The sequence below is a fragment of the Henckelia pumila genome, chromosome 4, assembly GCF_033568475.1.
Source record: "Henckelia pumila isolate YLH828 chromosome 4, ASM3356847v2, whole genome shotgun sequence".
Lineage (NCBI taxonomy): Eukaryota > Viridiplantae > Streptophyta > Magnoliopsida > Lamiales > Gesneriaceae > Henckelia > Henckelia pumila.
The window spans coordinates 36,453,760-36,597,938 of NC_133123.1; the positions used below are offsets into that span (position 1 = coordinate 36,453,760).

Genomic DNA, 144,179 nt, shown 5'->3' on the forward strand with positions numbered 1-144,179 from the left:
TCCACGGAGCTGCTGCAAATATTTATTACCGGAGAAATATTACAAGTGTATATAAAACACTATATCTCTCACCAACCCCAAACCCCGAGTATTACCGAGAAAATATTTCTCTAACTCACACAAAAGAACCCTCAAGAAAATACCTAGAAACCTTTTTCTTTTGTTTCTTATTTCCTATGCTCTCTGATTTTGGGATGTCTAAACAGAAGAACGAATGACCCTATTTATAGGCATCATCCTCCAATGTGAAAGCCTTCAGAAAAGAAATCAATTTTGATTTATTTTGCCACGTTTAGACAATGCATGTGAACACATTAAAATGGTTGGTGGGCTGTCGTCAACAATTTCCAACTTTCAACAGATTAGTCCAAGATTGCAATCTGCTGCTCAGAATCAGGAAGAGATATATTAAGGTAGTATTTGCAATCTCTAAAAATAATTGATTATGGACATTCTCTTAACAGGTAGTCTCAGATTAGCATTCTGCCATTGGTGGAGTAAGTGATGCATTTTGATAATTTCCACTCCAAACCACATCATTCTTAGCATTTCAGAGATTTCATAATAACAAAGCTGCACATTCAACATCAGAAGGAGAATAATTGTTGATTAAAAAATTCCACCAAGTGGAGAAAGATGGTACTGCTGCAGTCATAATGCTTCCAATGGGAGATAGATTACAAACACGTCGGGCAAAGAACAAGAATATGAAGATCTGTTTTAGTAGCATGATAACAGAGTGGAGACCAATCTTGAATATCAATTCTCCTACCTCTTAAAGCCATTCTAGTTGGAAGACAATGAGATAAAACTCTCCATGGAAAATTACGAACTTTGGGAGGAATATTAAGCTTCCAATTGATCGAATTGTGCCTGGTTATTATGTTAAAAATTCTAGTTGTATTGTTACGCGTTACTTAAAGGTTTTAGTACAACGACAAAGAAAAATTACAATTTTGTTCTATAATTTGTCGATTTTAGTTTTAAAATATTTTTCAAGTTTTAGTTTTGATAAAATATTTTTTTTAAAATGGTATTTATTTTAGATTTTAGTATTTCTTTCCCACCAAAATACTAATATGATATTATAAATTGATGAGTGACATCTGAAATTACTGATATGCTCGATGATACACATCAACAATCAAGTAAAAAAGACTAATGGAAGATGATGTTCAACTTAATTAACAATTTCACCATATTGAGAATAATTGAACGTCGTTTGAACTTTGAACAAGTGTATACTTTAAATTTAAACTTTAATCATACAACTAGCCGTAACTTTAATACATTAGTAAGTGATCGATGTTAATATGTGCACGTAAAAATGTCATGAGATATTATATTTTGTTAAAAACATAAAATTTGAATTCCTTTAAAGTACTAAACGTGAAATTATAAATTTGAAAATACATTTGTTTGACTAAAATCTATTTTGCAATCTAATAATTACCTAATTAAAGAGACTAAGGATTTTATTTATTTATTTATTTTTTTTTGGAAATTTGGACATACCGGACGTTTGGATATGAAAATTTTAGAATGAATCCATCATTTTTGCTAGAGGTATTTATCGGTCGGTTCGATTTTAATATGTACAAATCCAGTTCGGTTTTTCGGTTTATAAAAAATATAATCCGAAGTCAAACCGTTTTACTTTGATTCAGTTCGATTTTCTACTATAATAGACCGGTTTATACGGTTCGATTTGATCGGTTTGATAAATAATAATAACACAATAAAATTTAGAGGTGTTCATCTAGAAACGGAGCCACCCCAAAGGTTGGGATTAAAAAAATTATTAGTAGTATAGTGTATATTTTAATTATGGCAGGCTAAATTGTTTTTGTAGCCCAATCCGTCTAGCTCATTAGTAAACAAATGTTTATTATATGGGGGAATTTGTGATAAATCCCTAATAGAAAACTTGAATTTCTGCTCAGTCCCCGTTTCAGACATTATTTGTTCCCAATCTCTGACAAATGTCTGCTCTTTGTTTGAACTCCATATTGTGGCCAATTTACCAAAATGTCCCTAAATAAAATGATTTACAAAAAAAAAAAAAAAAAGAAAACATGATGGTTCTACTGTAATCGTTATTTTCCCTCTGTTCTTCTTCTTGATTCTCTTCTCCCGAACCTTTCTCTCTCAATCTTAAACGTTTACTCGGTTAATGTTGAAGATCTATGTTTACTCGGTTAATGTTGAAGATCTACATTGACGTGGGTTGAGGGATTTTCCCATCTTTGTGCTCAAACGAAAATTTTCACATATTTGCAGGTTAGTTTTTAGATTAGAAAACTTTTAAATTTTGAGCGAATAAATTATTGTCACAACTTGATGTATGTCTTACAAATTTAAAATGTTGAATTGATGGAATTGTTTGAGCTTTTTTTATGATTATAGAGGTGGTATTGAATTTTCGGGCATCGCGTTAGTTTTACAGATTAGCTTACTAATATCAATTTTCACGTCTGTTGCCGGGAATGCAGTTCATTTCATGAGCATTTGTGATAGATTAACTTATATTTCGTATTGTTCTCGATTATAATGTTTTAATTCTTAATTTTGGGGGTTTAGTTCTATAATCTTACATTTATACTGTGATTTAAATTATTAGAATTAAAATCTAGTATTCTGAATTGAATGCGTTATTTTGTATGTTTATGTGTAATATATGATGAAAGAATATATTATTGCTTTGATTTACTGTATTGAAGAGCATTCCACTTTTGTAGTTTGAGAATGGAGTTTTACAGATTAGCTTACCAATATCAATTTTTACGTCTGTTGCTGGGAATGCAGTTCATTTCATGAGCATTTGTGATATATTAGCTTATATTTCGTATTAATCTTGATTATAATGTTTTAATTCTTAATTTTGGGGGTTTAGTTTCTTATTATTACATTTATACTGTGATTTAAATTATTTGAATTAAAATCTAGTATTCTGAATTTGTTATTTTGTACTGTTTGTGTGTAATATATGATGAAAAAATATATTATTGCTTCGATTTATTGTTTTGAAGAGCATTCTCCTTTTATAGTTTGAGGATGGAATCTGAAAGTGGTCCTTGCAATCTTTCGTTTTTGGGTTGCTGTAAATTCAAGAAGCAGCTGTTTGTCATCTCAATCTTCAGTGGTTGTAGCTTGATAGATGTTTTTGCTAGTCTGAGCAAAAAATGTGCAGAAATATCTCCGAAATCCACTATGCTTCAATACGTAGCTCCACTGCATAAGATGCTTGTGTCTTTGAATGATGATGATGATGTCCTTAATATGATTCATCTTCATATGTGTGTAAAGCTTACGATGATTGAATTGAGGGTAGAGAAAAGAAATGAACACTTCAACAATTTGAATGATGAGAGGTAAAATACATTTACTTATTATTAGACGTATTTTCATTCTTCTATTTTGATATGTTTAGTAACATGTTTAATAAAAAATTTTAAGGTTAAATATTGTAGATTGCTTTGTATAAATTATCAATTAGCTGTTTGAAACCAAGATTAATTTTTTAAAATTTAAAATTTGTTTTTGTGGTTATTGTTCTTTTTTATCTTATTAATTGTATATTAAACTGGTAAGGGTTGATGAGGAAGACACGCATTCGAAGAGTGACAACGAGGTTGAACAGCCCCCTTGAGCCAATACTATAGATGTCTGGATTAATTATATTCATGGTGTAGGACAAACATTCAAGGGTGCTGGTGAATTTAGGAATTATTTGAAAAAAATTTCTGTTGCCACAAGACGTTCATTTATGTATGTAAAAAATGACAGCGAGAAGGTTATTGTGATTTGTAGTGAAAAGAGCTGCAGTTGGAGAATTTATGCTTCGAAACATAAAAGAGACAATCTTTTTGCCATCAGAAAATGTAAACTGCAACATAATTGTGGTGAGAATAATCTACGTAGCAGAGGGCATCCTAGAGCCGATGCTTATTGGATAGCGAATGTTGTGAAAGAAAAAATGAGATGAGAGCCCTCTTATCGTCCGTGTACAATGCAGATGGACTTGCAAAAAGATTTTGGGGTAGAGTTAGAATACCGCAAAGTGTGGAAGGGTAAAGAGTTGGCGATGCATGATATTCATGGCACAGATGAAGGATGCTATGATAGATTAAGATGGTATTGTGATGCTGTTAAAAAGACTAATCCTGGTAGTGTTGTAGAGTATGAGATTGAACCTTTGACTAAAAAATTCAGACGGTTGTTCATTTGTTTTCATGCATGTGTCGTCGGTTTTGTTAGTGGTTGTAGGTCATTGATATTTTTGTATGGTACTCATATAAAGAATAAGTATAAAGGATGCATCTTAGTTGCTGTGTCGAAAGATGCGAACGATGATCTTTTCACAATTGCTTATGTCGTAGTAGATGCGGAGAATGATGCGAACTGGGATTGGTTTTGTTATCATTTGAGTCGTGTGCTCCTTTACTATCAATGCATTTCATTCGACGAGTTCACATTTTTCTCGGACAGACATCCCAGTATCATCAAGGCAGTGAATCAAGTATTTGTTGGGAGTCACCATGCTTATTGTTTGAGACATTTAGTGGATAATTTCGTTAAGCAGGTAAATTCCAAATTATGAATCCCTGAGCAATTTTACTTTAATTTTTTCATATTATCTGATCATTTTAAGCTCGATCTAAATTTTTATTAATCTTTATAGGTGTTGAGAAGTTATCCGGACATAACAAAAAACATTGGTCTTCGGTATTCAAGAAAGCTGTGTATGCTCCGTCTTTTCAAGAGTACGAGCAACATATAAACAATATATTAGAGTCAATGCCACTTGCCAGAGGGTTTATTGTAAATTCTGATCCACAAATTTGGGCCAATGCATTGTTTGTTGGCAATAGATGGGGTGTTATAAATAACAATATAGCCGAGTGTTGGAATAGTTGGGTTAGGCCAGCTCGTCATCTGCCTATTGTTGCTATGGTTGATCACATACGCGTGCAGATAATGAAAATGATGCACCGACGACGTGAATCAACTCTACGCATGACCAAGGAATTAAGTCCAAGAAAAGAAAAGTATGTTGTAAGCGCATATATGGAATCCCTAACATTAAGAGTTCAGCGTTCGTGTGATTGGAAGTTTGAGGTTGTTGATGGTGAAAAGTCATTTTCTGTGGATTTAGTGGATATGAATTATTCATGTAGAGTTTGGCAGATCAATAAGATTCCATGAAAGCACGCCATTTCTGCCATTGAGGCGAAATCTATGTCTGTGTATGATTTTTGTGACAAGTATTTCAAGATCGAAGCGTATCGCGCTGCGTACAAAAGACATATTAATCCTATCCCAACCTTTGACATCAGTGAGTCATGTGTTGCTGAATCCGATATAATCCAAGCTCCTTCTGTGCGTAGTCAGCCCGATCGCAGAAGGACGAAGAGAATATCATCGCAAGTTAATACACGTGTCTCAACATGTGGTCGTTGTCATGTAAGAGGACACAATAGACGTAGTTGCAAGGAACCGATAGAGTAGCTGTAATTGTTTAAAAATATGATGTTTCAATTATTTGTTATTAGCATAACTTTTTAACAGAAATTATTCAAAAATTAATCTTGACTGTTAAAAAAATATGCATGGGCAAGCGATTACTGGAAGCTGGTTCGAGCATGAAATTGCCCTCAAAAAGGAACACACGTTCGAGTGGAAGCATTGCTGGATTGTGCTTGGTTTGAGGCTTTTGTGGAACCATCTGCTGTCACATTTTAACTTGATCTGGGGTCGTAGTGTAGTTAAGTGTATTGTGTTGTCTTAAGTTATTCTGAAACCAACTCTGTTTGTGGTAAACAAATATGTAAAGTTCAAATTTGATAAATGATCTTTGTCATTACTGTTTCAGTGAACGGTGTCTTCTCAGTTAACTAATCAAGTAAGTCATTGCTTTAAATTTTCAAATGGCAGGTACTAATTGCTATGTATATCCTACAACTTGTATTTAATTTGGAATAAAACTGAATAAATTTGGAACTTATTGTCTGATTATTACAATAAACAGAGCTAGAAGTAAAATTAGTACAAGTACAAAACATGTGCAACCAAAACAACAACATATTTCTACGATATGGTTGGGCCCTGGTGTTCTAGTAGACTGGTTGTCTAGCACATAAGAGGACGAATGCTCCTTCTTCTTGTAATTGAACTGTTCTGTTGAATCATGGATGGACGATGATGCAGATTGTTGATTCATTGAACATGTGCAGCTCTCTCTACCTTTCTTACTTGAGTCTGGTTTGAAATTTGATGATTTTTGGAGAGATTCACCGTGATAATCATCGTACCAAAAAAATCGATTTTTATGTTGCAGCTCACGAGGACAAATATAATACAACTCTCTCGGGCGGGTCGAACGTGGTCCGACTCTTCGTAAAATCATTTCTCCGAAACCACATAAACATTGTGGTGTAATCTTCATTTCCATTGTGCTCGATGTTGAAGAATGAAATTTTATTTTGAAAATCAAAACCCTAACCAAACGAAAAAGAAGAAGTGAATGGATAAAGTGTACCGACAGAGCTTAATAATGAGGGGTAGGTGGGAGTCAAAGTCTATTTTTATTATTTTTGTTTTATTGTGAGGGTCAAAAGAGTAATTATAATACATGTGACATGTCATCTTGTTCCGTAAATCAAACAGATAATTCCGCATAATTCAAGGATTGTTCCATATATGTGACATTTTGAGCCGATACACCTTAGCCATCTTGGTGCATTTGCAAATGATAAATCTCAAGTTCACAATGACATATCATCTTGTGCCTTAAATCGGACAGATTATTCTGAATATGTATTGGGTTGTTCCAAAAATATGAAAGTGTGATCCTCATGGCGCACAATGTTTGTCCTACAATTGAAATACATTGTTCTCGATTGAATAATATTTATCTCATCCATGCGTACTAGTTGTGCTCGATATCTCACTGACTTGTTCTTAAAGATGAGTGGAATTAGAGTAAATGATAGTCCTTAAAGACGAGAAAACATCATATTAAACAAGTTATGAGTTTGGATTTTCGGAAAATATACTCATATTATATACATTGGGTGGCAATGAACATCCACAAATGGTGCTCTCATTGGGTAATGATCAATGTCTCTCTCTTACACCTTAGAAAATATAGAGCACAATAAATTACTAGACAAACACTTGGGTGATGGTTCCACCAATCTCTAAGGATTGAACACTCCTCTTCACTTGTGTCATGCAGTGTATTATATGATTTTGGTGCATGTTAACATGGACATGCCTTATTGTTTCTCATATCGAAAAGATTATTCTTTATAATTCTAAGATTGTTCCTAATACATGACATTTTTGATCCAAATACACTTTCACTAGGAAAGTGTAATCCTCATGGCCCACAATGTTTGTCCTACAATTGGAACACATTGTTCTCGATTGAATTATATTTATCCCATCCATGCATACTAGTTATGCTCGATATTTCACTGACTTGTTCTTAAAGATGAGTGAAATTAGAGTAAATGATAGTCCTTAAAGACGAGAAAACATCATATTAAATAAGTTATGAGTTTGGATTTCGGACAATATACTCATATTATATACATTGGGTGACAATGAACATCCACAAATGGTGCTCTCATTGGGTCATGATCAATGTCTCTCTCCTACACCTTAGACAATGTAGAGCACAATACATTACTAGACAAACACTTGGGTGATGGTTTCACCAATCTCTAAGGATTGAACAGTCCTCTCCACTTGTGTCATGCAGTGTATTATATGATTTTGGTGCATGTTAACGTGGGCATGCCTTATTGTTCCTCATATCGAAAATATTATTCTTCATAATTCTAAGATTGTTCCAAATACATGACATTTTGATCCAAAGACACTTTCACTAGGAAAGTGTAATCCTCATGGCCCACAATGTTTGTCCTACAATTGGAACACATTGTTCTCGATTGAATTATATTTATCCCATCCATGCATACTAGTTATGCTCGATATTTCACTGACTTGTTCTTAAAGATGAGTGAAATTAGAGTAAATGATAGTCCTTAAAGACGAGAAAACATCATATTAAACAAGTTATGAGTTTGGATTTCGGACAATATACCCATATTATATACATTGGGTGACAATGAACATCCACAAATGGTGCTCTCATTGGGTCATGATCAATGTCTCTCACCTACACCTTAGACAATGTAGAGCACAATACATTACTAGACAAACACTTGGTGATGGTTCCACCAATCTCTAAGGATTGAACACTCCTCTCCACTTATGTTGTGACGCCCGAGACTGAGGAGGCAGGGAGTGATCGCTGGTGCCAAGAGGTTGCACGAACAATGAGCGGCTCCTGGTAGGCTTCTAGGCGGAGGGAGACATGAATGAACCGATCCCGTGCCGGAATGAGAGGGGATTCTGAGACTGTGTAGGTATGGGACTACATAGTTGAGGAGGGTTTAAAAGATTTCATATGTACTGCTCATATCAAGAAGGTGCATCTTCTTTTCGGGAGCTCATCACATAAAAACTCCAAAGTTAAGCGTGCTTGACTTGGGGCAATTATAGGATGGGTGACCCTCTGGGAAGTTTTCCAGGGTGCGTGTGAGTGAGGACATAAGCACGCTGAAAAGACTCGTCTTGATACAGTGGGTCGTTACAAATGGTATCAGAGCCGACTTCTCTTAGTACGGTATGGTTCGGGGACGAACCAAGCGAAAGCTGGTGGGCATGTGACGCCCGGGACTGAGGAGGCAGGGAGTGATCGCCGGTGCCTAGAGGTTGCACGGACAATGAGCGGCTCCTGGTAGGCTTCTAGGCAGAGGGAGACATGAATGAACCGATACCGTGCCGGAATGAGAGGGGATTCTGAGACTGTGTAGGTATGGGACTACATAGTTGAGGAGGGTTTAAAAGATTTCATATGTACTGCTCATATCAAGAAGGTGCACCTTCTTTTCGGGAGCTCATCACATAAGAACTCCAAAGTTAAGCGTGCTTGACTTGGGGCAATTATAGGATGGGTGACCCCCTGGGAAGTTTTCCAGGGTGCGTGTGAGTGAGGACATAAGCACGCTGAAAAGACTTGTCTTGATACAGTGGGTCGTTACATATGTCATGCGGTGTATTATATGATTTTGGTGCATGTTAACATGGGCATGCCTTATTGTTACTCATATCAAAAAGATTATTCTTCATAATTCTAAGATTGTTCCTAATACATGACATTTTGATCCAAAGACACATTCACTAGGAAAGTGTAATCCTCATGGCCCACAATGTTTGTCCTACAATTGGAATACATTGTTCTCGATTGAATAATATTTGTCTCATCCATGTGTACTAGTTGTGCTCGATATTTCACTGACTTGTTCTTAAAGATGAGTGGAATAAGAGTAAATGATAGTCCTTAAAGACGAGAAAACATCATATTAAACAAGTTATGAGTTTGGATTTCGGACAATATACCCATATTATATACATTGGGTGGCAATGGACATCCACAAATGGTGCTCTTATTGGGTCATGATCAATGTCTCTCTCCTACACCTTAGACAATGTAGAGCACAATACATTTACTAGACAAACACTTGGGTGATGGTTTCACCAATCTCTAAGGATTGAACAGTCCTCTCCACTTGTGTCATGCAGTGTATTATATGATTTTGGTGCATGTTAACGTGGGCATGCCTTATTGTTTCTCATATCGAAAATATTATTCTTCATAATTCTAAGATTGTTCCAAATACATGACATTTTGATCCAAAGACACTTTCACTAGGAAAGTGTAATCCTCATGGCCCACAATGTTTGTCCTACAATTGGAACACATTGTTCTCGATTGAATTATATTTATCCCATCCATGCATACTAGTTATGCTCGATATTTCACTGACTTGTTCTTAAAGATGAGTGAAATTAGAGTAAATGATAGTCCTTAAAGACGAGAAAACATCATATTAAACAAGTTATGAGTTTGGATTTCGGACAATATACCCATATTATATACATTGGGTGACAATGAACATCCACAAATGGTGCTCTCATTGGGTCATGATCAATGTCTCTCACCTACACCTTAGACAATGTAGAGCACAATACATTACTAGACAAACACTTGGTGATGGTTCCACCAATCTCTAAGGATTGAACACTCCTCTCCACTTATGTTGTGACGCCCGAGACTGAGGAGGCAGGGAGTGATCGCTGGTGCCAAGAGGTTGCACGAACAATGAGCGGCTCCTGGTAGGCTTTTAGGCGGAGGGAGACATGAATGAACCGATCCCGTGCCGGAATGAGAGGGGATTCTGAGACTGTGTACGTATGGGACTACATAGTTGAGGAGGGTTTAAAAGATTTCATATGTACTGCTCATATCAAGAAGGTGCATCTTCTTTTCGGGAGCTCATCACATAAAAACTCCAAAGTTAAGCGTGCTTGACTTGGGGCAATTATAGGATGGGTGACCCTCTGGGAAGTTTTCCAGGGTGCGTGTGAGTGAGGACATAAGCACGCTGAAAAGACTCGTCTTGATACAGTGGGTCGTTACAAATGGTATCAGAGCCGACTTCTCTTAGTACGGTATGGTTCGGGGACGAACCAAGCGAAAGCTGGTGGGCATGTGACGCCCGGGACTGAGGAGGCAGGGAGTGATCGCCGGTGCCTAGAGGTTGCATGGACAATGAGCGGCTCCTGGTAGGCTTCTAGGCAGAGGGAGACATGAATGAACCGATACCGTGCCGGAATGAGAGGGGATTCTGAGACTGTGTAGGTATGGGACTACATAGTTGAGGAGGGTTTAAAAGATTTCATATGTACTGCTCATATCAAGAAGGTGCACCTTCTTTTCGGGAGCTCATCACATAAGAACTCCAAAGTTAAGCGTGCTTGACTTGGGGCAATTATAGGATGGGTGACCCCCTGGGAAGTTTTCCAGGGTGCGTGTGAGTGAGGACATAAGCACGCTGAAAAGACTTGTCTTGATACAGTGGGTCGTTACATATGTCATGCGGTGTATTATATGATTTTGGTGCATGTTAACATGGGCATGCCTTATTGTTACTCATATCAAAAAGATTATTCTTCATAATTCTAAGATTGTTCCTAATACATGACATTTTGATCCAAAGACACATTCACTAGGAAAGTGTAATCCTCATGGCCCACAATGTTTGTCCTACAATTGGAATACATTGTTCTCGATTGAATAATATTTGTCTCATCCATGCGTACTAGTTGTGCTCGATATTTCACTGACTTGTTCTTAAAGATGAGTGGAATAAGAGTAAATGATAGTCCTTAAAGACGAGAAAACATCATATTAAACAAGTTATGAGTTTGGATTTCGGACAATATACCCATATTATATACATTGGGTGACAATGGACATCCACAAATGGTGCTCTCATTGGGTCATGATCAATGTCTCTCTCCTACACCTTAGACAATGTAGATCATAATATATTACTAGACAAATCCTTGGGTGATGGTTCCACCAATCTCTAGAGATTGAAATATCATCTTCATTTGTGTCATGCACCGTATTTTACCATCTTGGAGTGGAATTATAAGGACAGATCATCTTCTGCCGAATTTCGAGAAGATTATTCCAAATTCATATTGGATTGTTCTACATAACTGACATTTTGATCCAAAGACACTTCCACTAGGGGAGTGTGATATTCATAGTCCACAATGGTTGTCCCACAATCGGAACGCATTGTTCTCGATTAAGTGACATTTATCCCGTACCTGGTTACTAGTTGTGCTCGATCTCTCAGTCACCTGTTCCTAAATTTGATTGGAATTAGAGTAAATGATAGTCCTCAAATTGTTGTTGTAGATCAGAAAAAATAGTCATCATATTGTATTCTACCACTGCACACGTCTTACAAAGTCAGTTCAAGTTCATGAATCGCATCACGCAAGAGAGATTATTCCATTTATTAAGGAGATTATTCTTAATATGTGATAATATATTCCAGAATTAAATTGTACAAAATATGAGGCTACTCGAACTTGTTTCATTCCAAATGGAGTTTTACAAAATAATATAAACAGAGTTACGTACTATAGATATTTCCATCAATCACAAAACTTTACAAAGACAGTTATGTAGAATTGTTTTTGAGCAATCCTCTTTCATGAGATAAAATACTTGCAGCCAGTCGAGCACGATATGTGTCCATCTTCACTGTATTCTGATATTCCCACATCTCAGCCGAGTCACGGGCTAGACACTCTACCCATATGCATGCAAAAACACCACAATCAAGTGATTCACCTTGATGACGCGTACGTTCTCTCAACACATTAGAGTCGGGTATGACGAAATTTGAATTATGGCAAACCCAACCCACCAGAAAACGTGCCTTCAAAGATAAAGATTATTAAAAAAAACATTTGTACAAATCACATGACATGACACAATAAAGACTCACCAAAGTTCTACACGCCCCTAAGCTGCAAGAATCGGAAAGTGAATTCCACATTTTGAATATCCCCTCTTTTGCGTGAAATACTAGCAGAAACCAATGCACTCTGCTATTAATTGAGAAAATGAGGTATTTGCATCTCTTGAACGTATCTCCGTTAATTTTCTGCAAACAAAACTTAGAGGCAGCTGAGAGTTCCGCAAAAAAGGAGTCGTAGTCATTGTTCTGGACCTTTATTTTTTTCCCCACTCTTCCGAGGAGATTAAGCACTTATCTCTACGTTAGACAAAACAAAATAACATTAAAAACCATAAACGAACTCAAATGTATACTAACTCACCGATGCCGCTTTTATATTTCTACTAACCTGCACCAAAGTGTCCATGCAAAATATTTCATTTCCTTTATCCACACTGTATTTTTCCATCATGCGCATTTGAACATTGATAATTTCATTGCTAACAAGCTTACCAAACAAGAAACCACGGAACACGAACCCTGACGTATGGACAATTTCATCTTGCCAAACATCGACACTACAAAAATAAATGAATTCTATTGTATTAAAAATGATTCTAAAAAAAGTGATAAACAAATAGAGAGAGTTTTCAGTGAGAAAATTCATACGTGATATCATCCCTAGAAAGATAATCCGTCAACAACTTTTTCTCTTCGGCAGTGGCTTCTTCATGTCCACAAAAATCTGTTCTACCTTGATACTGACTAGTCCACTGGTTACTCAAATCATTATTTTGTTCAAGCTCAACATCAATTATTTTTCCTCCCTACGGCAGAATACACAAACATGGTCAACATCAGTAACACGAAGTAAAATATAGGACCTCAAAATCAATTAACCAAGGTTAAAGTTGGTTTCAAGCAAAGTCAAACCTTTTTCCTGCCCTTCCTCTTCGGTGTGATATTGGGTGGAGTCACAAAGAATGATGGCTTTCTTTTATTCACCCGATCACCCCTCGTTCGGACATTATCAACGATGGAAGATGAGAAATTAGTGTTTTTCGCAACCTTCTTCGAATTATCATCACTCTCGTCGACCCCACCACTTTTTTCAGAGGTATAGTCACCAGTTTCCCTTTCCAACACATTGGTTAACGCAGTTTTTGAAATATCAACCTCATAAACATTATTTTCCTTAACGACTTTTGATACAAGATTATCCAACATTTGATCAATCTCAATCAGATCCTCAGTACAAGAATTCTGTCCATCGGCTTTGGTACTTTTCGTTCCCAATGGACCACTTTCTGCATTTTTTTCACCCTCGGACTCAGCACCAACAACACTTTTTCCATTTCCAATACCCAATCCATCGTCACATGCATCTTCATCTATCTTCAATTCACCAATATCTAGAACATTGGTCTTTTCCAATTCACCAACAACACTTTTTCCCTTCACCGAGTAATCAACACAATTCTTGACAGGCACATCAACAAAATCATATAAATTACCCCTTAGGTCATGACTCACACTCAACTCCTCTTCCTCATCGGTTTCATTCATTCCATCAGCAGCGTCATCAACACTCAGATCATTATCAACTACAATGTCCTTGCCTTTGCGATTTCGAGCAAATTATTTCTCCAAAACCATATTTTCTTTCAAATCAACCAGCTTCCTCTTAGCGCCAACTCTTTCACGTTTCAACTGCGCACAAATTCTTTTCAACATTTTAATCTCAGCAATTTGTTTATTCACAGTTTTTTCTAGTTCACAGTTATTTCTCCTGCCTTCTTGTTCCTTTGAAACCGGCAGCAAAAACTACAACAACAAATAAAATAATGAAGAATATTTCTTTTTTCTAAAACATGAAATAAAGGATGCTACTCATATTACCTTGTTCTCCAACAACATTTCCTCCTCAGGAAAGGGATGAATTGACAAAACCTGATCCAAAAACAAATATATATAATGCAAAGCTCCAGCATTCGAAATATGATTAGTAAAATAGAAGATACCTTGGTTGACGATATGGCATCAAAAGCCACTTCAGCTTTCACAACATCCAACTGGATCTTGCTTTTTCCGAAACGAAACAGGCGGGGGCAGATATGAACACCACGCGGCACAGCTAATGACGGAACTCTTTCATAGAACCAAGCCTAAGCAAAAAATCATATAAGTAAACAAATTCAACAAATTAATAGCACAATAACTCAGATAATTATATACTCACCATCAATCCAGCCGTGCAACCATCCAAATACAGTTTACTCGCTTGATTGTCTAATTCTCGATATAAAAACCGATACGCAGCATCTCCCCATCCAAACTCAAAAAAAGTGCTCAGTTCATCAATATAGGGAAAGATAAAAGCAGGAGTAATGTAATTACCAGTCGAGAATATTACAGAATTAAATATGAACAAAATGAACATTCTAACAAAGTCATCAATGTCAGCTTCGACATTACTACTCGCAAGTGGAACAAGCTTTTTTTTTATAACGATCCTGTGAGTGTTGCTTATTTTCCCTCCGAAGTGCCGAGACAGGAAGCTTGATTCAAGCTTGAGGTCCAGATCAACTTGTTGACCTCTTTGATGCAAACCAAGTACAATTGAGAAGTCTCTTGATGTGAAAGGAATGGAAATATCACCACCAACAACGAACGAGCATGAAGGACTATCAAATCTTTTAAACAGATAGTCTACCCTGCTACTACTCATAGGTAGAACAGGCATGTCTATCCATTTACCGAATGAAGTTTCTTTTATTCTGCTCATTTGTTCATTCCCTATGACCACCTTCAACTCCTCCATTATTTTTTTTACAATAGGCGGGGGAACATCGAGTAAATATAACCTTGCCACTTTTGATCGATTCAAAATCATCACATATTTCCTCTTCATCAGTCATTTCTAATATTTAAAAATCATTAAAAAAAATTTCATTATAAAATAACAAAATGGAATATTGCATGGAAAAGAATAAAAACTTCAAATTTGGGAACAATTGGGTACTTCTATACATAAATTTATAATTTGTCTTCAACAATATAACATTATTGAATATATATTCAATAAATCAAAAACATCACAACAACATAACAATATAACATTCATTTACCAAGATATACTTCAAAAACAATTTCAAGAACAAAACCCTAGAAATTGGGGATAAATAATTTAAACTGAGGAACTGTCAAAATTAAATACGAAAATTATGAATAATGATGTGAATGTTTTGACAAATATATGCAAACAAGAACGGTAGCAAGACATTTGAGCCACAAAATCCTAAAAATAATGGAAACACAGAAATATTAAAGATTCATACAATGAGGACCAAAATTATTCTTCTAAACGAACAATTTTCTCAGTTACTCGAGACGAATCATATATAGCGGCTGATTTAAAAAATTTAAAACAGGGTTCACCTATTTTTGATTTTTTCGACTTCTTCACAGTGCTAGATTTCTTTTCCTTCCGGACTCTACAAGCTCCTTCAACTGACTTATCTTTTGAATGTCTGCTTCGTCTAGTCAACGGTGCCATTTTCTGAGCTCCAAACCTTGTCGCAAAAGATCACTGCTTTCCTGCGAGAAGAATCGGTTGGGTGAGGGAGGAAAACTACCGATCGTCCCTGTTCTGGTTTTTTTTATTTGAAAATTAAAGTGAGGGATAGTGTTGGGTGTTTAAATCATTTTAGGGGCATTTTTGTAAACTGGCCCAAATAGGGAGTTGTAACAAACAACAGACTTATGTCAGGGATTTAGAACAAAAAATTACTGACTTGGGGACTGAGGAGGAATTCATGTTTACTATTAGGGATTTATCACAAATTTCCCGTTATTATATTGACAACAAACCGCAACCTTCGGTCTTCTCAATTTTGTTTCTTTTTCTTTTTCAATCGATTTGGACTACTCCTCTATCACTGCTTCATTTTGTTATGTGAAATTATATTTTGGATTTTTGAATAGCTTGGATTTTATAGGAAACATTGAAGGGTTATTATTTAAATAAGAGATTATTAAGAAAGTAGTAATAATCTTGACTATTAGAAATTTGATTTAAAAATAAAAATAACGGACATTATAAAAGTTTAAAACTTGATAATTATTATTCATGGATGTGAGGTCAAAAAGTGATTGAGCAATCTTGTGTTTGATCTTATATACAGTTGTGTCGATGTTTGATCTTATATACGGTTGTGTCGATGTACCCTGTGTGCAGTGTGCCAAGTTTTCATTGGCCCAAATCATGTGGACTCCACATGATTTGATGTGGGGCTCACATGATTTGACATGTTTGGCCAATTTTTGGCCACACAGCCACTCTAGCATCGACTGAACCTTTATATACACCGTATATGTATAATTATGATCCATTCCAAGTATATATATATATATATATATATATATATATATATATATTTATTTATCGTCACTCCAATTATATATTAGTGTAAGTATTTAGTGAAATATTATAGCTAGGGGTTAAGTTGTAAGCCATTATTTTTTAAAATGTAGTTTTCTTGTATTTCCTTTACTTGTGTGTCTATAAAAATTTTTAAAATTTCTCTCTGGAATAAGATGCAAGAAGAGTTTTTGGCAGATTCTATAATTATCCTAATTAAAAGAGAGATTACTGCAAAGTTCGACACTAATTCAATAATTGATGAATTTTATTCTATGAAAAACCGTTGGGCACAACTTCAGTAGTTATATCTTGTTCATGTCACAATGTAATATTTACAGTTACCATTAAATATGTGTTAAGTGTTATTTGATTATACATTAGTCTTTTATCATATTTTAATATTTAATTTATATATTTTCATTTTTTTAATTTATCATATAGCCCAGGATAAAAAAAAAAAAAAAATCTGGCTATGGCCCTGTGTTCATCGGCCGGTTCGATTATGTTTTCGGTTTTTTATTTCATTTTTTTTTGTTTTAGTTTTAGAAATATATAATGCGATATCCGAACTATTTTTCTTCGATTCGCTTCGATTTTCTACCAAAACGGTTCGATTATTTCAATCGGTTATTTCGATTTTGATACGATTATTAAAATTAATAATATAAATATATTGTAAATTAATAATATAAATATATTGTAAAATATAATATATTATTTTTAAAATAATTTTTAGTAAAACTTTAAAAATAAAGTTTAAATAAATTACACAATCAAAAATCAACTAAAAATTACATTAAACAACTCTCAATTAATCAACTATGAATTACAAAAACAACAATAATTACATAAACAATCAACTAAGAATTATTCAAATAATTATTAATTCTAAATAAATAAATATCATCTCATAACATATATAATATAAATATAAATATAAATATAAATATTAATTTAATGAAATTTTGATTTTTTTCGGTCGGTTCGATTTTGACATATATAATACAAAACCGAACCAAATAAACTTCGGTTCTAAGATTTATATTTGAATTACAAAATACGGTTTTAGGTTCGGTTTGGTGTTTGATTTTTTCGGTTTGAATTTATGAATTTTTCAATTTTATCCGAAATTTTAACACCTCTAATTTTTGCAATGTAAATATATATATATATATATATTTATTTATTTAAATGATTAAGGGCTCAATTATTGATAAAATGTATATTTTACACATTGAATCAATAATTTAAGAGATGGTCATTTATGTTTTAGGCACCGTTTGGTTTGGTGTATTATTAATTTATGTATAACTTATCACATCCAATCTCGCGTTATTCTCGTCATATTATTTATTCATATATTAATTATTAATTTTTCATCAATCAAATCATTACTAATTTATCTTACATCAATCAAATCATTTAATATAAATTACTATATTACTCCTTATAAATAATATTATTCATATTTTATTTATTATTAAAAGGACAAAATGGTAATTTATCATTTTTATATAAAATTTAATTAATCAAATCAATTAAACTATAATCTATCAATCAAATCAAATAATATATTAACTATTATTTCTTATTTATTTTTTGTTACATTATATTACTTATCTATGTATTACTTATCTCATCACTCGAACTAAACGGTGCCTTAAAATATTAGTTTTGTCTCGTAATTTTGAATCTTTGCCAATTTTAGGTTTTTTTTATGAACATGTTGAAGTGATGATATATATTATATACATTAGCCTCGTGCTGATACCACCACGACATGTTATGTCGGTGCTAAATTGGTAAAATAAGTAAAATATAAATATAAAAATATATAAATGATGGACGAAAACTAAATTTTGATAAGATAGAATCATAGATATCAACAAAACGATTAGGGTTTTAAACTAATCGAGCCAATCAGTGAGTTTTTTAAGTTGACACGAAAATATATTTGATTAGTTTTTTAACTCGAGTAAAACTCTAATATATTTGAGTTTTTTTTCAAGTTAAATTCGAGCCAAAATTAGTTTATTTGATATTTCGCGAACCACTCTTGAGATTTAGAATTTTATTAATATAATATATTATATGATGAATATATATACATTTCGAGCTTTTCGAGCTTTCAAACTTTTATCATCGGATCTTATTGTTCAAAAAATGATTCGAATAGTTTATGAATAATTTCGAGCATTTCTAATTCAAACTTGAACTTTATTTTAGATCGAACTCGAGAACAAAATCTTAAAATCTAGAATTTCAAATTAAGTTCAAACTCAAATATACTTATTCAAACTCAATTTGAACCTAAAATTTTCACTAACATTCAATTCATTTAAAAGCCATAAATTTAATTTGATTAGGGGAAAGAAAATAAGCACGCATTGGAAGAACATCAATAATAGCAAATAGTGCGGCATTTCTGTTAATTCAGTTTTCATTCCGCCATTTCCAATTTCTTCATTTGACTCGTTCTCCATTCAATTCCATACTTCTCTATTCCTTCGAATTCCCTTCTACGTGCCTCCCTCTCTGTTAGGCAAGCGACTCCTCTGAAATCCTCGAATTTCATTCGTTTTAATGGTTTCTGCTTTTACTTGTTCCAAGATTTGTTTTATGGCAGGAGATCAAATCGATCTGAATTTTTACTGAACTGGGTTTTCAGCGTTAATACTGATAATGATGGAGAAGGCTGATCCTGCACAGAAGCTGTACAACAGAATGCGGCTCTGGGAATTCCCGGATCAATACGTGATCGAGCCTACTGATGGATCTTCCGCCTCCTTTTTGGCAATCAGTTGCGTTGATGGCTCCATGCATCTTATTGGTAATGTATTGGTTTTCTACGAATTTTTTTTTTCTTTTTTGTTGTTGCATACTGATTTAATTTTCCAATGGTTTGTTATTCAGATGAAATACCTCGGTGCAGCTCGCTTCGCGTTCCTCACATTCGGACCATCTTTGGCGTGATTGGGATGCTCAAGCTTGTGGCTGGCAAGTTTTCAGCTTTACTAATTTTCTACAATGAATGATTTTGTGGGTATTGGGGTTGTTTCCTATGTCCTCTTTTATCGTTTGGATGGATGTTCCAATGGTTTCTTTCTCTGTATGGTGCCATGAGACATGCTGCATAGGTTATTGTTGATGATGGTCTGTATTCCTTTTGGCTGTCATATTGTTTTTTGCATTAATTTTACTAAAAACTTGAGTTAGGTACACTTAAAAGGGTGAATTATTTTAGATCAGATGAGTGGGTGATTTTCTTTTTCCCCCATTGATTGGTGGGGTGAGTCTATCATGAGAGTTTTGCAAGGATGGTTTTGTTCTGGGAGGTTTTCAAGCCTTTTAAGTTATATTTAAGTGATTTTTTAAGTCCTCGTGTGGATCTGTTTCATCTATGGGCTTTCTATTGATGTGATAAATCCGAGTGAGCTGGAAAATCACCAATTGGAAATATAATCTAGCCTCTATTGTAGCCATTGCCACCAGTGCTGCTAAGACATGCTGATAATGACATAGATTTGAAGGGAAAAACGACGCTGCTTCAGAATTGAAGATGGAGGTGGAGGCTAATTATTAGATCGATAGTAGGACCTCAAGTTTTTAATTTAAGAGTCAGGAGGTCTAAAAAATGGCTTTGAGACTTAAGGGAAATTGTTGCTGGACTTATTCTCCTGCTGGTTTGGTTCTCATTGCCTCATACTTGTCTGCAATAAAATTCTTATTTACGTAATCCAGCTCCCATTTCAAAACTTTTCCCTCTTCGTACAAGAACCAGTGTGCAAAATTCATGAAACTCTCTTTTCAGGCTATGTAAGATATATTTTATGTGCAACTAGCATCACCTTCTGTTTGATGACATGAAACAAGACTGGATCTGTTCTGTGCATTATTTGAACTTAGGGAAACAATTGTCTATTTCAATAAATAACCAAATATGATGCCAGTTGGTTTGAGATACTTTTTCATATTAAATTATTTTAACTCCCTTTTGTTTCCCCTCCAGCATCTCAACTGTTTCTGTGAGTTTACAATATATTGATCACAATTTTATTAGAAAGAAACAAATCGTAGTTTAGAATAGTACGCTTGATAATTATATGGGGACTATATAGAATTTAAATAAATCCACAATAACAAGTTGTGTATAAATATATGTGATGTTTTTTTTCTCCTTTATTGTGTGACAACCACAGGGATAGGATTTTCTGTAAATAATAAATTAGCATCCAAAACTTTGTCATTTTGTTTCTTTAAGGTTTATATATTTGTTTCCATAATCTCAGTGGTAATATCTCTTACATTTTCAGGGTCATATTTGTTCGTTATTACTGAACGTGAATGTGTTGGATCTTATTTGGGTTACCCTATCTTTAAAATTAAATCAATGAAGGTTTTTCCTTGCGACCATTCTCTCAAGAATTCTCCGGAAGAACAGGTTTATACTACCCAAGCTTTTTTCATTCATGTTTGTAGCGTAAGTATTTTGTCTCCATTACTGAAACTCTTTTATTGTCCAGAAAAAGATGGAGAGCGAGTTTTCACACTTGCTAAATGTTGCAGAGAGAACTCTTGGTCTATATTTTTCCTATGATGTGAATATAACATTGAGGTATTACATCATGAACGCATTCCCAACAAGTTTCCTGCGAGTGATTTCCTCATCATTGGCACAAAGCAAAAAGCATAGTAGCATGCACAAAAAGTGACTTGGACTAGGATTGCCACTGATAACGCATGTCTATTTATGAATGTTTAGGTGAAAACTCTAGATTACATTGATTACCAAAACAAAAGGATATCATGCACGGGACCTTACACATGACTAAACAATATATAACAGGATTTACTCTTTATATGGATAAACAACTTGACATTTTCCACCATCTATCCAAAACATGAATGATATGTAAATTGTGTGAAATTTCATTCACCTATCAAATCTTGTTTGGAAATTCTAGGTGTTTATTTTCATAATTTTATTCATCTTCCTGACTGTTATGTCTGCTTCCTACTTGAATGGCTAAATCTGCAACCTGGTTAATGAACAAGTGTTTGTAAAATTCTAAGACTAAGAAGTATATGCAGTTAAATCTTTATTTGGTATTGGCAGTACCATTTTCAGTTTTTGGGATAGTTTGTAAAAGTGTTTCATAATTGATTATGCAATTTCTTTTTGTTTCCTTTGGGTCATCATTCCTCAAATGTCTATGTTGAGAAGAATATGGTAGCTGCAAATGATTATTCCTATTTACTTTATTAATACAATGTGTCTAATACAAGTGGCACGAAAATATACTCCTCCCTACATTTTCTTACGTAATGCCTTATTGAAATGGGTTAATGGGATTAAAGGTTTTCCTTACTTTCTTTTGATATAGAAGGTATCTCTTTCTTGTGCATTCAAATTTGCCACTTGGTTAATTATTGCCTATTTCCTCTCATGCATGATCTTTTTATTTATTTCTGCTGAGGTATGTATCTAGTATATTAAAAGTTTTTTGTGTGATAAGAGGGTGCTAAATTTTTTGCTGATAATATCGTAACATGTGTTGATACTTTTAGCAATTAGTTTAAGTTAAATTTTGGATCTTCTTGCAGTGCACAGCGGTTGCATGATTTGGGCGATGAATCAAAGCTGCTTCCTCTCTGGAGACAAGTAAATTTTACCTCAACATTATTATATGCTTGTGTTCCATTGTCTGTTTATAAAAATGTATATTACATTCATTAGCTTCTAGTCCTCTTATATCTTTGTTTTAATGATCTTATTTCACTGTTATTACGGTGTGACATTTAGTGTCTCAGACATTTCACTACTTAATTTTTTCTACAGGCAGATCCTAGATTTCTTTGGAACAGCTATATGTTGGAAGTGCTTATAGATAACAAGGTCTTCCCGACTGAATTCAATTATTTATTTATATTCTTTCACAGGAAACAGCCTTTTTTGATATCACAATAACTGAATGCTATTGCCTTATGCAGCTTGACCCATACTTACTTCCTATTATGCAAGGCAGTATCCTTTGAAGTGCACTTCATTTTTACCTTATTTCATTTCATTTGGCTCATTACAATATACAGTATGCATCATTATTGTTTGCTCAATATGAAGTTGACTCTTAACTGGCCATCAGGTTTTCAAAACTTTCAGGCTGCCATTGTGAAAGATATCCTCGATGTTACACTGATAGCACGAAGATGCACAAGGAGAACGGGTACTGAGACAACTGTTGTCCCTCCTATGTCCACTTCCCTTCTGACTTGATGTCTTTTGTTTTTTAATGCCCATTAGATCTTCACCAAGCTTCTGTGGATATTTTGTTGGTTGTATGAGAAATTCCGTTAAATGCTTGTTGGTGGCATATTGTGTGATTTGTCTTATATACACATTCTTCAGTCTTTAGTTTAGTTTACATGGTGTCTTATATTTCCTGTTGGTTCAAAATTTGCCTCCCCGAAGGCACCCGCATGTGGAGAAGAGGTGCTGATTCTGATGGTTTTGTTGCAAACTTTGTGGAAACTGAACAAATCATGCAACTTAATGGGTACACTGCATCATTTATTCAGGTGATCTCCTCATAGTTCTGCAATGAGTTTATGGTCTTGAATGGGTTCATTGTTATGTTGGTCTTTTACAGTGCTTCCTTTTTTTGGGGGATAAGAAACGAGATTTTACTGTGCTTCATTTCTACATTATATCACTTAATACTTCTGACTTTGATTTTTTTTTTTAATTTCTTTATTGCAATGTTAATCTCTGATTGAACAAACTTCTTTATGGGATAAATATTTTTGTTCCATAACCATTTATTCGCAAAGCATAAGCTTATGTTTCGACTATCACCAGGATAGGCCACATGTTGTAAATGAAAATATAGCAACGGATTAGTGCCTTTAAAGGAAGGTATCAGTATAGGGTAGTTGAGCGACACAACTGGGACCTATTTTGAAGAGTACTACGTGACAAAAGCATGCAGTTGAATGAGCCAATGATTTGACAACCTCTATCTAACCCTACTGGGCATCCATTTTCTACCTTAATTATATGAGGCTGTGCTTGGATGAAAGGATTTGATTTGGGGAGGGATTTGAAGAATGTATTTAAAATGACATCCATGTTCATGACAATTACCTTTGCATCTACATAACTTAACAAATTAGTGGATCTGATAATTAATGTAAATTCCTCAAACAATCAAATAGATTTGAAATACATGCCTTCAAATCCCTTGATCCAAACACGCCCTAAAAGATTTTGTGTGTATTAAGTGACCATATTCAAAATCTGATTTAAAGATCTATTGGCTAGTACATTGGTTCGTCCTGTTGGTAGAAGTTGAATCATGTGATCATATATGAGGTTATCATTTTGTGCCTATGAATGGTAATTTTGTCAATTTTCAAGTTCATCACTTTTTTTTTATTTTAGATTTTGTTGTCCTTTACTAATGCATTACATCATTTTTACTGGTATTTTGTTCTTGTAGGTCCGAGGGTCAATCCCATTACTTTGGGATCAAATTGTTGATTTGAGATACAAGCCTAAATTTGAAATTGTGAAGCCTGAGGAAGCAGTGAGTATTCTGCAAATTTTAATGTTCTGAAATCGTATCTATGTATATTAGTAGTATATTCTTTCTGTTTATTTAATTTCTTCTGGTACTCAATAAGTGTAGCCTAGAGTAGTTGAGCGACACTTTTTGGATCTAAGAAAGAAATATGGAAATGTTCTAGCTGTTGATCTTGTCAACAAGGTACCTAAATCTTCCATGTCCTTTATAACTTCCAATGCAAAATATTTTTGTGCTGTTATTCTCGTTATATTGTCCTTTTCTTCTGCCTTTTAACAGCATGGAGGTGAGGGACGCTTATGTGAAAAGTTTGGGGATGCTATGCAAAATGTTGCTAGTGATGATATGAGGTAACATGTAGTCATCTAATCTAGTCTATTCTACAATCCAATTATCACATTCAATCTGACTTTTTTTCAAAACTTTATAATGTTCTGCAGATATATTCACTTTGATTTTCATAAAGTATGTGGCCATGTTCGTTTTGAACGCCTTTCCATTCTTTATGATCAAATCGAGGATTTTCTCATCAAGAACAGGTATTTCTCCATTCCAGGGGAACCTATGATGTTGCTTCATATGGAGTTTGTATACTTTATGTCAAGTTGTGATTTAAGGATTTCGAGAAGGAACGTATGGTTTTCTGATTTTTTAATGAAATAAAACAGCACTATACATAGCACTCTCCCATAACCAAATAGGAAAGATAAATTAACCAATACATGAAAATAGGAAAAGCAAACATTGCCATTCCATAAAATCAAGGATTTCATTAAAACAAATATCATATTCTCGTTTCGAACACAAGTACACTTTTCTTTATTTTCAATTTATACTGTCCAGTTTTTGGATACTAATTTATAAATGAATTCCTTTAAAAACATAATCACCATATTAATTAGGTTAATAATGTTACGACAGTTCTTAACTAAATTCTTTGAAATCTGGGATTGCTTTGTACAGAGTATGGAACTCCTTTTAAAATATTGGATATACTAACTGAGTTTTGTATTGGTTATAAAAAATAAAAATAAAAACCGTGTCAACAGTCAACGTTTAGTCATTTTCTAATGTTAGATTATATGTTCTGTCGCTCAAACTCTTTGCGGCTTTGTTGGAAATTATAGGTACCTTTTGTTAAATGAAAAGGGGGATAAAGTCGAGGGGCAAGTTGGAATTGTGAGGACAAATTGCATTGACTGCTTGGACCGTACAAATGTCACCCAGGTATAATTTCCTTTTTCTTTTGACTTGCAATATTTTGTACGTGAGCTTATACAAATTGTTAAGTGTGTTTTAACGCAAATCCGACATGGTAGGAAATCACTTGTCTTTTCCTCTTTCTTTTACCACTTTTTTAAAGAGAGATGTGAAAAATATGTGCAGAAACCTGAAGTTCAATACCTTGACAGTTTTATATCTGCTTTTGAAATGAATAGAGATTTGGTGTAGGTTCTCTTCTATGGCTCAAAGGAAATCATTATTTGTGCCGGTTATACAATTAACAGCAACCACAGACAGATTGTAACTAGGCTGTAGTTTGCAGTCTACTACATGATTTATGCATTTGTCAATTGATTGAATATTTAGTCTGATTAATCTAGTGGAATGGCTTAGCTTGAACATCACTTTTAATTTGTTTCTGGAGAGGATGTCATTTGTTATCTGATACAGTTAAAACCTAGGAATTAAATTTATTTGTTCAATAGCTTTCAGCAAAATCTTTTTCATCATTTTTTATTGTTCGCAGAGCATGATAGCGCGTAAAATGCTTGAGTTTCAACTCCGCAGACTTGGTGTTTTTAGTGCCGAGGAAACTATTGCCACACATCCCAATTTCGATGAAAGCTTCAAAATTTGTCAGTACTGCTTTTACTTGGATAAATTTTTTAATGCCTGCTTGATTTTATTAGCTTCACTGGGAAAATATGAGGATTTGATATTGATGTTTTTCTCATAATATAAATGGCTTATTCTTCTCACACATTTCTCTTACTTCACATTTATTTTTCAGTGTGGGCTAACCACGGGGATGACATAAGCATCCAGTACTCTGGTACTCCAGCCTTAAAAGGAGATTTTGTCAGGTACCCTTCACTGAGTTATTATATATTTAAATTTTACTCTATAAACTCAACAATTTGACTTGATTTTTTACTGCATTTCAGAGAAGCATTGATGTGTAATTGTCATATATGACAACTAGATTGGCAGAGAAGCTTTGAACTATTGATATGCTCCATTTATTGTTGATCTATGGAACCACCATTAACAAAATGACTTAAATTAACAGTCAACCATTGGCCTTTATTAGCTTCCTGAAATTTGGTGCTTCTAACTAAAGATTCTGCATATTTTTTTAAAAAAATGATTTTGCTGACTCCCACCCTTTGATTGATGAATGCCAAGACATACATGAATATGAATCTTGCACACAGTATCAAAACTCTGGCTGTGGGGCTACCTCCCAACATGCTTAGTCGCTTTCTTTCACTTCCTAGCAACTATGGTAGATATGTATTTATGGATTAATTGACCAAGCTAAGCAGGTTCTAAAGCTATTTGTGGATGATACATCTCAATCTGTAATCAGCTGGAGTTTTGCACTTGTTTTGGGAATACAAGAAACAAATCAGTTCATTTCAGAACCCTTTCTCATGTGTTTCCATCCCCTTTATTTTATGTCCGTTTTAGATGAAAACTCGGTTTGCTATATTTTTTGATGATTCATCATAAACAATAACGTGGCAACAATGTGAAATTTATTTTTCTACGATGATGTTTCCTTCACCTTCAGATTTGGGCATAGGACAATGCAAGGTATTATGAATGATGGTTGGAATGCTCTCATGCGTTACTACTTAAACAACTTCTGTGATGGCACAAAGCAGGTTTACATACTTGCCTCTCTGTTATTTGTGGCTTGCAGATTGTTGAACTTGTACAAGTTCCAGTTATCGTTCCTTGGTTTTATCATCTAATAGCATATTAGTGATTTCTTATGTTGCTGAATAATGGTTCTTGATGGATGTCTCTAGTTAATGTTCTTACTTCGTTTCTGTACAAACTATGCTTCCTTGAAGTTAATGATTCGGTTTCAAAATTTTCTTGAAACATTAAATATGTATTAATTTTTGCTTCAACTTTTCAGGATAACTGTGTTGGCTCACAGAAAATTAGGCCCACATTTTTAACATTACCATATCTCGGCATTAAATTATTAGGCACTGAAATTTCAATTTCATCTTACTGAAATGCTGATAATTTTCTTTTCTTTATTTTTCTGAAGGATGCAATAGATTTATTACAAGGGCATTATATTGTTTCTGTTTCCCGAAGCATCCCTCCTACAACACAGAAAGGTGGCATTGAGGCTATAGCTGTAAGCAATCCATCCAGTTACCTCCTTAACCCCATTTTTTTTCCATAGGCATAGATAAAAAATAGTTTCCTTGCGTTTGTGATGGTACTCTACTCTAGTTTTCTTATGATACCATTATGCTACTCCATTTCTGCAGTCGTTTCCACTAGCTTTGTCGGTGATTTTGACTGGGTTCTTCTTTGCCACAATTTCACTAAGACGAGGTAAGAAGACAATCGTATCAACTATTTCTTTTCACCATTAAAATTTTGCACTTATTCTCTTGGTTTGAGAAGTGCGAATTGCAATAACCCTATTTTTGGAAATGTTCAATATGGAATGGAACACTGAGAAATTAGATTGAGTTCACTCATTCGAAGTGAGTGGAAAACATTCAAACCAGTCTCTAAAAACTCATCATTCATGAAGTATTTGATAAAGTATTTGAACAGTATGGAAGTTAAAGTGAATGCGATAATAAAGTAAAGTAATAATGTTGAAAACCACAAAAAGAACGTAATATTATACAGGTTGATGGTGATGCAATTTTTCTATGTTCACCAAGTCAAGACCGCACTTAGTTACAAAATTTAATGTGTCAATAAAAATGACACAAGAATCACCGTATCTCTATTAAGCTCCGCACCAAAGTGAGAGATCTAAACTTCTTACAGAATAATCAACGAGGAGTAAAATCTCTAAGTCTTACAACAATTAAGCTCAATACCGGATTTTGCAGTTTAGAGACATCATCTTTTGAATGCTTGAATAATTCTTGTTTGCTCTTGAATCATTCATTACTTTGTTTTTTCAATTGCTTTCAACACTGAAATTCTTTGGCTATTTATAGACGTGGATATGAGTAATCTTCGTCATTCAAATATCCCCTTGACATCATCTAACTGAATACACAAATTCTGTGATTGTGTATTATACCGGTAGTGATGACTATACTTTGCAGAATTAGTCAACAATTTTGTTGTCCTATAGCTCAACTCAGCATAAAATTTATGGCTTTAATTTCTTTCAAAAATACCATTTTATCGATTGGAATTTCTGGACTGACATCCTTGCTGAAATTCCTTTTGTCTGATAGAAAACTGTGAAGTTTAGAAAGGTGAAAAACATTCTCTTTGCTGAAAGATAGCTGCTCTATGTAGTTCAACTCCTCAGCTTTCATATGTTCAGTAAAAATGATAAGGCTACATATTTGAAAACCATTTGCAAATTGATTGAAGTTGTGATCCTATTCAATTTCCTCTTGGAACTTGATACTCATTCATTTCTTTGCATATCTGTCTGCAGTTCAATATAATATGTGGAACTTACTGTTTTCAATCATGTGGGCAAGCATGAGTTTGGGTATAGCAGCATTTGTGAGGGCCAATGGTCGCACTTTCTGCAATCGTCCTCGCTTGCACCAACCTAGACGTTGATTCCGAGTCCAATGGCGTATGAAATCGCAACACTAAGTGCTAACTGTGAGGTTCATGGTAATTCAATGCTAGTTTTTGTGTTTCGAATATCTTCACTTATCCTTTCCAATCCAATATATTGTAGCTTTTTATTGTATTCAATGCTTATTTTGAACATGTAGTATTTTATGTCAAACTGTCGTGTTGAAAATTAATCCTCTGGTGGTACTTCTCTATTTTTTTTTATTTATTGTTTTTTTTAAAATTGCAATCGTGTCTAAGAATCTTGTTTGGTTCGTAATTTGAAAGCCCAATTCTTGTCGATGGGCCCGTTATTAATTGATGCTATCACACGAGTTAATTTACCATGTAAATGACCGAATTAGATCAGATTCTTTCTGAACAAAAAGGAAACGAAGAAATAAAACGATAAAGCAAGAACATTTGAGCAAGTGCTCCTGAAATAAAGTCTGATATTTTGGAAATGACAATGATATTTTGGTCGTAAAATATTAAAGCAAATCATATGCATTAAAATTACACCAAATGATGCATGTTTTATCACAACATTAATATTCCATGTTATTCAAGAATTTTTTTAGAAATGATATTAATGCAAAGAAAATTGTTATTTCCTTGTTAGTTATATTATGAAAATAATATTGCATGATATATGTTGATTCATGAAAAAAAAAGACACTATTTTTTATTGAAAAAAATATTATTTTTTATTGCAAAAGTATCATATTTTTTGTTAGCCATGTACCAAGAATTATTGTTTACTTTGAGTATTTGTCATTGAGGGTTTGGATTTAGATTTTAACGGGTTGAGATGGGAATGAGTCTTTTAAAAATTAAATTAAACAGGTCGGATCTCAAAGCTTACCGGACCCGACCCACTGATAAATTCAAGTAAACTATGAAGTTTCAAAAAGTACAATCAATTCAGTTAACAAAGCCATTTGTGTCCCCCATTATTGAAAATTCAAAAAGTACAATCAAGTATTATTTTTCCTACTTTGACCACAATCATTTTCGAATAACTCTCCTTCACAAAAGAATTGAACACTTTTCAAAATAATAGCAATGATTTATTGTACAAATAACAAATTTAAAAAGAGAACTAATCTAATCACATGTAAAATTGTTAAATCAAGAACTACCAAACTGCTGGCTGATCATAAAAGGGCTGTCATCTTCTAGCTCCAACTCCAGTGCCGTGATATGGCGAATAATGAGCTCTTTCCAATCTCCGGTCTTGATGAGAAGCAGGAGCTGATCTATTCTTGGACTCTTTCGGTTTTTCCATAGCTGCAATATGTTCCAAACCGTGCACAACTTCTTTCATCGCTGGCCGTTTTCTGGGTTCTTGTTCCAAGCATTTAAGGGTGAGCTGAGCAGCTTGTAGTGCGGCCTTTGATGAATACTGCCCTTCCATTTTTGGATCCATAATGGACAACGCCGTTCGCCTACTGGAGAGAGACGGTTTCAACCATTCGACCAAATTTTTCTGCTCACTAGGCCGTCTCGTGTCAAGGGCTCTTAGGCCTGTCAACAACTCGAGCAGCACCACACCAAAGCCATACACATCACTCTTCACGTATAGATGTCCTGGTTTTTAAATTCCAGGAAATGTATTCAGGGCGTCCGAGTCCGGTAACAATAAAAATATGAGGATAAAGCAAATATGCAATGCAAATATTTTGGCAGCAAGAGTACCAAATTAACAAAAGTATTTTGGCCAATCAATTAGCTCAGTAGTAAAGCAGTAAGTTTCTCAAAACGTAGTTCTTGAGTTCGAGTCCCACAAGATGCATGCGTAAAAACATTAACAGCACTACTGACGCTCAAATCTGCACATTTCATGATGAAGCAGTGACTGAAACTCAAAAGGAACACGAATAATGTTAAGAGCGTGATAATTTCATTTTTTTGCGTGGAACCTAGATGTTCACAAGATTATAGCTGGATTTTAGCCTGAAATTTCGAGCACGTTCAATTTTAGTCACAAATCTGCGTGGTATAATCATCCATTAGCAAGTGGCCATAGCTTGAGACCCCAAACACATGTAACATGAGATCTAGTCAGGCACTTACCCGTCGCAATGTACTCAGGAGCAGCATATCCATGTGTTCCCATAACTCGGGTTGTTACATGAGTATCACCTCCAGAGGGCCCCAGTTTTGCTAAGCCAAAATCTGATATTTTGGCATTATAACCCTATAAAAGCAAGAAACACGCCATGGGAGAACTTAGAAACTTCCTCACAGAAATATCTTGTGATACCGTAGGCCGAGGGGGTTGGAAAAGCAAAAACTAATTGATCCTTAAAGTTGATAAATCGAAGTTAGTGCAAAAGTGACATGAATCAACCAATAGGCTTTTCATAACACGAGCCTTCCCCTGGTATATAAACCTAAATAAATTATTTTCATAGCATGGCCTGAAGAAGAGTTGTCAGCCTAAATTGAGTTATTTTTAGCAAAATCTTCAAGAGAAGCCCCACATCCACTTACTTTTTCATCAGAGTATCATGAAATGAAACATCCTTCCCACTCCATCCCCACTCGGCCCGCATGCGAATTCACAACACTAGTTTCATCTGGTAAAAGAGCATAAAGAAATAGAAGAAAACATTAGCTAGAATCTTACCCCATCCAGAAGAATATTTGAGGCCTTAAAGTCTCTGTAAATGACTTTCCGATCCGAGGTATGCAAAAAAGCCAGGCCCCTTGCTGCTCCTATGGCTATTTTGAGCCGTAAATCCCAGGATAATGGCTCTGTGGCACCATGTCCTGCATTTTCAAACAAGACAGTTCCGGCTTAAGCAATCCTTCTTATCTGATCTTTCTTTCTCTTAGTTAAAGAGACAAGTTCTTACTTCTAAAAAGATGGTTTTCCAGGCTTCCCCTTAGCATGAACTCATAGACAAGCAGCAGCTCTTTATCTTCCCAGCAGTATCCCAAGAGCTTTACCAGGTTAGGATGTGATAACCTTCCCAAAAAGTTCACTTCTGCCTGCACTTTTTCAAATTAAAAGACAGAATCAACTAAAACATCTGGATTCAATAATGTGGAGAAAGAATGTAAAAAAAAACTATTTATACATAAATGTCATATACGTTTCTAATAAACGAAAAAGACATGCAAGGAAAAAAAAAAGACAGACATGACTGTTGATAGCAGTCAGAACATACTCTCACAAAGTAACACACCAGTAACTATTGCCAATAATATTCACATACTTGGGTTTGCACGAAAAAAATATTAGAAATTTTCAATAGATAAAATAACGCAATCACATCCAGCTCAACATGTTTTCAATAGATACCAACAATGGCGTTTGAGAGCAATGATGCCGAAATGTTATGAAGAATTGGATAGAAATGCTAGTCTTTTTCACTCATTTTCTTATTTGCTTCCTCAACCCAATAAACTAATTAGTACAAAAATCAAATAAAAGATTTCCAATAGATTTTCTTATCAATTCATGGATGGGCACCTGCAAACTAATTTTAATAGACCTTTGAGAGCTGATTAAAAATGATCCTAATAAAGGAGACCTGGATGGGTCATAATGTGGCTGGTCAATGAATGAAAGTCGCTCCAAATGGACAATGTTAAGTATCACAGTTCATAAGTTTAAGTCTGTAATTGCAATATTTGACATTTAGCGAATTTGAGAAGCAATCAACAAAAGATCTCAAGGCAGAGAGTGGACCAGCCGTGAGGCCTCTCTCATAGTTAATACCCACATATAACGACTGTCCAAATGGACCAAAACAAATCAACATTTATCACCATTGCAATTTTATCAAAGTTCCATGGGGGATGAATTCACCATTGCTGCCTTTTTTAACCATCGAGGCTCGCAATGATCACAACTAGACACACAAGGTAACTATAATAAGAGATGTTTCAATCTGTTAGTGGCATTTGTATTACCTGCCATTCATCAAAACCTTGGACACTCCCTGAGTTCAATTTCTTGACAGCAACTACAGTTCCAGTTCCAAGTCTAGAAGGCTCGAGGGTCTTCTCGTCTACCCATCCCTTATACACAGTCCCAAAGCCTCCAACTCCCAACACCATATCAGGCTTGAAATTCTTTGTTACACTCCTCAAATCAGAATAGCTGTAAATTTTCATATGGGCAGCGGGCAATATCTCTCCGGCCATATGCAAATCATCACTCAAAGCAGCAGAAAACTGCTCAGCACTGCTACTCGTGGCAGAAAAACCTCCACCATTACTATAATTCCGAGATGTCCCTAAATAAAAAATAGCACTCGAAAATATCAATTCACCATAATATTTCAATCTGATCAGGATAAAGCACAAACATCAATATCATGAACCCAAGAGCGAGCGTGGGGTTGGGACTCAACTTTAAGATTTCCAATTTTACATTGCAGTTTTTCTAAACACATGAATTTCACCAAAAAATATTCAATTACAGACCTGATAACTCTCAACTCAATAGTCTGTATTCTTAAATAAAAACGGGACAACATCCTAAAAAAGGTAAGACATGTAAAGACAACCCAAAAATGGGATAAGCCCTTACAAGAAAATAACTCACTAAAAGCATCGATTCGAAATTTTAAAAAAAAAAAAAAAAAAAAACAAGAAAAAGCTTTCGCTTTTCAAAGCTAAAACACAACTAAAGTTCCAGCAACTTCCCAACAACACGAAAAAAGAAAGAACGCATTTACCGAGTCCTGAAATCACCTTGTGTGGAAGGTATAGTGGAGCTCGGGTTATGGCCAACAGCAGGCTGAGATCCAAAGCAGTTTCCCATCATAAACTCTCTCCAACCAAATCCCACAAATTTTCTTCAATTGGAATCAGCAATCAAGAATCATTTGCAGCTAAAACAAAGAAACAGATGATTGCTAAAAGAAACACAAGCACGCACACACTCTCTCTCTCTATACTTGTAACATACATATTATGGAATGATAAGAATCATTGAAGGTGCACCATGTTTAGAACTTCAAATCCATTATTGCAGATATTGGTTGCGTGCTGTTGAGCAATGCTTTAAATTAAAAAATTTTCGTTATTTTTTTAGTACAAGGTCGCCCCCCCACTTAAGATAATGGTGGACCGATTTTTTATGAACCTTAAAGTTTAACCATTCTTGATTTTTCTACTATCTTATTTTTCTACCCACGAAATCAAAACTCTCTTTGTCACTATCACAGTTCACAAAATTATAACGAGCGTAGAGTTTTCGTTTGATCCCACTGTGTGCCATATAGTGATATATTAAGGTAGTGTTTGCCAGAGCTTCTAAGAAGCAATTCTCACCTTTTCATTAACAAAATTTTGAATTTTTTTGAAATTTCGTTAACGAGAAGTTGAGAAGTGCTTTCTAGAAGTTCTCTCAAACACTACCTAAGTAGAATCTAAATAATTTATGGTTTTTTTTTTTTTTACTTTTTGTTTTTTTTTTTACTTTTTGTTACGTGAGAATTCGCAGCCGTTACAGACTAGTCCAAAAAAGTGTTGACAGAGAAATCGAACTACTGATCTTTGGCCAAGAATTTACCTGCTCAATCAACTTGGACATCCTCTTGATTGCAATTTTTTTATTTCTTTTTAATATTTTTTAATATTTTTATGTCTTTTATATATAGATTGAGCATAGTCCTTGAAACTTGAAAGTATGTTTTGACCAAGCATATTCTATTTGTAATTTTTAAGTGAAGTTGGGATTTAACTTTATTATAATATATATGTTATAATTCAAGTTTATTTATTCTATCTTATTGAAATTTAAGTCAATCTGATTGAATTAATAGACAATGATTCAGACCAAATCATTTGTAGCTTGCCCGTGCTATATAACACGCCCATATTCTTGGTCAAGGAGTATCAAAAAATATTTTGTAATATAACTTCTAATTCTATTTTATTATCGACTAATTATTAAAGAATTTTCAAATTTATCTGAAATAATTCATTATTTCTTATTTTTAAATTCAATTAGTTTCAAACTATTTCAGAATAAAATTTCTTTCTATTGATAAAAATAATATAAAATCAAATTTTTGTCGCTTTACAAAAAAATTTAACAAATGATAATGATGTAGCTCAAATCTTTTTTTAAAAAAATATACAACAACTCAAACAACATGATTCGATTGTTTTTCTAACAGAGACAATTAGTACAACCAAAAAATAATATTCTTTGATTTAATTTAAATTTCAAAATATTAAAATTATGATTATAATATAAATACCTTTGGTCAAAATAATCAAAAGTTTTGCACACAAGGCATGTTTGTCAAGTCTGACCTTCCTTATACACTTTCCCTTATATATCTATTTTTTTATTTGGAAAATTCTGGTATATACTTCAGGTTAACTTATATTTTACATGATAAATTACAAAATGTCCTTAACTCTAATTAAAAATATTTTATTTTTTTAACACTCTATTACTCTTGAAAAGAAAAATATAATCAAACGTATAAATCTAGAATAACTATTTCTATTTGTTAGCCTTCAATTTTCACGTTTTAAACTTCTTTTTTAGTAGATTTTATCATATCAACATGTTTTATTCCTTATTTAATTTTAGATTTCTAAAGTACTAAAATAAGAAATATTTTATATAAAACCATAGTTTAACCATTGTATCAAATTTCTTCAATTGGAAATGAATTTAAGTAATGGTCCCTCCAAGCTTTACAAATTACATTTTGTCCATATAGTCATTATTGATTTAGAATTTCTTATGATGTGAGAATCCGTCGTTGCTAATCTTCGATGTATACTAGATAAACATTCGGGTTAATTATAGTATTCAAATTATGTTAGTTAGGTAAATCGTGTTGGACAAACTTTATGCAATAAACTTGTTCAAGAAAATAAATATATACCAGCAGAATATCTTATCATTGCTTAAATGTTCACTTAATCCATCAACTCAAATTATTCTAGATAGACAAGTAAATGAGTATTCAATATTCATTTATTGAAATAAAAATAAATAATTCAATAATTTCAATGAATTCTATTTGTTTTATATCAACGTGTTATATATGTAATATATAAATATCTATTTACAAGTTTGTTAAAGCGGTGATGTAAACTGTATGTATAAGCTCCACTCATGATGTTGATGAGATGTTTCACACTATCTTTTTAAGTAAAGTCAATTAATGATATATGTTTTTTTAGTACAAATTGCATCGAATGTCGAAATTACATCATATTGCAACACTAAAGAGTGAAATTTGTCCGCATAACCGACAAGACTTGAACATGGACTCGAGACGTGCTTGTCTCGAGCTAAGAAATTAGCTAAATCTACCTAAATAAATTAAAAAATCTACCTGCAGTCAGCGGAAATCGAACCTGAGACCTCGTGATCTCAGGGCCTCAGTCTTGACCACTAGGCCAAGACCTCATTGGCAATATATGTTTTCTTGTGTTAGAACCAACTAGTGAATGTAAATTAAAAATTTTTTTTTTTTTTTGAAACTGAATGTAAATTTATTTTGATTGATGTACTTCAACTTTTACTTACCAGTCCAATTATCTTATCCTTAATAAAAGAGCTAAAAAATACAATAGCTCATTTAAGAAAAAATTTTGATACCACTTCCCCACAAATTTCAATATTTAGAAAATAAAAACAAAAACAACCACACGATTTTTTAATACAGTTCAATTATTAAGATTTTATATTTATATGGTTTATTGAGCATCGTCCTACATGTAGAACAATATATTTTATTGTCTACAATTGAGGTCATGATTTATGATCAAAATATTTTTAAAAATTAAGAAAAGAGAAAAGGCCAAAACATAACCTAATTTATATCATGAGAACCCAAATTTAAATGCTTGCATATAAAAACACAAAATAGACATTTTTTTTTAGAGTATAAGTACAATCTTGATTCAGATTGCAAAGATATAATATAACTGCTTGTACAATCAACATGATTTGAACATGGACTCGAGATTTGTTCATCTTATGCATAGAAACTACAAAGAAAATTCTAACTCTATCTAAATAAATTTTAAAAAAACTACTCGTAGTCAGCAAAAATCGAACTTTAGACCAGTTGAACACCCACGTTGTATATACTCTTATGCCACAAGATTTGCTACATAAAATTACAAGTTAAAAATAATTGAATTTAACTTAAGTACCTAACGGTGGGATTTCTACGAGAATACAACTAAAGAAATAAAAACAACACACACATATATATATATTTAAATTTAGATATATTATTCAAAAAAACTTAAATTTAGATATATTCTATAACATTTAAGGGTAAATTGCTTATAAATTCCTAAACCTATAATCAACTTATTTATAACTCCCTACCTAATTAAAACTTAGTTTCCACTCCTTGGAAAGAGAAACTTTTCCACAAATCCCTAATATACCCTTATTGTATAAAAAAAATGAGAGAATGGATAATAAAAACAAAACTAATCCAAATAGTATATATATAAATTCAAATTAAAATCAAAGAACATAAATCATATCATATACATGCTTATGTTGATACAGGAGCAAATATGTGTTTATGAAGCAAACATATACTTCCAAATCATTATTGGAAGAAATATGATAAAGGATTAAAAGTCCGAATAGGAGATGGATCAATAATCATGCTTGATACAGTAGCAAAAAAATTAAAAATAGAAATTGAGGAAACAAAATTTGTAATACCCATTATATACCAAATAGAATCAGGAATGGACATTATAATAGGAAATAACTTTTTAAGAGAATATCTTCCTTTTACACAATTTGAAAATCACATAACTTTAAACAAAGGATCATCAATGATTTATATTCCTAAAATACGAACAGCATTTCGTGTAGAAAATGAAGGATTTACAAAGAATTTTCATAAACGAAATACAAATCCAATAGAACTAAAAATATAAAATATTTTAACAATTAATCATGAAAAATAAATCATGAAGAAATTTCATGATATTTGTTCTAAAAATCCTCATGACAAAATTAAGAAAAGAAAACAATTCATTGCTTCAATAAAACTTAAAGACCCTAATATCACAATCCGTGAAGTACCAAGAAGATGCAACATGGATGATGTAAAAATATTCAAAAAAAATGTTCAAGAATTACTAAAACTTAAGATAATCATCCCAAACAAGAGTCCACACTCTTTACCAGCCTTTTATGTCAGTAAGAAAGACACTGATAAGAAAAGAATGGTAATTGATTATCGAAAAATGAATAATGCAACAATTATGGATGGATATTATGTCCCAAACAAGAATGATTTACTATTTTATATAGTAGAAATGAAATATTTCTTCAGTTTAGATTGTAAATCAGGATTCTGGCAAATTCAGCTAGAACCACAAACACAACTACTTACAGCATTCAGCTGTCCAAAAGGACAATATCAATGGACTGTATTACCTTTCGAACTTAAACAAGCTCCAGGTATCTTTCAAAGATACATGGATGAATCTTTTAAACCTTATGTAGATTTTTGTTGTGTTTACATAGATGACATATTAATTTACTCAAAAACATTAGATCAACATTATAGAGACATTATGACAGTATTAGATATTTGTCATAAAGATGGAATTATACTTTCTGAAAAGAAAGCACAATTGTTTAAAACAAAAATAAATTATCTAGGATTACAAATAGAAGACGAAAAATTTTTTTTGCAACAACATATACTTAAAAAAATTCATGATTTTCCTAGTGAAATCAAAGATAAAGATCAATTAAGAAGATTACTAGGATTATTAACTTATTCTGGAAATTATATTAAGAAACTTGCAGAAATCAAAAAACCTCTTCAGGTAAAACTTAAACAGGACTATAAATGGAAATGGTCAAAAGAAGATACTAATTATATAGACACTATTAAAAAAAAAATAATTAGTAATCTTTCAGAATTATATTTTTCTTCAAATAAAGACATAATAATAATTGAAACAGACGCCTCAGATGAATACTGGGGAGCATGTTTAAAAGCTTATACAGGAGAAAAAAATTTAGAAGAAATTACTAAAACAGCTACTAGGAATAATGAAGAATTATGTAATTATACATCAGGAACTTTTCAAGGTGCACAATTAAATTATCATTCAAATGAAAAAAAAAAATTATTAGCTTTAATATATACAATTAGAAATTATGAGATTTATCTTATTTCTAAACCGTTTTTAGTAAGAACGGATAATATGAATTTAACATATTTCAAGACAAGAAAAATATCAAGAAATGCAGGGAGAAATGCAACAAGGTTAATTAGATGGCAATTGAAATTGAACCATTATCAGTTCGAGATCCAGCATGTCAAAGAAACGGACAATTTATTACCCGATGCATTAACTAGAGAACTTCATCCAAATTATACTATCCGTAGTACCAGAATAACAAAAAAGATTCTAAGTGATCCAGAAAATGACTGCGAGTCATCCGAACATGCCTTAAAAAGCATGGGGAATATAAACTGATGAAATGAGATTTATATTCAAAAACATGAATTATTTTATGACTTCAAGTCATCCGAACATGCCTTAGAAAGCATGGGGAATATAAATTGATGAAATGAGATTTATATTCAAAAACATAAATTACTCTATGAGTAAAATAATCAATCTCATGAAGATTGGTTCAATTCTTGCAAAAGAATTCATAAATGCAATGATACGCATAATAAAACTATCCGAATTAGTCACGATAAAGAGTTAAATTTCTAACCATTATATATATATATATATGTATATATATATATATATATATATACATATATATATATATATATGTGTGTGTGTGTGTATGTATGTGTGTGTGTGTTTCTTGTGCAGGATGGAGCAATTAGATCAATTAAAAGAACAATTGATTGACATAGATGAAGAAATTCAGATTCTTCAACAAAGGAAAAAGAATATAAATGGAAAAATTCAGAGGATAAAAGAAAAGATGACAACCTCGTCATCATCATCCTCACCAAGAACACCAATCAAGTTAGCAACTCTATTTGACAAAATAATGGAGATGAATGAAAAACAGTCAGTGGTCATAGCCAACACTGATAACAAAGAAAAAGAAAAAGGAAAAGAAAAAGAAAAGAAAAAAGAATCGGTGGTCACAGCCAACACCGAGAAAAATGAAAAAAAAAAAAGAAAAAAAAAAGAAAGGGCGTTTAAAAGCGCCCTTGAAACAAGAGAAAGAGAGATGGTCAATCTGCGACCACAAAAACCAATTTTTGAAAAAACAAATTTTCAAGAAAAACTCAAAACCGAATTCTTTGAAACATTAAACTATTTGAGAATAGCCAAACCATCTGCAGGATCTTGGCTACAAACTTGTGACACACAGAGCATATCAAGAGCAAGAAGACTACAAGGTGCTCCAGCGTATGAAGTCGCAAGATTCTTTTCAAATGGATTATTAAGCGGATTAGAAGTCAGTCCCAACAATCAAGAAATAGAACTATTTTCATATCAACTGAGAAATAGTATTATCCAGTTCAAGAAAGCAGTCTTCAAGGACGAACCAGTGTTAACATTGAGTATTCATTCAACCCTTCCATATTGGGAAAATGACAAATTCTATCAACCGATGATATACATTCAATGTCGAAAAAATAAAGACAAGTTCTTATTTGAAGGATCAAATAAAGAGAAACTAGTAATGGATATCTCAATAATTTCTGAGATAAGAATAAAGACATTGATTGACATGATCTCAAAGACAGGAAAGATTGATGGAAACTCAAAGGTTAAAATAAATTTTGCAACCAGTAAAATTTTATTAACCACTGGACACAAGGAGACAATCCAAAAGAAAGAACAAGCCATGTTAGCTCAATTCGAAGCTTCAATCTATGAAGCAAGAGTTGACATGACCCGAGAAACCCAACAAATGCTATGTCAAAGATTAAGAACAATGATTTCCACTCACAAATATGGACATTGTCAACCCATTCAGACAGAAGAAGCATCTGTCAAAGAGGACAAACCAGTTGTCAAAGAAGACAAACCAATAAAAAAAATGGTCCGAATGTACCAGTGATTCAGAAAGTGACACAATGTAAAAACAAATAAAATCATGGACCACACCACATGTGAAAGGCATCCACTCAGATGTAAAATGAGTTGTTTTCCATTATGTAGTGTCGGATGGTCCCCCTCTTCCTTTATTTTTACTACTGTATGCGTTTTTCCACGCCTATAAAAGGAGATGTTTGTGTTGTAAATGAATAAGTGAAGTTTGAGTATCTCTCTCTTCTTAAGTTTCTTACAATTTGGTTCATACAAGACGTATGAAAACTATCAAAAACTAAGAAACATAAAATCAGAAACAAAATTAAGCCTTATGGCTAATAACTAAACAAGCAGGGCGTAAGGAGGATAAGATTGAAAGCCAACCATTGAAGATTCATGGTTAGAGTAAACCTAGAAATCCATAAAGCAAGTACCAGTTGATCAAGTGATCGTTAAGGGAAAGCAAGGATTTGGCCTCTGCTCAAAACCAAGACTCATTCAATCAAGGTAATCTTCCCAAATCTCCTGCAGCCCTTAATTTAAATAAATAGTCAAAATACATTAATCATGTCATCATCCTTTATAAAAAAAATGGAAGATTAATAATAAAAAACTGGTTTGAAATAGAATATGATCATGAATATGATACATTTCATGAATATCGTTTGAATACTTCTGATTTAACAATATTTGAATCAATTTATCAACTAAAATTTGTAATAATAACCTATGAATGGAACCAAATTAATCGAAAAACATTTATCTGTTATAAATGAATCAGATCTGTAAAACATGAATGAGAAATTCATAAGAATTCCGCAACCTGGTATCAGAGCGGTTAAATAAAGCAGATTATTAATGCCTGGATTAACTTTAGATATTGAGATTAAAAATTTATTTGATAAAATAATCTTACTAAAAGATTCATTTCTAATAAATCAATATTGGCTTAGAATAAAAGATCTACAAACCATATACTTCAAAAATCATAAAAAGGAACATTTTTCAAGCACCTGGAAAATGATAATACAAATTTCTGAAAATGAAGAAATTGAAAAAGTAACAATCTGTTATGAATAAGAATAAACTTTGTTATCGAAACCTGATCAACAAAAACAAAATAATAAAAATAACAATTTTTACTAAATGGAAAATATATGAAAATACAAAAGCAAATATCTTTAATTTATATTCTCAAAATATAAATTTTGATATAGAAAATTGTGAAAAAAATTTGAAACATCTCAATAATTGTCAATCTTCAATTGATAATTTCGAAGATTTTCAGAATCTATTAGAACAAATAGATTCAACAAAAAGACTTCTAACAGCTTTAAGAAAATTAAGAAGTTGAAGTTCTATCATCTGTTAAATGGCAGAAGTAACAATTCCAAATCAAAACAGCCAGATTGATGAATCTGAAGAAAACCAAGAGTATAATTTGAATATTATATTTAATCAGAGTAAGTTTGCTGAAATACAGAAAACAGGATTTTCTAATTCAAAAACTAATTTAATAGATCAACCAGGAATATTAAGCAAGATTTCAAATTTTATTAATCCCAAAAAAAATTTAATTTATTATTCGATTCATACAAATGAACGATCATGTAAAATAAATAACGAATTAAGGTTTAATACTCTGAAATTGTTAACAACTCAAGATATTGATACCATCATGGCAAAAGCCAGTGAAAAAGAACGATTTGAACTAAAATATGTTCATATCGGAGGAATTAAAATAATAGTATCAGCTCACTACCGAGAAAGAATAGATACACCAATTGAAATCACAGTTCGTGACAAAAGGATGCGTAATTTTAAGGATTCTATCCTTGAAAAAATTGAAGGAAACTTATGTCACAAAAATATGAAATTTTGTATTTATCCATGATACAATATATCTTTTTTTGATAAAAACATAAATGACGTCTTAACATTAGATTATTACTTTTATAGAAATAATTTTATGTTAACAGAAAATCAACCGATCAATATAAACTATGTTGTCGGTTTAGCAAAAGTAATAATTCTCAAACAGGAATAATTTTAACAAAACCAACTATTTCTGTTGAAAGAATGTTTGAAAATATTACAAGAATTGAACACCCTCGAAAAGCATTTATTGAAGAAATAAATTCCTATAAAAGATGGAGTTCAGATGACCTCCAAATCACAAAACAGTCTGTACAAAGAAGATCATTATCATTTGCTAGAAATGATGAAGATATTCTTGAAAAGATTGGAACCATGAATCAAAATATTCTTAAAATTAAACAAGCTATTGTTAATGAGTCAACCTCATCGCAATGACGTCCTTAATAAAATTAAAAAAAGATCTAGGAGATTTAGAAAATAATATTAATAATATCAATCTATCAATACAAGAATTAGAGAGAATATATTGATTTAGCAACGACTAGATTAATAATTGAACAAGAAAGACATAGTAATAAAATATTAAACTATCTTAAAGAAGTTCTTCCAATAGATAAAAGAAAAAGGAAAATGGAAGAAGAACCACCATTCAAAATTCAATCCCCTTAGTTATGGCAAACATAAGTATGGAGATGTTTAGTGAAACAGACCAAACTGATTTTGAACAAATAGGAGTAAATACAGAAGAATTATATCATTAACATCAGGAATCAGAACAATATAGAGATATGGATATTTCAGAATCAGAATCTGAAGATGATTCTAGACCACGATTAAATCTACGAACAAATGTAGAAGGTAGTGGTGGAAGAGATGATGAAGAATTTAAATATGACAGAGACCAATACTCTGGATCTTATAAAGATATTAGAGATATTCTAAGAGAATCAAAAACATCAAGATTTGTGAAACAAAATATCTTAGATTTAGGTTGTTCAACAGCTAAAGAAAGAAAATCAAAGATGGATCATTGTGCAAATGAACTATCAGTACAAATTCAATTAACACCATTATTAGACAAAAGTGAGAATATTCAAGTTTTAACTCATGGGATGATAAAAATGACACTGGTAGGAGCAGTAAGAACTTGGGCTGAAAACCTAGTAATTACTAATCTACCACAAGGAATGACAGGACATCGATATTTCGAACTATTTGTTGATGTCTTGTACCAAGAATTTTTAGGAGTTTTTAATAATGACGTTAATTTAGTATCCAAAAATATATAACAAAATAGAGCAATCTTTATTCTGGATAATATAAAATTATGTAATTTATGTTATCTAGAAGAATTTATATGTGACTATGAAACAAACTATTATCAGTTAATAGATGCTGATAAAAAAGAACATTATAAATTAAGTATTTTTAATAAAATACCTAACATACCAATAAATAGTAAATATGAATTCTTAACTAGCGTTTATGCCAAAACACTAGGAAGAGCTATTAAATTTATTAAAGATGTTATAACAAAGAAATGTTATGAAGTAACATTAAATAAAAGAATATCCAGATCTTACAAACAAAACAATAAACTTTGTTGTGACAAAATGAAATTCACAGTAAAAGAATACGGTTGCAAAACAAACATGTCACACAGACATTTAAAACGACAGAAACAAAATAAATTTAATAAACCTTATAAATCTTTTAATAGGAAATTTATTCCCTATAAGAAAAAGAAATTTAGAAGGAATTTCTTCAGAAAACCTTATAAAAAAAATTTTTATAAAAAGTTTGATGATAAAAAACCACCTTGTCCAAAAGGTAAAGGAAAGAACTGCACATGCTGGTTGTGCAATGAAGAAGGTCATTATGCAAATGAATGTCCAAAACGAAATGAAAAGAAAAAAAAGTTAAATTTTTAGAAGAATTATACACTCTTGGATTTTATCCAATAGAAACAATTGAATGTTCATCAGAAGATGAAAATATTTATTATCTTGATGAATCAAGTGAGTCAAATTTCGAATCTGATTCCACATTTGATAATAATAATGATTAAATTAAGAACAAGGGTATTTTTGGAACAATTTAAGCAATAGGGAGTTGAAACAAAGTTTAAACATCTAGGGAGTAAATATAAAGTTAAGTTTGGATTTGGGAAGTGATTTGTAAGTTGCCCAACATTTAATTTGGTCCACCCATCATTTGGTGTAATTGTTAACGAGAAATGTCTATAAAATAAATGTATTTTATGCTTAGACTTTGACTCCGTGTGAAAGTGAAACACTAAATAATTAATTGTTCCATCTGTCAATTACTCAATTTTCGTCTTTTTAATACTCGGTTTCTCCGGCCATTAAATTTCGTTGAATTTTCGCAAATTTGTTTTTTTTAGAAGCGCAATTTTTTTTATTATTATCGCAATTCCGAGAAGACTCGTGGAACACAGAGTGAACAAGATTGGAAATCTCACTGCAAAAAAATCAATTTGGTTTTATTCGAAGTCACTATCTTAAAAAGTTGCTCATTTAAGAAAACATGGTTTATCCTAGAAAAATAATAATAATAACGACAACTTGCTCATTTATGAGTTTATCCTTCATTGGGAAAATATGATATTATACCTTCCAACTGGGCGGAGATTGGGTCCGGCCCTAGTAATTGAGAAAATATGTTTGCCAAGCTTTTGATAATGATATTCTATATTATTAAATTTCATTATTAATCCGTTATATTTTTCTCTTTTTAATTTTGGTCATTTTTTCAATGTGATGTTGATATAACGTCAATACGACACTCATACGTGTTGTGTTACATCAACACCATCAATGAAAGTATTCAACTGATTTTGCATTGAAGTAGTCTCCCAATTTTGATGGACTACCGATCCAACACAAGGCTGCTGCAAACAAATGGAAGCATAGATTTGATACATTGTGTGTATTAAATAAATCATCAGAATTCAAGGCCAAGCTATAGTACACATGGAAATTATTATCAATAAAACAGGCCAATCTTAGTTGTCCTGCTCCAAAATATTAATTTAACCTTCACCTATCATTTTACATGATTAACATTACATGTGAGAAAATGGCAGGACGACTCAATTTTCCGGATAAAACGATTCGCACACTTTGCCATTCAATCTTCCCAAGAATGTTGGAAGGCAGTGGGACTTTTCCAGCAGTCTTTATGAACACTTCTTCATGAATCAAGCTCAGAGTCAGCATAGTTCGGATGCTCATCAGACAAGCTTGTCGTAGCGAGGAATTCTTCGCCAGGGTATATTTCTTGAAATAACTGCCAGAATTCAGCAAACCTTAATCATGCTGTCAGAATTTAACCATGACATGTAGCAGAAAGGAGCTAAGATGACTACATTGCATGCCCATGATTCCAATAATCCGATTATATGTGAATTGCCGCAAAACTGTTCTGAAATTTAACTATTTATAATCATTACTTGAAACTGAATATCCGGGTGCATATGAGTTCAAATGTGGTCATATTATGAAGTAGATGTATTTTATTTCAACCCAGGAGCATAGAGTATAGATCAAATCATGTGGAAGAACCAGGAATCATTTCACAGAAAGATGGTATTACGATACGAATTTTGAATATTCGAACAGAATTTGGGAAAAAGTTTTGTTTACCTTTTCTGTAGTGTCCAGAAGATGATTATAGTCTAGATGTTCGTCTGGCATTGGCGTGTTGCTGATGGAATCCAGATCTCCTTGAAACTGACAATGATGTAAAAAAAAATCAAACTAAAAGTGCAGAACAAACAAGAAGAATCAGAAATACAATGGACTAGATCTTCCAAGTTAGGAAAGAATGATATCCCCCATTTCATGAGCCTGCACGCATCCTTTTCACCATAAACGATCACGACCACACAAAATATATTACCTATAAAGGTACAAGAAGGCTGCTTTCTATCTGACAATTTGGTAGAAGTAGAGAACAAGTGTTTGTCATCAGTTTTTACAGTGAATCATTGCTTGTAACACATGATATAACTTCCATTTAAACAAAAAAGAACGGCATATGCAAAGGATTTCTCATTTAGAGTAGGTAAGTAAATTGGGGATAGATTCAACTACTCCAAAGACCAACAATTAGAAATAACTGACATTCTATTGTTGACGTAAAAGATCCAGAATTGATCACTCACCATACTTACCCAACACATTAAAATAAATTGCTTAATGATAGGGATAAATGTCCTTCGAGATTGAAACTAACAAACACGGTCAACAGACTAGTAGAAAAATGACATTACCAATTAATAACAAATTTACCACTTACAATTCTTTGCAAAAATGTTGATTTCCCAAAATTAAACTAAATTCAATTTTCCTTTACTTGTGACAAGTGTTCACCTAATCTGCGACAAGGTGTTCAAGGGACAATAACATAAAACTGAAGCAGAATATCACGAAATAGAAATTTAAAAAATGAAATATCACAGCATGAAACTCAGAGAGAACAAACATCACAAAAAAATTCAAAACAAGGTCCATGGAACTAAGAATGCAACTAAGCTCCTCATGGAAAAAATGTGAAAGACAAGAAGCATACTTTCGTCCGCTCTTGCATATACAAGGCGCTCCAAAGCAAACTGGGTTTTACTTCTATATTTTCACTTGAATTATCAATACCACTGCTTTCGGAGTTTCCAGGTAAAGGAATAGAGAACAATGCATTTATGGCTGCATCCAATAACTTTTTCCCTTCCACAGCATCAACAGACATTGCTGAAAGATAAGTCACAAACCTGAATGACATATTAGACAATGTAACTTGCATTCCAGGAGAATCCAGGTACTGAATGTAAGAAATTCATTTCACAGTATATTACAAGTCAACGAAATTCCCTGTCAAAAACCACCTCACACTATGAAAAAGCTTTACCATCCAGACGCACTTCTTCAAAAATAATATATAGGGAGGGAAGAATGAAATCTTAATCAGAATTTTCAAGTTTGAAACAAACAAGGAAACAATAGGTGAAGTACAACTTACATCCCAGGGGGACAAACTGCAACATTGCTACTCAACTGAAATACACGGACAGATGCTATCTGTTCAGGGTATAAAGCTGCAAATAAAGAACTAGCAAATTAAAAAATATGAAATGTAAATATAAATAAAAGACAATTGGAAATTCAGGTCAATCAAATAACGTTAATATTTAGATTTACATCTGGGAGGGAAGAACACCAAACAATTAGAAACTTCAGATCTGATTGAGTTATTCGCAATGCATATTCCCCGGGCAACCTTATCTTTGGCATCTATACGGCCAGCATCACGTAAATTTGATGGCTGTGCAGAAGAAGGAACCGATGGTGATGGAATCGTGAAAGAGGGAGCAAGAATCAACCGAGAGCTGAATAAATTCTGACCAGAAACTAATTTGACACCCTTATATGTTCCATCTTCCTGTGAGAAATCCATATTGGCATATGAGAAGTCATAGAAAAATATACTCTATGAGCCATGAAAACAAGCCCTCACAAGTGCACGAATGTGACAACTGAAAATGATATGCCATGTAACAAACTTTCCACATCCACATTTCAAGTTTGTCTTAGATTCATGCACTCTCCAGATAAATTTCTTATACACAAAATATGGATATAAAATCATTTCAAACCTTATCCATGAGCACAGAAACTATGGGCATTCGCAAAACCTGTACAGCGTAATGTAGCAAAGCATTAGAGAAAGCTGAAGAGAAAAAACGATTTTTTTATAAAAAACTAATATCAGTTACTTGTAGATATCAAAATTTAAAGAGAGCTGAAAAAATATTTATCACCATATGTCGTGCCAATTTCCCATATTTAAAATCTCACACAAAAGCGAGGGAGCATATTTTAACATCTATAGAAAGTAATAAGCTTGAACCGAAAAGATGCAAAGCTATCCATCAAACATAATCTTATTTATTCACCATTCTCTCCAAACTTTTTCCTTTTTTAGAGGCTTCTTCCATGACTCACTTAATGAACATGGAGTTTGTTTTGTTATTTCACAGTATTTGCCATCGCTTATTTCTTCAGTCAAGAGCTTTTCTTTAAAAATTGTTTGTTATTTCAAGTTCTGATTGCATAGTTTTCATATAACCATGTCCATTTTCATCATTTCCAAACACGATAAATTCAAAATTTTGAACATGAAGCTTCTTAGTACAACCATGCCCATTTTCATCATTTCGATGCACAATAAATTTCAAAGTCTAAAAGTAACACTATTAACTATGTTTATAAGCCTGTGATAGGTGTGTATCTAGGCACCATATTTTTAGTATCCTTTTGCTTCAAATGTTAATACTGAAAAAAGGTTTGCTAAAAAGACAGCAAATAAGAGTTTGACAGGCTGGTCAATTTTACTGGATCTGAGGCTGATAACCACACACATCTCAAACATGAAAAAACAATAACCATTTACAATCTGACAAGTATAATTTCTCAAGGCGTTTTCTATGGGAAACAAAACAATCATGACCCTCTGACACACAATATTGTAGAATAAATCCTCAGACACAGAAATCATGTCTCGTGGTCAACATGTAGCTTCTCATTGGTTTATTTGTTTTGTTTTTTGCGGCGTTTATTTCTTTCTTCCCAAGATGAAACACATTCTATAGGTTAGACAAAGGCCATTCCGTCTCCATTATTGCCAATTGAATTTCAAACAGAAAAATGATGGAATCTATAAATAACCAAGAAGAAAATATAAACATTGAAAATTGCTAAATAAAAAAAATTGCATGTCTAAAATGGCTAGATCAGTTGCCAGGCATTTCACCAAGACACCACAAAACCAGAAGAATATATCGATGGTTCCACATAAATTAAAGGACAAAATAGATCGACAAAGGAAGAACGGGAGAGAAACGGTATTTATCCCAAACTAATAATCACAAAGCGCAAGATGATGCAGGAAGCATCAGATAGACAATTGATGCCAGAGGCATCCTGTAAACCAAAAGATGTAATTTATGCTTACATATATGCAACCCTTTACAGCAGCACGACGACAAAAAGCTTGAGGAAGTTCCCCTTGACCGTAAATGGGGTATATCATAGCTCCATTGGCATTAGCAAACCTACGAAGTTTGAGCAAAATGCCATCAAGGGTCATTGCTTTTTATCTAGTTAACTTAATTTTAATAATCCGTTATGAGAATGGTTAAAGAACAGTAAAATACGTGACCATTTCAGTTTAATTTGTCTAAAAAAAACTGTATAGTATCATTTATGAGCTGATACAATTCATCAGTCAGACTCTTAAAATGTCAACGAGAACAATAAAATGCCCAAAAACATAGAGAAAAAAGAATAGCTGAATAGTGATTGATGCATATGGTGACCAGAAGAGATGTTATGAAATTTTCACGGACAAAAAAACTGTATCTATATTATCTGCACTTTTAGATGCACGTGATTTATTTTACGTAGGATTAACACAAAACATAATATAATCTGAATTAATAAAAATAATAATATTTGAATAAAATAATTATATGGTGTTAATAAATATATTTTCCCGCTGATTCTTTCTAGTCGAGCTTCCCGATCTATCATTATACCTAGAGAAGTAGAAACTTTTGTACCAAATTAAGTTGTTTCATTAATTATAATTTGATTATCTTTTCTTTAATATTGAGATAATAATTTTAAATTTTGAAATTTATTAATTGTGTTTAAATATAATGTGTCATACTATCATAATTGAACTGATCTTAAATCAAGTTATAAAAAGTATATATGTAAACAGAAACTGGACCCAACATAATATAATGGGTTTTGAAGATAAAATGAAAATTGCTAGGTCTTTTGGATATAAATCTTTGTTATTGGGTTCTCTAGTATTTTTCTTTTAAAATTTATCTCACTCAGCATTAACTCCCAATTCATAGAGTCTTACCATAGGCCTAATAGTTTGTCACAGACAAAAGGGGACGGTTTACGACTCATCTCCACTATGAATGATGCAACAAAATATGTATGTCAATTACCAAAATTTTGACCCCTTTTCTTTGTGAGTCTCAATGCATTAATAAAATTAGTCGAGATACAGCACAATGTGTATGGAAAATACCAAAACATTGAACCCATTTTCCTTGTGCTGAGTCCCCTTATATTAATAAAGTCTTGATCTTCATTTCAGTCAATTTTTTCTCTTTATAGAATACACATGATATTTATTAAACTATTTCATAAATGACCGAACACTGAATGTAAGACTACAAGTTATGTGATTGGAAAGAAAACTTGAGAAGTACAAACCTCGTGTTTTTTGTTTCTGAGATATACTTAAATCGTTTATATCTCCTGAATTCCAAATTTCAATTCGAAACCTTCTTAGTTTTTTTTTTAGAAACTATAATATATTATATACGTGAAAGATATTATTACAAAAGGTGGACAAGAGATCCGCGGATAACAAAAGAAAATACCGACTCCCTAATCATATCAACAGTAAGCAAAAGTCTCATCTCTTAATAAATCTGAGATTGAAACATTCTTAAACTCTTTAAGAGAAGGGAGCACAACACATCCTCCTTCCATTAACCCCACATTGAATTCTTTCCATACTATCTCCCATGAAACCTGAAAGTTCAATTTAATTCCCAACTACATTGAATATCTAAGATCTCCTGGCAATCTATCAATTCTAAATCTAACTTTTCAAAGCCTTCTCATTCCCTCGTAGTTATGCTCTAAAGTCTAAATCTTAAATTTTTTTATAAAGAATCCACTTCAAAATAAAATCTTTCAATTTGATCTTTGTGCTATTCTTTTGAAGTTTCAATGGAGGCATACTTAGATCTAGAGGCAAAATCATCTAATGAACCTAATGAACTGGACAAACAACTGTATCAAACAAATATTTACAAGGATAGCTTTTTGTAAAACGGAAATAACAGTCCAATTTTAAGATCATTGTTAAGAAATAGAAATAGATATTGCATTTCAATGTTATTCTTAGTAGATACATCAATCTAAACCCTACAGTCACACGATCCTCCTGTACTGGAACATCTTTCCTGTATGCACTTCTATTTGTTGCCTTTTAGTTACTGTCACATAAAATTATGTCACTGCATGCATATGAAGCCGATGCTAGCCCCTAATATACATTTCTTTTATATAAATTCATTATAGCAGCTCCAGGAATGCCGAAAGCATTTTTAGGATCACCAGATAGCTCTTGAAGAAAATAAACATTTAAGGCAAAGAACTGACCTGCCAACGGAGGAGTGGTGGAGTGCCAAACGGCTAATCCCACTTTTAGTGTTTATAACATCTTTACATGCTTCAATGTTGTCCTGATCATAATTGGCATTCACTATAGCATATAGAATAATCCTGGAGGAAAAACCAACGCATGCCAATTAAACATAAACTAAACCAGGAACCTACAAGCTATGCATCCATTTGCAAATCCGTTTTCAACATGAATGATCATAACACTCCGTGAACAAAATTTCAAGGAACTTGCTGCAGTACTTTCCTTTCAATTATTGATCGTTTTTTTCTTTTTTAGGAAAAAAACGAAGAGTCAACCAAAACATTCCAGTTTAAAGAGTTCACAAGAACAGTGTTAGGGTGCAATAATTGCTCTGGCCAGCAAAATGCTTCTTAGTTCTAGGAACTTGAAATTTGGATTGAACGCACTAGTTAGTTAATTGACGCAAAATTTGAGAGTTGTCAACTACTATCGCAAAGAATCATGACAAATCCACAATTCAGATGCTCTTATTTGCAATATAACCATTACAAAAAGTAAAATGGCAAGGAACACACGGCGATTAACTAGGTGCTACTCAATGTGGTAATCTGACGGTATGTGGCGTATGAATTTGATACCCAATTAAAAAGTTCACGATCAATCTTACTGAATGTAAACCATACACTAATTAAAACTATGTAAATCTCCTTAAAGAAAAACTGAAAAGAAAAAAAATTTAGCAACACACGCATATAATGGGAAAAAACAATAAGGCACTAACGGGGAAGTAGATAGATAAAGGGCGAAGAAACAATGTGTACGATTTTAGCTTCTGCGACAACCCAATTTTGCTCAAGAACTCCACAAAGGGACTCTCCAAATCCTCTTCGGGTATTCTATCCTCCTCGCTTTCCTCCGAAAAATGTGCCTGCACGAGCTTAAAGAACTTCATCAGCCGATTTTTCTCGGTGATGGACAAGCTGCGGTCTTTGAATATGGCGCTCCGAGAGTCGGGCACATTCAATAATCCCCCGTCTACATCGCTTACAAAGCTGGCGTCTACGCTCTTGAACTCCATGTACTGATTAATGCCCGTTTTGAGGATCAAATCGATCATGGAATCAGAACAGAGAAAAACGCGGGGACCCGCCAAGTCGAGGTTGAATCTCCTAGCATTCTTGAGGGGTTCGTCGGAGTGGGAGTGGATTTCCAGGGAGGAGTACAGAGACCGAGAGACGAGAGGGATGGAGCCATCACTCTCAGGGACTTTGGGAGGTTGCGAATGGGATTGGAGGAAGGTTACGAAATCATTTAGGGGCAGAGAGGCGTAGTGAGAGCCGTAGAAGGGGTTAGTGTCGAGGTGTAGGACGGTTTTTCCAGCGGCGGAGGCGGCGGAGGCGATGATTGATTCAGGAAGACCTGTGCCGGTGACTATGAGGTCAAAAGTGGAAGGTTCGATGGGTGGATACGACGTTTCTTCCTCCATCGGCGATACTCCAGGCCTAAGGGGAAAGAACGATAAATCCTCGCATTTGTAAAAACGAATGTAAACGAAATTCTATATGATCTTAATAAAAAAGTAAATTAATATTAAACATACAAAATAAAAATAAGATACATTTTTAAAACCGTAAAAAAAAAAATAAGATACATTTTTAAATATTTTATTTAAAAATATTCAGAAAACCGATCACCATTATGTATTTATTAATTAATTAATAATACAGAGAGAAAATTATAATTTTAGTACTTCACTTGTTTTGGGTTTTAAACATATACAAATATACAACCTATATTTATTCAAAATATATATGTATATAACCTATATTTTGGTGTTTAGGCACATACAAATATACAACCTATAATAAACATATTATAATTAATCTAAGAAAAAAGCAATAGGAAATAAAATAAAACGACCCTGCAATGCATCAAAATGGAGGAAAACCATGTGTTGTTTCCTTTTATTTTTGTTTAGGTACTTTTAATGTGTGATTGTAATATAAGTTATATTTTGACAAAAGTGAATAATCAAACCCGAATAAACCAAAACTTACAAAATTGATAGTACAATATTCCTTTACTATACTTATTATAGTAACACTTACATCATTATAATAATTGTAAATAATTATTATTAAAATTTTACAAATATTATAATTATTGTTTAATCAATAATATAATAAAATTATTATGTATCATTTTTATAATTATTTTTTTTGGTAATTGTTATACCAAAAGAAATTAATACTCTTTCGGTCTCTCTTGTTCACTGCTTTCCCCAAAATCGTCCATCTTCTTTTCCGACCTCCTAATTAATCTCTGATGTTTAATAATGTTACCCATTTCGGTTCCTGTGGTCATCTCACTCATAAAAATAACAGAGATCCGGCCCTTTTCCTTGGAGTGGGGCTTTGATAAATACTTTTTTTAAAAAAATTATCATCAATAAAAATCATTGTTGTGAAAAAGTAAAAATTTACGGTAAAAAGTAAAAACTCAAAAACTCAAAATTTATCAAATTCTACACTTTATAAAATTTTTCTCTCTTCACAATTGTGTTTTTCTACACAAATGGAGAGACCTATTTATAGATCTCAATTGGAGATTAGTCAAAAATTAATACATCATTAATTACATCATCACACACTAATTTTCAATATTTTACAACTCAATTTTCAACTTTCAACCTTCAACATTCAACAATAAATAATAATATATATTTATATATATTTTCAACACTCCCCCTTGTGATGATGATCATGATAGAATGACTATCTCCATTACGTGTTGTATACTGCCTCGTTAAAAACCTTACTAGGAAAAACCCATTGGGACAAAAACCATAGTAAGGAAAAAATAGTGCAGCCACGTAAACTCCCCCTGATGTCAACATGAATGATTCTTCACATATTTCGTAGATTGCGCATCCCAATATTATAAATGTGTTTTCTGAATATCGCCGTGGGAAGTGCCTTTGTGAAGAGATCGGATGAGTTCTCACTTGATTGAATGTAACAGATATCAATATCTTTATTCTTCTCCAGCTCTTGAGTGTATGCAAAGAATTTAGGAGGAATATGTTTAGTTCTGTCACTTTTGATGTATCCTTCTTTCATTTGGGCAACACATGCGGCATTATCTTCATACAGTGTGATTGGATTCTTGTCCACTGATAATCCGCAAGAAGTTTGGATATGCCGAGTCATTGATTTAAGCCAGACACATTCACGGCTTGCTTCATGTAGTGCAATAATCTCGGCATGATTTGATGAAGTTGTAACAAGTGTTTGTTTCTGTGATCGCCAAGAGATTGCAGTGCCTCCACGAGTAAATACATATCCGGTTTGGGAACGTGCCTTATGTGGATCAGATAAGTATCCAGCATCAGCATAACCAATTATTCTCTGATTTGTATCTTTTGGATACAAAAGTCCCAAATCCGTCGTTCCTCGTAAATAACGGAATATATGTTTAATTCCGTTCCAGTGCCTCTTCGTTGGACATGAACTGAATCTTGCCAATAAATTTACTGCAAAAGATATGTCTGGTCTAGTGCAATTTGCAAGATACATAAGGGCACCAATGACACTTAGATATGGTACTTCAGGACCAAGAACAACTTCATCATCTTCACATGGACGAAATGGATCCTTTTCTATATTCAATGATCTGACAACCATTGGAGTACTTAAAGGATTTGATTGATCCATATTGAAACGTTTAAGGACCTTCTCTGTATAATTAGACTGGTGAACAAAAATTCCACATTCTTTTTGTTCAATTTGTAAACCAAGACAATACTTGGTTTTTCCAAGGTCTTTCATTTCAAATTCTTCCTTCAAAAATAACATCACTTCTTGAATTTCTTTATTCGTTCCAATGATGTTTAAATCATCAACATATACAGCAATAATCACGCATCTCGATGTTGTTTTCTTGATGAAAACACAAGGGCATATTGGATCATTTACATATCCCTTTTTCATCAAGTGTTCACTTAGCCGATTATACCACATTCGGCCGGATTGCTTTAACCCATACAATGATCTTTGTAATTTCACAGAATAAAATTCTCTGGGTTCTGAACTTTGTGCTTCTAGCATCTTAAATCCTTCAGGGATTTTCATGTATATATCACTATCAAGTGATCCGTATAAATAAGCTGTAACAACATCCATTAGACGCATGTCCAAGTTTTCAGACACTGCTAAACTGATCAAATACCGAAACGTAATTGCATCCATAACAAGAGAATATGTTTCTTCATAATCAATTCCAGGTCTTTGAGAAAAACCTTGTGCAACAAGTCGAGCTTTATATCTCACTATTTCATTTTTCTCATTTCTCTTTCGAATAAAAACCCATTTGTACCCAACAGGTTTAACACCTTTAGGTGTAAGGACTATAGGTCCAAAAACACTACGTTTATTTAGCGAATTTAATTCAACCTGGATGGCATCTTTCCATTTTGACCAATCCTTTCGAGTTTTGCATTCACCAAAAGATTTTGGTTCATTATCTTCATTTACGATGTCACATGCCACATTGTACGAAAATATCTCATCAATATCTTGTACATTCTTTCGGTTCCATATTTTTCCAGTATTAATATAATTGATAGATATTTCATGATTCTCGTCAGTTTGTGGTTCTGACAGAATATTTTCATCATCGTGTGTTTCTTCTGGAACACCATTTTCTATTTTCTGATCATCATTTTTCTCTATGTATTTTCTTTTCCGAGGATTTTTTATCCTTTGAACCGATTGGCCTTCCACGCTTCAGGCGTTTTATGACATCATGAATGTCTTCATTTTGTTTCTTTGGAATTTCAACTCGAGCAGGGGCATTTACAGCAGGTATATATGATTTTGTTACCCCTTTTGTGTCTACAAATGCATCTGGCATTTGATTTGCTATTCTTTGCAAATGCACAATTTGCTGTACATCTTTATCACATTGTTTAGTTCTAGGATCCAAATGTAATAATGATGGTACATACCATGTGATTTCTTTTTCGATGTGTTTCTTTTCTCCCCTAACATTGGGAAGTTATTTTCATCAAAATGACAATCAGCAAACCGTGCTGTAAACACATCGCCTGTCTGAGCCTCAAGATATCTAATGATTGATGGACTATCATAGCCGATATAAATACCATTCTTTCTTTGAGGTCCCATTTTTGTTCTTTGAGGTGGTGCAATAGGCACATACACCATACATCCAAAAATTCTCAAATGAGAAATATCTGGTTCTTTGCCAAATACAAGCTGCAATGGGGAGTGTTTATGATATGCACTTGGCCTGATGCGAATCAATGCAGCAGCATGTAAAATTGCATGTCCCCATATAGAAATAGGGAGTTTCGTTCTCATAATCATTGGTCTAGCAATCAACTGCAGACGTTTAATCAATGATTCAGCTAATCCATTTTGTGTATGAACATGAGCTACAGGATGTTCAACAGTAATTCCCATCGACATACAATAGTCGTTAAAAGTCTGGGAAGTAAATTCTCCAGCATTATCAAGTCTTATTTTCTTGATCGTATATTCGGGAAATTGATTCCGCAATTTTATTATTTGAGCCATCAATTTTGCAAATGTCACATTCCGAGTGGACAATAAACATACATGTGACCATCTGCTAGAGGCATCGATAAATACCATAAAGTATCGAAATAGTCCACATGGTGGATGAATTGGCCCACAAATATCACCTTGAATACGTTCAAGAAATATGGGTGATTCCTTTTGGATTTTAGCTGGTGATGGTCTTATAATAAGTTTTCCCAGAGAACATGCCTTACACTGAAACTTATTATTCTGAAAGATCTTCTGGTCTTTCAGTGGATGACCACTTGTATTTTCTATAATCCTTCGCATCATTATTGAACCAGGATGTCCCAATCGATCATGCCAATTTGTTAGTATTGAAGAATTTTCAATAACCATATTTGATTCGATTGAACTTATATGTGTATAATGCAATCCAGTAGGGAGCATTGATAATTTCTCAACTACATATTTCTTTCCTGATTTATATGTAGTAAGACACATATATTTCTCATTTCTTTCGGTTATTGTTTCCGTATCATAACCATGAGAATATATATCATTAAAACTCAACAAATTTCTTTGTGATCGTGGTGAATATAAAGCACTATTTATCAAAAATTTTGTACCATTAGGTAACAAAAATTGTGCTTTGCCACATCCTTCAATCAAGTCTACAGGACCTGATATTGTATTCACCATTGTTTTTGTTGGTTTTAATTCCAAGAAATATTTTTCATTTCTGAGGATAGTGTGCGTTGTACCACTATCTGGTATGCAAACTTCCAGTGCATTATTTCCATCTTTGATCATAGCATTTTCCATAATGATCTTCAAAAACAATATGCAATAAAATGAATTAAGAAAGATACATGCAAACAATACATGCAAAATATAATATGTTTTATAAAATAAAAATTACATTGTTACATTCTTTTCCCACCAGTATATTTAATCAATATCTTCGAAATCATTCAAAAAGTAGGCAGCATCTAAATTCATTGAACCACTTGCATGGTCAATGTTTTCAGTAAAATTGGTCTCTTTTTCTTTCCCCTTTATTGAATCTTTATAGAGCTTACACAGATGCTCAGGGGCTCGACAAGTTCTTGACCAATGTCCTGGAGTGCCACATCTATAACAAACACTCTCAGTTCTTTTTGGATGATTTTCATTTTCACCCGTATTATCATGCTGCCTCTTTTGTGGGTGGTTCGTGACGTTCCTTTGAGATGAGTTATTGAAATAACTATCTCTTTTATTTTCAAATCCACGGCCTCGACCACGACCGCGATCATTTCTACGCCCACGTCCACGCCCACGTCCTCGTCCACGACCTCGACCAAAATCTTGTCTATATCTTTGATTTTGGTTTTCATTTTTACTTACGACATTTGCTTCAGGAAATGCCGTTGAACCAGTAGGTCTGGACTGATGATTTCTCATGAGCAATTCATTATTCTTTTCCGCCACGAGTAAACATGCGATGAGTTCTGAGTATCTTGAAAATCCACGCACTCTATATTGCTGTTGTAGAGTTATATTTGATGCGTGGAATGTGGAAAATGTCTTTTCAAGCATTTCCATCTCAGTAATATTATGCCCACAAAATTTCAGCTGTGAGACAATTCGATACATCGCAGAATTATAATCACTCACCTTTTTAAAATCTTGGAATCTTAAAGTATTCCATTCATCTCGTGCGGTCGGAAGTATAACTTCCCGTATATGCTCAAAACGTTCTTTTAACCCTTTCCACAAAATCATTGGGTCTTTTTCGGTCAAATATTCACATTTCAACCCCTCATCAAGATGTCTGCGTAAAAATATCATCGCTTTTGCTTTATCTTGTGAGGATGATATGTTATTTTCTTTGATAGTTTCGTTAAGACCCAATGACTCGAGATGCATTTCTACATCGAGGGTCCATGGCATATAATTCTTTCCGGTTATATCAAGTGCAATGAATTCGAGTTTCGCCAAGTTCGACATGGTGGTACTAGAAAATAACAATGTATTTTATTAGTTAATTTCCATAAATATGACAATACAAAATAATGGAAGAACGTAAATTACAAGTGCGTATACAAATAGAGAAAAAATATGTGTTGGAAAATCGCTGGTGAGTAAAAGACTCGTGAGCATGATGATCATAGTCGTTATGAAAAATATCCTTATAAATGTCATCATCTCCATCTTCGAAAAAACCGAGGATAAAATATTTTGAGAGAAAGAATGAATTTGGTGTGATTGAAAATGAGTTTGAGTGAACATATTTATAGGGCAAAAACTAGCCGTTTTGTTACCGTTTGTGACCGTTGGGGGTAAAGAAAAAATTGAGTATGTGTTGAATAAAAATTCGTGATAATCATGTAATGCATATAATGATAATCATAATTAAATAATTATGTATATCATATCACATTATTATAAGGTCAGTGTCGTAGACAGCTTTTTATATAATGTTGTGAAATTATACCAATATAGTTAGTATAAAGTCAGGTATAGTATATCATATCACATTATTATAAGATCGGTGTCGTAGACAACCTTTTATATAATAACATGAGATTATACAAATATGGTTAGTATATAAATACACAATAATATATATCATATCACGTTATTATAAGGTCAGTGTCATAGACAACCTTTTATATAATAACATGAAATTATATATTAATATAGTTAATATATATACATAATAAATATATATCACGTTATTGTTTAAAAACCTTGGAGGCTTTTATACTTGTCGTATCCCTTACCGGGAGTGTGGGATGTCGTCTTAACATCCTCCCAGGATTTATAACAAGTTTTGAAAAAAACTTATTTTTTCATAACATGATATTATATATTAATATATACACAATAAAAATATATAAACAATAAAATAAAAATTCTTACTTGTTGAATATTTTTGACTTCTTCTTGTATTTTGGAGCGTCGGAAAATATAGAGAACCTTCGAGCGATCGTGCTGATAACGTGTTGTGAAAAAGTAAAAATTTACGGTAAAAAATAAAAACTCAAAAACTCAAAATTTATCAAATTCTACACTTTATAAAATTTTTCTCTCTTCACAATTGTGTTTTTCTACACAAATGGAGAGACCTATTTATAGATCTCAATTGGAGATTAGTCAAAAATTAATACATCATTAATTACATCATCACACACTAATTTTCAATATTTTACAACTCAATTTTCAATTTTCAACCTTCAACATTCAACAATAAATAATAATATATATTTATATATATTTTCAACAATCATAAATATTTTAATTTATCAACCATAGAAATCATAAATATTTTAATTAACACATTTCGGTGAAAAATATGATTGGTTGGCGGAACAAGAGTGGCGTGTGTGTGTGTATACATAGCACTAGCTTTTAATGATGGGTGGTTTACTTGGGCAAGATCTCACAACAGAAAGTAGTACAAAGTAAAAGTTCAAACTCAAATCCTCTGGCTATGGAAAACAAATTGGAATGACATAATGTTTACCCACATAGCATCACATGAGGAAGATTCAACATTTCAAACCAACTTTCTTTCATGAACTGGTAGGAATGACACTTCTGTTCACTAGCGTGATCTTGCCGCAGATCGTTTTGCATCGTCTGGTGTTGAAGGAAAGAGTTCCACATACCGAGATCCGATCAGCATCTTGTCCTTGCACATGGCTTTCTTGGCCTCTTCAGCAGAAGCAAATTCAACATAAGCTTCTCCAGTAGCTTTCCCGTCAGACCGGCTACCGATCTGAATCTTACCTTCGGTGACATTGAAATCTTCGAAAAAGTTCAAGATTTCTGATTTTTTTACGGAGTAAGGGAGCCCACGCATCTTCAAGATCTCCGTGTATTCCATGTTATCTTTATCTGGAGACCTCTTACGTCGAGCTGGAGGTGAGGATCCACGATTGTCAACCCCACCATAAGCTCCATCACTCACCTCAGCGGCTATTGCATTGTAATATTCCTGCTTTTTGCACCGAAACACTTCCACGTATCTCCTTCCCATGTTCTGTCGATCTCTCTGAAGAGCAAGTTCAGCCTGCATATTCCCTGCGAAGACCACGAACGCTTCTCCAGAGAATCTCCCATCCTTATTCACCAAGAAGACGTCCACAATGTCCATTCCAGCAAAGAACTTGAAAATGTCAACATCTGCGCAATTGAAGGGAAGACCCCTTAGCCGAACAACTGGAAAGGGAGCCGGCTGGAATCTGCTGTCATAGCCATATCTTTGATGGCTGTTTGAACTGCTTCTCACTGCGAAGTAGGGAGTTGATTCCATCATTCTTGGTCTCTTTGATCCGATCTCGTACCCGTCTGAAACCCCCCCGCTCCCAAACATTGCCCTTCAATTATTCATACCCAAAGGAAGGGAAAATCCCCCCACTCAACCTTGTTAATAAAGCCAATCCCAACCCATTTTTCCTCCTATAATCTAATTTTACTAATTATGTCTCAAGCATTTTAACCATATCTAATGGACTCAATGACAGATTAAATCACAAATCATTTTAATGAAGGCCAAAACAGTACATATAACATAAAACATCCAGATCCCGAAATAAATGATATCTCATTCTTTATCAAGAGAAACAGCTGCATAACTTGGAGCTTCATTAATCAGTTTAATCTAGGTCAATCAAGGAATTGCTACTCAAAAGAGGTCTTAATGAATTCAAATACGCATAAGAAGCATGTTTATATGTCAAAAAGCATTTGTAATAGTTGAATCCCTTATCACCAAGAAGTAAATATTGAAATAACGAACAAATACAAAAAAGATTTTTTTCTAGGGAGATTTGTCGTTTTCAGTTTACAGGACATCCCAAGGCAGACATACATATTATCTCCCCGAGACAAGAAATTTGTTTAGTACTTTGAAGCAAGATTAAGTCCCAAACATAAGCAGACCTAATTTCTTATCAACATTGAGGCACTAAACTGAATAATTTGTTTGATTGCTGAATTGAGAGCCACTGTATATGCAAATAGTTTATTCTAGTTAATGAGCTCGTGATACCAACGGGATTGAGATCTACCAAAGCTTTTGAAAATGACAACCAACCAGTCTCATGACTCTCATCCGATAAGAAAAGGAAAATTTACACCCTGAGGTTCCCCAATAAATAATTATTCAATTCCCCCCACAAAATTTCCTAATTAGTTCTCAATCCCACAAAGAACAACAAAAATGAGGAAAATAGTAGGAAAAAACGTAAATATTCCATGATTCAAATTCAAACAGAAAAAGAAATTTACACCCAAAAATCCCCAACTTCTTTAACAATAATTCATATAGAATGATTATAGAATTGACAGGCTAAAATCTAAATCACCGCTTCACAAAAGCATCTCCCTGAATCGATCATCGCTTAAGCCCAGGTGTTTTCGCAAATCAAACACAAGAAAGACAAAATTTAAAAAGAAAAATCCTGAAAATTCCTCATATTCAAGAAATAAATATCCCTTCGAATTAACATATACATAAAACAGACGAGAAATAGACCTAAAAACGGGGGGGAAAAAACACAGAATCGGGTTCAGAATTCCAAAAACCAACAAAGTAAGCATTTTATCAACTCAAGATGATCCGGAACAAGGGCAATTAAAACAAAGAAGGCCCTTTTAACTTACCCTCTTTGCCCGTACATGGCTGCGCAGCCCAGGAGAATCTTGAAACGAATAAGTACAAGATTACGAAGACCCGAACGCAACAGAAGTGGAGACCGATGCCAGGAGAAGACACAGGAAACCCTAGCTAAATTATTGATACGAGGAAAAAAAAACCGGATTACATTAAATCAACTGGTGCTCCAACCGTAATTACAGAAATGCCCTTGCAATTAACTAATGACCAGGCAAGATCTAAAAAATTCCTATAATCAAGCTTTTTATTTTTTTGGGACAAATAATCAAGCTTTCGGTAGCGTTATCTTTCATATTTTTCAACTAACGTATTTGCACACAATCGTTGGGTGTGATAAAAAATTTGATTTTTATTAAAATTAATTTTGAAAAAAATTCTAATAAATTTATGAGAACAAAAATAAATTTTTTTGGCTTAAAATATTACCTATAAGTAGTAGTTATAAAATAGTGGATTATATTATTTATTTTTTACTATTTTTTTTAATAATTTGAAATTTCAAAATTATGAAATCATACCAAAAGACCATGTAGTTTTTCTACGACCTTCTTGCTTAATAAATAGGTATAAATATAATAATTTATCCATATAAAATTAATATCATTAATTATTTATATATATTTTTATTTTATTAAATCTTTATTAAACAAAAGTAATATGATAAACTGCTTTATAAAATTTATTGTTTTAAAATATACAAAAAATATGTGTGTGTAAATGAATAAGACGGAGAACAGTGTTTCATATAAGTTTATTGATATTTTTTTAATAAAAACAAATCGACTTTGATTCTTGAATAATTCACGTCATTTTTGTTTCTATTCTAACACAAGATTCTTTTTTCTGTGGGAAAGACTCATATCAATAATTATGATTTTGCGTATGAACAATTCGTGGATATCTCTTTTATTCGTAACGAAATATTTTTTTTAACGTCGGTAAAAAAATAACATGTTTTTAGGAGTAAACATATCTCATTACCTGTCTTTGACACATAAATATATATATTGTGTTTCTTCTCTCACATTTAGTGAACAATTAAATGTGTAAAATTGAAACTTCAAACTTTTTAATTAAAATGTTGAAAACAAAAATACATAATTTATACTAATAAATTTTTTATAAAAGAATATTAATTGCATAATATCGTGTCATGAACAAATAAATAATACAATCCCCATAGGTAACATAGCAACACAAAAACTTACCCCATAATTTGTAGAGAACGTAATCAAAAACTTTCCCACAAGGAACTCGATGATCTTTAAGCATTTTTGACAACTACACGAGGAAACTCGTAACTTTCTAGTTTTCCATATCCAAACTGATTTGAAAGCAATAAAAACAAAATGTTTTTAAAATATAAAAGACTGTTCAAATCATAGAAAATTAAAACTAGCTAAAAAATAATCAAATTCAAAAAAAATTAATAATTGAGTAGAACAAGACACTCCCAAAAAAATAACATTTGCACCATGATGTTTTTTACTTTCAAACTTCAAATAAAATATTCGTAATAAATTTTTTAATTCGAGTGTGTTGTGTACAAATAAATAATATTAGGTCAATTACTATTACAAGTTGGTTAGACAGGATGATTTGACGTTTTTTTATTAACAAAATTATTGCATCATATGTAAGCTGTGACTTATGATTATTATTTTTAATCGCGATTTAAAAAAAACGAGAAAAAAAATCGATGTGATGCAATTCCCACTGTTAATAAAAATTTTTGATTACTCCTAGTTATAGACCTTTTAAAATGGACCCTACTCACGGCTCACCCAATAGATTGAGTAGAGTTGTTAGACGGATAAACCCATGACGGGATGGGGCAGGCCGGCTCACAAAAAACCTATCGTTTGACGGGTTGAAGACAGGCCGTCCCACCTACCCGACGGGTTGGAAATTCTCAACTCAACCCAATCCAAAGTGAGTTACGGGTTCGGCGGGCCGCCCATCGGGTTGGCTCACTACAAATAAAAATAAATATAAATCATTATAATTAATTATAAATTTTATTTAATAAATAAATATTAATAAAAATATATTAATAAATTTTTTTAATTATTGATTTCATACGTGTAAACTTTATATAAAATAATTAATACAAAAAAAATTCACAAATTTCATTAAAAATACATATATCACAATAAAAATAAAAAATAATAATAATAATTCATCAGGCCTACGGGCCAACCTAGGCCCGCCGCGGGCTGACTCATTTAAGCCCGCGACCCGCGCAGGTTGACTCACTTAGGCCCACCTTTAGTTGGATTGAAAACATGTCAATTCAACCCACTTAAATTGTGTGACATAGTTGACCGATCCGGCGGACCTAACCCAAATTAACGGCTATAAACTTGAGCCCCTCTTTTATATTAATTTGTTTTTCCTTATTTAACTAAGTTGGATTAAATATCTTTGAAATATTCCCACATCTCATCACAAAGCATACAGAAAATATGATCAACCAAAACAATTCAATCAAATATAAGACAACGACAAAAACAAATAAACAATGCCTCGGATTGCATTGAAAATTTTGAGGTTGACCTCCGATGGATGGATTTGAGATTATACATATATATATATACACACACATATATAGAATTTAAATTTTTCGACTTGCTTGGACGAACAAAATTAAAAATCCACTTCATGTTAAATTATGTAATTTCAATAATAGTTGCGATGAATTTCAAAGAGACACAAAATGAACATCATTTGAAATACAATAATCAAATTCTTCCTCAAATCAAATTCTAAATCGAATCCATTCGACTCAAAATTTGAAATCTCTCATATGGCTCAAATATTTTATGCTTCAATTTCAAATTATTTGATTTAAAATGATTTCTAAAAATCAAATATTTCCATCAAAACACAACCTTAGATCTTGTACCTCCCTAATTACATGTGCCGGCATTGGCAGTTTGAGGCAGACCGTACATTTTCATTCACAAAGCGAAAAAGAAGAATCTGGACTTTCCTCAAAACCTTTTACTACCAACAAATGCAACGTTAAACATAAATTACACTCCCATCATAAACCAAAACTTAAAAAAAATTACCAGCCAAGTATCTCAAAAAGAGAGAAGGAAAAGTTCAATCTCATAAGATCGATGATTCCAACTGAATGACAGGTAAAACTTCCCGTCCAACTTCATTGCCAGACAGATCCTATAACAATTATGATGCCAATAAAAAGGCGCATTTTTCACACATGATACACTGACCTCCCTAGCTTTTATACATCAACCACGTCCGCGACCTCCACCTGCGATTAAAAATATTCATAAATTATTCTACACTAGCAAACAAAAGGAAAGCATCTTCAGCTATTGGGATACAGTTTAAGAAAATAGAGGCAGGCCAGAAATTGTGGTTTATAAGGAATTTAGAAGCGCACATTTTCATATGCAAGCATCCATTTTCAAAAGTTTATAACGTTCTCCAGATCATGAGTGCCTCTATTTCTAGGATTCATTACCAAGTTATTTCACTTTGTTTGCGAATGACAATTCAATACTCCTGTACGAATGGGAACCATTGAATTCGGTTCCAATAGTTGGAAAACAGATTTTGGTAGAACTTCACGAGGAAAAAAATTAAGAAAATAATTTTTTCATTCATACCCCTGTTACCGGACGGTTTGCTGCCAGATAAACCCTTTCCTCGGCCTCCTCGGCCACCTCCATCATCTATACCACCACGCCCAATTCCTTTCGAGGATCTTCCAGCTGTGTTGTCATCTCTACCTCTTCCTCTTCCACGTCCAACTCCAGGTGGTCTTCGGTCTGAAGTGATAAATTATCAAAACAAAATTAGAGTACTGTCTGGTTTTCAATTAAAATAGCAATGCTAAAAATTAAGACAAACTTCAATCCACTGATTAGTTTAATGCTACATGGTAAAATCTGAGGTAGACACACAACACTTTAAAGTTTCAAAAATAGATTTAAATACCTGATCTCTTGGTTTCTTCCTGAACTTTATCAATGACCTGGGAAAATAATTTCACCCGGAATTATCATAAAAACCCGCACCATAATGATGAATTAATTCATGGCCAATAGCAAAGAGGAACAAGATAGTGGTATCAAGCAATTTGGTTTTTTGAATTTTTTTTTTATAAGAAACAATGGTTTTTTGAATATTAATGTAGTGTCATTTTAGCTAATGAAACGGCGGATACAAAAAACCAAACCAGGCTACTTTCAAAAGCAGAATCGCGAGAAAAAAAAAATAGAGGAAGTTTTTTATTTTTTATTTTTAAAAAAGGAGGCTCTAGTCAGCTATCGACCAATCCCAGTTTGTATCACCAGATAATAGCAATTCAACAGGAGGTGTCCAACTGAAGTTAGTGCCACTGCGCAGAGGCAAGGATACCAAAAAGCCTCCAAAGGACATTTGACAAAAGCACAATAAACAACCTTTTGGAGCATATTTAAGTTTGAATAAGTAACACTAAGAAAGTACTAATACATAAAAATCTGAAAGTTAAACTTACCTCATCTGGAACTCGGAGGTACTTAATTGTATTGCCACGAATGTAGCATTCTGGCATTCTCCAAAACCTATCTCCATCCTACAAGTATCAACAACTTTAAGTACAACCACAGTAAACTAACATAACTTATAAAGCATAAATAGATAAACACATGCACTACCTTTGAGGTACAGATGACTTCTCGAAGATGGATATTCATCCAAGTATCACAATTCACCAAATGCCCATTATAAGTTTCTCCATTTTTCAGCTCCACCAACTGCCATCATATCAGATATTTCCCAGAGAAGTGTATTAAAGTAAACCACGAAAACTAAACAAAAGAAGATAAAATATCTGTGTATCAAAATTCAAACCCATGCAAATAAATCTTTCGCAATTCCCAGGAACTGCTTGCTCAGAAATTATATCCAGTTGGTTAAAGAATCAATCTTGGAACGAAAATTATTCAAATTCATCATGCTTAACATTTAGTTGGTTAATGGCATAGCAGTGTCAGAATTTTCAGTTAATCCATTTTTTAAGATCAAGTATATTTTATCATGCGGTCGACACATTTCACTGTGACTCTGCCACCACAGAGTATTCCCTACAACAGAACATAACAGAGAGCATAAGAACCGACATTGACAAGTAATGATCACCAAGCTCAACAATAAAGCTCACATTCATCAAGCTAAATTATTATTATGTCAGTCTATTGCAGCATCTTTTATTTAGATTCACACCATCTAATGAGAAACATATGAACTTTAAACACAATCCGTCCTTAGTACAAAACCATTGAAAGTCACAGAAGAGACAGTGAACGTCAGCAAGCACAAATAGAAACAAATCAGCAAGGTATGGAATACCATGGGATGCCCTTGTGCAGTCTTAAGCAACGATAGCGGAAGCTGCAAAATAAGGAGGAAAATAAAAGACCGTTCACCATTGGGAATCACATAAAAAAAAATTTAAAAAAAAAAAAACTCAACAGAAACTAAGCCCTAACTTTTACTTTTAACAAAAACTTACCATATTTCTGATGGTATTGAACTACTGATCGAATTCTGCGAAGGGAGAGACGAAGTCAATTTAATATCAATGGTAATAAATATTAATCAGAAAACAAACACGCAACAACAAAATCATCGGTCAAATCGAGACATAGAAACAGTGGAAGCAAGGTACTAGAGTTCGCTATGGGAACACGGTGATTCTTGTTCACGTTCACGTCTGCAGCACAATTTTGCGAAGAATAACGAAAAACTAACTACCTCGAAAACCCTGAAGAATGGCGGATCGCTAATATAATGCAGAGCTTTTGTTCTAGAGTTCTGGTAGAATTAGGGTGAGCTGAACAAGGAAACCAATAATTGAATTTAGGAATTTTAATTCGTCTAATTTTGCATAATACAAAAACATATATTTTAAGATAATCTTGATTTTGGATTATTTAAATTCAACATGTTATTTTTTATTTAATTTTTTTTAGTGTACGATACAATCTTGATCCAAATTAGAATCATGTAGTTGTCTCACTACACACAGAACTTGAGCACAGACTCGAGTACTCGACACACAGGACTTGAGCACATACTCGAGAAGTGCTTATCTCGAACGTAAATAAATGAAAATCAAGCTCGATACCAAATGGTCTCAGGGCCTCAATACGCTAAAGCCTCGTCGAATGTTATCCTTTTTTCTTGAGCAATACAAAATGCCAAGATAAAAATACACATAAAACTATGACAGCAATATAAAATAGACCATCATAAAATGCATTCACAATCAAAATCATCAAAAGTCACTTATAAGTTGTATGCCAAGCATAGAAATGAACACTCTGCACTCTCTCAACATAAAATTAGTTCAAAACAATATATTATATTAGAGCTGTTAGACGGACCGGTCCGCCCCGTCACAACCCGTGGCCCGTTTGGGTTGGTCTGTTTAGGTCCGTCCTCAAACGGGCCATAAAAACTCCAAACCGACCTGACCCGCCCCGCCCCGCCCCGGTTAGGCGGGCCAACCCGCCAGCATTTAAAAAAATAAAAATAAAAAAACATTAATATTTGAGATTGAAAAATATATATCAAAAATGTTACACTACAACAAATAATAAATGTCACAATCAAACAAATAATATAAAATTTTGATGTTAATTATTATATTTTAGAAAAAAAATTACATTTTTAAATAATATGAATAATATAAATAGATACTTAACCTTAAAAAATAATAACGTAAAATATTAAAAAAAACATCAAATACTAGTTTTAAATTTTTTTAAAAATTTTATTTAAAAATAAGTGTTTTTATACTTAAAATTCAAAAAAATATAAAAATTTTATGTCTTAAAAAAACTGGCCGGCGGCCCCGCCTCAACTCGTGACCCGTTTGAGTTGGCCCGTTTAGGCCCGCCTTCAAATGGGCTAATAAAACCATTATTCAACCTGTCAATTTTTTATAAAGGATGGGCTGGTCCGACGTGTCTATCCATTTTGACAACTCTGGATTATATACAAGGGCAGAGCCACGGGTAAGAGTGCCTGCCACCTGGGCTGTAGCTCGGGTGCGAATTTATTTTTAAAAAATTTTGTTATGTATTAAGTTAAGCTAAATGGATTTCTAGCCCGGTGACCCAATCTATAAATAAAAGAAGCCAAGCGGCTAGCCCAACCACCTATGATTTGGATTCATTTCCTTCATCTTCATGAGGCCGAAAGAATGAAAACGTTCAATAAACGAAATTGTAATTGGCTTTTTCTTGTCTAAATCATCCGAATCCTCACCTTAAACCAATTCGATCGTAGTATTATCTCCTTTCTCAAGTACACGCAATATATTTATACAAAGTTGGGTTAAATCCTTAAGATTTTTTTACTGTTTACCGTACTATTCATTAATTTTTCCGCGTTCAAGGTAAAATAGAAGACGCCACCTTGAGTGGCGTGACTTCAAATTTTAAAAATGTTTGGTAGATGAGTCAATTGTGAATAAATTTTAAAAATTATAGTCACACCGCAACGATAACATTGAAAAAATTAAGAGTCAATTGTGAATAAATCTCTAAACCCAAATCTAACTTTTTTATAAATCTCTACAATAAAAATTCTTTCTTAAAACTTCCTAGGACCACCAAACTTGGTCAAATCCAATGTTTAATTCTTGTACCCAATTTATGCATTTATGTACTCCATTTATGCAATGTTTGTGCTCAATTATGATATTTGAATCATCCGCAAAAATGGTATCAGAGCTTTAGGTTAAATATTCAGACTTAATATTATTCGTTAATTCATACTTTTCTTTGTTGAGGAGAAGATTTTTTACAAAAGATGACTTCAAACGAAGGTTTGAATCAAGAGGATTTTATTTATATGAAATCCTATAAACAAGTTAATTTGTTCACAATAGATTACTTACGACAGAAAGATGATTTATAACTCCCAATTTTTAGAAATTATCCCAGATTCTTCTAAACTCTCCGGAGATCTTAGAGAAATTCAAAAGACGGTACAATATTACAGCAATCAGCTGTATGAAATACCTCGGCAGATTGAAGGAATCCTTAAGAAAAAAGAAGAAATTCTTGTAACCCTAAAGGATCTTCAAACTAAAATCACAAATCTAGAACAAACTTCAGGTTCTAGAAAAGGAAATATAGGAGGAATGTTACCACTCTCGTTTGGTACCGAACCGTTGTTACATCAGAAAGGTAAAACCAAAATGGTTCAAAAACCTTTAACTGATGATGAAAGGATGATTAATCTTATAAAAGCAGTATCAGAGAAAAACACTATCTGATGACTACTTTAGAGAGATTAAATCTCGAGGATCTACAAGATCTCGCAGATTCTTTTGCGAATCTCAAAGTAGTAGATCTAAAAATGAACTCCTCTGAGGGTGAACAACCCATAGGGAATCCCCCAATATATGTGGTTAAAACAGAAGAACCACATAGTGAGTTTCAGGTTGGAGAAAATTCACATCCAGCAGGAACCAGATCAAGAAGGAGTAAAATCCCACTCCATCAAACTCCTTGCGGAAAAACTGTTTTAGATCCAATACATCCTTATGGGGTTATGTCAAACCTTGATGTTTTGAACTTCAAAAACAGAGAAGATCTTATAGATGATTGGACGTCAGCTATGAGAATTGCAGCAGGGACATTAGATCTCAATAAAGAAGGATTCATTAAACTTCTAGAAATGAGTCTAATGGGATCTGTCAAGATTTCTTGGGAGATGACTATGCTAGATACGAAGGAATCAATCTTAGCAGGAGAATCCCTCAGCGAAATTGGAGAAAGAATGGTCACCCTATTTAAAGCACAATTCATAGGGGTAGACTATTTCAACAATCAAGATACAGAGAAAAAAGATAAGATATACTCAAGCTCTGTATAGCCTCGAGTTACATGATATCTGTTTAGTTGATGAATACATTATGTTATTCACTAAATACAGATGAAATTCAGGAGTCGAGAAAAATGTAGCTATTCAGCTATTTTTCGCAAAAATGCCAAGTCCCTGGAGAGAAATGTTGATTAAATAATACGTTCCAGGTCATCTTGACACTTTGGCAAGACGCGCGTCCTTTTTGAAAGGAAAATTGGCAGAATGGTGCCATATGGCAGCATTACAGAAGAACTACAAGAAAATAAGGGGTATAAATAAACGTGCACCTTTATGTTGTAAAGATAATGATCTTCCAACGATCATTGGAAACAGATCACAGGGATTTAAAAGGAAGAAATTCAGAAGTAATCCCTACAATAAAAGAATGAGAAGTTCTTGGAAACCAAGAACAATTTGGTCCAAACAAAAGGCCAGATCTTATAGGTCAGGAAAAAGAAGTGGACCTACAAGAACATCCCCAGTAACAAGCTCATCACAAAGTAGAGGAAGAACACCATCAAGAAAAACTTTCAGAAGAAATCATACAAGAGCAATTGAAAGTTTCAAGGATTGCAACTGCTGGACATGTGGAGCAAGAGGACATATATCTACAAATTGTCCAGAAAACGAGAAAAAAGGAGTTAAACTCTTTGAAGCAACACCAGATATGGATGATGCGGTCTTCTTTCAAGATCTGGTCCAAGTATATTAATTTGAGGATATCCCCTCAGATGAAAGCATATACGAAGAAGAGATATTGTTTAGTCAAGAAGATTCTGAGGATGGATCAAAATCAGAATCAGAATAAAGAAAAAGTGTTTCGGCATGAAACACATGAAAGTTTGGCTGGATTCTTTAGCCAAAACACGATATCTCATAATATGGTCCAAAGGATTATGAGAGAAAATCCAACGTTACAAAAGTACCAGGGATTTTTGGCAGGACAAGTAGAAAGAGTCATAGGCAACCTAGGGCTTAGACAAAGAAGATATAATTTGATTTACAAAGTATCCAGAAGGGAAATGGCAATCCCCATGAAGTTAACAAGTAATCAAATAGAGATGCAGTTAATTCCTTTTGAAGAAATAAGAGAGGAATTGCAAAAGTTGAAAGGTGAGGTAGCAAGGACGATGTCTTGGATTCATATTGGAGCAATCCAAATAATGATCAAGGCAACTTTTAAAGAAGGAATAGATTCACCCATAGATATCGTAGTATGCGATAAAAGAATGAGGAATATTCAAGATGCTGTCCTGGGTACTATCTCAGGAAATCTTTGTGCAGAAAAAATTGTAGGAGTTATCTATCCAAGAATAGCCTACAATTTAGCTGACAGGGACTTTAGTCGAGCCTTGATGTTGCATCAAAACTTCAAGGAAAAGAGACTGATGAAGGAAGGTAATAGACCATATTCTATTACATATCAAATTTTATATGCTCTTTCTAATACTCATCATTCTGAATTATTTATTAGAAATGAGTTCATTGAAATTCCAGAGATCTTTGGGAAAGTTGCTCATGCAATATACCCATAAAGAATCGAGTTTCCTTTAATTCAGGAAACAGACATTCAAATTCAAGACAGACCGGTTCTATACAGAGACCTTAAAATAGAACCTCGAAGGTTATCTTTTCAAGAAAACCGAATGACAAGTAGGAGATGGGACAAATCTCCTATTCAAGAAATTCCACCAGAAGAAAAAGAGTTTTCTATAATAGGAAAACTTATATCTCCAGAAGGATGGAAAGAAGTGAAAATAGTATTCGATATTACAAGTCATCGGAACCAGTTCCCTTGTAACTCGATTTACTATTTGGAACAACATGAAAAAGGAACTTACCAAGGATTGATAAATATTGGAGAATTGGAAGTTCAAATATGTGGAATTCCAGGAAAAGAAGTGGATCAGCTCATTCTTGGCCTAGAGTTTCTGAAGGATCATAAACCATGGAAACGCCTTGAAAAGGGAATAGAGTTCATGGCAGAAGAAAAGACTTGGAGGATTCAATAAGAATTCTACGAAATGAAAAATCAAGAAAATTGGATAAGAGACAATCCCTTAATCAGATTCGAAAACTCTGTTTACAAACAGAGGAAGAAGCAACTGTTGAAATTAGTAAGTCATGAACATGATTTACTAGAACGCATTGAAGAGGTAGAAAGAAGTAACCATACTCTACCTTCTGAAGCCTTAGGAAGACTAAAGGTGAATAGTCTTAATCGGATTACTGAGTTATAACACAGTCTGTTAAAAATGGCAGGGACATTTAGTAATCCCTTTAAAAAATGACAACAAGTCATTTCTCCATATACATTTCGATAGGGATGTTTTATGAACAATATAAGGCTGAATACTTTGCAGCTTATATCGATTCGGGAGCAGGAATTTGTACAGCAAAAAGAGGAGTCTTCCCTGAAGAATGTGAAGAAGATTTGCCAAAAATTGCTGGACGAGATTTCTCACGAAGAATTTTAATTCTTTGCAAAAGAATAAAACAAGCAGAGATCCTTATGGGAGGAGCAGGGCAGACACCTTGGTACAAGGTAAAGACACCACCAATCTATTTCCATGATACAGGAGCTGATATCCTGTTAGGAAATAACTTCTTACAAATGTTTAAGAAGTACACACAAGACAATGAGTCAAGAAGACTTATGTTCACTATAATTTGTGATCATAAAATTATCGTTCAAAGACTCAAAGTTGCTTTTTATCGACAATTGTCGATAATATTTTGCAGTCAGCGTGGTGATAAAGGACAACTTTTTCACCCAAAAATGAAAGATCCAAGGAGGTTTGGAGAAACCATGTTGAAAATAACAACAGAACAAGAACTCCAAACAGAGGATATGGAGTTTCTCAAGGTAACTCTACATCACAGAGATATAGAGTTAGAAAATAAGGTATCCCTTGAAGATGTCAAAAAGAGGCTCAAAGAAAGTTACAACGAGCACCCTTTGGCATGGTGGGATAGAAATCAACTAAAAGCCAGTCTTACTCTAAAGGAAGGCAAAGAGTATGAATTCTTCAGATATAAGCCTATCCCGATGAACATAACAGATCAAAGGGATATGAGAATGATTATCAAGGAACATTTGAACCTTGGTCTAATCAAAGAAGGAGTTTCACCATATAGCAGCCCAGGATTTCTGGTCAGAAATCATGGTGAAATAAAAAGAGAAAAACCCAGGTTAGTTATTAATTACCAAGGTATTAATAAAATCCTGGAGTTTGATGGGTACTTCATACCCAGTAGAGAACATCTAATTAGCTGTGTACAAAATGCTAGAGTGTTCTCAAAATTTGATTGTAAGTCTGGATTCTACCAGATAAGAATGGAAGAAGGCAGTAAGAAATTTACAGCCTTCTCTACTCCACAAGGACACTATATTTGGGAAGTTATGCCTATGGGATTGGCCAATGCACCCCAAATATTTCAAAGAAAGATGGATAATCTTTTTAAAGATTATTTCAACTTTATGTTTGTTTATATTGATGATATTCTTATAGCATCAAAAAACATAGACAAATATGTTAAACACTTAGAGATTTTCTCTAAGATTTGTAAAAAAGAAGGACTGGTTTTATCTGAAAAGAAAGCAGTCATAGCAACAAGGAAAATTGAATTCCTTGGTATTGAGATTGATGAAACTGGAATAATTCTACAACCCCATATTGTGGAAAAGGTAAAGAATTTTCCAGATAAACTCAAAGATGTAAAACAACTCTAGAGTTTTCTAGGAGTAGTTAATTTTGCAGGGATGTTCATAAACAACCTAGCAATGTATAGAAAGGTGTTCAGTCCTTTGTTAAAAAAGGATGTCAGGTTTATATGGACCGATGACCATACTAAAGAGGTAAACCAATTAAAGAAGATATGTAAAAATCTCCCAAAAATGGTTATACCCGTAGATGAAGATGATCTGATATTATTCACAGATGCCAGTGATGATTGGTGGGCAGCTGTCCTTACCAAGATCACTCCAGATGGAGAAATACCATGCAGATACTGTAGCGGTCTTTTTTCAAAATCAGAGGCCATCAGATGGCATATCAACGAGAAGGAATTTTATGCAGTTAAAAGGGATTTTGAAAAATGACCATTATTTTTACTTGCTAAAAAATTCACGCTGAAGGTTGATAACACCCAGATTTCTTAACAAGAGATGGAAGGCAGTGACGTGGATTCCATCATGAAAATGCAGAGGCATCTCAGGGAACACCTTGGGTTGCTTCAAACCGAGTTCAACCAGTTAGTCATTAATGCTGAAATGGCTGGCAGGTTACAACAAGCGGATCGGATCAAAGTATCTAATCGAATTACTGGATGTATGCAAGCTCAAACTCAATTATGGGCTGCTATTCAAGGGTCAATTGTTAAGGCTATAGAGAAACCATTGGTTTCTCATAAACAGAAAAAGTTAAAACCATTGGTTTTACAAGAAGAAAAAACACAGCCACTGGTTGTAGAACAAAGGGTTGAAGATTCCAAAACCCAAGAAACAAGTGATAATCTATTATCAGCTTTTGATGAATTGGATGAAGCAACAATTGATGAGAATAATTCATCAAGTCAACCCTCCGCCTCTGGGGTAAAAGAGGAAGAGATCAATCTTAGGCCCAACACTGACAAGGGTAAATCTAAGATTGATACTAATCCAGCTATTATTTCTCCATTCCAGGTTTATCAACAGAAGTGGGAGAAATTAAAGACAAGGAGTGAAATCAACCCAAACACTTTCAGGGTTGATGTTGCAGGAATATATCCAAGGGTTTGGCTAAAAAACAATGTCAATCCTAAGGATGTAAAACTCTGGTATGAATTTGGGGCTTTGGCCTCAGTTTATACAACGTCACCAAGCTTCCCGGAGATATCACAGTTACCAAAATGGATCCAGGAAGCAGTCCAAGAAACATGGACAAATAATGATCATTTGTCCAGAGGAGATGTGCTAGAACTATATTTCTTCAGTGCAGCTCCAGAGCCAACAGGGAAAGGATCACATGAACCCTTTCATTTCATCAAGCTAAGGAGACCTGATATGACGGGCCATAAATTTATCAAGGATCCTAAAGCTGAAGAAATACCTTTGGTGTCCACTTTTGGAGAAAATGAAATCTCAACCAAAAGGGCATGGGGTATTTGGGTCTGTCTCACCGAGATGGACAAAGTCAAATTTTCGTTCAAATTCTACCAGAATTCTGTGAATGGATCGTTCCTATTAAATACAATGACAGGAAAAACTACAGCTTTCGCGGAAGAACTCTTCGAAAAGAAGAGAAACTTTTTGTGGAACAACAAGCTGCCGGGGAGTAAAGAAACTCGCCGAAAATTTTGTAACATGGCTCACATAGGAAGATGGTCTGAGGTTATCTGCCCAGAATATCCTGATCAGAAGGAGCCAGAGTTTGGAAAAATATTCAAACCCCGAACAGATCGAAAAGATTTTTCCGAGACAAGCAAAGGTGGACAGGGACCACCAAAGATGCGTTTTTTCAGGGGACCATTGCAAAAGCAGAAGATGCCCCGACAATAATAAAAAAGACATGTGAGGAGCATAAATCCAAAAGAAAAAGGACGACATGTGACTCCTCCACCAACAAACGATGCCATCAATAATGGCATAACAGGACAAGGTGAATAACGGGTGACTCATCCACTAGCTAAAGATGCCATTAATAATGGCATAAAAGGACAAGACAAACAGCTGTAAGATTCCCTGAAGTTTCTCGGTGAAACGAGTGGAACCTCAGCTATAAATACAAGCGTTCAAGGAAGCTGAAGACATCGATCATTCCTTTCAGTTTTCTTACAAATAAATTGTTGTAATATTTCTCTTTCTATTGATATAAGTTTTCGTTTATGTATTTCAAGAACAAGGCTACTATGAGTAGCTAAACAAGTTGTCTTCTCTTCTTCAAAGGAGTTGATTTATGTAATAATATTATGTCTGAATAATTTTTCTAAAGTCTCTTGTTCTTTCATGCTCATATTTTATAATTAAATTCATATACCATACGCCTTAAGATAGAAAACGAATTAAGGCTGTGCTGGGTGTCGTTGAAGGAACTTGTGCAGAAACCATCTGTTGCGACTGCGTGGTTGGAGTGTGAGGAGCATTTCGTAAAACTCGGCAGGTATGACCCAACGACACTATGGTCAAAGAGGTTTTTGAATTCAATTCATCTTACGGAAGCATGTTGGACCCTAATCCAGAGTATATCGGCTGGAAACCTTGCGTAACCGATAGTTCGGCTTAGCCTGAACTGGTTCGATAGGTAAAACAATGTCACGTACAAAGGATTAAATGCTACACACTTTATTAAGACAAATTTGGGGACCACTAGGGAGTTGAAACAAAAAAATTGGAGTGTAGGGAGTTAAGAGAAAGAAATGTTTGGGTTTGGGGATTTTAAAATAATTTGCCCAAAAATTAACCCCAAATCCTCACCTATGTTCCCAGTCTCCAACTCCTTTGTTAATTTTTGTATTTTTTCGATTTTTGAAATCTTGTCAATTAATTGTATCATTGTAATCAATTTCAATTTATTAATGCAATGTTATTATTTTTTTAGTGATACTGTTTATTTTTTTCATCCGAAAATTAGAATGTGATTTATAATCTTTTATCCCAAAAAGCAGAATGTTGAAGCAATATTAGGGAATTAGGGTCTTGTAAACTATAACCATAGTCCATATGGACCCAAAAGAATTTTTTAAATGGTATATATTAACAAAATTTTTCCTCTCACAAAAAAGTATTACCTCAAGGAGTACTTCGCTGAACATGATATATATGTCAGCCATAATGTTATGAGTTCGATGTAGTTTGTCATGAGAATTTTTACAAAATATCCGCGAAGTATTGACTAGTATTCTATAAATGATGGAGATAAAAATTTTACATTGTCAAAGTTAGAGCAGTAAGACGGGCCAGCCCGCCCCGCCTCGTCCCTCCATGACCTGCGGTTTGTTTGGGTTGGCCCGTTTAGGTCCGCCTCAAAACGGGCCATAAAAACCCCAACCCACCCTGTCGCGGGTCGTAGGCTAGGCGGGCCAACCCGCCAAAATTTTAAAAAAATAAAATTAATATTTGAAATTGAAAAAAATATATCAACAATGACAAATAATAAATGTCATAATCAAACAAATCATATAAAATTTTGATGTCAACTATTATATTTTGGATAAAAAATCACATTTCCAAATAATATGAATAAATCATAAAAAATAATAATGTAAGATGTTAAAAATATTACAAATACTAGTTTTAAAATTTTAAAATCACATTATTTAAAAATAAATATTTTTATGCCCATAATTCAAAAAAGATTTAAAAAATTATTTTAAAAAAACTAGCGGGTTGGCCCGCTCTGCCTTAACCCGCGGCCCGTTTGGATTGGCCCCTATGCCCGCCTCCAAACGGACCAATAAACCCCTAACCCAACTCGCTATTTTTTTTATGGCGGGACGGGTCTAACCCGTTTTGACGACTCTAGTTAAAGTGTTGCTCTAAATTTTCAAATCTCACAAGTTTCATAGCAAAAATATTGAAATCTTGTTAACGAAAAACTTTTTGAGACTACGATGAACATGCATCTTATTATTTAAATTGCTATATATTATTTTGTTTTACATAAAGAATTTATAGTATTGGTAGACTTAAAATTCCGTCTCCGCCATCGCCATTAATTATATGCAACACAAAACAGTAACTTTGGGACGACACTCAAAAAAAAAACAGACCAACATATGAGTTATTTTATGCTACACCTGGAGTGTTTTTTCCCTATTTCAATATCATTAGATCATATGTAACCCTTATATTTTTAGAGTAAAAATTAATTTGGTACATGAACTATTGGTTAAATGTCAAATTGGTACACGAACTTTTGTTAATGGCTTAATTGGTACATGTTCACCTGATTTTGACCAAATTATGATGAAAAAAGGTATAATATTCTTTTGATGATACAAATTAATTAAAACATTAACATTATTTTAGTTTCAAAATCAGTTTCATCATTTTTGTCCGTAATAAAAATCGAGAACGACTTTCAATTTTTTATTGAGCATGTTCTCTTATAAAATTATTGTGTTTAAATAAATTAAACTTTCAATTTTTTATTTGTTTTTTTGTATATTTTTATGACGTAGAAACTCGCAGCCGCTGCCTTTTGGTGCGCACTGGGTAAACACTCGAAGTAACGCAATTAATTTTTTATTTTTTGATTAAAAACATGTGGCACGTTATAGCGAAGTTTAATTGGTGTTTCGATGAATTTTTCTTATAAATATGATTTGAAAATTAAAATTAATTTTTAGTAGAACTTACGTAATATTTTTATTAAAATATATATTCAATAAATTTTTACATAATTAAAATATTAAAAAATATTTTATCACAATCAACTATTTATTTAATATTTTTTTTCAAAATATTATCGAGAAAATTATGCATACAAAAATCAGAATTTTAGTTTTAAAAAAATTATTTATTTTCTATGGTATCAATTTCTTAATTTACAGTGATTTAGGATATTGTATTTCTTAATATAATTTATCTAATCTTTCTCGTTGAAATATATAATCATCTAATATAATAAATATTATGTACAAATAAAATTTTAAATCAAATTAATTTTTACGTATAAAATACAACATACAAATATATAAAATAAAAATCAAAAATAAAATATGCATTTTTTGTAATAAAGGAAAAATTGGACATTTTACATAAATGTCACCGGAAATTGACCGGAATCCGGCGGACATGTAGCAATTAAGCCACTAACAAAAGTTTGTGTACCAATTTGACATTTAACCAATAGTTCGTATACTAAATTAAATTTTACTCTATATTTTTATGAAAATTGACATGTGCATGTGTTGATTATTCAATGATTGTAATTTGACCACATCATGTGGGAAAGTTCTCCAGGTGTAGCATAGAATAATCCCCAACATATCAACACAAACAATGCTTAAATAAACAAAGACATCAAAATGAAAAGCATTTTTTCTTCACAGAAAACGAAATCCACACTTTAAGTCGAGAAGTGAGAAGTAGGTTGTAGTGACATGCACCGTGATTACCTACTAATTAAAAATTAAGCATGCAATAATTTCTAAATTTCTAAATCAAACATAATCAGATAATTAACAGTGGAAACTAAATTAAAGTTATACATCTAAAATCTTAAGTTAATACAACCATATCGAATAAAATATTCTCGAAACCAACACCCCTGAAAGTGATACACAACACTGCGACGGCAAACTCCTCACGCTAACAATCTCGGAATCTAGGATCAACCATCATCTCCTGCGCTATCCAACTGAAGCCAGCCCCATCGAATAGGATGTCTAATAATCACAAAAATAAAAAGACGTGTGCGAACTACGCTCAATACGAGAGAATGAATATACAATATTATATGTGCATGAATGCAAGTGTACGGGTTACCAAGACTCGAGTCAATAATCTCTGGTCAAGAACAGACTCGGGCCCTAGGTATACAGCACTCTGCGCCGTCGCAACAAAAGGTGGCTCACATACGCGACAGTGGATATAGGTGACCTGATCACGAATCTAAGTGTACAACCATCTAGTAACAGGATAGGATAGGGTGAAAAACCCTACTACAGGATATTACAAAGACACGAGCTCAAAATTATCATGCATGAAGCATAATAACGTGACATAATATATGCAGATAAAATCATGTCATATAAATAATGCAACACATAATACATGCATACTCAGTCAGTGTATCTCAGACAGTACTTTCGTACCTTAATAATACTAGGCAAGCTACACCAGCTTTAGTGTCCAAGCCTATAATCACAAGAGTAATAGATTACTAAACACTATCTAAAAGTTTTAACTAAGTTAATAGATACTCCAAAACTATTTATAGGATCTAGGGTTATACATTCGTCCGTCGTCAGCCCTTTGTTGTCGAATGTCCCAGAACATGGACACAACTCCGCTACGACTTCTGGACGCTTCGCCAAGGCCCCGGCATGAGCCTCGGATGTCATGTTTATAGACAGAGTTCGGAATCTCCGAACTCGCATGCCAGCCACGTAGTAAATATGCAACGATCGGAAGCCACGTAGTAGAAATGCAACGATCGAAAGCTCCAAACTCACCTTCGGACGTTCCGATCTCCTGCTTGTCCGAACAAGTTGACACATCGATAATGCGCATGGTCTAACTACGATCGGAAGCTCCGATCGTGCTGTAGCTTCCGAACTCCTTCGCTCCTTTCAATCTCTTCGGACCATCCGATCTCTACAAGGCTTGGGTTCGGACCTTCTGAACCACTCGAGCCCAAATAAGTCCATTTACCACTTTTGGACATTCTGGATCCGATTTCTGACCTAATAAAAATCCCTCAATTATGTTTTACTTGTTACAAACACGTTTAGTCAAATTAATCTTGTAAAAATATTAGTGGAAAAAGAATATTTAAAATTTCAATAGCCACTTTCTTCCGAAAAATAAAATAAAAGTCTCAGCATTCAAAAAAGAAAAGAAAAGAAATGATAGTTTCAAATAATATATTTTATTTTTTAACAAACATAGGAGTGCGGATCACAAAACTAAATGTGTAGGTATTGAATACCTATATATCAGATACAAATTTTGTTTAATTGTTGGCAAATAGAGAGTAGAGAGAATGAGAATCCTATTTTTATTTTTATTTTCCTAGTAAATAAATAAATTTATAAATAAAATGTATTTTATACAAATATATTGGACATATCCAGATCTAGAAAAACTAAATGTGTAGATATTGAATAACAATCCACACATAATGTGACCTAAATATATAAATTTTTTTTAAATCCAATAGTACATTAATTCATACCGGACACAAAATCCTGAAATTATGGAACTTATAATTATTTACAGTTTGAACATAGCACGAACCACAACATATTTACACTGCAGGCACATGCACACCTACAACCACACCAGAAAACAATTGTCCATACGTTGCGCGCTGCTACTAAAACTACCAAAAAAACGAGACAGAAGTCGAAAAATTTCAGGGATTTGAGAGGATCAGGAGCCACCCTTCTTCTCGTTTTTCTCATTTTCAGCAAACCGCAGCGCCTCTCTGGCCATTGAATAAAATGATTGCGCGGTATCCTGCATGTCTGTAGTTTTCATGCTGATTCCCTGCCCAGAGCAAATCCATTAATGGTTTGGTTTTATTCAAGGATGTAAGACAAATGATTCAGACTGAATATTAACTTCATGGCTTCGTTTGGGAAGCCAACCGATCAAATTTTATTCGACAAATGAGTCATAGCTACACAAGAAGAAACTCCTGGCCTGTAAAGAGAGATGCCATACCTGCAATTTCCTCATATTTTCACTGAGCTTGGACTTAGCAATATTCGCAACACTCGGCTCCTTCATACACATACAAATATCATAATTAGACATTCGGTCAAGTTTCACTCTTTAAAATTTTGCAACCAAATGAAATAAAAAAATTTCAGTGGGACTCATTGTGGGGAAAAAAACTGTTCAGGTGTAATTTGATCAGTGCAACATATCGTCAAGTTGGATTTAAGCCTCACGAGGAATAACTATATTTTGCTTGGGCTCATGGATTTATGTACTCACAGCAGAAGACGAATAGCCGTATTTTTTCTTTATTTGATCAACGGCACCAGTCTTCTCGTCTTGTGGCTCATCATGCACGGGTACTTTATCATTCTTAACCTTCGCATATTTCAACTTACCTGCAAAAGAAAAAAAAAACGCATGTGATGGTAGTTTTTCATTTGTAATAAACTATTCTGGACTTACCTTTTATTGCCTGAAATTTGTTTGTAATATTCTGCTTGTTCAATCCTGCTATAAGCACTGGATATCCTTTTGGTTTCTCTTTCACGTCCTCGATGTCGATGTCATCTTGAAAAAAAAAACGAAGAAAACTCGAAAAATAATTTCGAAAGAAAAGAAACAAAAATAAAATGCATGTTCCAGGTTATGCTTGCCTCTTTTTCTTCTTCTTCTTCTTCTTTTTTTCTTGCTCGCGTATTATGGCTATTTTCACTTTTTAGATTGGATTTTCTTTATGTTTCTTAAAAAAAGACATGTATATAAAAAAAATTTGTCACAAGAATACCTATATCCAGCTCCACATCTTCCTCATTCAGAGTAACCTTTGTCTCAGTTTCACTTTGAATTGCGAAGTTGGCTTTTGAAAATATCGTTGATAGTTCTTCAATACTTCGTCTAGAATCTTGGCTTTCCACCTCAAGCCCAGTCTTCGATTTTTTACTGTTATTGTCTTTCACCAACGATCCAAATATGCCCTATCAATCCAAATCAGTCAGAAATTTTTTCCAAAAAATATACACAGTACAATACATCATCTTTCAGAAAAGCCTAATAACACCTTTTTCTTTTCCTTGAGAGGAGCCGAAGAGATATTGATGCACCCTTGGGTGTGGACGAGGTCTTTGTTAAAAACTTGGGTAACAGAGTCCAGAAGCCTTAGATGGAGTCCACAACAATAGCATGCAAAATACATGTAAAAATAAGCATAAATTCATTCTCTGCTTTGCCCAATTGCATGGTACAAACAAATAACTAGCAACAAGTTAAACTGTTTGTAGACAAAGTTTGAAGAGCAAGAAAAATTAGATGCAGAAACTGTTATAATTAAAAAAAAAAACATTTTCTCTGAAAAAATGGTGTTTAGTTGGAATTTTTTTCAAAGACATTTAAAAATTTTGAAACCAAAAGCCAAAAATGTGGATTCTATGGTATCTGCTTTGAAGATTATAAAAACCTTCTCTGCTGTCCTATTCAAACATAAAGCTTTTTTTTCAAAAGTACTTCAAAAACCATGATAAATATTTCTAAATCCAAAATCGCACGTAAATATTTTTTTTATAGATCTTATTACCTGTAAGCTTCCTTCTGTAGCAAAGTTGACACAAAAAGTAATTCTTGATTGCCATTGATCTGATTATAAATGGAAAATATACAGCTTATCCGATAATAGATCTTGTGAGATAATTTGCCAAAAATTGAAATAATGGAAACTTACAATAATGAGTTCACCATCCTGGGATGATGAAACTACAATGTCCGATGTTGAGGGTGACTTCAAGGTTGAAAATGCGAAGCCTCTGATTGAGGTTTCCTTTGCAAGAGATAATTCAGGCAGCGACCTGGAATTTTAAATCAATAGCGATGAGGTGGTGACAAACAACATAGTACATTCTGGAAGGGTGACGCGTATTTTCTAGATAAAAATATATGCATTTTCATGCTTGGTGACAACTCAGACTACTGATGCTTCAAGTATAGATAATCAAATAGGTACCAGTAAGTAGGATCATCACCTTATCTCAATTTTTCCACTTGTGAAAAGAAGCACAAGTCCATCATCAGAAGATCCAAAAGTTGATGCCCAGAAACACGAGGAATTGAACTTCTTTTTATAGAGTACTTTCTTAACACCCTGACACGAGATCATAAAAATGAAATAGAAAAATCAGCTGGCTTTTCTGCAAAGTTACAATAATCTCACATGATAGTAGTGCTCATACCTGGACTAGATGCGATAAGGAATATACATAAACCACTTTTTCAGAACAAAGCAATACTAATGATTGCTTTGTCATGGTGTTGTTGGAATTGATGTTATCTGATATTCCTTGTACAACTGTCAAGAAGTATGGACACTTCAAAATGATTAAATTACTGAAACATTTTAGATATTTCATTATATAGGCCATGAGACACGCACCATCTTTCAAATCGCAAGAAAAACAAAATCTAATAAGAAATGACACTCACCCAAAATCCGTGTATATAAAGCTCTAGATGGTTTCTTTGGACGAACCGGACTGGAGCTTAGTGTATTTCCCGAGTCACACTCGAGAGCCAAAACTGATGAATCTTTTGTTGCCACAAGCAAAACATTTTTGTCAAAACCATGGAAGCTGCAAGTTTCAAAATGCGTCGAAATGATCCCCTTTGCAAATTCACTGGCAATGAGTATTTGATACAAGATGGTAGGCCCTTCTACATCAACCAACGAAACCTGTAGTTATAATACAGAAATAGATTGAGAATCCTTCGTGTAGGATGTTTGACTCAACAATAATAACAAATCTGACTGAATCGGACAGGGAACTTTTAGACAAAGGAGAAAAGGGAACTTACATATCCTTGGTCTGTCCCAACAGCAAGTTGTTTTAGATTTTTGGTCATGTTTATGGACAGTATGGTACCATTAACCTTGAGAAGTTTGATTCTGTTAATAATGTGGTTGCTTCCTTTCTTTGAAATTCCTGGTAACCATAAATCTTTCAAAATCCAAATGAAGCACCAAATTTTTTGTTCTCAGAACATGACATTGATGTATCCGAATCCACCATCACAACTGAATTTGCTCAATTAGCAGTGAGAATATCTACTGTGACATATTTGATGCAAATAAGAGAGCAAATTTAGTACCTTGGAAAGATACAAAAGAGCTCTGAGGAGCAAATGTTTCAGATTTGAATACGTATATGCGAACCTGCATGTAACATCAGGCCTTAAATGTTAGTACACTATGGATCACAACATGGAGCACAAACTTTTTTGTACAAGGTTATTGACAGGACTTATAATCACCATTCCACTTTGATCTCCAGACACAAGAGTATGAGACTCGAAGTCAAAGTGCAATGCTGTCAAGGCGCAGCCACTCACAGAAAAATTATCGTCACTCTGTACAATCAAATCAAAATAAAACAAGATTGCTCTCAGGAAAAAAATACTCATTGATCCATATACATGTATCTACATGTCTCAACAGTAAAAGAAACGGCTTGATTGATTTTGTCAAAACAAACAAGAGATGAAGCATTAAATTACAAATACCTAAGGTGGCTCGAAGTTATCATTACCTGTTGAGTTATAGATGCTACTTGAAGGAAAAGAGGGCAAGAAGCATCCCAGAAGTTAATTGTTCCGTTATCATGTCCGGTTAAAAACAGGTTTTTGGCCCTGGTAAGTGGACTAAAAGTCATTGAATTTGAATTACTTCCTTCTTTTAGCTTTCTTTCAAATGGAAAAAGTGGCAAACTGTTTTTTGTCACAATATCGAATTCCTGCAGCACAATTATGATATATCACCAAGTATTGCAACTATGATTTTTCTCATATCAACATTATTATCATATTTACCAAGGCCTGTGCACATACCTCATCTGACGAGCATGGCATGGATGGAATACTTGTTATAAATTTTGTTACAGTGATGGTTGAATCTCCATAAGGTAACTTTATCATTTGCTCCTTCGGAAGCGAAGGTGACGATTTGTTTTGGCACTGTGCCAGGTACCTTTCAACCAAACAATCATCATAGGAGTAGATATGACTTGACTTCCCCAGCAAAAGAAGAGAATCGTGTCTTTTATGTTCAATGGAGCTTGTAATAATCTCGAAGTCAACCAGAGACTCGGGGGGATTAAGTGTCAGTTTAATTGTGCGAGATTCAGTATGTTCATTTAGTAGAACTACCTGTCACATGAAATTCGATGCAAATTAGAAAAGTAAAAAGTAAATCCTCATGCAGTAAAGTCCCTTCTGTATGGTTAGATCATGCAGTAAAGTCTATAGAAAGGTGATCCTGGAACATTAGATATTTAAAAGATTTTTATATAACCAGAAAACTTGGCGTCTCTATTTTAATATTGCTAGAGAAAGTATAGGCTGAATTCATTATCAAGTCTTTATTTTCCAGACGTACATGAGGTAAAAATTAAGACAATTCTCAAAGAAAATATTCAGTGTCTAAGAACTTAAAACAGTGTTGTAAGGGCAGTATAATACCTGTGAGTTGATAGAAAAATTTTCGGAGATCCCTAAAACGTATAGTCGACTTGATTTTCCATCTGTATCAATCCACTTTAACTTCGATATTGGAATTTTGTCAGCTTTGTATCCAAGATTCAGCTTACAAACAGGTGTTATTTGACCACCACTCATTTCATTTATTGATACTTGTTCGGTCTTAGAATCAGACGGACATGGAACACTCCACAGGAGTATATCTCCATTGCTGTAACCAACAGCAACTTTAGTGCCAGCAGTGGATGCCCAACAAGCTGCCGTTACCTTCTTTGTTTCTTGATATAGAGATTGCAATGTGGTACTAACACTAGTAACAACAACTGTGCTTTCTTGAATTGCCCATAATGCAATAACTCCATCACAATGGATAATAAGTACCCTGAAAGAAATGAAAGAAATATTGTATTGATTATTGAAATCATGCAACAAGATCTATGTTCTTTTCATGGAGATTAAGCAACAAGAAACAAATTCAACTTACATTTAGCACAACGGTCACTTAGCATTTTGTCAAAGAGAAGCTTGAAAATAAAGGTGAGATGATTTATATGATGGGAGATTACCTTTTAGTTTCTGCTGTAGGTTGGGGCAGTATATATTTTACAGCAATGTCTCTTTCCACTTCATTACTTTTGCCTGTATATTGATTAGTCATCAGGGAACATGCAAAATGTTCAAAGATCAGTACACATCGTAAAAGAAATGATTGCTTCAGACAGAGTATATATTAAATATTAAATAAATGGAAGAATAATATGTACTGTTCAATTTCGTGAGATAAAACTTCATAAAGGGCTCAATGGGATTCATTCCTACCGTGAGAAGCTGAAAGAGGAATATGGTATTTCATCTGTTCAATGTACCGTTGCTCTTGATCGACCCTCAGGACTGATATATAACCAGCAGAATCTCCAACATACCTACAGAAAACAATAAATATATATAATAAACATAGAGCTCGATATATGCGGAAACAGAATCCTGACTGTGTTTGATGACATTACAGGTAAGGTGCATGCTGCATGGCACCAATTGAGGTGATTTCCTTTTCATACTGATGGACAGTGGACAAACACTTTGTATCTATATCCCAGACCTATAATGATTCTTGCAAGAATTAGTTATAAGAAATTAATGACCTCAAGCCGCATATGTTGATAAAGAGATATTTTACAATCTAATAAATATAGTGGTAAGTTTGACTAACTTGCCTCAATATGATTATTGACATTTATATTCACAAGGACACCTTGGTTCTCCATAAACTGTCAACAAAAGCTATTACTTGACATCAGTAACCAGCATTTGAAAGTGGAAGAGTTTTAGAGATGCCTCATTCCCAGTACAAGGAGTTGAAACACTAAATCTGTCTTACAAGAATACACATCACATAAGTCGGAGAAGATATGTGAATAGTTTACCAGCAAAATTTTGCTCGGTACTGTTTCTGATGATTCCAGCAGAGCTTGTGATCCATCTTTGCCATACAATTTGATTTGTCCATCTCTGAGAGGAGGGTGGATAAGATTATCATTATCTACTCAAATGTTAAACCTTGTAGAGTTGACAAAACCTTCTCAGAAAGTATATAAAAAAAATTTGAAGACTTCCACGATCCATTTCACCATGTGAGATAGTGAGAGTTACTAGATGAGAAAAGATACTAGGGGTTATAGAAACAACCATAACAATTCCTTTATTTATTATGAAGATGAAGAAAAACTTGACAACCAGTGAATGACCATGCGGAACAAAATAATGAATAACTTCTGTAAACATGGTGTATCACTGCATGAATAACACAGTGACGTTCTAGTATTTGGTAAGAAATATTGAATAAACTCGAAAGAAGAAATAGCAATATTATTTAGACCAAAATCTGAAACAGAAACTCACTTAGTTGCAATAGCAAGGATTTGTCGAATCGAGTTGTATTCCAGCAACAAAGATCCTGGTGGAATCCCATAATGGAAAACCAAGCGAGGTTCTACATCATCAGGTTTCAAAGTATCTGAAAGCCCTCCAGGCTGCGAAGACATTGTACCAAGGTTAGAATACTAAACATAAATAACTAAATTATTTGATGAATATTTCATTAAATCTTTATGCTAACCAAACGGACAAATCTGAGAGTTTTTTTTAACTTCACTCAGTAAATGTAAATTGAAATTTTTTATGTGCCTTCATAGGCTGCATTTCTTTGTAAGAAAAGATTCATAACTCGTCATGATTCTTTTATAAATTCTGATATTATGTTTGGCCAACATTGTCCAAGACATAAATCTTATTTTGAATCCAAATTCGAATTACGATCACCTAAATTGAATAAAATATTTACTCGGATGTTGACATTGCGATTCTGACTGAAGCCATTCACTCTTCTTATTTAAATATTTATTTTAGTTTCTTATATGTAACGCTGTTCAAAACAAGAGTTGTTTATAACTTGGTTAACACCCCAACGGAATTGTATACATATTCTCACATAAAAGATTATTGGCATTAACCATGGACAACAAGATCCAGTAATTTCAGAGTTCAGGCCTATACATTTTCGTAGCTCTGATCTGAAGCCATCATAATGCATATGTTTCATTAAGATAAATTATAGGTTGGGTTAAGACATTTTTTTTGCATGGTGAAACGCTTTCCAATATGCATGCAACAATATGTGCCGCACTCGAAAAACTAATCAAAACATTTCATTCTCAATGGTTTTGATAATTGAAAACAATATTTGATTACAAACCATTCTAAATCTTTGTTTTCCAATTAAAATATCCATCTCACAACTAACATTCCACATGAAACTTCAGACTGTTTTATTTTAATGTAAGATAAGATAAAGCTCGATCCCTCAACTAAGCAATACTCTTTTGTTACCTCTTGTTTTCTTTGCTTAGTTGATACAGAAAACATCCCATTCGAGTCACATAAGTATCGGTTAGTTTGACCCAATCAAACTGCATCAAAAAAAAATTCTTTTGCCAAAAAATAGGGAAAGTGATGAAAAAGGTTGTAAAACATTGGTTTTAAAAAATTCATTCCATATTGTCTATTTTCCCACAATGAATGAGAAAGAAGCAATTTTAGTATGGATCTTTGACTAAGATTAGAATTCTTTCCTTTTCGTGCTATCCTAAACTCTATACTCACAGAAAAAATGTGGACAAAATATTTCTTAACACCTTCCAAACTTAGTACATTTTCCAAACTCGTCATTTCTCTTAAACTTAAATGCATTGTATGGATTCATACAATATTTATCCTTAATTTTTTCCATACTTGATGATTTATTTCTGCATTCCGTCGTCTAAAAATAGCAACTTTTTGACGAAAAAAATGAAACAGTGTGCAGATACTGTCAATTCTGCAGTAAAAGAGAAACTGATGTTACAAAAACGCCCAACAAAATCCAGTGTTACTGCTTTCTACCATTTCCAACTGATTTATTTCTTGATATCAGTGTAGTCACTTTTTAAATGTTATAATCTCCTTAAAGTAAAAAATACATGCTAATTTTCCAGGCTAATTGTTGTAAACTACAATCGGCACTATCATCAACATAAAAGTTTTAAATTGCTAAAAACAAAAAAAAAGTTCTAAAAAATTCAAACATACGGATCTTTCAACCGCTCAACCTCCATCTTTTTCCCAACTTCAATTCACAAGAAAAAGAAGGACTTTGACACACAAAACAACGAACACAAACTCTGAAAACAGAGTACTCCAAACGGCACGAAATTACAAATCAAGAACAGTATTCTATACGCCACAAAGCAACAAGATTTTGATTCACCAACGACAAAGATACAACTAATACACAAATGGGTCTAGAAAAAAAGATAGAGATTTACACATTTACCTTCTTCAAAGAAGCCTTTTCAACAAGTTTCTTGACGAAAGCAGCCATGGACGTTAATTAAAAGGGTCTGCCTCTCCTTAAAATCAGTAAAGTGATGTTAAAATAGACAAAACCCAAAAAAAGAAAAGATAATATTATACAGTATTCAGTGAAGTGGAAGAAAAGAAAGGTGGTTTCTTGGAGAGAATCGCCAATGGGTTTTGCGGACACACCGAAGAAATAAATAAAAAGGACACCGAAGAATCACAAGAATTGAATATAAATATATCGTAACGGTTGGATTTGTTTGCAGTTAATCGGGAATGGGGCCGGTGACTTGGCCGGTGGATTTATTCATTATTTATTATTTATTTATTTGCTCCAATTTTTGTTTGAATTCGTACACGTGTAAGCGGACAACGTTTGATCCCATAACTGCGCGAGACACACGGCTTTTGTTTTTGTCGGGGCGTGGGAGTTATTCTTGTTTCTTGAAGACCAAATCTTCTACGGACTCCACCGTAGAAATAACTTATTTGGTAGTTTGAAAAACAATAACTTTTTTGAGGTTGTTTTACTTATTAATTTTATAAGATTGATCTTTTTATTTGATTCGATTCATAAAATATTATTATTATATAATTCTCGAAAATAATTTGTATCAATATTTCTTTAGGTTAATGGAATATAACTTTTCTGCATTATATTATTGCTTAAATAATGTATCCAATGGTCTGTATCTCAATACATGAATATAATTGATGTTATAGAACTGATATAGAACTGATATGACAAATTATTTAGTTATTAAATCGATGGTTAATGTAAACTCTTACGGTAGATTAAACTTTACCAATTTTATTAACGAAACATTGAGTACAAGATTACAGATTTCATATTTGAAAGTTGAAGACATTTTCTTACCAACTCAATGGGTATTTGAGACAGAGATAAATATTTAATCTCGTGTAGATGAGATTCCGTGATGAAATAGAATAATGTATCCAATGGTCTGTATCTCAATACATGAATATAATTGATGTTATAGAACTGATATAGAACTGATATGACAAATTATTTAGTTATTAAATCGATGGTTAATGTAAACTCTTACGGTAGATTAAACTTTACCAATTTTATTAACGAAACATTGAGTACAAGATTACAGATTTCATATTTGAAAGTTGAAGACATTTTCTTACCAACTCAATGGGTATTTGAGAAAGAGATAAATATTTAATCCCGTGTAGATGAGATTTCGTGATGAAATAGAACGGGAGCTTGGAATGACAAACTCGTTTGCCTCGTTAACATCCTCAATATTTAATGAGAAACTAAATAAAATAAAAAAGAAATATATCAACAAAATCAAGATAAATTCACTTTTCAATATTATACTTTTATGTGGAAAATAGAAAAATAAAATAGATAATAGATTAAAACAGTTATATGACAATTATATGACACAAGATTAAAACATAAATATGATACAAGAAAATTTTACTTAAAAGTAAAACAATATCAGAAAAGATATTTTTATGTTAAAAAAAATGTTACTTAGTAAGTTAGTAATATTTACTATATATTATAATATGTAACACATCTTGTGAGACGGTCTCATCCGTGAGACGGATTAATCCTATTCGTATTTATAATAATAAGTAATATTTTTGGCATAAAATGTAATATTTTTTAATGAATAACTCATATAAAAGACCCGTCTAAAAAAATGACTCTTGAAACCGTCTCATATGAGTTTTTGTCACTATAATAATAGATAAACTCATTATAAAAATTAGATTTGGTCATTTATTAGATTTTCAAATTTACTCCTATCATTCTTTCAATATATTTAATCATTAAAAGGCAAAAACGTAATTAATCATTCAAAAACTTCTCATCTCTTATTACCACTATCTCGTTATCCTAATAGAAGAAAAACTTATAAGTAAGTTCAAATTAAATATATATTTTGTGTACATACAATGCATGTGCTCGGTGTATTAGTTTCAAGAAATCATAGAGTGGATACCCATACTTCAATCAATATTCAAGCCAAACTATTATTCATATCTATTATTTTTTAATAGTTGAGAGACTTATAAAAATTGTTTTTGAGGACACCAACTTGATTATTTTATTTTTTGTCCTTTCTCTACACAATAATAATTTTATTTCTCATTTTTAAAATTATTCTTACATCAATTTATTGTAAGTTAACTTTGTCGGTGTATATTATCAATTCAAAATAACTCATCTTACTATATTATAATAGTTGAGGGGCTTATAAAAACTGTTTTTGATAACACCAACTTTATTATTTCTGTTTTTTGCCCTTTCTATACGCAATAATAAATTTTATTTCTTATTTTTAAAATTATTCTTACCTCAATTTATGATAAGTTAACTTTATCGGTGTATATTATCAATTCAAAATAACTCATCTAAATTACATTCATTTATATTTTGATATTGATATTTGTATATTATATATAACACACATTGCATGTGCATAATTGCTAGTTATTCATTAAAATTCTTAGATAAACATCTGGGCCAAATAATTTTCGGCCAAAAGATTTGGTTCAATCAAATTCACATAAATTTTTCGATAGAAGCGATTTTATCTGGATCATTAGAAGTGTTGACCAATTACATTTTAAATTGAACCTCAAACATTTATTATTTATTATTATTATTTTTAAATGTAAAGCTTTTATTGGTCACATGACTCACATTCCTTCTTCTTTCTCTCAGTCTCAGACACACATACAAAATGCATACATATTATTTAATGTGTAATATGCTATAATTGAGGCAACTGAAGAGGCAACGTGAGTAGCAGCACTGATTCTGAGGCTGTGGTCAATTATATAAAGGGTAAATTTTATATAAAGGGTAAATTTTTTTAAAATCAACATTTTATAATATAACTTCAATGATATATATAGTTAAAACTTCACTTTGTATGTATATATGGATAACACAAATAATTAATAGATATTATAGTGTTATATTATCGTATAATATTAATATCAGACTCTGTGAAAGTTTTTATAATTTATAATTTAATGGGAACAACTGGAAACTTTTAGTCGGTAGGTATACAGGATGATATTTAGCATTTTCCCTCCATTATTATTGCAATGTGTATTCTAAATTTCCAATTTGAAAAAAAAAAAAAAAAAACTGAAAAAGGTGTGGACATGATAAGTTATATTGAGTTGAAACAAAAGAATAATATTCAACTCGTATATATTCGAATTTATTGAATTCAAATCAAATTCGAAAACGTTCAAACCTTTTTTTTTTTTTTTAGCGAAGATTCAGTTCAGTTATATTGTTCGATAGTTCACAAGTTGTTCGCAGAATTTGATATGTTATTAATAAATAAAATATAAATATATATTAAAACAAATTGATCTCGAGCCTTCCGTTTGGTAGCCTATATTATTAATCTGTGTATAACTCATCTTATTTAATCACGCGTTTTTCTCGTTATATTATTTATTCATCTATTAATTATTTATTTTACATCAATGAAATCATCAATTATTTATCTTACATCACTCAAATCATTGAATTAAAATTACTATATTACCCTTTATAAATAATATTATTCATATTTTATTTATTGTTAAAAGAACAAAATGGTAATTTATCATTTTATATAAATTTTAATCAATCAAATCAAATAAATTATAATACATCAATCAAATCAAATACTATATTCACTATCATTTTTTATTTATTTTTATTATATTATATTACTTATCTATGTATTATTTATCACATCATACCTACCAAATGGTTAGAGTATTATTTTCGAGCAATATATAATTTAATTGACTCACGAATATGTTCGAATCTTTCGAGCCGATATCAAACTTGAACTTGATTTAAATCAAATCAAACTTGAATATAAAATTTCAATTTCTCAAATTTAATTAAAAATAGGCTCGAGCTCAAATATATATATTTTGAAACGAATTCGAGTCTTAAAATCTTCATCACATGACATCTCTCTTGATTCGGAGACTGGTGTATTTACTATTTACTATTTATATTTATCTTATCATTCATTATTAAAAAAAATGATAATAATCTTTTTCATTGGGTTAAACAAAAGCCATGGACCCGATCATGCAAAGGAGGGCAAAATGGCCATTTCGGTTCGTGAAAAAGACTGCGGCCCCGCTGTCTCCCCTCGCCGGTTCAGAGAATGATCCTGGAGTTTATCATGGGGATGAAATCAAGTACAGCACCCATCCTGCACCGAGCCAATCTCAATCGACAAAATTGTTTGTACACTCCTCCGTTTCGATTTGGGAAAGCTGGTTGAAGGTGTCTATTCCATGGCCCATTGCTCCATGTTGCAATCTGTCCTGAGTCCTGACCCCAGCAGTCATCTTCGCGTCACGATCGTCATCATCATTCCTTCATTCATTCATAATAACAGATTGAAAGAACAGAGAGAGAGACTTTTGTGTTGCTTTTTGGTTGTGGGTTTCTGGTGCTGTGATTTTCAGCGATGGGTTGTCATGTTTAATTAAGCAAATATTCTTCTTTTCTTCTTTCCTTGACATTGTTATTCGTATGTCAACAACGTTCGACCTCTCAAAACTCGTATTTTTTTTGTCCTACTGTCCATCCCATGTAGTTTTCCTGCCAATGTGGTTTAAAGATTTGGCTTTCTCGCGATATTTGAGATTTTGAGCTGTTTGTGGGAAGTCCCGAATCATGGGAACTTGCTAGATTTTGCAAGGTTTGATTGGTCTCGATCGGAGTTTCTTTTCGCAAAGTCTTGAATGCATTTCTGATGGTCCAGTTCTCTTGATAAATAAGTTTAGTTTCGGTTCTTTAATCATGTTATTCGGGATATTCAGGGTGCTCGGTTAGCTGGTTATGATTGTTTTTCAGTTTTAGTGTTTGCCCATTACGGTTTTTGATGCTTGGATTTTAGCTCGACAGTTGTTATCTGTTTGAAGTGTTTTTTTATTGCAAGTGGTTGAATAAAGAAGAAATGCGAATGGTCAAATATTTATGAGTTGTGTGCAGATTCATTATTTGGTCTTCTTTGTGATCTTTCATCTACCCTTTAATTCTGATCGCAGAGATCCATTCGGTTATTTAGTTTTCTTGGCAACGCCATGTTGCATTTGACCAAAGAAATCTCTCATATTGGAAAATTACGTCATCTGGTAATCACTGCAAGAGTTGAAATACCTTCAAGTGATTTGAAGTTTGGCTAAAAGAATGATTTTTTGATCAGTAGAAATTTTTGTGATTTCTTTGTTCCATTGATGAAAACATTTCAGTTTCAGTCAATCTACATTACTTAGAATATTACTGAAACGGTTCAGTTCTTGTTTAGGAATGTAGATTTCATGAGGGAATGATGGCTTGTAATGCACGATTTTGGAACCTTTTGAATTGATCCCATGATTGTTTTGTTAGATTTCAGGACCTTTCTACATTTTGATCTCACGCCACATGTTTCCCAATTCTTCAGGATTGGATTGTCTTGCTATCATAAATCATTTACTCTGATGATGCTAACGAGGACTCCATGGCGAAAAAAGTTGTTTTGACTAAGAGACAAGTTGATGGTGAGTGTCGCCCTTTTCTTAGTGAATGTACAGAAGATAAATAGAACAAGAGACCTGGTAAAACGTAATGCATTTCACTTGAAGCCTACCTAGTCCCAGATGCGAATGGAATGAGTAGCATTTTGTGTATAAGTTGTTTTGACTTTGTGTAAGTTTTGAAAATTTAGGATCAATCGATCTAATTAGGATGATGAATTACGGTTGGTACATTCAGTTGTCCTTTAATAACCAATTGAATATGCCTGTGAAAATTGAGGGTTAGGTTATTCAGTTATTGTAAGCTTATCGGAATATTCAATGTACCAGGTACCATGTTCCTTGAAAGGAAAAAAATCAAATATCAAGTTGTCTTTTAAGAAAAGACCATGAACTTTTACCTGTTGGAACTTTTTGCTTGCCTGAATGTGTGTCTGTCGATTCCCTGCATTTGGTGGTCAATGTATTTGAAACTGAATAATGTTAGAAAACCTGCTGTGATTGTGCCAGTGGGTACTATCAAAGAGATAAGAGAGAGTAAGTGTGAGGGTAAGACAAGTTCTCCCCAAACTTTTTCACATCTGTTTTATAAATGATGAAGGGTTGGTTATTTATGCATTTTTCCTTTAGTAAATAGGTGTGATAATATGTTATTTACTCTTTTTATGCGCTTTGTCCGAAAAAGTATATATCCTTGTTTACATTTTTCAGGCTTCGAGGCTCCTCGAAACAGTTTGGAACGTCCACTGGAGACATTCAATGGCTTGCGTGCTTTGAGAGATGATTTACAGGTGAGCAAGCATTGCCTTGTTTAGACTTAAATCATCTTTTGTGTAGCTCTTTGTACGAGTGTGTGTTTGTTGCTCGAGTAGTCTTTCACTTGATAATAATGATGGCCAAGTTTTTTTCCCCTGTTTCGTCTCACTCCTTGATGTTCATTGGGATTTTGTGTTCTCTGGATGTTCTGTTCTAGTTCCGCTGCTAAATTGAAGCACAGACAATCTTTTTAATACCAAAAAAATTCTTCTTATTTCTGTGTTTACTGTGATAACATTTGGTGCTTGTAAGCAGTATTCTTATCACATGACAAAGGAATCATCTAGCAAGAACTGCTTCCCGGTAAAGACACTGATGAGTAAAGAGATTTCTACTAGGCCAAAAAACACCAACCAAAATTTGCCAAGTGTCGTGGCTCGTCTAATGGGAGTTGAGATTTTACCTTTATATACAAAATCAGTGGCTCAACTGGGTGAAATAAAAGATAAACCCCCGGCAGGGCAGTTGTTAGACAAGACACGACCTGAAAAGGGCTCGAATATCTCTCAACAGCTGCTGTTTGGTTCCTGTGGCCACTTTAGAGACAGCTACTCTGATATGTGCAGCAGTCGTACACAGGTGAACAAGTATAAGACCCGAGAGCATCCTCAAGAGGAAGAACTGCAGAAGTTTAAGAAAAAATTTGAAGCATGGCAAGCAGCAAGGTTTAAAGAATGTTCGAAGGTTGTAGAATTTAGCAGCAATCCAACCCAATTGATCGCACAAGCGGACCTTAACAGAGAAAAGATTTTTTTCTATGCTAATTCTGAGAGAACCTCAACTTGTGAGATGATGGATGAACCTAAGGATTTTGCGGTTCTAGCAGGTCCACACGAAACACTTACTTTACAGAGCTGTAAAAGGAAAAACAATTATGACTCATCTGATGAGAAGAATTCTCTGTGTTCAAATGCAATGACAAGAACGTGCTTTAGTGATTCTCAACCAATGAATTCTGATAGGTTACTTGACATGGCTTCAGCATCTGCCAATATTGTTGTCCTTAGACCTGGTTTTACCCCAACGGGTCTTGATGAAGGTTCATGGAATAGTACTCCTTGTGCTAGTCAATATAGAGGTAGTGTAGAAGATTTTCTTGAAGAGGTGAAGGAAAGGCTGAAGATCGAGTTGCAAGGTAAAAGCTCTAAAAGGAGCATAACTGCTAGAGGAGGTGGGATTGAAACTCCTTATTGGGAAAAACCTTCTGAATCAAGAGAAATAGCTCTGAATTTAGCACAAGAAGTAAGGGAAATTGTGACGAAAGATTTGGGGATGGATTTGATAAGGTCAGGGTCTACAAAATCATATGGAAAAGAAATTTGGTTTAATGGATCCGGTTCTCCCGAGTTCATTAACAGAGATACAAGGAGATTGAGAAATGGTCTGAAAGGAGAAGCCAATCAAGAAATTCCAATGGCTGACTGCTTCAGATCAAGATTATTGATATCAAATAATAATACGGGCATATCCGGACGCTCAAGATACCTCAATAAGTTTACTAATGAACTAGAGAAGCCAAATAGGTCTTTCAGACGAGAGCTTGACGGTAGTAAAATGTACCAAAAAGAACCGTCTCCTCAAAGCCTGGCGCGATCTTTGTCTGCCCCAGTATCTGGAACGCCATTTGGAAAACTCCTTCTTGAAGATCGTCGAGTCTCAATTGGAGTCCAAATAAGAAGAAAGCATGAGATTATTGATAAAGTCTCAATGAAAACCAAGAAACAGAAAAAGGAAACATTCAACATCAAGGAAAAGGTTTCGACACTTACAGGGAAACTGTTTCTCCACAGGAGAGTTAAGTCAACAGAGGAACCACATCAAAATAAGAACCACCTCTTAAGAGATATCACGAGCGGACCGACTGTGTTGATGAGTTCCTTTGAGACAAATGTGAGTGGTGTCTTCTCTAAATCTCAACTTTATCCACTTCTGAAATTTTAGATGAATTTTGCATATCTGAGCTAACTTGGCTCTCTTGCATTTTTTTTCTTTTATCTGATGATGTAGGAGAATTCAACTGAAGTGCCACCAAGCCCTGCGTCTGTGTGCAGCAGTAGTCACGATGAGTTCTGGAGGCCGATGGATAACTCAAGCCCATCATCATTCTCAGGTGTACATCAACTGGAGGATGGGGATATGTCTTGTGTGTTCAGGGAATTAAATTCAAATTTGAATGGTCAGTTTATGGATATCAAACCTTTTTTTTTCTCATATTTAACACGAGCCTTAGCTTTTTGACTGATTTCCTGGATATGTTTTACCTTTTCCAATTGTACGAACTGGAGAAAATAAATAGGCATGCTAAAGAAGTCCACTGATTAAAGTTGGTCACCAGTATTGGAATGATAATTGGAGTCAAATAACAATAACTAAAATGCTTGGCAGTATGAAATTATGATAAATGGAAAAATGTAATTCTCTTGATTGCCCATAGTCTTTTTAACTTCGTTTAGTTTCACTGACAAATTCAATTCCTTTTATAGTTGGAAACTTAAAGCGAACAACACAACTACATTGCAAGATGCATTCTTTGATACCATGACTTGCTATCTGTCAACATCTTGCATTTTTTCCCGTTACATTTACAAAGCACTTCAGCTGTTTTTTGTTTTGGATAATGCAGAGTTGCGGAAGAAACTGAACCTACTTGAATTTGCTGATCCAGAGGAGGATGTCAATGAACAGCAGCCAAGTGAAGTAGAAGTGGACATAGAGAATCAAGATGAAGCCTACATCAAAGAGTTGCTCGTTGCGGCAGGTTTGTATGATGGTTCGTATAATCGTTCTTTGTCGAAATGGGACCCACTGGGTAAGCCTATTAGTAACCATGTCTTTGAAGAAGTGGAAGATTCTTACAGAACAACAACTGAGGTTGATGATCTTTGTTCAAAATATCACAGAGGAAAATTAAATCACAAGATGGTTTTTGACTTATTAAATGAAGTACTTCCAAACATACTAAGGCCACCCATAAACCAGTCGAAATATATGGAAAAGGCTTTTGGTTATGTACATAAACCTCCATTAGGAAAGAAGCTTCTGTTTCACATATGGGAATTTATCCGGCTCTACGTGAACCCGCCATCCGATAAATCATATTATGCTCTTGATAGTCTGCTAACCCGAGATTGGAAGATGAGTACATGGTCCCATTTGATTGATGACGACATGAACTCCATTGGTCGAGAGATTGAATCTCAGATCATGGAAGAAATGATCGAAGAAATGGTCGAGGATATTGAGCAATGACATCGTGAAAAAATCTGAATTAGTACTGGTTCCCTAGTTATCTTCATGCCTTGCAGATTGGATTGTAAGGAGGTATGATTGAATAATGGTGGAACATACGTAGGACCGACGGAGAAATCTTGCTTTGATAAGGGATTTTCGCAAGAAAATGTTTCTAATAATGAGAGGTAATTGTGTGTGAGTAGCTTGACAAAGGGGACTTGCATAAGATAAGAGTGTGCATTATGTTTAGCGTTAGAAAGATAGCAGAGGCTGTGTACATTGGTGATTTGTCTTTTTTTTTTGTCTGTGTTTTTGTCCTCTTTTAGATAACTCCATTAGTTCATTTATTCCCAGTCTCGTGTCAAAATCTTGTTTTCATGAACTGGAAAAGTTGTATGTAAAATGCAGGTTTGAAGTACAAATCAAGTTAATAGGTGCGAAAATCTTGTCTAACCAGCATCACTTAGTTGATGTGCACTCAGGCCATGGTTTCATGAGATCGTAAAATTGAAATCAGAACTGTTTTCTCAAAAACAAAAGGTGAAACTGTTGTTTTCGTTTTGGTTCCAAATGTGGGAATCGGAACTGTGGACTTTGGTCTGGTTTTGATTCCTAAATAATAAGCAAATGAGACCAGAAGCACAATGGCAATTATGTGGAACCATAACTAGAATTGTAAGTTAATGTTAAAATAAGCATATCTTAATATACAAAACAATTTAATTTATATAATTAAACTGCTAAATTTGTAGTAGCAAGTCTTGTCGCAAGACGTGCTGTGTGTGGTCCGTAGAAAAGTTGGATAATGAAGTAGTAATTTTTTTAAAAATAACACTCTAAAAAAAATAAAAAAAATAAAATAAAAGACATTAATTTCTGAAATTGTAATGGTAAGATAATGAAAGAAGAAATATGAAATATGTAGTTGAATAGTTAAAAGTTATTTTTGGATCTATATATATATATATATATTATATTATAAAAGTGTGAACTAATGTCAAAATTTTAAATAGTTGTCAACTTTATCTTTTGTTTATTCATACTTGATATATTTTGGTGAGAATGTTTTTTTGTATAATTTGATGAGGTTAAAATTGTCAAACTATGTGCATATTAGATAAAGATCTAATTTTCAAGAAGATTAAAATTCCAAAATTCTTTGGTTTTTTTATTTATTTGTAGATGATTTGAACATATATTTTTTCACAAAAAATATTAATTCAAGAATATTAAAATTTCAAAATTCTTTGTTGTTATTTGCTTGTAAATAAGGTGAAAGATTTTTCCCACAAAAAAAATTAATTGTTTAAGAACCTGATGTTAATATCCTTCGTTTGACATTAATAAGGATTGATTATTTTAAAATGACAAATTAAAATAATAAAGTCAAATAGTTAAATCGTGTGTTAGCAAGGTTAGTGCTATGAAAAAGATTCGACAGTTAATTACATTTCATAAAATTGATATGTGAGTATTTATTTTATCTATTATAAAAAAAAGTCAAAAAATATTTTTCAAACCCTTAATTTGTTGATATTATTATAAAGAAATATTTTTAGCATTTTTTTTAAAAAAGATCGTCCAACAAAAAATAAAAAAATAAATATATTAAAATTCAAATGATTATTGTCGAGAACATCACAAGAATTATTATTGAAGATTATGAGAATAGTTATCCTTTCACAAAGAAAAAAAATACAAAAGTACAAAACTGTGAAAGAGATAAAAGTTCAAAATATAAAAAAATAAAACATTTGACACAATAATTTAATTTAAAGTTTAAAACTTCTTATCTATATTATATGTTAACTTTTCATAAATCAATAACAGTAAAATAAAAGTTGACACTATGTATTATATTTTTTTCTTCTATTAAATTATATTTAATAACACTATTATGATATCAATTTTAATATAGATATTTTTTTAATATCTAATTTATACAAATTTATAAGATTGATCTTAATATGTTTTTCAAAAATTATAAATTCATTTAGATCGATTTGTATGGCATAATTTTTTTGAACAAATAGCTTTTGCACGTATTTTATAATATATATATATATATATATATAATACAGATTATATTACATTAAATGTATTATTGACTAAAATATCGTGAAAATCATTAAATTAATGCAAATTAATCCATTCCCAACTTATTTCTTTAACAATTCTTATTAATAGTGGAAGTGTGTTTTCACGTGTGCATCACACGTATTTTTTCCTAGTTATAGAAAAGTTTCAATATTGTACTTCATTCATCTCAATTATGTAGTCTTAATTTTTTTCACATAGATTAAAAAAAAACATTGGAAAAACTAATTATGTAGACACTTTCTATTTTATCTTTATTTAATGCATTCAAAAAATGGTTGCACAATTTTTAATATTTAGTTAATTGGGGTATATCAGTAAAAAAATATAAAAAAAAACTATTACTAAATATGTTGTATGACTATCAGTGTTCTAAAAGGCGGCGCCTAAGCGCTAGGCGGTAGCCCACGGGCCCGATATTTAGACAGTTGAAGCTTCTGAGAATTATTACATTAATTAGCCGTCTAGGCCGCCTAATCGTCTCATAGACGTCTCAAAATCCGCTTAGGCGGCCGCCTAGATTAACATATATATAACATTTTTATTTTTTTATTTTACTTTTTTTAACAAAGATTATTTGACATATTTGTCCATCATTCTGTAGCGGATGAAGACGAGAAATATTTCATGTATTTCAAGTTTGAATTCGATAAAGATGAATTATTGGAGATATATTAGATTAATAAGAATAATTAGATATTTAGACTAAAAAAAACCAGTTAGGCAGGTGAATTCAATAAAAAAGAATTTATATTGAAGAAATATTAAGATGAATTGGAGTAGAATAATAAGATATATATTTACTATTTAGCCTAAAAAGAAAAAACCGTCTAGGCGGACGCTAGGCGGTGGGTGACCGCTCGCCCACCGCCACCGCTTTTTATAACATTGATGACTATATATTTGAAATAAACAAAAAAGAAAATGTGACTTATATAATCGAAACGAATGAAATATCATGTTGTCATCCACCGCCACCGCTTTTTATAACATTGATGACTATATATTTGAAATAAAAAAAAAGAAAATGTACAATCGAAATGAATGAAATATCATATTGTTTGAATTGATATAAAAATAAAGTTCGTTGTATATATATGTGTGTATAAACACATATTTATATATAGAAAAGTAATATTTATTTTCGAGCAGACTGATTTGGTGGACTTTTTTTTTTTAGACGGTGGATTTACCTAAAAATATTTTCGAGAATAGATTACCCGGACAAACACAAGCGCCGACACGAAAAAGAGAGGGAAAGAGAATATCGGCGCTAATTGCGGACAGCACACATGATGTTTTTATTTTATTTATTTATTTATTTATCATAATTTTGAGAGAATTATTTATTTATCATAATAAACTTGTACTAGTACTACTATTTTGCTTTACTTTCTCGTTACCTTTTGTGTCCCACTGGTCTTTTTCTTTTACCCAATTCACACACCCCACATTTGCCAAGATTTGAACGAGCAATGGAGTGGGAGAAACCGCCGCCGCAGGGGGAGGATTTCAACGGCGGAGGCGGGGGGATGTTTGTCAAGGTCATGACTGATGACCAAATGGAAGACCTACGCAAGCAGATTGCGGTTTACGCCACCATTTGCGAACAGCTCGTCGAATTGCACAAATCCCTCACTTCCCAAAACGATCTCGCAGGTAATATCAACTCACATCTGCACTTCTATCTCTTGCCTGATCCTTAAATTTACCATTTCAACGTAATGTTCCTTGAATTGCGCAAATCCCTCGCTTGTAGTGATGTTACGCCTTGTGGCCTTTTGGCTTGATATGTATCGGCTAGTAGGTAATTCTTGTACTTCTGATTTCGTAATTTGCTTGTTTTTGATAGTTTTAATCTTCTGGAATTAAGTCTTGGTGTTACCTTTTCAATCTTTTTTCTTGCTGGTTTTCTTATTTCATTTATGCTCTGTTTATGCATTTCTTTGCATATTTTATAACTTGTTGGATGACTTCAAAATTGATACATAATGGTTGCCTATAACTTGTATTTGACTCCTATAGTTGGAGTTTTGATTGGCCAAGTGGTGGAGCCAATTCTAGCCAGTAGGCGCCACCGCTCCAGATTCGATATTTACTGATGTACCTTAGCTCTCTTTATTTGATCAAATCGTTAAGGTTTTACGTTTGTCCCCCGAAGATAAATTCCTGACTCTGCTGCCTCGAAATAGTAATATGTGTTGGTACTTTTTACGGTAAAACTTAGCTGTGAATTGTGATCATAGGAAACACTATGATCACAACCACCGCAGAAATTTTAGTTTGGGTTATGTTTACTGCCTAGATGTTGCTTCATGCTCTTCTTTTTTTGGTTTTATTGGTAGTGTTTTTAAAATGAATAAAAGCAATAAGATTCACATCCACTTGACCAGTTGATCAGACAACGGACCAGTAATATTGACGTTTTTTGTGTTACCTCATCAGGAGTGAGGTTTGGAAACCCATACTGTGACCCCTTGATAACATCTGGAGCCCATAAAATCACTGGCAGACAACGTTGGACCCCGACACCTATGCAGCTTCAGTATCTAGAGCACTTATTTGATCAAGGAAATGGTACTCCAAGCAAGCAGAAGATCAAAGACATAACCACGGAGTTGGCACAACACGGACAGATTTCTGAAACAAATGTCTATAATTGGTTTCAAAATAGACGTGCACGGTCAAAAAGGAAGCAACAGGCTGCACCAACGGCAAACAACGTTGACTCGGAAGTCGAGACAGAGGTCGAGTCACCCAATGAGAAGACTAAGAAGCCAGAGGAATCCCAGCCTCCACACATTTTATGTTCAAGGACCGAGGATCTATGCTTTCAAAGTTCTCAGGGTACTTCTGCAATTCATCCTGCGGATCCACATGTCAGTAAATCTGAAACGATGCTGCCTCCTGAAAGTAGCTCAACTCTTGGTGGTAGTTTTGGGCAAGCATCCTTTTATGGAAATATGTTACCGCACTCAAGTACGTACTTTTCTATGTTTCTGCTCGCTTGCTCCTACAATGGGAGAAATAGTGTCCCACATTTTAGAACGTCATATCCGACAAGTAAACTTGTGGCAATCTTTATGTTCCATTCTTATAACGGTGGATCATAAAGGTGGCTCTTACCAACATATGCTTTTAGCAGGAAAAAAAAAGTAATTTCCTCCCCTCCCAAGTATATTTAAGAGTAGATTTTGGTCAAGCGCCACCTTTCTGATACGGGGCATTTGAAATAAAAAGCATAACAAAAAAACTCATTATCCTGCGTGCACGTGTATTGTATATGTTTTGAGCATATATTTCTTAGATCACAGCTATTCTTATTTGGCTTATAGGCTTTGTCCAGACTTAATTTTTTTGTATGAAATTGCTCCTCACAGGAATGGACAGCTTGATAGGAAAGATGGAACTTCCGGGAAACTATGATCCTTACTTACACCAAGATGACTTCATGGCTTGACAGCCACATACATTTCTTTGCTACATTCAAATTCGAGCAAACCCCAAAAGTTGAGTGCTACTTGGTCTTCATGTAAATATCCAACCAAGGCTGCAAATGATACTGGAATCTGCTGTGATACTTCTGCTTGGCATCGTTTAGGAGATTAGTTTGTTTCTGAACAACCCTCTTCCACACCCCCGATCTTGTTGTTTAGTTAACCGTGTTGGCGTGTTCACATCTTTGTGTTTTTTTCGGTGTTCATACTTTTCATGGAACATCTTTGATTTGCCGGTGTTGTTACGCGTACATACAGACGTTATTATAACAGTTCATACAAGGTCACCATTTTAGCATATCCTAGCTAGTCACACTAAGCGTTTCCTCATTGATTGCATACACATTTCTGTTTGTGGTCCTGTGGATGAAAGAAAAGGGGAAAACTTGGATTAGTCTGGTTTTGTTCCATTTTTATAAAATATTTGTCTTTAATAAAAAAAAAATACATAATATCACTATCTTATTATCGTTTTCTTTTTAAAAAAATACTCTATTAATTTATTGTATTTTAATTAATATTGTACTTGCATTTCACTTTTCGACGGAATTATAGTTTATATGGTTTGATCGATCCAGTAAATTTAGAATTTTTCAAAATGCTAAATCAAATGTATATGTCATTTCTCAATATATTTTCAACAAGTTTATCTTCTCTTATCGATTATTCAGCAACAATGCAACATAGAAAACAAAATCAAACCTATATTATATTCCACGTCATATTTTCAAAGTTTATTTCATTCTTGTTATAATGATTTTTCATCATGATTTCTTTTTTAATGATTTGTACACACTCATTTCTCACAAGTAGCATCAACATTGACGTTGGAAAAGATTGCAAGTTATTGCCTATTGGCAAGTGAATTAAGTTGGTAGGTCCTTTCTCGCTTTTTCTTTTTGGTCTCTTTGTTTACCATTTTTCTTTCAAATTTTAAAAGAAATAAGCTTTCAGACTCCAATTCATTAGATATGAAATCTTGAATTATCAAGATTACTAGCTATTAATTTCGAGACCGTAATAAATTGAGAGATAAATTTTTAGATTTTGAAAATTATTGTTCTGTTAAATAGGAATAGCGATATATGCTTTCACCTTCCGAGTTAAATTGGCCAAAGTCATTAGCACCAGTATATAATTTCGAAAATAAAAAATTTGACGCTTGTTCGATTTCATAGTTTAATACGGTATTTTGTGGTATATAAAACGTAGATAATTAATTTATCTCAAAATTTTTTATGAAACAGTTTCACGGATCTATTTTATGAAACATATCTTTAACTCAATTTCACACATGAAAAAAATATTATTTTTTTTCTGTGAATATTAATCGAATCAACTTGTCTAACAAATATAAATTTTTGTGTCCGTTACAAAGAGATACGATCTTTATTTATTATGCCTATCAAATATGCTTGATTCAAATTTACACATTTTATTAAGTTCATTATTGTCAATTGTCATATAATGGATTTGACCTCACATCACATGCTAAATTATTGTACTAAATAATTAAAATAGTTTTCGACTCATTATCGAACATTGTAATCTATATTTGTGTGAAATAAAAGACTACACGTCGATTTGTCAAAAATAAATTATTTGATTAGACTTTCGAGCCTTTCTCAATAATATATTGTAAAAGCACATCTCAATTGTTATTTAAAAACTATATTTGAATACATTTTTAAAAATAAATTTTTTACAAATATTTTACAAAAATTTTTTTCAAACACATATTTTAAGTTTTTTCCAACATCACTCAGTTGATTTATCTCGTGGCTTTACCACGTTTTTTAATATCTGATAAATTATTTTAAAATTTTAAAAACATCGAACCAAACAGACACATACCCACATCTCACTACCTCTTCGAAAGTATTTTGACAACATTCCATATAGAAAGTGTGTGAGCAACGAATTTTTGGCTAATTTTAACTATTTTTTGTTGTATACAATAAAATGGTGCCTGATGTTGTAACAAATGACTTGATGTTGGTTTAATGATCAAAGTTTAATGATTAAAAAAAATTTGATTGAAGAAAATTTGGCAGAGAGGTCTAATCCTGGCCCAACCCTTCTGCCAACCACGACTTTTTATCATAAAATATAGCATATTGTATAGCAAAAGATTTCATGCAATAATGTAAGCTTCGTATAACGATCTCACAAATTTATATTCACGAGATGAATTGATTTAATTAATATTTAACGAAAAATGATATTTTTTACATAAAAAATAATTTTTTTTTATCATGTGATATTGAAGATTCGTCGCATAAAATTAACGTATAAGATAGAGACAGCAGAAGTTGGTTGTAATATTAATCATATAGATGACATGGAAGAATCCGAATAGATTATGTACAATTCAAATTTGTATAATTGCTAGACAGAGACTTGATCTCTCTCTTATAATGCTAATAATTAAACACAAGTGGGAACTTTTGCCAGATGTAAAACTGCAATTGGTCCCAATAACTTTTCGATTGCGATTTGGCTCCAAAAAAATTAATGCGAAATATCATGATTGTGTGACCATGACCCATGCACTGTGAGGGAGTTTGGGAAAATAGGATTGAAAAATGTGAAAATTAATGTGTTTATTTTTTTTTAAAAAAAATCTACCTCCTAATAATTATATTCATGGTATTGAAAATTGAACTCATGACTAGACTCTGATATTAATCGTTTGTCGTTTTACCAAATTTTATAACCGATGATAATCCAAATATTTTAAATTAAGTACAACAAATTAAGTATCACATTTCGATTATTCTATTCAACTGAAACAATTATTACACCCAACATTCTTTTGCCTCAAAGGATATCCATCCATACATTATCAATATGCCCATAGTCATAGATGAATTTTTTGAACCTCCGAGAGTAGAGAAGATTCGTGAGGATACGCAATGTGGTACGTGAAATTTCAGGAATTTATATATATGAGTTGTGCTCGAAAAGTTGGATTATTTTCTCAAATAATAAGCTAATGTTTTTATAATTATTATTATTTTACAAATATAATGATATCTCACCCTTTTCAACTAATTAAGAAAAACCTAATTTTTTTAATCAATTTTTATCATGATACCTTGGATCATCATTCATCAACAATGGTACGAGTATTTATCTATATTGTCAATTAAATATTTTTTTTATCAATTTTATTGTAATATTTTTACCATTTGACTCAAGCCAAAGTTTCGGATCCAACCTATACCCCTAGATATAACCTAAAGTGCCTGGACAAATTGGACAATAATTTGATGGATAACGTTTTGAAATTAGAGGAATAATGCGGTTGCCAACCATACACGGATCTTCCAATATTATGGGACATCTCACATGGAGATACCTATCCTTTAATTATTGCAAAATAACAAGAACTATAAATATAGGGTGAGGATGAAAATTTAGTTCGTGGGGTCGAAAATAATTTTAAATTAATGATTGAATTATAGTAATAAATATTGACACATAAAATATAACATTTCTAACATTTGCACTTGTATTCAATTCAATAAATTATTAGAATATATCATTTTAATTTATCACAATAAAACATTTAAAAATTCTAGTGTAAAATAAATTAACTAAAAATTAGAAACGCAACGTACGATGTGAAATTATCAAAGCTTCACTTATTTTATAGGATGTTTGAATTTGTGGGATAAAAAAACGTAAATAAATAATTTTAGTGATCGCTACAATCAAATCAGACATATAAAATAACCAATACACGAACTTACAATTTATCAACTTATTTATTCTGTATAACCATTTTAGATTGCACGTTGTTTTGCTTCTAGCAATTTTAAAATTATCAGCAATCGAATAAATATTACAAGCCAAAATACCAAGATTGAGCAAATATACACCTAAAAAATAAGTTTGATCTTTATAATATTCTTGAAATTTTAATAATAACAATAATAAAGAAATCAACATTAGCCGATTATAATTAATCTATATATTATCACAAAAATCTCTTATGAGACTTTGTCATGTCTCAGATTCGACTGATGAAAATATATTACACTCATAAATTAGTGCGACTTGCAGGGGCGGACGGGCAGGGCCCATGCCCAAGGCCCCACAATTGGTGGGGCCCAAATTTATTTAAAAAATTTATTATATATATTATAAATATTATTTATTATGTTGTTCAATTAATTATTATTATGTTATAAAAATTATTAAAAAATCGAAGTATATTTATAGCTAGATGTTCGATCAATTTCTTTTCGGCCTCTGTGTGCGTTAAATTTTGATTTATGACTTGTTTAATTTAATTTTGATTTAATTTTAGATTTTAATATTTATAATTAATTTCATGTCGTGACTGAAAATTTATGGATTGAAAGTACGAATTTCAAAACTTAATTTTAAAATTTGGAATTTTTATTTAATTTATAGTTGATTGGCTAAATTAACTGCTTCTAAATTAAATTATCACTTAAATTATGAGTTTTGGTGGTTCAATGTGATTTTTTTTTGCATAATATCATAATTATATTTACAAAATATGAAGATAACTTCATATAGCTCCATTATATTTGTTTTTTTTTTTAAATGAAAGTTGATATTTACACTTCATTTTGTGTTACCTACACTTCACTTCATATGTAGAATGCAGTGCAAATTTATTCACAAATGAAGTGTAAATATCAACTTTTTTTTTTAAATTAATGTAAGAAACTTTTAATTTATTCATCGCCCCGGACCTCTTTTTCCTTTGAACCGCCTTTGGCGACCCGTCTAACAGATATAGATGAGACTCTGTCCCAGAAACCTAATCACGGATTACACAGTGAGCACGGACACATCTATTTATTGCCTAACATACATTAGCAAATTTCTTCATACAATCATAGAGAGAGAAGAAGAAGACGAGAGAGTCCATCGACAATTATTGCTTTCAGTTGGCGCACAGGTTTCTTCCTCAATTCTCATCGCTCAGTTTATTTATATACACATATATACACACATATATATTTGAAATAATTTAGTTTATATTAATTAACATATAATTAGTTGATTATCTCCTTGTTTTTATCATTCATTTCAACCGAATATTAATTTAATTTTCAACTTAGATATTGCATGATGTTTATATGTGCGTGTATCTTTGGTGAAATGGTTTTTTGGATTTATGATCTTTTGTGACTTTCTATTTTACTGAAGAAAATATAAACTTTTTGTTGTTAAGATAAAACAAAAACAATAAATATTACAATGTAAATATCGAATAATGCATTTCAATTCCATTGATTCCAAATGTATTTTTGTTGTTTAGATAAATAATATCATAAATTTCAAATCAACTTTTTACATGAATATATAATATCTCATGTTAATTAGAATAAATTTCAAGTTTAATCAATAATAGTATTATTTCAAATTCGTTCTACATCCTTTGTATCACTAAGGTGTAGATTCAAATTTTGATCCATTTTTTTTATTGTAAACAAATAAAAATATAAACGAAATACATGGATTTCAAGTCTATTCCTACAAGTAGTCAAGCACACCATAATGATATAATATATCTCTTTCAAAAAATTTATACAAGTTTTTTATATATATAAAAAATTTTACAAAGTATTATTTTAATGTGGAAATATGCCTTTTGACCACATGCATCTTGCCCATATTTTATTTAACGAGTTATGTTTTGTGTATAATAAAAGTTACACATATAGTACACACACGGCTTTCAATTGTATTTCAATAGAAAAAACTCTTTTAAAAAAACCTTCTTCGTACATATAACAATTTTCTTCCAAACAACAGATGATTAATTAATATATTGCTAGTACGTATAAGACAATACTTCAATGTTAAAAAAGACATTATATTTTATAAACCATCAGGTCTTTGATCAAATTGTACGAGAGAAACACCAAATATACATATTGGAATACAAGAATTTAAACGCAACATAGGGATTAATTTTCCCAACACCACGTTACATTTCTAACTACGATATATATTATGTTATATTAAGTTTGAGGTCACTAAACCGACCAAATTGGTATGATTGATGTGATGTTTTTTTCTTTTTCCTTTTTTTTAAAACCTTTTTTAGCACCAAATTTTTGTTTTTTTTGTGTCCCCTTTCCTTTCTACCATTTCCCCCCTCCTCTATAACTTTAAATTTCAATATTTACTAAACTAGCGTTCGTTTTTTCTTTTTTTTTTTTTTAATGTTTTTGGTTTTTCCGTTTAAAAAAGACTGTAACAAGTCACCCATAATTTTCATTGTTAATTTTGCAAGTAATATTTTTTTCCTTTATGTATGATTGAAATTGTTATAGAATTAATATATAGTTGTCAATATGACAAAATATAACGAATTACGGTTTGTTTGAATGTATTATACCCAAGAAAAGTTTGCGCATGAAAGAGAGTAAAATTAGATTTTTATTTTTTTAGCTACATAAAATATTATATGTATATATATATTTGAAAAAATTAAAAAAAAAATCTCCTATTCGTGGCACGTGACGTGACATGCCAAATAATTGCTAACAGCCTAACATTACATACATCATACATGTGACGCCAAACATAATAGATGTGTGGGGGCCAAAAAGAATGGGCACATGTTACAATAATTAATGAATAGACATATATATGTACATATTAATTATTTTGATATATCGGTAAATTATTATTATTTTGGTTGAAGTCTTTAGGTCGTGTTTTGAGTGATATTTAAAATTTATGAATTTTGATTATAGTGGAAATAATAGATTAAATTTTAAATATATATTTTATTTATTTGTAAATTGATAATTAATAATGCAAAGTTTAATGAATTACGAATGATATTATTGTTGAATGAACTTGAAATCTATCAATTAACATAAAATACTACATATATAAACATGTAAGACAGAAAGAGATGCATTTGAAGTTTATGACATTACTTCTCTAAAAAACAAAAAAAATATATTTGAATTAATTTGAAATCATGCAACATATAAAAATCCATTCATCCAAACACAATTTTAAAATTAAATTATATGTTACCGATCAATTATTTATTTATATAAAAGAAAATTTGGAAATTCCGTTGTAGTTTGCTTTGTCTTTGACGATAAAATTCTGTCGTAATTTTATATTATATCACTTGTACGGACTACTATTCCGTGAAGTTTAAAACCTGCGGAAGTCGATCATTTAATTTGATAGTATATATCATATTTAATTTGATATCGATAATATATATTTATTTGTTGATCTCCAAAAGGAGAAATTATTAGCGACAGCTTTGGTCCCAGCCCACATTGATTATTACTTATTTGTCTCCTACGATTTAATTACACACACGATACTATTGATAAAACAAAGAGTACTAATATATACAACTAATTTTGGGTTAAAAAAGAAAAAAAAATTCATAATCGCAAAATTTTCCTCGACAAATTAAAGATTTAATACATGCAATTTGTTTTTGCACTTAACTTAAAAAAAAAAGGTACAAAAAGCTTGACACTTTATATATCAAATTAAATGGGGATAATTTGTTGCCAATTGCATTTTTTGAGAATCGGAATCATCATGAAACCAAAGCTTGACACTTTATATATCAAATTATAAGATACATTATTAATTGTGGGATGTGTCCATCTTTTTAAAATATGATATATAATGCATGCACACACTCAATTCATTAATATTAGCGTATTGGTGCAAATTTTGCGTGCTTGTATAATTCTATCTTTTTTCTATCAGTTATTGGAATAAGATTGTATACACAGTTATATTTCGACATTTTTGGCCATGCCAAATTTTGCTCATGTGATTTATTTTTTTTTCTTCTCAGATCAAATTTGGAGAGCATAAAGTGCTGACCAGGCTGAGAAATAACAAAGATTATAAATATATATATATATATATATATATATATTAAATAAAAAATTTATATAAAAAATAATAATAAAAGCCGAAATGGGATTTTGGTCTTTGTTTAAGGTGGCATCGATGCCAATAGTGCAGGTTCTCATAATAAGCGTATTGGGAGCTTTCATGGCTACCGATTACCTCAGTCTTCTAAAATCTGATGCCCGAAGATCCCTCAACAAAGTAAGTTCATTAATATTATTTTCTTGACAATATATTTTTTTAACATATAAAATTTATTTTATTATTTCATTAATATTAGATTAAATTTAATTTATTTTAGAACTTTAATTTTGGTGAAATAATTACGAAGCTAGGAGCGTGCATTTTATTATTTTGGTTACTCGCCGAACCGGACTTTCTTATGAATCCATCATTAAAAAAAACTAAAACATTAATTAAGAAAAGTAAAAAGCCCGATTAATTTCATTTTAGAAAAAGATATACCATAGCAAATATTTTCTAATCATAGAGTTATTAAAAAAATGAAATTAGACAGTAGGTAGAAAAGAATTATTGTATCCAACAAGAATATTTGAACTTTAAAAAATAACCAAAACCGAAGCTATAAATATAATCAATTTTCCATAAAACAGAAAATAATTAAGAACCCAATATTTGAATTAACCGAGCCACTTTTTTGAACCAAATATAAAATATTTCAAGAATTTCACGTAAATAAAGAGCAACTCAAATAGGTGGAATAGATTTGAAAATAATCATAATACCGTTGCAAAACCTCCAATGGTATATCCAATGCCAACTGAATGTAATGGCCCATATAAAAATATTGAGATTCATTTAGACAAAAAGTCATTTCTTATTATTTGACTTCAAAAAAATAAAAGAGCGAGGTAATCTGTTTTCCATAAAATAAAAACCAAATTTTGAATTATGTGAGCCAAATTTTGAAACCAGAATATAACATTTCTAATTAAATTGAAGAGGCAATCGTTTCTTTTAATTTTACGCGCACACAAACACACACATTTATATAGTGTATTAGTTCTATGTGTACACGTATTGCGTTCATGTCCAATACATGTCTCTTTGAAGTCACCAAATGAGTATGGTAAAAGATTCATATCAAATGAGTATGATAAAATATAATAAGGTACTGTTTGAGAGAGTTTGTAAAAAACACTTCTCAGTTTTTTTTTAAAGATGAGAAGTGATTCTTAACAAAATTTTTAAAATTTTTAAAATTTTGTTAAGGAAAAACTAAGAAGTGCTTCATAAAAACTCTCTCAAACACTACCTTAAAAACTCTCTCAAATACTACCTAAGAATCCTTACATCCCCAAAATGTGGTGTCCGCAATCATCCAATGTTTTGTAAGATTTACACATAACATTTGTGCATGTGTCATATGCGCGCATGAAAATTTGTATTTTTTGTTTTATGTGCTTGATTCTTTGCTATTGTTATCATTTATATAATTGCATTTCAGAATAAGTCTTGTAACTTTCGTTTTTTGGCAAGTTAAGTTTTTTTTAGAGTGATGATGTGATATGATACATGTTAAAGCCATGGAAAAAATTAAACTTGCCCTAAATAACAAAGTTAAGGTCATCTCCAACCCATTACGCTATCTTGGTGTCACACTAACTTCAAAAAAGTGCAATTTCTGCACCAAATTTAAAACTCATCTCCAATCCATCAACTCTAAATTTTACACTAAAAATAATATTCTCGGAATATTCTCTATTATTTAATTCTCAACAACTAATTTATTCCACAAAATATTTTTAAACACAATAATTAAAATATCAATTATATCTAAAATAATATTTTCTATGTAGAAATATTAATGAATTAAAAATTTTAATTACATATATTTTCAGAAAAATTTTAAGCATTTTTAAAATTTTATTTTATTTATTTAAATATTTAAACTCGTTATTTAATTTATGAATTTTATTTTTATTTATTTAAATAATTAAATAATAAATTAGAAACAAAAAAAAAAAACAAGACAAAAAAACCAAAAAAAAAAAGGAAAAGATAGCGCAAAGCTACAGTGTTGCACCATACCTGGCGCTAAAATAGCGTTGGGTTGGAGCAAAGAATGCAACACCATTTTAGCGTAATACACCAAAATTGTGTTGCATTGAAGATGCTCTAAGAGACTAAAATTAAAATTTAACAATATATATTATTATCAAAATCGTAAAGATGCAAATATATATAATCAAAAATACAATTTTTCTGACGTGGGCAACACATGTCATCCCAAATATAAGAATTTAAAACTAAGTTGATAAAATGTAAAGAGTTTTGCTATTTCCACTTTATGTTATGTGTCACGCACTTCACTTACGAATAAATTTTATATATAAATGGAATGTCGAAAATGTAAATAAAATTTGTAAGATGTAATATAATTATTCATACAAGATTTTGAAAACCATCAAATGCCAAACTTGTATTTACATGCGTTAAATGTTCAGAATAATTTTATATTATAAGTTATATATTGAATATTATGATATATCGCAACGTTGCCTTTCTTAATTTGTAATCGAAAATTATAATTTGTTTTTTTCCTTTTTAAATCTTTTTTTTTTTTTTTTGAGAGAATCCTTTTTAAATCTTTATGTCTTCTATGTAATGTGTAGATAGTGTACGTGGTCTTCACTCCATCACTGGCGTTTGCGTGCCTGGCAAAAAGTGTCCGCTTCGAAGACATCATCTCATGGTAATTAAGTGGTTTGTCTCGTTAGCACGATTGGTAGATTATTATGTTACGTCGTGTATTGAATAATCGCGATTGAGGATTAATTTTAAATATTAAATAAAATATAAAAAATTTCAACTAAAATAATTCCCCTTGTGTATGTTTTTTTTGGGTTAATTAGATCTGCCTCCCCTAGTGTTTGTTAGGTTACCAAAAAAAAAAATCCAACTATGTTTGCATTTTATAAATAGCTATCTTTTTTTAGGTTCGAAAAAAATAACAAATAAATCTGATAACATCTAACATTATATATATGTATATATATATTGGTTCCACGTGCGGCATCACGAGATAGAAACTATGGAAATTGAAGAATAAAAAAGACAGCAAGATTTACGTGGAAAACCCCTAAAAAAATATTAGAATAAAAATCACGGACAAGACCAAAAGATTCCACTATAATTTTTGGAGAATTACAACCTCTCTCTGTGTTTCCAAAGAGACACTCACTCTCTTAATACAGGAGAAAACATATCTCACAAATATATAGAAATAACTAGGGAGAGAATAAATTCACTCAAGAACAGAAGAATGCTTGAGGCTGAGGGATGATCTGAAATGCCGAGATGAGAGCTCTATTTATAGAGCATCTCGGTCGTCTGAACACACGGTATAATCATGAGAAAATTCTCGGTGGCTTCTGCTTCAATTAAATCCACCCACCTTTGTTTACAAATGTATTGACCATAATTGACATTCCACCCACTACCTCATTATGAGGTTTGAATTTTCAACCCGACATTTCTCCCACTTGGAGATTTGATTGAGAATCAAACACATCTTCACACATCCTTTCAATCTTGCCATTCCTGCTGCTTACGTTTCTGCGAGACCACTTGAGGATCTACATCATTCAAACTTCTCCGTGTTCACTGGCTTGGTCAGAATGTCAGCAATGTTATCCTTGGTATGGATTTTCTGCATATCCACATTTCCTTCCTCTACTACCTCTCGTACAAAGTGAAATTGAACTCCAATGTGTTTAGTCCTGGAATGAAATGCTGGATTCCTTGCAATGTGCAAGGCACTCTGACTGTCACAAAACAAAGGAATCTTTTCTTGTTTGTGCCCAAGCTCCTCCAATAACATTTTAATCCATATTGCCTCCTTGCAAGCTTGAGTAGCTGTCATGTATTCTGCCTCCGTTGTAGATAACGCCACAACTGTTTGCAGTTTTGAAACCCAGCTGACTTCACCTCCTGCAATTGTAAACACATAACCAGTAGTAGATTTTATTTTATCTGGATCACCCGCATAGTCTGAATCCACATAGCCCCTGAGTCTAAAATTTGATCCTTCAAAACATAATGCAGTATCCGAGGTACTCTTAATGTATCTAAGGATCCTCTTAACCGTGCTCCAATGCTCTTGTCCAGGATTCGCCATATATCGACTGACTGCTCCCACTGCTTGTGCAATGTCTGGTCTTGTACAAATCATGAAGAATATTAAACTTCCCACTGCTGATGCATACGGTACTCGAGACATCTCCATCTTCTCTGCTTCACTGCTAGGACACATTTCAGAAGATAACTTGAAGTTAATAGGAAGAGGGGTTGAAACTGGCTTACTATCTTGCATGTTGAAGCGCTGCAAGACTTTCTTCAAATAATTTTTTTGGAAAAGCCAAATCTTCCTATTGCTTTTGTCTCGGTGAACTTGCATCTCTAGAATCTTGTTTGTTGGTCCCAAGTCCTTCATATCAAATTCCCTAGCCAACTGTGCCTTCAATTCTTGGACCCGATCTTTGTTGGGGCCTGCTACCAATATGTCGTCCACGTACAACAGCAAAATGATATAATCATCATCACCAGACCTCTTAAAATACGTACAAGGGTCTGCACTGAGTCTGTTGTACCCAAGGCTCATGATATAGGAATCAAATCTCTTGTACCAACACCTCGGCGCCTGTTTGAGACCGTACAGATATTTATTCAACCTGCAAACCAAGTTCTCTTTGCCTTTTTCTGCAAAACTTTCTGGCTGAAGCATATAGATTTCTTCTTAAAGATCGTCATGAAGAAATGCTGTTTTCACATCTAGCTGTTTCAAATGTAGGTCAAACACCGCACACAATGCCAATACTACTCTGACTATTGAAAGTCGAACCACATGAGAAAATATCTCATTGAAGTCAATACCTTCTTTCTGAGCATACCCTTTGACAACCAATCTCGCACGATACCGCTTCACTTGGTTATTGCTATCACGCTTGATCTTATAGACCCATCTGTTACCGATAGCTTTCCTCCCTCGTGGTAGTATAACAAGATCCCAAGTTTTGTTTCTGTCCAATGCTTCCAATTTTTCCTGCATCGCTGTCATCCACAGGGATACATCTGAGCTTTGAGTAGCCTCATGGAAACTCGATGGCTCACCATCCTCTGTTAACAGACAATATGCAATGTTGCTTTCAGTGACATAATCTGAAAGCCAACCTGGTGGTCTTCTCTCTCGAGTTTACTGTCTCACTTTGGAAACCTCTGACTCAACTGGTTCTTGTTCCTCGTGCTCCTGTACTGCTTCACAAGAAACTTGATCTTCGTCTGTATTATTTTCCACCTGAATGATAGTAGTTTTTGAATTCAGTGTGTCTTTGTCTCCCTTCACTTTATCTTCCTCGAATATAACATCTCTGCTGATGATAAGCTTGTGGACAGTAGGATCCCACAAGCGAAACCCCTTTACTCTATCAGCATAGCCCAAGAAAATACACTTTTTGGATTTGGAATCCAACTTTGATCTTTCTTGTTCATTGTACAACACGTACACCGGACTTCCAAATGTATGTAACCGAGAATAATCAGCTGGCTTGACAGTCCACACCTCCATTGGAGTCTTCAAATCAATCGCTACTGAAGGAGAACGATTGATGATGTAAGAAGCGGTTTTGATTGCTTCTGCCCAAAATGACCTTGGTAGACCCGCAGTACTCAACATGGCCCTTGTTCTGTCCAACAAAGTTCTGTTCATCCGCTCCGCACTCCATTCTGCTGAGGCGTGTAAGCCGTTGTGAACTGTCTTTTGATGCCCTCGTGCTGACAAAATGCATCAAACTCGTCACTGGTATATTCTCCTCCATTATCAGTCCTCAAACACTTGATTTTCTTATCAGAATCAAGTTCAACTCGCGCTTTAAAAACTTTGAAGACTTCGAAAACATTTGAATTCTTCTTGATTGGATACACCCAACATCTCCTAGAGAAATCATCAATAAACAAGACAAAGTATCTCGCTCCTCCTAGAGACACCACCAGTGCTTGCCAAACATCAGAATGAATCAGCTCCAATATGCCTTTGCTTTTGGCAGTAGATGTGCCAAACTTCAATCTGTGTTGTTTACTGATAACACAATGCTCACAAAAGGGTATAGTCACTTTTGTAAGCTCTGGCAACAGCTTTCGTTCAGAGAAAATATTCATTCCTCGTTCTGACATATGTCCAAGCTTTCTATGCCACAACACTATTGATTCTTCTCCCGAACCAATTGATGCAACAGCTAGTTCCGCCTCTTTGTGTGTTTCCCCCAACAATACATACAGATTTGCAGCAAGCTTTTCCGCCTTCATAACCACAAGCGCGCCTTTCACAATCTTCATGATCCCTTTCTCGATACAGGTTTTGCACCCAATATCATCCAATTGCCCCAAAGACAAAAGATTTTTTGTCAGACCCTTCACATGTCGTACCTCCTGTATGGTGCAAATAGTGTCATCAAACATTTTGATTTTGATGATACCGACCCCAGCGATTTCCAAGGCATGATCATTTCCCATGAATACAGATCCTCCTGAGACTGGTTCATACTGATCGAACCATTCTCTCCTTGACGTCATGTGCCACGTCGCTCCTGAATTTATAATCCATGCATCACAAAATTTGTGTCTGCCTTCCGCAACTGTTGCTGCTTCGCTGAATAGTATTTCACCACTTCCTGAAGTACTGGCCATATTTCCTTGAGATCATTTCTCGATTCTCTTCGTACACTCTCTCTTGAAGTGCCCTTTACCGCCACATTTAAAGCAGTAAATATTCTTCTTCTTACTTCTTGACTTGGATCTACCATATCTGTGGCTCCCACTAGAGTCACGCTCTGTCAATCTTCCTCTCGTCATCGGTAAAGCCTCTGATTGCTTCGATGTTGCCAACCTATCTTCCTTATTCCTTCGACGACTCTCTTCTCCAAAACCGCAGTTAAGACGTCGTCAAAATTTAAATTATCCAAAAGAACATTGTTGGTAACATTGATGATAAGCTGATCGTATGAATCTGGTAAATTTTGAAGTAGAAGCTCCGCACGTTCTTTTTCCTCTATTTTATGCCCCATAGACATGAGCCGGGAAAATAGAGTATTCAGTGTGTTGATATGTTCGGTCATCGATGAGGATTCCGTCATCCGAAGAGTATAAAGCTTTCTCTTTAGAAAAATTTTGTTGTGTAGTGACTTGACCTCGTACAATTTTGTCAGAGTATCCCAAATAACTTTTGCGCTTTTTATTTCAGAGATACTTGACAAAACTTCATCCGCTATAGCCAAGTGCAAATTGGCAACAGCATTGTGATTCATCTCGTTCCACTTTTGATCATCCGTGACATCCGTCGGTCTATCTCCAATAGCTGCCAAGCAACGCTCCTTTGTTAGAATTGCTTGCACCTTCAATTTCCACAGCAAAAAATTGCTACCATTGAACTTTTCTATCTCGTATTTTGCCGTCATCTTGACTACAAGAATCCTGCGTTATAAAATTTTCAAAAAATCTTTTATGATGTGGAAGATCAGTCACAGCTGCAACCACAGAGCATACTCAGAATTTTAAGAAATTTTATGCCAAGGCTTTGATACCACTTGTTGGTCCCAGGTGCGGCATCACGAGATAGAAACTATGGAAATTGAAGAATAAAAAGACAGCAAGATTTACGTGGAAAACCCCTAAAAAAATATTAGGGTAAAAACCACGGGCAAGACCAAAAGATTCCACTATAATATTTGGAGAATTACAACCTCTCTCTGTGTTTCCAAAGAGACACTCACTCTCTTAATACAGGAGAAAAACATATCTCACAAATATATAGAAATAACTAGGGAGAAAATAAATTCACTCAAGAACAGAAGAATGCTTGAGGCTGAGGGATGATCTGAAATGCCGAGATGAGAGCTCTATTTATAGAGCATCTCGGTCGTCTGAACACACGGTATAATCATGAGAAAATTCTCGATGGCTTCTGCTTCAATTAAATCCGCCCACCTTTGTTTACAAATGTATTGACCATAATTGACATTCTACCCACTACCTCATTATAAGGTTTGAATTTTCAACCCGACAATATATATATATATATATATATATATATATATATCCCCTTAGGTTTATAATTTTCTTACATTTAACCCAATAAAAGTGTAAGATATATACAAAGATAAGAGTGTAAAATGTAAGATAATACAACTATACAAGCTTGAGATAGCAGTCTTTGTAATTTCAGAAGTTATTTGATTTATTTGTTAATTTTCAAAAATCTCAGTGGGGTAAACGTAATATTTTAATATAACTGCTTTTTTTTTTTTTTTTTTAATATTAACTTTGACAAATCTCAGAAAAGGTAGATGTGATTATCCTTATTTTTTCGTATCGTTTTTTATACATGGGAGCATGTAATAATGTATCGCTTTATATGTTACTATTTTCACATATATATGTTTTTTTATTAAAAAAAATCAATATATCACTTTTTTCCCTAGAAAGTATTCCTTATACAATTGTCTGATTACTAAATAATTAGTTAATTAAAAATTTGGTGATTGATTTACATATATATATATATATATATATATATAGGTGGTTCATGCCTGTTAACATTGGGATAACCTTCTTGGTTGGAGCAACGCTGGCATGGATCGCATCCAAGATTATCAAACCAGAACCTCATATACAAAACCTAGCCATGGCCATGTGTTCAGCAGGTACGTACATGATCTTCTACTTACCCATCTTTTAAGATGACATTTCAATTAATTTGGTTACCGGCCGTATCGAATTCGCAAAATGAAGTGAAACGCGTCAAGTTTATTTTCAAGCAGCATGTATGAGACGATTTTACTGATTTATATTCGTGAGACGGGTCAGTTCGGTCTATTAATGATACTGGATCCTTGTAGCCAACTATTAATCAAAATCTAATTTTTTTTTTTTAATAAGAAGCCCAACCCAACACCAATTGATATTAATAAACATATATTCTAAAAAAATTGAAACTCATTTTTATAATAAAAAAGATCATTTATTTCAATTTATTTGTTTTTTTATAAAATAATCTAAACTCAACTGAATTAATGACTTTTTATTTATAAAATAAAATCTAATTTCTGAATTAACCTCACCAAAATTTCAAACTAATTCGGGTTCGGTTGATTTATTCCAATTTTCGATTTAACGGAAGGATTGTTCACCCCTACTTATATTTCTTTTATTTTACATTATTTTTCACGTAAAGATTTTTTTTTAGTACTATTTTCACGTAAAGATAAATATATAATTAACCAAATCATTTTTTTTAAAAAAAATACCATCTCATGTTTTTAGCTTTTAAATAAAATCGAGATTTTTTTTTTGGATTGCCAAAATTTTAGCTATTATAAATTATAATACATAATAAACGTCGGTAATTTTAATAGGAAACTTGGGAAACATTCTGCTGATAATCATCCCAGCAATATGCAACGAGGATGGCAGTCCCTTCGGAGATAAGACCGTTTGCTCCAATATTGGACTCTCATATGTTACTTTCTCTTTGTCGGTATGCAGATTTTAAAGATTTATTTTTCTATTTTTTAATTATATATAAATTAATAAAAGTATTATATATATATATATATATATATATATATATATATATATATAGAGTTCTTTTATGGTGCCCAACTCATATGCCCAACTTCATGCCCACCATGTACAATATGTGAGTTGACCAACACAATTGATGAGTTGACTTATCACATATTGTACATGGTGGGCATGGAGTTGGGCATATAGAGTTGGGCACCATAAAAGAACTATATATATATATATATATATATATATATATATATATACTATTATATAAAAATTGAGTCTATTATAGTAACTAACTTTGAGAACACCAAAATTCTTTATTCCATAATTACCCCTTCTTATCCACCATCTTAATAAACTTTCATCTCAATCTATTTTTTGATTAAAAAAAATTACATAAAAAATCATTTATTTTACACATGCAAAGCATGTACATTTCGCATTAGTATATATAAAATTTTGTTCACTTTCATGAGCCAATTAAAAAATTGCAAATATATATTCTAGGGCAAGAAGTTGGTATGTTTTTGCATTTTTAGTTGTTTTTTTCGTTTAAACGTAGTCATGTAATGAGAAATTACTAATATGTTTTGCACCATATGATTATTCTTTATGCTAAATTTGAAGTACTTCTCTTCCCATGATGTGGTAATGTCAATCATTGGATCATCAACAAACGTGTCAATTTTTATAAAAATATAAGAGTCTCATGCACGTGATCTAATGGTATTGAAATAGGAAAAGAAACACTATCAGTGTAGCATAGACTAACCCTGCACGATATATGTACTTCGATAAAATATGGCCAAAGTTTTTTTTTTTTTTTTAAAAAAAAACCTTATTTAATTTAAATCGAATTTTAAAATAAAAATGTAATATTTAATTTAAAAAATATTGATGTGAATGAAATAACCTGCAGATTGGTGGGTTCTACATATGGACCTATGCATATTATTTAATCAAAAGCGCGAGCATAAAATACAAAGAAATGCATGGAGATCGTCAAGATTTATTAGAGCCCAACAAGGATTTGGAGGCCGATGAAAACTCTCTTCTTTTACATGCATCCTCCACTCAACATGCTCCTATCAAACCAATTAATGTAAGTCATATATATATATATATATACTTGCTTATACATATAATATTTATGAATATCAAGGATTTATTTAAAAATCATGACTTGAAGTCTTAATTACTCTTAATTAATATATGTTATGTCTAAAGACGTTTATTTTGGGTGAAGACTGAAGACAAGCAAAAATCAAAGTCGTGGAATAAAACTTTGGGATTTCTCCATCAGATATGGGAGGAGGTGATGTCACCTCCGGTTGTTGCCGCGGTGGGTTCATTTTTCACATAAAACACACATATATCTATCTATCTCGATGCATAGATTAAACCAAACTTTGACAAATTACATGCATGATTGAATATCAAAACAATACAACTTACATAACTAAAATTAAATTGCAATTTTTTTAAAAAAAAATTTGAGATGAAGATTAATATAATGTAAATTAATTAGGATTGAAAAAATAATCTCGTATTTTATTTATTTTCAGATTTTGGGATTCATATTTGGGACAATAACATTTCTTCGAACCCTTATTGTTGGCGATGTTGCTCCACTCAGGGTTATCTACGATTCCATTAAATTACTCGGGTAAGTTAATTAATCATCAGTTGTTAAGCTCGTAATTGACGTGCTTTCGTTAAACTTCATGCATTTAACTTGTTTTGCTAATTTAATAAACTCTTTCGAGGACTTGGTCAAGCTTTCCAATAGATAAATTTGAAGTCGAATTATAAGTTATGTGTGTGTCGATTCGCTTGAGTTTGAGCTTGAAAGATTAGGTTTTTTGTGAGACGATATCAGAAATCTATACCCTTAGATTGATAGACACGATTATATATGGAATTAAAAATAATACTTTTGACATAAAAATAACAGTTTTTTATAATTTGGGTTGGGTCGAACATCCCACAAAATTGACCTATGAGACGGTGATATGATAGGAATATTTGTGACGTGGTTTCTTATAGGTTTGGAATTATGGTCCATAATTTTGTAGGGATGGAACGATTCCTTGCATCACCCTTATACTAGGTGGCAACCTCACACAAGGTACAATTTTATTCGAAAAGCAAAATTAGTGTAGATCATTAATATACTTTTAATCTCATATATACGAATGTGTGCATGAATTGGTGTAGGGTTAAAGAGGGCAAGTGTGAAGCCATCACTTATAATTGCAGTTATTTGTGTGAGATACATAATACTTCCTATAATCGGGATTGGTGTTGTTCTTGGAGCTGCAAAATTAGGGTTCCTCCCCGCTGATCCTCTCTTTAGGTTTATCCTTATGATTCAATTCACTCTTCCACCAGCAATGAATATCGGTACGCCTCGTTTTTATAAGGTTGCATTTGGATAGATAAATTTGAAATTCATGAGTTTCGATTATGGTTTTATTGTTTGTAATTGATCATATTTTAAACACACATGCATCTTACTTATTTACACATTAGTAATACAAACTTGAATGGATTTCAAATGACACAATTATTGAGTAAACTTAAAATCCATCACAATTAACATGAAATGCTATATGAATATGTAAGAGATGAATTTTATGTTTATGATATTACTTCTCTCAACAACAAAAATATATTCGAAATCCATTGATTTGAATTTCATCAATCTACATGCAACATAAAGGTTTTTAATATCATTCATCAAACAACATGTATGCGATGAGTACATATTTGCGCGTATATGTTACTTTTTATCATGTGATAAAAAAAATTCTAACTCAAAATGCGGATAATATCACAGGTACAATGACACAACTCTTTGAGGTAGCACAAGAAGAGAGTTCCATCCTATATTTGTGGACTTATATTGCTGCAGCCTTTGCCCTCACCGGATGGTCTACTGTTTTCATGTGGATCTTGTCGTCGTAAACGACCTTTCATTTGCATCGATCGCGATCAAAAAAATTATCGATCCATCGGACTTACAAGATATGTGACTGGAAAAATGTATTTCAGTTCGATTTTGTGCTATGCATTCCTTATATTATTTTATTTTTTGGCTTATTTATGTATAAATTTACCTTACTAGAACACTATAATCTGCGTGTTGCTGCTTTTGGCGGATAAGCTTATCTACAAAAACTATGGATATTGTTCTCTTCAATTCTGGTCATTATCTAAAACAAAAAACTGATTATTATATTGTTAGAAAACATGGTTGTTTGGCTTCACTAACTTGTTAAATTTTGGGTTTTGGTATATTAGTTTAAAATTTATGTTATTTTGGTCAAAAAGCTGATGTGACAGACACTTCAAAAAATTGTCGTGACACCGAAAATGATGATGTGATATTGAAAATTGCTGACGTGTCAAATATCACATCAACGAAGGATCAAAATAGTTGAAAATAAAAAAATTAATATGCCAGGTTTCAAAAAAAAATAAATAATATACCAAAATCAAACTTGAAAACTTAATGGACTAAAGCCCAAAATTGGACATGTAAATTGACCCTCCCAAAAAAAAAATCATTTTCCCTATAGTTTTTAAATTTAATCGATATAGCCTTCCTCTAATGTCAATCTTGAACATAATTAATTTAAGTATACAATTGTTTTTCAATAGTTTTTCTTATTCTTTCGATATCTATATTATATATAAAAAATCTTTATACAAAACAAAATAATTTTTTTAAAACAAATTTGTTTTTATATTATATATTTTTTATATTATATAGATAATACACTTTTGTTTTTTCGCCTCGTTTTTTTCATTTCTATATTTCAAATTATAGTTTAGTTCCTCGATAATTTTTAAAATTATGGTATGACTCACATATAAATATAATCAATTTAAACGACAATATGATTCTTAATTTCTTTTACAACTACAATATTACTCATCCTTTATCAAATTAATTAGAAAAGAGACTATATAGACACACAACACGTACGCCAGTAGTTGCAATAAGATAATAACTGACTCAGCGACCAACCTGGCCAAATGGAAATTTTTTTCTCTTAATTTTCCTTCTTTAAAAAGTAATATAAGAAAATAGATATACAACATTCAGCTATTTGATCTCGAGTCTAGCCGAATAGCTAATACTCTGTATTCCCTCTGCTTTTTGAGATGTGGAGGTGCCCGAATAATGATGATTCTGGTGGAAGCTGAGCAGGAAGTAGGGAGTATAGAATTGCGTACGAGCTATTTATGTATAAAAGCATGCCCAATGGGCGATCAAATTGGGGGCGATCAAACCCAATTAATTCTCGCCCCCTCCAAGGGGCGAGAATACCGCACGCGGAAGTTTCGGCGTGCAGTGAAGATGGTGCGCCCCGCGCAGTGAAGCCTATCAATTATGTTTTTTTATTTTTTTTAAAATTTTTTTTAAACATAGACGGTTGAGATGATCTGATCTGTTGAAATCAACGGTTAGATCATCACAACCATTATTTTAATTTTAAAAAATGATTTTATTTAAAAATAAATTAAATAAATTGTAAAAAAATCATAAAAATTCAAAATAATTAATAAAAAAAAAAAAACAACGGTTATATTTTCAAAATCCATGGAATTTTCAATAAATACACTATTTTTTCATTTTATTTTATTTACTTGTGTCAAGTTTATTTTATGTATATTTTTTTTCATGTGTTTTTTTTATTTTGGAATATTTTGTAATGCTTTTAAAATTATGTTTTTTTTTGTTTTAAAAATATTATTTTAAATTTTTTATATTCATGTTCATTTTTATGTAATTTTTAAATTTAATTATATTTATTTTTAATTTGTTATATTTATGTGTATTTTTATTATGTTTTAAAAATATTATTTAATGAATTAAAAAAATATTATTTCAACATCATCACTACAACATCACCACACCATTATAGGAACATACAATGAAGTTATCAACGCTGATATCATCATGCGATCAAGTTATCAACTTCATCACACCAACTTCCTCACATCCTTATACATGCTCTAAACATTAAAATAATATATTTGATTATGATCAAGATAAGTTTTAGTCTCTGACATCAAACATAATTTAAGATTTAATTCCTATATCAAAAAAGTGAAAAATTAGTTTGATTTATAATCAATCTTTCATAAATGATTTATATAAACAAAACTAGGTAATTTCACCTAACCTCTTTAAATATATCTTTTTCCTTAAGTTCCATTGATATTATGATCTAATCATAAATCGAGTGTTCTTATAGTTCAAGTCCCAAATCAACACTCAAGGCAACCATTCGTCTAACTTCTTTACAAATGAGTGAATTTCAGCTTGCGTATTGATATTTTGAGTTAAATTTTTTTATTGTATTTTCAATGTATTAAATTTCTCACATTTGTTGGATTTATTGTTACCCCGAGAAAATATTTCAACCTGAGCCCGTTTATAATGGGTCTACCAGATATGACCAGGGCTGGTATTTTATGGGCCTAATAGGCCGCATGCATCTTTTTCGAGTTCAGGTAGGACTCTAATATATATGAGATAAGCCCGGATCTTTTCAAATATTCACGAGATAGAGATAAGCTTACAAAGGGACCAATGGATGAAGAGTTCTAGTCCAAGACATGTTATAATTCTACTAGGTAACTTATTATTCTTTTCCTATAAATACAGGTATTGTTATGGTTGCATTATTCATTACTCATTATTCATCAACACTCACTCTCACTTTTACATTCACGCACTCATATCTATCAGTTTTCGCATTAATCATACCCTCTGCCTTCAAGACACTGACTTAGGCATCGGAGGGGTCACGCCGAAAACACTTTCGGCGCCCCTTGACCTAGCTGTTGCTTGTGCAGATTTCATTGATACCGACCCGACCTACTCTATAAAGAAATTGGAGGATCCATTCTACCAGACCGAACCCGAGGTAAAAAAATCGACTTCATCAATTGGCGCCGTCTGTGGGAATTTGAAAACAAAGGGTTAAGATGGTGAGTACAAGAGAAGAAACAAATTTCGGATTCTCGCATGGCTTGCACATCATAAACATGCAAAAATCATTGAAATTAATTGAACCGTCGGATCGGGTTCAAATTTTGTATGAATATTTATGAATATGTTTTCTAAGATCTGAACGGTGGAGATCGTGATTGGTTGCCTTTAAAATCAGATCTGGACGGCCGAACAGATTCCGCTCTCTCGCACAGCTTCTATGTGTTCTTCGTGGGGTTTGCATATCAGTATATTGCAAAAATCACAAGAATTAATTGAACCGTCGGATCGGGTTCAAATTTTGTATGCATATTTATGAATATGTTTTCTAAGATCTGAACGGTGGAGATCGTGATTGGTTGCCTTTAGAATCAGATCTGGACGGCCGAACAGATTCCGCTCTCTCGCACAGCTTCTATGTGTTCTTCGCGGGGTTTGCATATCAGTATCTTGAAAAAATCACAAGAATTAATTGAACCATCGGATCAAGTTCAAATTTTATATGCATATTTATGAATATGTTTTCTAAGATCTGAACGGTGAAGATTGTGATTGGTGGCTTTTAGAATCAGATTTGGACCGTCGAAGAGATTCCGCTCTCTCGCATAGCTTCTATGTGTTCTTCGCGGGGCTTGCATATCAGAATCTTGAAAAAATCACAAGAATTAATTTAACCATCGGATCAAGTTCAAATTTTATATACATATTCAGTAATATGTTTTCTAAGATCTGAACGGTGGTGGCTTTTAGAATCAGATCTGGACCGCCGCACAGATGCCGCTCCCTCACACAAATTCTATGTGTTCTATCAGAATCTTGTAAAAATCATAAGAATTAATTGAACCGTCGGATCGAGTTCAAAGTTGAACATCTTGATACTGATTTTGGACGGTGGGGATCAATTTTCGTTGCTACATCAAGTCGGTTCTTTGATCAAAGAATATAAGATTTTATCTTACAATCCAAAGTCATGTCATCGACAACGCATGAATAAGATAAGTATTTCAATAATCTTTATGTTCGAATTAAATTATTAAATTTTTATTTATTATCATTATTAATAATATTATGAGGCATCTTCTACTATCAAAATTACATGATTGTTTTCTTGTGATCAAATTTGTTGGACTTCTCTTCCCTTGTATTATTTTATGACATCGGGCATGACATCTCGCTATAAGGCCCAATTATATCACATTGGGCATGCAATCTCGCTGTAAGGCCCAATTATATCACATCGGGCATGTCATCTCGCTATAAGGCCCAATTATATCACATCGGGCATGCCATCTCGCTATAAGGCCCAATTATATCACATTGGGCATGCAATCTCGCTGTAAGGCCCAATTATATCACATCGGGCATGCAATCTAGCAATAAGGCCCAATTTATGGTTCAACACTTTACAAAGCCCACGTCAGTGGCATCAAAAATCCACAACAGTGGTCTCAAAGCCCGGGCAGGTCCGGCACTCAAAGCCCACGTCAGTGGCATCAAAAATCCACAACAGTGGTCTCAAAGCCCGGGCAGGTCCGGCACTCAAAGCCCACGTCAGTGGCATCAAAAATCCACAACAGTGGTCTCAAAGCCCAGGCAGGTCTGGCACTCAAAGCCCACGTCAGTGGCATCAAAAATCCACAACAGTGGTCTCAAAGCCCAGGCAGGTCTGGCACTCAAAGCCCACGTCAGTGGCATAAAAAATCCACAACAGTGGTCTCAAAGCCCGGGCAGGTCCGGCACTCAAAGCCCACGTCAGTGGCATCAAAAATCCACAACAGTGGTCTCAAAGCCCAGGCAGGTCTGGCACTCAAAGCCCACGTCAGTGGCATCAAAAATCCACAACAGTGGTCTCAAAGCCCAGGCAGGTCTGGCACTCAAAGCCCACGTCAGTGGCATCAAAAATCCACAACAGTGGTCTCAAAGCCCGGGCAGGTCCGGCACTCAAAGCCCACATCAGTGGCATCAAAAATCCACATCAGTGGTCTCAAAAAGCCCACGTTAGTGGCATCAAAGCCCACATCAGTGGTTTCAAAGCCCAGGCAGGTCTGGCACTCAAAGCCCACGTCAGTGGCCCACATCAGTGGTTTCAAAGCCCGGGCAGGTCCGGCGTCAAAAGCCCACATCAGTGGCATCAAAAGCCCACATTAGTGGCATCAAAAAGTCCACATCAGTGGCGTCATAAATCTACGTCAGTGGTATTCTCCAAAGCCCGACCAAGCTCGGCATCATGTAATCCCACGCAACTCGTGGTTATCCTAAAAGCCCGATCCGCTCGTCAACATCAATTGTCGTTTATTGCTCTTTATTTGAGCTCGGTTTCATCAGGTTGTCGTCTATTACTCTTTATTCGAGCTCGGTTCTAATCAATTGTTATCTACAACTCTTTATTTGAGCTCGGGGTCCGGTCTACAATCTTGGTCTAAACTCATTCTTATTTTAGACCAATTCGGGAGGTACTATTGTTACCCCGAGAAAATATTTCAACCTGAGCCCGTTTATAATGGGTCTACCAGATATGACCAGGGCTGGTATTTTATGGGCCTAATAGGCCGCATGCATCTTTTTCGAGTTCAGGTAGGACTCTAATATATATGAGATAAGCCCGGATCTTTTCAAATATTCACGAGATAGAGATAAGCTTACAAAGGGACCAATGGATGAAGAGTTCTAGTCCAAGACATGTTATAATTCTACTAGGTAACTTATTATTCTTTTCCTATAAATACAGGTATTGTTATGGTTGCATTATTCATTACTCATTATTCATCAACACTCACTCTCACTTTTACATTCACGCACTCATATCTCTCAGTTTTCGCATTAATCATACCCTCTGCCTTCAAGACACTGACTTAGGCATCGGAAGGGTCACGCCGAAAACACTTTCGGCGCCCCTTGACCTAGCTGTTGCTTGTGCAGATTTCATTGATACCCGACCCGACCTACTCTATAAAAAAATTGGAGGATCCATTCTACCAGACCGAACCCGAGGTAAAAAATCGACTTCATCAAAATACTTGAGTGTTTTATATATGGACTTGGATAATCTCTATCTAGTTAGCTTTTAAGATGTAGTTGAATTCAAGTCCATTATCTTAACATGTCATTAAAGTACAGATTCATAGTTATGTGTTTGAATTGCGCTTATGGGCCACCTCACTGCTCTAAGTCCGTGATCTTAACATAATTTTACCAAGAATTTTGTTTGATCCAGCATCTTAACACAATTACCAAGAATTTTGACACCATGTAATTTTCCTCATTACTCGATATGTCAAAAATACGTCATAAATAAGATTGTATCAATCACTCAGAATTAAGATATACTCATATATGATCATCGTGAATTAATATTGAATGCTTTGTATGCTAACAGAAGTTGAGTTTATCAATAACTCAAAATTAAAGATTTACTCATGTATATGTCGATCGTTGACTACTATTGAATGCTCTATATGCCGACATAAATCACTAGAGATTCCAAATCAACTATGTTGGAGTCCTTTATAATAAAATTATATATATATAAAAAAAATCATACCAATAATCTCGTTATCAATCATTAAGATAAGATTGTTTTATTCGGAATATAATGAACTACACTATAAATTTTAAAAAGATATCAACTTTAATTTCTAACTACAGATATATTTAGATTATTACACTTTAAATATCATCATCCATTATAAATTTGAAATATATAACATTCATGTGCAATCTTTGAATATTTTCTATATTTATAAAATATTTATAACATAACGTAATATTAAATATTTTGAGAGATTATTGGTATTAGAGAGGGACAATCCACTGATGAGGAGCTACAGCGATGGAGACAGAGAGATGAGGCCAGAGGTAGTTTCTTGTATACAGTGGAGGATGGCATCGTTCAGTACCGTGGGAGGATGTGGGTACCGAACGTTGATCAGTTGAGAGCTGAGATTTTAGCAGAGGCTCACACATCTCCGTACTCCATTCACCCTGGAAGTACGAAGATGTACAAAGATTTGCAGCTATTGTATTGGTGGCCCGGGATGAAGAGTGACATCGGGAGAGTGGTGTCAGAGTGCTTGACTTGTCAGCAAGTCAAAGCAGAGCATCAGCGTCCAGCGGGACTTCTTAGACCTCTCCCTATTCCGGAATGGAAGTGGGAGAATATTACGATGGACTTTGTGGTTGGCTTACCGAGGAGTACCAGAGGGTGTACAGCGATTTGGGTGATTGTGGATAGACTCACCAAGTCAGCTCATTTCTTGCCGGTAAGGACTACTTACACTTTGACACAGTATGCAGAGCTTTACATTAGAGAGATTGTTAGACTGCATGGCATACCAGTGTCTATCGTGTCAGACAGAGATCCGAGATTCACCTCAGCGTTTTGGAAGAGTCTGCACACAGCTTTGGGGACTAGACTTTTGTTCACTACAGCGTTTCATCCCCAGACAGATGGTCAGTCTGAGAGAGTGATCCAGGTTCTCGAGGATCTTCTGAGAGCTTGTGTCATCGATTTTCGAGGATCTTGGGAGACTAGACTGCCATTAGTGGAGTTTACCTATAACAACAGTTTTCAGTCGTCTATAGGTATGGCTCCATATGCAGCACTTTATGGGAGGAGATGCAGATCTCCTGTGCATTGGAATGAGGTTGGTGAGCGGATTTTGTTAGGTCCGGAGATGGTGCAGCAGACAGCTGACATCGTGACGCAGATTCGAGAGAGGATGAGGACTGCGCAGAGTCGGCAGAAGAGTTATGCAGATGCCCGACGACGCGATTTGGAGTTCGCAGTAGGTGATCACGTATTCCTGAAGGTGTCACCTATGAAGGGAGTAGCGCGTTTTGGATGGAGAGGCAAGCTTAATCCGAGATATATAGGGCCATTCGAGATCTTGGAGCAAGTTGGCACGTTGGCCTATCGTTTAGCTCTACCTCCAGGGCTAGCGGCAGTGCACAACGTTTTCCATGTATCCATGCTTCGGAGATATGTCTCCAACCCGTCGCATGTGTTGGATTTCGAGCCCTTACAGTTGCCACCAGATCTTGTATATGAGGAGAGACCAGTGCGGATCTTGGCTAGAGAGGAGCGGAGGCTTAGGACGCGGGTCATACCGATGGTCAGAGTCCAGTGGCTGAATCACTCGGAGGAGGAAGCTACTTGGGAGACCGAGGAGGATATGAGGACTCGCTACCCGGAGTTGTTCGGGTAAGTACTTTAATTTCGAGGACGAAATTCAATTTAAGGGGGGGAGAATTGTAACACCCGATATTTTTAATTACATAAATCCGCCTGCATAATTAGGATATTTAATTATTTAAATTTATGATTTATGGGTTAAATAATTATGTGAATTATTTATGCATGATTTAATTTATTTTTTAGCATTTAACCCATAATTAGTGGTTTTTATGATTTTTAGTATTTTTATTATTTAATCGCGTAGACGGGACCGTGGACGGACGAGATGACAACTTTCTAGCCAAATTATTTTATGAGCCTTTTTGGAGCCTTAAAATATTATTTTGAGTTTTATTATCTCAAAATTTTAAGTATTTAATTTTATTTAATTTTAGGGGTCATTTTTATCCAAAATTAGTCAAAATATTGACTTTTTAGTATTTTTAAAATTCCCCTAAATTATTATTTCGAGATTTTATTTAGGTGATCAGATTTTTTTTAAAATGTTTATTTAAGAGTTAAGTTGTATTTTAATTATTTTAAAACCTTTTTATTTAAATAGTTAACCTATATTTTAATTAACCCTAAAATTAAACTTATTCTACCAAAAACCCTACCTTAGCCGATTGTTTTCTTCTTCCCACTAGCATCAGCCGTCACCTCCATCTTCTTCCTCACTGAACCAACCTTCAAGGAGACTCCATAGCCATTTTCGAAGGTTCCAAGCAAGCCATCGTCGTCCCGGCGTCCCGAAGTCCGTCCTACGTGTGTTAAATCCTTATCTTCGGTGGAAGGCATGTTCTTTTCTTATTTTTTTTGCTATATCAGTATATATATCATGTATATTACAGTAGACATCCGAATCTTTTAAGGACTTTTCAGAAAATCGTTTGAAGTTTGTTGTTGGTGCATTACCTTCGAATTTCATGGCATGTTCACGTTTTTTTTTCTATCCATGCATGGTTCGGCTGATGGCTAGGCTTCCGGGGGTGTGGGAACGTGGTCTGGGCTCGAGTGGCTCGAGTGGTTCGAGCCAAACGAGCCCAGGTGGTCACCTTGTTCAGCAATGGGTTCGGCCGAGTAGCAGTTTAGGGTTCTAGGTTTGGAGGCATCGGGTTCAACGTGGGGGCAGCATGGGGTTCGGACCAGGGGGTGGTTCGAACCGGCAGGACCCTGGGGAGGTCCTGCCGGCGGGGCTCCGGCCACGGCGGCCGGAGCTGGGCTGCAGCAGGCCGGGAAGGCCTGCTGCTCAAGCTTCGGCGGCCGAAGGAGTAGGAAAGCTAGGGTTCGGGTCTAGGGTTTCTGATGGGTCCGGGTCGGGTCTAAAATAATATGGGTTAAGTTAAGTGGGTCCGGGTCCGGGTTATTTTAGTTGGGTTCGGGTATTTTTATTTTTAAGTTTCAAGTTAATTAGGAATTAAATGGGCTAATTAAATTCCCAAAAATTTAATTAGTACCATTTAATTTATTTGGAGTCCATTAAATTATTTTGGGTTATTTTATCTATTTTTGGGCTTTCAATAATTTTTATTTAAATTTTTAAGTTGGCCAGAAATTTTTATGGGCTTGGGAGCCCATGAAAGTTATTGGGCTTTTGGGCCCATTGGGCCAGGGATAGTGTTATTGGGCCTAAGCTAGTGTTAATGGGCCAAGATTTAAGTTAATGGGCTTGAGTGTAGGGCCAGCAGTCCAGGACCATCCATGAGAAAATTGCATGTGTCCTGATTATATATTTAATTATTTTTATGCATTTAAGTTATTTTAATATTTATATGTTAGTAAGAAAATTAAATTAAATATATATGAAGGACACACAATTTATTTAAATACATGCATTCATGAAATCAATTTTTATGCTATGATTTAATTTCTATGGTTGAGCAAATAAAATATTTTAGGTGGAAATTGAAGTAGTGTGGCCATTTATGTATGGGCAGTTTCTGCCATTTATGTATGGGTGGTTCGCCACCAGCCTCGTACGATGGTTTCTTAGACTGATCAGTCGCACTATGGGTCACACTTACGGATAGGACCATTCGATGTTAAGAAAATAAATGCTCAACAACTCAAGTATGTATGTTATGTATTATGTTATTTATGTTTATTTAAGTAAGTTATGTTATGAAATTTTTAAGCATGCTCATTCATGTATATGTATGTATTAGTATTAAATTGTTTTAAATTATTTTAAACCCTTGTTAGTATGCATGTTGGGCCTCTAGGCTCACTACACTGATATGGTGCAGGTGAGTACGTAGAGGAGCAGGTTACTCCTACCGGTGGTGAGGATGTATGAGCCGTGCTGCAGTAGCCCCGTGACCGTGACAGCTTCTGAGTCACCGTGCTGATGTCTTATGATACATTTTTATTATTTTCAAGAGTTGAGGGTTATGAATATTTTATTAAACATTTTTAGTGCATGCACACATTTTAATTATTTTATTTATGCAGTATATTTTTAATTCTAGAGTTGACTCAGATGTTTAATTATTTTTAAAGAATGCATTTTATTTAAGTATTTAAATTGTTTATTTATTTAGTCATGAATTTATTTTTAGTATTTTATTTGGTGCATATATGTATGGGCATATATGTACATATATTTATTTAGTAGTATATAAAAAAAAAAAAATTTTCCGCATATTTATTTATTAGAGAGTTAGGGTCGTTTCATGATACATGATCAAGTTACAAAAGTAATTTTACCATTTACTTAAAATTATTTTAAATCCAACATTATTGTAAAATTTAAATGGATACACATTTTATTTTTCAAAATTATTTCATCGATTACAATTATAAGCATAGATTTATATTTAGATATCATACTCATGGTATAAAAATATTATTTAATATTAATTACAAACACACACACGCGTATATATTTAACAACTGATAAATTATATTAAAAAATATTTATAAATATATAATAAAAATAAAATAATATCTTAACTATGCTATAATCATACCATTTATATCAATAAATCATAGTTCATCAATAAATACACATAGCTAAAATATAATTTATAATATTTTTACAAACATTATAAACAAATATTTTTTATATCTAAGTACGTATTTAATTAAAAATACAATTAAATTTTATGTAAATTTTCAGAACCACCTAAATAAGTAAAAAAAATTGGTAATGATAATCATGTAAATCAAGACAATAAACAAGTTCTATATGATGTTGTGTTGGTGCTCTGATCTTCATAAGTTGTCGATTTGTTTTGATGATATATACGTGTGTGCGTGTCTTTTTATTTATGATATACAAATTTCATGTTGATTTATTTTTACAAATTTAATCAATAAATTTTAAAAATGAAATATGTATCTAACTGAATTTAATGGCAATATCGAATTTAAATAAAATTTAAATAAAATATAAAATTGACTTTGAAGTTTGAGCATATACCAATTAAACCGCTTTTAATAACATATTTTAATTTGGCATTTTATCAAGGAGAGTGTTATTTTTTTACTCTCCATTTTTTGTCAACCACATTTCATTTATTATTTTTTGTACTATAAGTTGACTATATGACCCTTTAATTAATTTTAATAAATTCCCTAATAGTCTCATAAATTCCTAAAATAAATTTTCTAAACTTCAACAACTCAAAATATATAGTTTTATATGTCAATATTTTTAAATACAAAATACAAAGAAATTTTTTAAAATATTACAGGTTTTGCCTAAAAAAAATCTCTATTTAGCATTAAGAAAAAAACTCAAATTCAATCACAAAATGAAATATTAATTTTGTCAAAAATTAGAATATAACATAATTAATAATTTCACAATTTATTTCTTACTTTTATGTTAATTTTTATCAAGGGGAGTGTTAAAGAAATTAGAAAGTCAAAAGTTTGACTAAGAGAGAATTCAAAGCCGCCGGCGGAAGCAAGAAACCCCGATGTGACTTCAGAATCACATCTCTCCATCCATCCTTCTGTTGAATCTTCGAATCTTCGTTCCCTTCCTAATCTCAATCTCCCTTATGTAGGCTATTACTCGAATTCCCTTATGTTTTATTGTCTCCAATAAGACTATCATCAATGAAATGCTGGTTGCTGTTGGTTGTTATTTGGATTTTTACTGTTGTATTATTCGGGGCGTTTTCTGGATCCACTCCCGATGTTCTGAATTCGCACAACAGTATTACGAGCCTCGAAGACGATGACGTATTCCGGGCACCGGCGCGTCGGTCTTTGTTGTCGGCGAACCAGTATGATTTTTTGCTTCTGTGTTTGTCTATTTGTGTTCTTAGAATTTTTTTTTAATTTAATTGTTGTGTATGATTTTTTAATTGTTGCGAAAATTGAGATTTGTTATTACCATTGCCCAAAGCTTATTTTTGGGTTTAGTAAAAGTCATATGTGCCGGACAACCAAATCAAACAGTGTGTTATTGATTTTGAACTGCTTGGAAAATCGGAAAATTGCTGGACTTTACTTGGTAAACAACATTAGGCTAGGATGAACCTATATTCTTGGATAATTATAATAATTATATTCATCTTTCTTTCTATCAGTTTTATCGCCATTTTCAATAATTGTTTTTTCCTCTTTTCTTGGCAAATCAGGAGACCTGACACCGCATTGGTGGCTTCTTTGGATGGCACAATTCATTTATTGGAGGTTGGTTCGCTGAAACCACTCTGGTCATTTTCGTCAGGACCGGAAATTTACTCATCTTATCAGGCCCCCATCAGTAATGTATCTGGACTAGGAAGCAATTATTATATAGATTGTGGGGAGGACTGGGAATTGTATGCCCATAGCAGCCGTGGTGAAGTGGTACATCTTTAACTATCACATGCTCAAATTTTTAGGTGCATGTACGAGGTCTACTAGAGTGGATGGCAACTATTGTTTTGGTGATATTCATCTGTGCTATCACTGCATTATACGTGGAACGTGTTTATGGGTGGATGTAAGAGTAGTTCTTGAAGCTGCACTCAGGCTTTGTACTGATACACTTCATGAATAGATTGGCTTACATCAATAGTAGAAAATATGTTTTATTGAGACTAATTTTGGGAGCATCTTGCTCTCAATTTTTAAAGAAAAACACAAAATATGACTGGCCGGTACTCTTAGGTATCTTAGGTACCGTTTGAAGTTAAAGATAGTATACTAATATAAAGATAAATAATCTAATACATTAATACGAAAAATAAATAAATAAAAATGATAGTTAATATAGTATTTGGTTTGATTGATAAATAATAGTTTGTTTGATTTGATTGATTAAATTTTAAATAAGATGATAGATTACCATTTTGTATTTTTAAAAATTAATAAAATTTGAATAATATTATTTATTAAGGGTAATATAATAATTTAAATTCAATTATTTATTAAGGGTAATATAATAATTTAAATTCAATGATTGATTGATGTAAGATAATATTGAGTAAATAGATAAATAATATGACATAGTAAACATGAGATTTTATAAGATAAATTATCAATAGATTAACAATATGTCACTTCAAACGGTGCAAGAGTATTTCTAGTTGCCTGTATTCTTCCGTATTCTACTTGTGGTTTTGTTGATTCAACAATAATACTATTTTTTATGTTACTCCAGTCTGTGATCTCATTGGTTTCCTTACTTGTGCTTAATAGTCGTCCCTCCTATGTTCCATTATTTCATAACATTGATTTAGAGACATCAAGCAAAAGTTCTATGTAATAAGTTTAGATGCTATAATTATAATAGAAAGACCGGATGAGCATTATTTTTAGATTCATTGTTTCTTATAAATCCATCGAATAATTTTGTCTTCTCACCTACATTTATTTTTAAATGAAAATGGAAAAGTAGATTATTTTCAAACTTATATTTCAGCAGACTATACTTGGAAGACAAGAAAGAAAGATGGCAACGGTGTAATCACCGCTTCAAAAAATGAAATGACATGCATGGGGGAAGAAATACAAATCTTTTTTTGGACTATTAAAAATCTTGAGTTCAATTAAAAATCTGTATTGACCGAAGACATTGGTGTTCTCGTCATTAAAATTAACATTTATCATAAATAATAATCGAACATCTTAGGGGTCATGTATTGTACTCAAAATGACATTCATTTAGGATGTTTTGAAACTGACATTTCATTTGTCAATATGCTTCTCATTTGGTGTATATCTGTTGTGATCTTTTAGAAACTTATTCCCAGTCTTGAAGAATACGTCAGTTCAACACCTCAAATAACTGAGGATGGAGGCATTGTACTCGGATTTAAAAAAACCACCGCTTTTTTAGTTGATGCTAAGACTGGAGGGATAATCCATACATATAGCATGTCTGATTCTCCAACAGCAACACAGAGCAGTGTTGATGGTTTTCTTTATAATGTTTCTGTTAGGGAGCAGTATCAATCACGTTCTGACTCGAAAGATCAACTACCACTTTATGTCACAAGGACCGATTACAGATTGACGTCATATATGCCGAATTCAAACGTTATACTGTGGAATTTGAGCGTCTCCGAAATTGGGTCAGCTTACCTTTGTCAAGACATGGAGAAGTCGCTTGGGGATAATCTTTTGGATTTTGAGTCTTCTGAACCTGGTCTTCCTTATAAAATGCCATTGCCATGTCAGTCAAGAGCTCTGGTCTACCGCGTTCGAAATCAAAGTTTATTGGAACTCGTATCCATGCCTAATGGGCTGCCAGACTCTCATCACCAAGATACGCGGCTTCCTACGTCCACTTCAGATGTTCTTCCATCACAGCCAAATGTTGAAAAGATTTTAGAACTCTTTCCTTCAACGAACAATAGTGACGATTGTGTTGACATGCATGAAAGAAAAGACCTAGATGGTGTTCTTCCGTCACACGTATCCGATCAAAATTGTAGGGAACCTCATGTGCTAGATGTGAAAGAGACTTCTATTCATGATTTTCTAACTCTTAATGGAAAGTCTAGCAAATCACAACTTTTGCCTATTTTTGTTACCATTCTAGCCGTTGTTGCCTACCATTACAATTTATTCTCTACAATAAAAATCAAGTGGGTTGCACTGTCCACTTACACGATGGCAATGGATGTACATTCTAAAAGAAAGAGACCTCGCAAAACTGGGAAAAACGGAATTAACCATGGAAAGCAAGAAAATAAGGTTAAATACCCTCAAGATGAGAGGGGTATTAATTTCTTCGAGGACCTTAACCAGACAATTTCTTGCCGCACTAATGGACGGACGATTGGTAAATTATTTGTTTTCGATAAAGAGATTGCAAAAGGTAGTAATGGAACCATTGTACTTGAAGGAATTCATGAAGGTCGTCCAGTTGCTGTGAAACGTCTTGTAAAGGCATATAATAACATCGCCTCCAAAGAAATTCAAAATCTTATTGTGTCTGATAGACATCCAAATATTGTTAGATGGTATGGAGTAGAACAAGATCAAGATTTTGTATATCTTGCATTGGAGCGTTGTTATTGCAGCTTAAATGATCTTATTCTCATGCACTCGAAGTCTTTTGGAAAGAACTTGGATATAGAGGTTGCAGAAGAATTTACAATTCACCTCGATTATTTGAAAGGCTTTATGCAAGACTGTAAATTGTGGAAGTCAGATGGTTATCCTTCACCTTTGTTATTGAGATTGATGAGGTCAACTTATTTTGTATGCGAAGAATGAACTTATGAATAAAATCTCTGATTTTAGAATAACCCTTTTTATACAAAGCTGACTGTTTTACTTCTAATCACAGGGATGTTATATCTGGAATTGTTCATCTACATGAATTGGGAATTGTTCACCGTGATCTAAAGCCTCAGAATGTATTGATAGCCAGTGAAAGATCTATTTGTGCAAAGCTTTCTGACATGGGTATCAGCAAACACCTTGTTGGAGATGCATCTTCCTTCAGTAATCATGCCACAGGTGAAAACTGCAAGTTAGTCAGTGTCTAAAAACCAGTTGATATTTCAGTTGAGCCTCCTGTCAACTGTTGCTATGCATAATTTATGTGGTAGTCGCTTAATGTTTTGATGTGTGCTCGCCACCTGTTTTCCTAATGCCTATTCTTCAGATTTAATTTCTTAGCAGTTTCTTCCTAGGACATTGGTACACA

The 144,179-nt window shown here is 33.2% G+C and overlaps 10 protein-coding genes across 22 annotated transcripts in view; 5 read left to right on the forward strand and 5 right to left on the reverse strand.

Annotated features, from left to right (window-relative positions):
• The first annotated feature begins 19,181 nt into the window (after nt 1-19,181).
• LOC140894711 (phosphoinositide phosphatase SAC6-like) lies at nt 19,182-29,393 on the forward strand. Of its 2 annotated transcripts, none has more exons than XM_073303292.1 (21): nt 19,182-19,360; nt 19,445-19,648; nt 19,732-19,815; nt 21,132-21,259; nt 21,342-21,433; nt 22,423-22,480; nt 22,658-22,714; nt 22,810-22,843; nt 22,962-23,042; nt 23,288-23,394; nt 24,315-24,401; nt 24,504-24,581; nt 24,678-24,748; nt 24,839-24,937; nt 25,526-25,625; nt 26,149-26,257; nt 26,413-26,485; nt 27,196-27,289; nt 27,688-27,780; nt 27,917-27,983; nt 29,065-29,393. In XM_073303292.1, the coding sequence occupies exons 2-21, from the start codon at nt 19,501-19,503 to the stop codon at nt 29,193-29,195; spliced, it is 1,791 nt and encodes a 596-aa protein (XP_073159393.1). In that variant the 5' UTR covers nt 19,182-19,360; nt 19,445-19,500; the 3' UTR covers nt 29,196-29,393. The 2 variants fall into 2 exon arrangements, with proteins under 2 accessions (XP_073159393.1, XP_073159394.1); XM_073303293.1 differs by having other exon boundaries at nt 19,487-19,648.
• Nucleotides 29,394-30,118: 725 nt separating this feature from the next.
• LOC140894712 (probable serine/threonine-protein kinase PIX13) lies at nt 30,119-34,300 on the reverse strand. Of its 4 annotated transcripts, none has more exons than XM_073303296.1 (7): nt 34,158-34,300; nt 33,906-34,045; nt 33,120-33,445; nt 32,057-32,192; nt 31,828-31,970; nt 31,272-31,395; nt 30,119-30,785 (listed from the first exon to the last, which is right to left on the reverse strand). In XM_073303296.1, exons 2-7 carry the CDS (start codon nt 33,976-33,978, stop codon nt 30,367-30,369), a joined length of 1,221 nt encoding a protein of 406 aa, XP_073159397.1. In that variant the 5' UTR covers nt 33,979-34,045; nt 34,158-34,300; the 3' UTR covers nt 30,119-30,366. The 4 variants fall into 4 exon arrangements, with proteins under 4 accessions (XP_073159397.1, XP_073159396.1, XP_073159395.1 ...); XM_073303295.1 differs by having other exon boundaries at nt 34,123-34,292; XM_073303294.1 differs by having other exon boundaries at nt 33,906-34,291.
• Nucleotides 34,301-46,004: 11,704 nt separating this feature from the next.
• LOC140862715 (rab escort protein 1) lies at nt 46,005-53,857 on the reverse strand. 2 transcript variants are annotated; one of them, XM_073265750.1, is made up of 9 exons: nt 53,156-53,857; nt 52,349-52,471; nt 50,106-50,205; nt 48,748-48,786; nt 48,293-48,416; nt 48,114-48,189; nt 47,670-47,865; nt 46,742-46,828; nt 46,005-46,385 (listed from the first exon to the last, which is right to left on the reverse strand). In XM_073265750.1, the coding sequence occupies exons 1-9, from the start codon at nt 53,818-53,820 to the stop codon at nt 46,290-46,292; spliced, it is 1,506 nt and encodes a 501-aa protein (XP_073121851.1). In that variant the 5' UTR covers nt 53,821-53,857; the 3' UTR covers nt 46,005-46,289. The 2 variants fall into 2 exon arrangements, with proteins under 2 accessions (XP_073121851.1, XP_073121850.1); XM_073265749.1 differs by having other exon boundaries at nt 48,293-48,533.
• Nucleotides 53,858-61,282: 7,425 nt separating this feature from the next.
• LOC140863293 (uncharacterized) lies at nt 61,283-63,683 on the reverse strand. 3 transcript variants are annotated; one of them, XM_073266615.1, is made up of 2 exons: nt 63,548-63,683; nt 61,283-62,170 (listed from the first exon to the last, which is right to left on the reverse strand). In XM_073266615.1, the coding sequence occupies exon 2, from the start codon at nt 62,034-62,036 to the stop codon at nt 61,485-61,487; it is 552 nt and encodes a 183-aa protein (XP_073122716.1). In that variant the 5' UTR covers nt 62,037-62,170; nt 63,548-63,683; the 3' UTR covers nt 61,283-61,484. The 3 variants fall into 3 exon arrangements, with proteins under 3 accessions (XP_073122716.1, XP_073122718.1, XP_073122715.1); XM_073266617.1 differs by having other exon boundaries at nt 61,283-62,065; nt 63,548-63,664; XM_073266614.1 differs by having other exon boundaries at nt 61,283-62,259; nt 63,548-63,661.
• A 2,860-nt stretch (nt 63,684-66,543) lies between these two features.
• Nucleotides 66,544-69,450, reverse strand: LOC140864292 (sm-like protein LSM4). Of its 2 annotated transcripts, none has more exons than XM_073268383.1 (8): nt 69,333-69,450; nt 69,091-69,125; nt 68,928-68,969; nt 68,234-68,332; nt 68,074-68,151; nt 67,530-67,566; nt 67,199-67,360; nt 66,544-66,840 (listed from the first exon to the last, which is right to left on the reverse strand). In XM_073268383.1, exons 2-8 carry the CDS (start codon nt 69,091-69,093, stop codon nt 66,818-66,820), a joined length of 444 nt encoding a protein of 147 aa, XP_073124484.1. In that variant the 5' UTR covers nt 69,094-69,125; nt 69,333-69,450; the 3' UTR covers nt 66,544-66,817. The 2 variants fall into 2 exon arrangements, with proteins under 2 accessions (XP_073124484.1, XP_073124485.1); XM_073268384.1 differs by having other exon boundaries at nt 69,247-69,403.
• A 13,694-nt stretch (nt 69,451-83,144) lies between these two features.
• Nucleotides 83,145-92,443, reverse strand: LOC140864005 (uncharacterized). 2 transcript variants are annotated; one of them, XM_073267862.1, is made up of 24 exons: nt 92,213-92,443; nt 90,244-90,374; nt 89,769-89,853; nt 89,559-89,612; nt 89,352-89,443; nt 89,164-89,267; nt 88,911-88,983; nt 88,327-88,726; nt 87,697-88,014; nt 87,399-87,602; nt 87,124-87,219; nt 86,962-87,025; nt 86,668-86,795; nt 86,299-86,545; nt 86,049-86,164; nt 85,842-85,960; nt 85,544-85,667; nt 85,400-85,458; nt 84,887-84,983; nt 84,614-84,803; nt 84,292-84,396; nt 84,106-84,224; nt 83,830-83,889; nt 83,145-83,652 (listed from the first exon to the last, which is right to left on the reverse strand). In XM_073267862.1, the coding sequence occupies exons 1-24, from the start codon at nt 92,258-92,260 to the stop codon at nt 83,536-83,538; spliced, it is 3,150 nt and encodes a 1,049-aa protein (XP_073123963.1). In that variant the 5' UTR covers nt 92,261-92,443; the 3' UTR covers nt 83,145-83,535. The 2 variants fall into 2 exon arrangements, with proteins under 2 accessions (XP_073123963.1, XP_073123964.1); XM_073267863.1 differs by lacking the exon at nt 92,213-92,443 and having other exon boundaries at nt 89,559-89,625; nt 90,244-90,284.
• Nucleotides 92,444-96,558: 4,115 nt separating this feature from the next.
• Nucleotides 96,559-102,254, forward strand: LOC140863606 (uncharacterized). 3 transcript variants are annotated; one of them, XM_073267144.1, is made up of 6 exons: nt 96,559-97,035; nt 97,704-97,800; nt 98,488-98,567; nt 98,848-100,482; nt 100,600-100,768; nt 101,216-102,254. In XM_073267144.1, the coding sequence occupies exons 2-6, from the start codon at nt 97,761-97,763 to the stop codon at nt 101,839-101,841; spliced, it is 2,550 nt and encodes an 849-aa protein (XP_073123245.1). In that variant the 5' UTR covers nt 96,559-97,035; nt 97,704-97,760; the 3' UTR covers nt 101,842-102,254. The 3 variants fall into 3 exon arrangements, with proteins under 3 accessions (XP_073123245.1, XP_073123244.1, XP_073123246.1); XM_073267143.1 differs by having other exon boundaries at nt 96,559-96,956; XM_073267145.1 differs by lacking the exon at nt 96,559-97,035 and adding an exon at nt 97,368-97,392.
• A 3,082-nt stretch (nt 102,255-105,336) lies between these two features.
• LOC140865501 (WUSCHEL-related homeobox 8) lies at nt 105,337-107,788 on the forward strand. Its single transcript, XM_073270164.1, has 3 exons — nt 105,337-105,579; nt 106,366-106,899; nt 107,301-107,788. The coding sequence occupies exons 1-3, from the start codon at nt 105,396-105,398 to the stop codon at nt 107,378-107,380; spliced, it is 798 nt and encodes a 265-aa protein (XP_073126265.1). The 5' UTR covers nt 105,337-105,395; the 3' UTR covers nt 107,381-107,788.
• A 4,435-nt stretch (nt 107,789-112,223) lies between these two features.
• Nucleotides 112,224-128,100, forward strand: LOC140867656 (protein PIN-LIKES 7-like). The gene is made up of 11 exons (XM_073272707.1): nt 112,224-112,356; nt 115,255-115,514; nt 117,950-118,029; nt 123,906-124,030; nt 124,742-124,863; nt 125,818-126,000; nt 126,145-126,240; nt 126,464-126,564; nt 126,974-127,026; nt 127,116-127,301; nt 127,738-128,100. Exons 2-11 carry the CDS (start codon nt 115,380-115,382, stop codon nt 127,863-127,865), a joined length of 1,209 nt encoding a protein of 402 aa, XP_073128808.1. The 5' UTR covers nt 112,224-112,356; nt 115,255-115,379; the 3' UTR covers nt 127,866-128,100.
• An 11,869-nt stretch (nt 128,101-139,969) lies between these two features.
• The window catches only part of LOC140863263 (serine/threonine-protein kinase/endoribonuclease IRE1a-like), a 6,770-nt gene continuing 2,560 nt past the window's right edge, over nt 139,970-144,179 (forward strand). Inside the window, exons 1-4 of one of the 2 annotated variants that reach the window (XM_073266565.1) lie at nt 139,970-140,313; nt 140,671-140,884; nt 142,259-143,715; nt 143,817-143,989. In XM_073266565.1, the coding sequence (XP_073122666.1) occupies nt 140,144-140,313; nt 140,671-140,884; nt 142,259-143,715; nt 143,817-143,989 (2,014 nt within the window). In that variant the 5' untranslated portion in view covers nt 139,970-140,143. The remainder of the gene's footprint in view (nt 140,314-140,670; nt 140,885-142,258; nt 143,716-143,816; nt 143,990-144,179) is intronic. The other variant, XM_073266566.1, reaches the window with a different exon arrangement.

Bases quoted from the DNA above. Each gene is read 5' to 3' on its own strand.
- LOC140894711 (XM_073303292.1), top strand. From the start codon at position 19,501: ATGATGGAGAAGGCTGATCCTGCACAGAAGCTGTACAACAGAATGCGG. The intron at 21,434-22,422 runs GTATTACATCAT...ATCTTCTTGCAG, and splicing joins GATGTGAATATAACATTGAG to TGCACAGCGGTTGCATGATT. The intron at 23,395-24,314 runs GTGATCTCCTCA...TTGTTCTTGTAG, and splicing joins ACACTGCATCATTTATTCAG to GTCCGAGGGTCAATCCCATT.
- LOC140894712 (XM_073303296.1), bottom strand. From the start codon at position 33,978: ATGATGGGAAACTGCTTTGGATCTCAGCCTGCTGTTGGCCATAACCCG. The intron at 31,396-31,827 runs GTAAGATTCTAG...TTGCTTTTATAG, and splicing joins CAAATATTCTTCTGGATGGG to GGTTATAATGCCAAAATATC. The intron at 30,786-31,271 runs GTAAGTGCCTGA...TTTAAAAACCAG, and splicing joins TCCTGAGTACATTGCGACGG to GACATCTATACGTGAAGAGT.
- LOC140862715 (XM_073265749.1), bottom strand. From the start codon at position 53,820: ATGGAGGAAGAAACGTCGTATCCACCCATCGAACCTTCCACTTTTGAC. The intron at 48,190-48,292 runs GTAAATCTAAAT...CTTTATTTGCAG, and splicing joins GGTGTTCTTCCCTCCCAGAT to CTTTATACCCTGAACAGATA. The intron at 47,866-48,113 runs GTAAGTTGTACT...TATGTCATTCAG, and splicing joins GCAGTTTGTCCCCCTGGGAT to GTTTGTGACTTATCTTTCAG.
- LOC140864292 (XM_073268383.1), bottom strand. The intron at 68,152-68,233 runs GTAGTGCATGTG...TGATACTTGTAG, and splicing joins AAGTCATCTGTACCTCAAAG to GATGGAGATAGGTTTTGGAG. The intron at 67,361-67,529 runs GTATTTAAATCT...TTATCACTTCAG, and splicing joins GGAAGAAACCAAGAGATCAG to ACCGAAGACCACCTGGAGTT.
- LOC140864005 (XM_073267862.1), bottom strand. From the start codon at position 92,260: ATGGCTGCTTTCGTCAAGAAACTTGTTGAAAAGGCTTCTTTGAAGAAG. The intron at 88,984-89,163 runs GTAGGAATGAAT...ATCAATATACAG, and splicing joins TCCTCTTTCAGCTTCTCACG to GCAAAAGTAATGAAGTGGAA. The intron at 87,026-87,123 runs GTGATTATAAGT...TGTTACATGCAG, and splicing joins CTGGAGATCAAAGTGGAATG to GTTCGCATATACGTATTCAA.
- LOC140863606 (XM_073267144.1), top strand. From the start codon at position 97,761: ATGGCGAAAAAAGTTGTTTTGACTAAGAGACAAGTTGATG. The intron at 97,801-98,487 runs GTGAGTGTCGCC...TACATTTTTCAG, and splicing joins GACTAAGAGACAAGTTGATG to GCTTCGAGGCTCCTCGAAAC. The intron at 100,769-101,215 runs GTCAGTTTATGG...TGGATAATGCAG, and splicing joins ATTAAATTCAAATTTGAATG to AGTTGCGGAAGAAACTGAAC.
- LOC140865501 (XM_073270164.1), top strand. From the start codon at position 105,396: ATGGAGTGGGAGAAACCGCCGCCGCAGGGGGAGGATTTCAACGGCGGA. The intron at 105,580-106,365 runs GTAATATCAACT...TTACCTCATCAG, and splicing joins TTCCCAAAACGATCTCGCAG to GAGTGAGGTTTGGAAACCCA. The intron at 106,900-107,300 runs GTACGTACTTTT...TGCTCCTCACAG, and splicing joins AAATATGTTACCGCACTCAA to GAATGGACAGCTTGATAGGA.
- LOC140867656 (XM_073272707.1), top strand. From the start codon at position 115,380: ATGGGATTTTGGTCTTTGTTTAAGGTGGCATCGATGCCAATAGTGCAG. The intron at 124,031-124,741 runs GTACGTACATGA...TAATTTTAATAG, and splicing joins CATGGCCATGTGTTCAGCAG to GAAACTTGGGAAACATTCTG. The intron at 126,001-126,144 runs GTAAGTCATATA...TTTTGGGTGAAG, and splicing joins CTCCTATCAAACCAATTAAT to ACTGAAGACAAGCAAAAATC.